The sequence below is a fragment of the Poecilia reticulata genome, chromosome 23, assembly GCF_904066995.2.
Source record: "Poecilia reticulata chromosome 23, P_reticulata-male-v2, whole genome shotgun sequence".
Lineage (NCBI taxonomy): Eukaryota > Metazoa > Chordata > Actinopteri > Cyprinodontiformes > Poeciliidae > Poecilia > Poecilia reticulata.
In genome coordinates this window covers 966,212-1,110,390 of record NC_088852.1, presented here as the reverse complement: position 1 = coordinate 1,110,390, position 144,179 = coordinate 966,212, and the positions used below count along the sequence as shown (strand labels likewise).

Below are 144,179 nucleotides of genomic sequence, written 5' to 3'. Positions count from 1 at the left end.
GTCCTCGTCTCTTCGGCCCGTTTGGTTCTGCCGAGTCACCCGGTGCTGACCCACTTTCGGTTTTCTGGGACAGGCCAAAGATTTGGATGGAAATCACTTTTGGTGTCGTCCAGCAGAACCGAGTAGCCGGATCATTTCCAGGTCCGTTTGGTTTGTTGGCCTCCACCGAGCGTTCCCACCTCATGTCTGGGTTTCCACCGCTGATAAGTTCAGTCGTGTTTCCATCAGCGTTTGTTTAAGCACATTTTCACACATCGCTTTAGAAACAGTTGATGGCAAAATTCAGAATAACGTCCTGAGTTTCTGCGGCACCAGAAACATGAAATCTTCCAGCTCATGCTAGCAGAGCTGCAAACGTTTCGCTCCGAACCAAGAGATGGAAACACGTAAACCACATTTTCCTTTTGGTTCTTCCTGCATCTTTTCAAAAGTCGATTTGAAACTTGCATGTCAGCTGGATGGAGACGTCTCGGTCACCAGGGAAACGAAGACGGTCAGGTTTGTGTCCATCTCCATCATGGATCCACTTTTACCGGAAGAAAACCTTTTAATCTCCAACCTGGACTGTTTTTATTTTATTAAAAGTCATCTTCACTTCACTGCGATCGTCTTTTTATCAGGATCGGCAAATTTCAACATTTATTTAGTTTATAACGTGTTTTCCTTCCAGGGCTCAGTAAATGTATTTAAATGAAACCGTCTGCTAAAGAAAAACCTTTGCATGGTTGAAGTGATTAGAGCTCATGAAGCACATTCAGCCGTGATGAAGGGTCACAAATGAAAGCTGAGCAGATTAGCATCACCAGGCCGAATCACCATGAGACGCAATCAGCCATTCAAATCCACAAACATTTTGTGTAAACAGATTTTCACATGCAAAACATTTAAACCCCAACAATCCGGCGCCGGATGTCAACATAAACTTCTCTGAATTATCGTCTAAAAGCAGCAAAGACGAAAGGCAGGAATGAATTAGTGGTGATCAGATTTGAAAGGGCCGGCGCTCTGTGCAGCCGAGGCGCCGCAGGAGAAACAGGAAACGAGTCGATGGGCGATTTCTGAGGAAAGTGTTTACTGAAGGCAGAGAAAAGCAAAACGTGGAAGTTTGTCCCTCAGTGGATTCCTGGAATATTTGATTTCATCTCCTTCAGAGGAGGAAGAGCTCCAGCTGCTGCAGCTCCAGCTGCTGCAGCTCCAGTTGCTGCAGCTCCAGCTGCTGCAGCTCCAGCTGCTGCAGCTCCAGCTGCTGCAGCGTCACCGTTGCTTTCGCTCCTGATGCTCACGGCGGCGTCTCGCATGTCGCAGTATGTTAATGTTACAATCAGAGATTTTCTACGGCCTGGTGTTAAAAAAAAAGCTTCGACTCTCTTTATGTTTTGCTTTTCAGCCGCTGGGAATTAAATAAGAAAACAAATAAATCAAAAAACTCTGGAAAAATTAAAACTGAATCCAGAAACAGAAACAAACATCCTCCACACTGTGGATCTCTGCTCTCACTGCGTATTTTTACTTATTTAAATGATTTTAAACTCATTTAAAATCTGGAAACAAGTTTAAATCCCATCTGACTGAATGCAGACAGAACCAGGTTTAATCTCAGAGATTAGATTTACTGACGTCACTCAGACAAATTCTCTAACGGCAGACGGCGCCTCGAGTTTAGGCACAAAACACACAAACAAACAAACAAACAAACAAACAAACAAACAAACAAACAAAACACAAAACAACCAAACCACTTGTGTCCACCTTTTCACTCTTCCATCAGATTTCCAGCTGAACTGAAATGTCCGACTGTCTTTAAACGCAGCACAGCAGCTGAAATCCCACCAGGATGAAAACAAACCGGCAGTAAAACTAAAAGCTGCTCAAAGATCATAATTTGGTCTTTTTCACTGAATGACTTCATGTTGTTCTGTTAAAGTGATTAAGTTTCATCATTTCCCATCAAACTGCTGCAGTTTGACCAGAGCAGCTTCACATGACATCCAGAGACAAAACAGCATAAAAATATGAACCTTTACATGAGATAAAACAGGAAAACAGGAGAAATGTATTCCTATAAAACGTTAAAATGTTTACATATCAACGTCCAGCCAGGTGAAAACATCGTTCAGGTGATGCATCCAACCGAGTCTGAGCCCGTTATTCATCCCTCTGCAGACAGAAACGGTTTTCAGCATTATGAGCATTAAAAATCTGATTCTGAAACTGAAAAACATTAAAAGCATTGATGTTCTGGAGCCAACGTTCCCACATCCACGTGAACAGAAATGATTCTGTAGGAATTAATCCCGACACCAACAGTTGAACAGAGACTCAGAGTTTTAATTAAAAACCTTGAGCAGCAGCAGCAGCAGAGAGCAGAGAGGAGAGAGGAGCTGCTTGGCGACGTCAACCTCCTGGATATGAGTGGAGCAAATGAGGAGGAACCAGTCACTGCTGCAGACAGGCAGCTGAATCGACGGAGAGGCAGGGAGCCGGGCTGTTATTGTGAGCCAGACGTGTGAAGGCAGAATCTGGTGCTGGATGTCACTTTGGAACAATCAGGACTGACGTTCCAGGTGGAGCTGAGGGAAGAGGGAATCCGCCTCGGAGCGCCGCGGCGTCTGCAGCCTGATCCCACTTGTAAATAAAAACTGGGCCAAAAATGGAAAACCTGAAGGAGTTCTGCAGGACGGCGCCGGGTCAGAATATCAGGCTTTTAATCAGAACATGATGTTTACACCGAAAAACAATCATCATAATATTAATGCAGGGAAAACAAGCAGGCCGGGCTGAAGGTATCGATTAGTTATTGATTATCCTGACCACAGATTTAAACAGGGAAACTTTAAACGCAACATTTTAATGCAAATAATCATTTCAATAAGAAAATAAACATCTTAAAAAGCAGTAAGAGCTTCTCTTCAGCTCAACCATCTGATTCTGCAGCTGGAAACCAGAAAATGTTCAAACTAAAACTGAGCAGATTTACTGACAATCAACGTTTTTATCACCGATTGTCAGTAAATCAATGATACCGGAGAGGCATCGTTCATTAAACGATGAATAATTTCAGTTTCTTGTCTCTGAAAAGCAGCGACTGCAGCAGGCGACTGCTGTAGCCGTCTGCTGCAGTCGCCTGCTGCAGCAGGCGACTGCAGCTGGCGACTGCAGCAGCTGCAACGATGCATCAAGACGGACGACGAGCTTCAGGAAATGATTCCAAACCAGAGAGGAAGAGAATCACAGAGAAGCACGGTGGAGGAAGAATGGTGATCTGGGCTTTTCTTATGCAGTGGACTCAACAAAACCACTAAATTATTCTAGACTAAACCAGACAATGATCAAAGTCTGAGCTACAACAGAGCAGACGAAGACAAGAGCAGCTGTGCATCGGCCTAGTCAAAGCCCAAACTTCAACCTGATTGTTCAACAAAATGTCGACAAACTGCGTTGATATAATCAGTTATTGAGTTTTTATGGTTCTGCACAAGAGAAGGAAGCAGAGGAAAGAAATAAAGAATAAAAAGATGAGAAACGTTTAATGTTCAGCTGCTTTTCTCCCTCATCTCTCCATCCGTTTCTATTTTCCTCCCTCCACCTCTCCGGTATTGTTCTCTCCATCCGTTTCTATTTTCCTCCCTCCACCTCTCCGGTATTGTTCTCTCCATCCGTTTCTATTTTCCTCCCTCCACCTCTCCGGTATTGTTCTCTCCATCCGTTTCTATTTTCATCCCTCCACCTCTCCGGTATTGTTCTCTCCATCCGTTTCTATGTTCCTCCCTCCACCTCTCCGGTATTGTTCTCTCCATCCGTTTCTATTTTCCTCCCTCCACCTCTCCGGTATTGTTCTCTCCATCCGTTTCTATTTTCATCCCTCCACCTCTCCGGTATTGTTCTCTCCATCCGTTTCTATTTTCCTCCCTCCACCTCTCCGGTATTGTTCTCTCCATCAGCAGTTGTCATGACGAGGCTGTTTATTTCTAATGGTTGACATTTCGCCCCGTTGCTTCTCACCTGGAAGAACGCGGCGGGATGAATGCTTCTCACGTTTCAAAGGAACATCTCGTTATTAGCCGACGCTTCCGCATCCCAACACCCAGATAAACACACACACACACACACACACACACACACACACACACACACACACACACACACACACACACACACACACACACACACACACACACACGGAGACACTGGGGCGCAGAGGTGCGTTTAAAAATGGAAAGATCTGTGGGGCTTCTTAACCTTTCATCTGTGAGCCGAGGAAAGCGAGTTTCTGACTCCCACATCATGTTCAGCCCTCAGCTGCTTCCTCTCCTCCCTCGTCTGAGGAATCGAATTATATCTGGGATTAATAAAAAGATGTGGCTCTGGTGGAAATGTGTGCTAATGGGCTACAGGCCAATCACCGAGGCTCTCAGGGACGATTCTCTCGTTCACCTCCTTTCTGCCGTTTCAATCTTCCGTCTCCTTTGTAATCATTTTCTCATCTCTCTTGCTTTGTCTCTGATTTGCCTTTTCCATCCCCATTATTCATGTAATCATAACTCCTCCTGCTTCGCTCCACCTTTAAGAAGATCACAAACTGTTTTCTTCTAACCAGGATGTGAAATCCTGTCAGCAATCCGTTCGTCAGGCTGGAGAAACATGAGCTGCGTCTCCGTTTCACACGCAGTCGCACAATTTGACATTTTTAAATAAATTAGTTTAATGGAAACAAACCAACTTCAAAAAAAACTTTTTTTTTTAAATCAAGCCATATTTAAATTGATTTATTTAGCAAAACTGCTTTTTACTTCACACAATCACATGATCAACAGAGTTACTACTGGAAGAAACGACAAAGAAGACAACAGGAAGTGGCAGGAGGAACAATTAAAGATTCTTATGTTAATATGAGAGAAACGTTTATGAGATGCTATCATGTTAGCAAGGAGCTAAATGTCAAAGTTTCTCTGCAATTAAGAATTAAAGCAAAAAGGAAGCGAAGATAAATGAATGTGATGTTTTATTCTGCGATGCGACTGTAAGGCTCCAATAAAATGCTATCAGATGGTGTTGGGTGGCTGCAGCAGCAGTCTGAGGAACTCTATCAAATGAAAACATTTGTTCAGCAGAGACAGATAAGCCAGAGTACAGCTGGGAGCGGGTCGATACGCCGGCACATAAAAACAGGATTTACCAGAAATGGATTAGATAGCTTCCCTCTAAACTGGATATTGCAATTGACAGGTGGGGCAGGATCAAAACTGGCACCGTGTGAGATCCTGCCAAGGTTCGCTCAATTCCCATCAATTCAGCCGGACGTGGAATTTGTCCATAGGTGCCTGATCCAATTCGCAGCCCTGACGTGGACGAGGAGGGGAATGGAGCAGAGGCTGAGAGCAGCAGCAGCAGCATTATTGGTGTTTTCCAGGGAGAAGGCCACTCCGAGGCGCTGCACACCTTGTAGGCTGCCAGGCCCCATTAGAGGGTGACGAACAGACGTCCAGCCGGCTCAGTGCTGTCAGCCGGCCGTAATGAAAGACACAGCAGCCTCAGAAGAAGCAGAGCAGGAGGAACAACAACAGGCCACGCAGCGACACAAACACTCTGAGGCTAATGGCTCAGAGTGCTGCAGCTAATGGCTCAGAGTGCTGCAGCAGAGTGCTGCAGCAGAGCCAGGAAGGAAAGTCTCCCAAACTACGTAATGAGGTGGAGACGGAGCATAAAGACACAAAGAGCGACTGAGTGGCAGCAGACAAGAGGAATAAAAGACAAACCAGAGCAGACAGTCGTGTCAAATCTAATGAAACGGGAAAAACGTGCAGGAAAGATGAAAGTGGGCCGGGCCTCTGCCGGGCCGGGCCTCTGCCGGGCCGGGCCTCTGCCGGGCCGGGCCGGGCCTCTGCTGGGCCTCTGCCGGGCCTCTGCCAGGCTGGGCCTCTGCTGGGCCGGGCCTCTGCCGGGCCGGGCTGGGCCGGGCCTCTGCCGGGCCGGGCCGGGCCTCTGCCGGGCCGGGCCTCTGCCGGGCCGGGCCTCTGCCGGGCCGGGCCTCTGCCGGGCCGGGCCTCTGCCGGGCCGGGCCGGGCCTCTGCCGGGCCGGGCCTCTGCCGGGCCGGGCCGGGCCTCTGCTGGGCCTCTGCCGGGCCTCTGCCAGGCTGGGCCTCTGCTGGGCCGGGCCTCTGCCGGGCCGGGCTGGGCCGGGCCTCTGCCGGGCCGGGCCTCTGCCGGGCCTCGCTGAGCTACATGTGTCGGTGCCACAACATTAAACAGTAAAATACAACATCAATAATTATCTGTGCTGCTTCGCTGCCTCAGGATGTAGTGGCTCTAATAAAGGCCCCACAGAACAGCCTCCATCATAAAGCTGCTTTGCTCCCTTTACAACCAGGGATGGCATCAGGCAGCAGCAGGTGCAGCTTATGGATGGAGCCGTTTTGGAGACCCGTCATCTGGAGGAACCAGGCTGATAGTGTCACTCACTGTCCCGGCCGCTCCGCAATCTGCCCACAGAAGAGGGATGAGGCTCGGCTGTGTCCGCGGGGAAATGCGTTTTCTCTGCGTGGAAGTGAGCCGGAGTAAGCATCCTTATCAAATCTATATTTCTTCCTCAGTGATGCCCTGAAAAGAGGAAAGACTCATGGAGAGGGAGCGAGCGCAGCAGCTGGGGGTTATCGGATTGATTAATTTAATGGCCTTTGTGCCACATCTGAGGAGGCTCTTTTCACTGCTGTTGGCTCTCAAGTCAGCCGGGGAGAAGTTGGAAAGTTATTAACTCCAAACTCCTCCCTGAAACAGAATAAGTGGGAGTGAGAACCAGATGGAGCTGAGCTGTGACGTCCTGGAAAAGCAGCTCTGCAGCCCAAACAGCGACTCTGCAGGTTCCACCAAAAATATTGAAGGTTTTTTAAAACCATCAGCAGCGAAATGTAGGAGCTGCTGCACAAAACAAGCTTTTTATCGGAGAAAGAGACGAACTTCATCCAGAAAACAGCCGATAAATTTACACTTTACCATCGAATGATGTGAAGAGCTAGCTAGCTAGTGAGCTAGTAAGCTAGTTAGCTAGTTAGCGTAGCAGCGATGATTGTTTGCAGGTGACTCAAACATTCGCCTGACATAAAAGTTCTGAAAGAAAATAATAAATGAGATTAAAAAGTCCTGCCATGACAAAATGTTCGACCGGAGATCAAGTTGAGTTTATGAGGTTTTAAAGTTTGAATTCAGAGGAAATAATTAAAGGAAAGTTTTTCCTCCTCCATCCAAAATGTTTCATTTTCCAATAACCTCCACCGTCATGCAGAGTGTTTATGGAAAAGTGTCTCACTACCCGACTGCACTGAGGTAAGCAGAAAGTTTAGTGGAAGGAGGATCAATCATGGAATACCGATGGGGAAAGTTTAGACACATTTTAGTCAGTATTTTAAATTCATAATAATTCACATCAATCAAAAAGATGCTGTTATATTTCTTGTATTTTTAATTCCTGATGATTTCAGATTTATATTAAATAAATGACAGTTCAGGAAAGTTTGATTAAAAAACATCAATTTCACACATGTATAAATGGAAATAGAAACATTTTTCGATTTGTGTTTACTAAACTTAAATGAATATTATAGTTCATTTATCTGTAACTCAGATGTTCCATAGATTTGATTGTTTTCAAGCTTTTAGTTCTGTTTATTTTGATATTAATGAAAACATGACATTTAAGATAAGAATATTACATCAGATGAAAACATTTCTATACCTGCTGATTTAATCTGACATGTTTTACTTTATAGAAACGACTTTAAACAGATAATAATAATAACCAGACAAAACCTGGATGTTTGTTTTATTTATAAAAAAAACTTTTTAATGAAAATGTTCACAGGCTGCACAGTGGCGCAGCTGGTAGAGCTGTTGCCTCGCAGCAGCTCTACCAGCTGGTAGAACTGAGTTCGATTCCCCGTTTTTCTGCAGGGAGTTTGCATGTTGGATGGGTTTTCTCCTGGTACTCCGGTTTCCTCCCACAGTCCAAAAACATGACTGTCAGGTTGATTGGCCTCTCCAAATTGTCTCTAGGTGTGAGTGTGTGTGTGGTTATATGTCCTGTGTGTCTCTGTGTTGCTCTGCGACAGTCCAGGTGACCCGTCCAGGTGACCCGTCCAGGTGACCCCGCCTCTCGCCCGGAACGTTAGCTGGAGAGGCACCAGCACCTCCTGACCCACTGAGGGACAAGGTGTTAGAAAATGGATGGAAATGTTAACCACCGGTTTAGCTGCAGGGTTTAGCTGCAGGGTTTAGTTTCAGGGTTTAGTTTCAGGGTTTAGTTGCAGGGTTTAGCTGCAGGGTTTAGTTTCAGGGTTTAGCTGCAGGGTTTAGTTTCAGGGTTTAGTTTCAGGGTTTAGCTGCAGGGTTTAGTTTCAGGGTTTAGCTGCAGGGTTTAGTTGCAGGGTTTAGTTTCAGGGTTTAGCTGCAGGGTTTAGCTGCAGGGTGTAGCTGCAGGGTTTAGTTGCAGGGTTTAGTTTCAGGGTTTAGTTTCAGGGTTTAGCTGCAGGGTTTAGCTGCAGGGTTTAGTTGCAGGGTTTAGTTGCAGGGTTTAGCTGCAGGGTTTAGTTGCAGGGTTTAGTTTCAGGGTTTAGCTGCAGGGTTTAGTTGCAGGGTTTAGCTGCAGGGTTTAGTTGCAGGGTTTAGTTTCAGGGTTTAGCTGCAGGGTTTAGTTGCAGGGTTTAGCTGCAGGGTTTAGTTGCAGGGTTTAGCTGCAGGGTTTAGCTGCAGGGTTTAGCTGCAGGGTTTAGCTGCAGGGTTTAGTTGCAGGGTTTAGTTGCAGGGTTTAGCTGCAGGGTTTAGCTGCAGGGTGTAGCTGCAGGGTTTAGTTGCAGGGTTTAGTTTCAGGGTTTAGTTTCAGGGTTTAGCTGCAGGGTTTAGCTGCAGGGTTTAGTTTCAGGGTTTAGTTGCAGGGTTTAGCTGCAGGGTTTAGCTGCAGGGTTTAGTTTCAGGGTTTAGTTGCAGGGTTTAGCTGCAGGGTTTAGCTGCAGGGTTTAGCTGCAGGGTTTAGCTGCAGGGTTTAGTTGCAGGGTTTAGTTGCAGGGTTTAGCTGCAGGGTTTAGCTGCAGGGTTTAGCTGCAGGGTTTAGTTGCAGGGTTTAGCTGCAGGGTTTAGCTGCAGGGTGTAGCTGCAGGGTTTAGTTTCAGGGTTTAGTTTCAGGGTTTAGCTGCAGGGTTTAGTTTCAGGGTTTAGCTGCAGGGTTTAGCTGCAGGGTTTAGCTGCAGGGTTTAGCTGCAGGGTTTAGTTTCAGGGTTTAGTTTCAGGGTTTAGCTGCAGGGTTTAGTTGCAGGGTTTAGCTGCAGGGTTTAGCTGCAGGGTTTAGCTGCAGGGTGTAGCTGCAGGGTTTAGTTTCAGGGTTTAGTTGCAGGGTTTAGCTGCAGGGTTTAGCTGCAGGGTTTAGCTGCAGGGTTTAGTTGCAGGGTTTAGCTGCAGGGTTTAGCTGCAGGGTGTAGCTGCAGGGTTTAGCTGCAGGGTTTAGTTTCAGGGTTTAGTTTCAGGGTTTAGCTGCAGGGTTTAGCTGCAGGGTTTAGCTGCAGGGTTTAGTTTCAGGGTTTAGTTTCAGGGTTTAGCTGCAGGGTTTAGTTGCAGGGTTTAGCTGCAGGGTTTAGCTGCAGGGTTTAGCTGCAGGGTGTAGCTGCAGGGTTTAGTTTCAGGGTTTAGTTTCAGGGTTTAGCTGCAGGGTTTAGTTTCAGGGTTTAGCTGCAGGGTTTAGCTGCAGGGTTTAGCTGCAGGGTTTAGTTGCAGGGTTTAGCTGCAGGGTTTAGCTGCAGGGTGTAGCTGCAGGGTTTAGCTGCAGGGTTTAGTTTCAGGGTTTAGTTTCAGGGTTTAGCTGCAGGGTTTAGCTGCAGGGTTTAGCTGCAGGTCCTCTCCCTTACGTTTCCGATGCTCTTTAGAAGCAACACAGCTGACATCATCACTGCTTCCTGTCGGGTCAGAGCTTCGCTCTAAACGCCACTCAGGAATGTGGATGAGTGGTGAAATGGTGAAAGGCCAGGTTAATGCAATCAAGTATTTCTGTACCAGTAATGGCCGCCATGCAAGGGTCCTCGACACGCCCACACGGCCCATCTGTGAGCGGCGTAATGGGCCTGGATGGTTCTGCTGTGTGGGCTCTGCTGCTTCATGACATTTCAGAGGGACCAGAGATCAGATCATCAGGGGATAAAACCTCAGCTTATCATTTTTATTCCTGTTTTACTGCACAATTAAAGCAAAACAAAGAATGAATGTTCAGATTTAAGGCCCAATAAATGAGGCATGAAGTTTATTTCCTTTTATTCTACAGGCTGATTCTGATGATTCATTCTTAAGATTTTACAAAATTCATCATCAGATGTATAGATAATAATAATATAATGGAAATTCAATGACAAACCACTTTAAAAGGATTTTTACACAAACATTTCTTCCTGAAATCAGAGTAAAATGTGACTTTTTAACGTCTCCTGGATCAGATCTTCTGTGTTCTCTGGCTCTGGTTCTGCTGGAGGTTTCTTCCTGTTTCTGCATGTGAATCCAGAGGGAATGAAAACTGAGTCTCCATTTCAAATTTACACAAAACTTTAACACTCCACTGATGTTGAAAAGCACATTTTCCCAGTTGTTTCATTTCCATTAAATAAGAAACTTAAATCAGATGTGAAGAACGACGTCACTAAAAACGTCATCCTAAAACCACTTCCTGTTGTTTTCTTCTTCATGGTTTGCGCCAGTGGAAACATCCGGTTGCTGATCATGTGACCAACTTTAAAAAAACTTCATCCAGCAGCAAAACTTTTATAAAAACCCAGTTTTTTGTGTTTCCATTGAGCCGATTTATTTCCAAAATGAGAAATTGTTCATATGGTCGATGGAGACGCAGCGAGCGACTCAGAGCTCTGCTGGGTTTACAGAAAACCTTCCAAACTAATTTAAAAATAAAGTGAATCTGATGCAGTTTATCAGGATTAAGATGAATTTATCAACAGACCAGAGCTGCTCCGACACGCTGCCATCCGGAGCCCCAAGAAAACCCAGAAATGGGTTTTAATCCTGGTTTTAAAGAAGCCGACTCTCAACTGAACCCTGCTTGTTGCTCAAAGTGTGGGAACGTGTTCCTGACGTGGCTCCACCCTGTGGAAGGTGGCGCCCTCTGTTGTTCAGGCAGATTATTTCATCTTCCCATCAGAGCATGAAACCTCCTGAACCTCTGGGATGAATTTATCAAAGCCAGCGATGGAGCGGCTGTTGATGGCGTCCATTAGCAGTAAACCTACAGCTGCCAGGCTTACGTCAGTCAGCAAACGAACGCGCAGCACACAAGCACACACCGCGGGGGGCTAAAGGAAGACGATCGTCTTCCTCCAACTGCAGGGGTCCTCATTACAGCAGGGAGTGGGAGGAAAGAGACTCGGCTTGGCATGTGAAGAAAGCAACACGGGGGCAAGACTCCGGGTCCTGTTGCGTCAGTCTGCCTCCTCCTTATTAGTCGCCCTGTGGGTTTACATGTGCAGCTGACCGCCGCCGCCGCCGTCCGCCCGCCTGCAGCCGCTGCACTGACAGCGCAGAGACGCTGTGTTTGTTCGCCTGGGGCGAGACATCAGGGGGAAGATCCACCTGCTGGCTCTGCTGATGTCACCTGAGCAGATCTGACTCCCTCAGGCTGCTGCAGAGGAAAACGCTTCCTCTGCAGCTCAGGGAGCAGGGTCAGAGGTCAGCCGGGGTCTACCAACCAATCAACAACCAAAGCTGGTTCAGACAGTCTCAGGTTTTATTTAATCCAGATTAAATCTGCTAATCTTCATCAGGATCGTGAATATTCTGAGGGTTTTAATGGTTTGAATTTTCTCCAGAGTTGAAAGATGAAAATTTTTCACAAAAAGCTTCAAGACGTTTGAATTGATTTAGATTTTCCATGTTTGACGTCCATCAGGTTGGAGATGGTTCAGCAGTTTTCATTCTTCTGTTCTGTTCAGGTTTCAACAACGTCTTGGACAAAATTCAGAAAAAGTTTAGAATTTCATAAGATATTTAAGGTTTCTGGGTGTTTCTGGATTTATTAAATGATTATAATAAATCCAATAAATCATTAAAATGATTATTTTCTCAGTGAACTGAAAGCTTCATTTATCGCCTCTGGATGAATAAAATCTGTTTCTGAGTGAAATCAAACGGTAAATGATTCAAACCGTATTATTCCTGTACATGTGACTATTTTAATGTTGAATTTCTGCTGTTTTATGAGGAGAACCGAGCAGAAACGTGGTTCTCCTCATGGCTGTCAGTGGCAGCTCTGGGTTCTCCGACTTCCTGTCCAGGTTGGACATCAAGAGGACAAATAGACGGATGTTTTCATCTGGTTAGTTGGTTAAAAGCATCTCTGTCTGCTAAAAGACATCTCAGGTAATCAGCTGGAGCTCAGAAATGTTTATCGTCTCCGTGGAAACCCAAGGCCGGGACGCAGAAACGGGCCGCATTGAGAAGCACAAGTCACAGCTGAGGCTCTAAAAGCTTTCTTTGTGCCACAGGAACGGCTTGTCTCTAATAACCCACTGAAGTAATGTGATTCATTGCTTTTGACAGTCTCACACACACACACACACACACACACACACACACACACACACACACACACACACACACACACACACACACACACACACACACGTCCTAAAAGCCTCGGACTGAACTACTTTCCAGCCCACGCTAAAGACAGACGACAGCTACTTAGCCTTTCCAATTATGTCTTTAAGTTAATTGAGAGGAACAACAAGCATATTTTAGTCGGCGTTGTTGCATTGATGGACGTTCTCCACCATTAGGACGTGTTAATGGAAATACCATGAGGGTAATATCCATATCGTTAATAGCATGTTTACTTCATAGCTTCATTTAGAGAGAGCAGCCTGCATGTGCTGGACACTTAAATAGAACATTTGAATGTATTATCAATCATTTCTGCTCTCTGTGTTTATGGAGCTTTAAAGGTTTTCTTTCTGCCGCTCGGCTAATTTCATTTTAAATCTGGCAAGCAGCCGATGCAATATAGGCGCTGAGCTGTCATCTGGGAGCCGCGGCAAATCCTCCGTAATGAACCAGATGCAGGCGCAGCGAGCAGAGCTGAGCAGCCGACATGCAGCTGACATGCAGCCGACATGCAGCTCGTCTGCAGCCGCCATGCAGCTGACATGCAGCCGACATGCAGCCGACATGCAGCCGAAATGCAGCTCGTCTGCAGCCGACATGCAGCCCGTCTGCAGCCGCCATGCAGCTGACATGCAGCCGACATGCAGCCGAAATGCAGCTCGTCTGCAGCCGACATGCAGCTGACATGCAGCCGACATGCAGCCGAAATGCAGCTCGTCTGCAGCCGCCATGCAGCTGACATGCAGCCCGTCTGCAGCCGCCATGCAGCTGACATGCAGCCCGTCTGCAGCCGCCATGCAGCTGACATGCAGCCGACATGCAGCCGACATGCAGCCCGTCTGCAGCCGACATGCAGCTGACATGCAGCAGACATGCAGCCGAAATGCAGCTCGTCTGCAGCCGACATGCAGCTGACATGCAGCCGACATGCAGCCCGTCTGCAGCCGACATGCAGCTGACATGCAGCCGACATGCAGCCGAAATGCAGCTCGTCTGCAGCCGACATGCAGCTGACATGCAGCCGACATGCAGCTCGTCTGCAGCCGACATGCAGCCCGTCTGCAGCCGCCATGCAGCTGACATGCAGCCGACATGCAGCCGAAATGCAGCTCGTCTGCAGCCGACATGCAGCCCGTCTGCAGCCGCCATGCAGCTGACATGCAGCCCGTCTGCAGCCGCCATGCAGCTGACATGCAGCCGACATGCAGCCGACATGCAGCCCGTCTGCAGCCGACATGCAGCTGACATGCAGCAGACATGCAGCCGAAATGCAGCTCGTCTGCAGCCGACATGCAGCTGACATGCAGCCGACATGCAGCCCGTCTGCAGCCGACATGCAGCTGACATGCAGCTGACATGCAGCCGAAATGCAGCTCGTCTGCAGCCGACATGCAGCCCGTCTGCAGCCGCCATGCAGCCGACATGCAGCCGCCATGCAGCTGACATGCAGCCGACATGCAGCCGCCATGCAGCTGACATGCAGCAAACATGCAGCCGACATGCAGCCCGTCTGCAGCCGACATGCAGCCGACATGCAGCCGACATGCAGCCCGTCTGCAGCCGACATGCAGCCGACATGCAGCCGACATGCAGCCCGTCTGCAGCCGACATGCAGCCGACATGCAGCCCGTCTGCAGCCGACATGCAGCTATCAGGCAGTCGTGGAACTAAGAGGAGAATCTGTCCAATCAGCTGACTGAGTCGTGTCCACTGAGGTCAGGAATCAGAGCCTCTGTGATTTCTGGTTGAAATGCTCTTCATGTCGTCTTTAGGGAATAATTATCAACATCCTCCATCACTGAAACATCAGGAAAATTAAAAAGCTCTGGTCCGATCGTTTGGTCCTGAGGAAGAAAAACTTTATTTGGTTTGTTTTTGTGCTTTTTAGCAACAGACTGTAGCTTGTAAACACAGGGTGATGATCTTTGCTCCCATTGGACAGAAATCCTTAAGTTTTTATTCCTGCAGTCAGTTTGAATGTAGAACAGATCAAGTGTTTTACTGATATTGTTGCTAATAGCAGGAAATAAGGAATGAGCATAGAAAGATATTACACTGGTGACACTCCTGGTGTTGCGTCTGCATAAATTTCTGCTGCCATTTTGCTTGAAGGTAACCTGGATGAATTAATCCTATTGAAGAAGCTGGTCTTTGTAAAGAGCACTTTGGTTCTGGAGTTTTACTCACAAAAGGAGGAGGGTAAAGGGCGAGAATGGGCAAGAGAGCAGAGTTAAATGGATGAACCTGAGCGTCTCACACTGGATCTGGAGAAATGAGTGTTTGACACGGTCAGTCTGCAGGGAGAGACGAAGCCCAACGCTGGAAGTTCAGCCATTTTCTGCTCACTGTTGTTGAGTTCATAAAAACAAAAAGTGCTTTTAGCAGGAGCTGATTCATTTTTATTATTTATAAACAGTTTAAGGAGTTTTCTAAGATTTACTCAGTCTACAGAGAAGAGTTCCTCTGATTGGATCAGGAATCATAATTAGATGCAGATTATTTGATTTGATTTAAAGGGTCACAATGTTTCCCTCCTGATTGGTCGATTCAGATCCGAGTCAAACCAACCTGTTCCCCTCCTGGCCTGTGGGGGCGCTGCACCAACAACCACTGAAGGAAACGACACAAAAACCTCTGAAGGCTCTGAGAGCAACTTCCTTCTTCACCAGATGGAAACAAGATGGAGGATTTTAGCGGCTGGAGGATTTCTCTTTAGGCTAAAGACCAGGAGCCATTTCTGCTGCTAGCACTAGGCTAGCACATTAGCTTTGGTTGGATTTACCCAGAATGCCCTGCGCTGTAGTCCACTTCCTGTGTCCACAGCTGTGGTCAAACTTCAGAATCACTAAAATCTTCAGGACGTCCAGGACTGAATATTTTATCTCAACAGAAATAATAAAAACTTAAAGGTTCAGACCCGATGAAGATGCTTCGACGTGAACAGATAGGCCAGATCTGACCTTTGGCCCCTAGCAGGACGCTAACGGCTGCCTGAGCAAAAGGCTGTGGAGGTTTGACAGAATTGCCCAGATGCACAGAAACACCTGCAGCCTCTGAACATGAAGACAAACCTGAGTCACATCCAAATTACTCACCTGAATGTGTTTTAGCCACAGCAGCTTGTTGAGCCTCTAATTAATGTGTTTTCTGTTTTATAAAGGGAATAGAAACAGTAATAAATAGGAATCGAGCTGCGATCCCTCAGCATGTTGCCCTGAATGTGGTTGGCTGAGCGGGTCAGAGCGACTCCTCTCAGCCCCAGGAATAAAAACATTCACACTATTTACATGCATGTATATTTCACATCAGAGAGAGTGCGTTAATAATCTGGGGTAAAATCTCTTTTTTTCACCCATCTCGACTCTACAGAGGAGAAGTGAAGAGTTGGTTTTGCGCCTCTTTGTTCAGGGAGCCTTAAAGACGAGAGGAAAAAATAAAACGGTGAGAAGTTTCAGAAACTCAATCAGAGCGTTAGAGATTGGCCTCGTGAGGATGAAGCGATGTGACAGGCCTAAAGAGGTTAGATGCCAGGTTTATCCAATTATCGTCCCGCAATAAACAATTTCAGAAGCCCTCCATCCCCAGTCGGCTCATCGCTCGCCCTCCCTCCGCACTCCGTGTGAAACTTGACCCGCCATCTGTATCCATGCGCTGCTGACGGATGCCGCTGCGTCGAGCGGCGGCGCTGCGCCGGATGAGCGCCGGGTCTCGGGTCTGCCAATCTGCGGCGGCCCTCGGTGCCCCCTGCCCCGCTAAGCAAATATTCACAGACTCTGATGGCATCGTTTTCGTCTAGATTAGTGGAGAGCCGTCTGCAGATGATGATAATGAGACACTCAATTTCCCCGACTCCGGCCATCTGAGAGACAGTCAGACGGCCCGGTAATCGGGTTTGCGTCGGGGAGCTCATCCATCCAGTCCCAGTATTGCGTTGACATTAGAACCAAGACGTATTAGCGCATTAGCCCAAATGGGCCGTGATGTGCTCTAACTCAGTTAAGCGGAGTGCGATGGCGGCTGTTACGGTTATGGCTTCATGCAGCTCCTTGACGACTGCATTGATCTGCAGAAGCACCTGAAGTCAGGAAACGGCGCAGAAGATTAGGAAACCCAGAGAAGCGTCGCTCAGAGGCAAACGAGGGTTAAACACGTCGATGAAAAGTGCTTCCTGTGTTTTCAGGGTTCTGGTGAGGGGAGGCGGGTTTGAAGGAATCCATCTTGGTCCTAATTTAGCAGCCTGGACGGACGCAGCAGCCGCCCTGCGGTCCAGTCATTACATGCCACAGGCCAGAGACGCAGATCTATAAATGTTTGGTATTAAACGGACCCGCTGATGGCCTGCCCTCACTGCCTCTGCTCCCCTAATGGAGCTTTTATGAATCTCAGGCCTCATTTGTCTCTCATGGTTAGCGGCTTTCTGCCGTCTGAATTGTGTAATAATGGCAAACCCAATTTGCTTTGTGCTACGTTAATCTCAACACGCCCCTTCTCTCTCTTTCATGCTTCCCTAACTGCATTCAACACATTCATCAATGATTCTATTATCACTCTCTTCCTTTAACCGTGTGTGTGTGTGTGTGTGTGTGTGTGTGTGTGTGTGTGTGTGTGTGTGTAAAGAAATCATAAAATAAAGCCAAATTATGCCACTAAACTCACAGAAGACAAGAAAGGCAACATTGATGAAATTCTTCTGAAGTCATTAACGACGGCGCCATTATCTCCTTTAAAAGTCTTTTTGTTCCAAACTCCAAGTATTTCCTCAAACAATCAGACAGTTTTTAATGAAACGTCTTCTTAAAGGAACAACAGCGCGACTGTTGAGCACCAGAACCAAGAGCTACTCCTGTTAGATAACTACTGTAGAGTTTGAATCCATGCAGACTCATTTTACTAATCGATTATTCTGGCCGTTAATCAGATAAAAAACTAAATTCTGCTGATTTTCTATTTTACCACTTAAGCCCTTTTGCTGCTTTTATACTAAAAATAAACAGATTTATTCTGGTAGGATGTATTTGGTGTTTCGTTCTGCTGGTTATTGAACATGCGGGTGTTTCAGTGCGTGACCTCAGAGCCACCAGGTGAAAACCAGGTGAAGGAACCGGGTCTGGATCCACAGAGCCGTCACCGATCCTCTGGACTTCAGAGGATTTCAGCCGTTTTAAATGTTCGGTGACAGTTTAATTAAAGAGGTGCATAAACTGCTGTAATGGACATGAAGAAGTCTTCAGAAATGTCTGTGTCAGAAATGCAGCTTTTGATGCAAAGTGGCATTAAAAGTGTGATTTTTTCTGAAACATTCATGAAAACTCCTTCGTGTTTATGACTGGTGTTATGTTTTATATTCACTCCGTCAAATAAATGTTACTAAATATGAATCCAGATGTTGATCAGTCAGAAAATACGTTGGATTTTTCATCATAATCTGAAATAATTCAGCTTTATTCCCAATATCGTTTTTATTTAAACAACTTTCTCAGTTCAGTTTTTGATATTTATGTTGTTTTAGTTTCGGGCTGCACAGTGGCGCAGTTGGTAGAGCTGTTGCCTTGCAGCAAGAAGGTTCTGGGTTTGATTCCCGGTCTTTCTGCATGGAGTCTCCATGTTCTCCCTGTGCATGGTGGGTTTTCTCCGGGTACTCCGGTTTCCTCCCACAGTCCAAAAACATGACTGTCAGGTTAACTGGTCTGTCTAAATTGCCCCTAGGTGTGAGAGTGTGTGTGCATGGTTGTGTCTCTGTGTTGCCCTGCGACAGACTGGCGACCTGTCCAGGCTGACCCCGCCTCTCGCCCGGAACGTTAGCTGGAGAGGAAGCAGCAACCCTCCCGACCCACTGAGGGACAAGGGTGCAGGAAAATGGATGGATGTTTTAGTTTCTGAGAAAAACTAAAAGTTTGTTTTAAAACCAGCTGCTGTGCTTTTGAACCAATAAGCTGAAAGCGATTAGCAGTAAAATCACTAGAACTCTTCATTTAGTGCAGCCGTCCCTCCGTAACGCAAAGGTTTCACGTTTTAAATGACTGAATGTGAAACCGGCTAAAAGCAGCTGCTGCTGCATTGTGGATCTTTAAAGTGACGCCGTAGCGCCAGGAATTACTCACCCTGCTGGCAGAGCTTGAAACCTTCCTCTCTCCGTTTGGTCTGTTCTCCAAGACACGAAGCGGCTATAGAACAGAAACACATGTTGAGCTGCAAACTGCAGGGCGCCCGATTCCTCAAGTTCAGCTGAATGCATGGAAATGTCTGAGTCCCACACGCTCCGCTGGCTCATCCTGCAGGTCCCCTGAGTTCAATTATATCCAGGATCAAAGCCGTTCCCCTGCAAACGGCGACGATCACAAACAGCATCCAAGGACTCTTTGTTGTTTTGCTTTGGGTTTTTCCTCAGAACTATTTAAATACAGCAAATGCACATGAAACAGTGAAGCACGCATCGTTCATAAAGAGCCGGCTGCAGCGATGTCCAGCTACAAACACGCTGACCTGACGTTATCCGTTTAATGAAAATTATTTGGCATTGAGGTAAAACAATACATGCACAAATTAATGAGGTTCTGTCATAATGTACAGGGAATTGTTGTCGTGACAAACTTTGGAAAGTTCAGCAATCAGAAAAGTGGTGAGATGAATTTCAGCCGACATCACAGCTGGTCCACAGATTAAAATAAATCAATGATTCAGCGTCTTCTACAGCTAAAGATTCAATATGAGACGTTTAACGTGCCAAAACAAACCTGGTCTGCTGTGGATGGGAGGAGCTTCTCACATTCAGACGGAGAACAAATGACTGAAGGGAATTTAAAAACAGTTTTGGCTCAGATGTGAAACATCGGAGAAAATCAACCAAATCTACCAACAAACCAGAACAAACTAGAGTTTACAGAAATGGTTCTAGCGGAACCGATAATCACAAAGTTAAACTCAACGTTAGTATGACTGCAGACGCTCGGATATTTCCAGAGTGAAACTGAGACATTTCCCCTGCTAGCGCTAAGCTAGCAGGTTTGTTTGGGTTGTATTTACCCAGAATGCCCTGCGCTGCGGTCCAGTGGAGTTGGATTAAAGCAAACTGAACCATCCTCAGTTACTCTGACACGTTAGTGGAAGAGGACTGAGGTTCACTGGTGTTCACCTGCTGTGCTGCTCAACTTAAAGAGCTGAAGTCTTAACAAACTGACAGCGACTCTGGATGCTTACAGATGCTGGAAACGACGGGATTTGCTCGCGTTTTGCATCGTTTGGGGTTGAAAGGTCAGACTTGGGGTGGAGGATGCAGAAGGTACAAGAGTTGGGTGATTATTTCAAAAAAGCTACAGTAATAAAGAATCAAAAAACTGAAAATTCAAACCCGTCGTTTCCAGACAGGAAATGGAGAAACAGAAACGAACAAACTGGGATCAGTGTCCGACAGGATTTGGTCGATTTAAGGTACAAATCATCAGAAGAGACAAACTGCAGCTCATCCTGCACCAAAATCACTTCAGACACTTCAGGAGAAATCTCATCTTTCTAATCTCATTTGAATATTTGGTGTTCATTGGATTTAATTATAAGAGAGCAAACAGTGCCTGCGTCCCGGTACGCAGTGTGCTGTGTGCATTTCAGAGAATTAGATAGGCTACTGATATAAAAAAATGACTGAGGAAGGAGTAAAGAGAGTGTAGGCGTTGGTTTGAAAGAGAGCTTCATCTGTGCTGCGAAAAGATGGCAGCGAGGAAAAACGGAGCGTAGAGGAGGAGGAGGGGGAGAGGGCGAAGGACGAAGGGCGTCCTGGGATGTGTGAGCGAATGCCAACCGGACAGTTTTTGTTGTTTTTACTCCACAACCAGAGGCTGCTGCCAAAACACCACCTACACACAGACACACAGTCTGAGCGTGTGTGTGTGTGTGTGTGTGTGTGTGTGTGTGTGTGTGTGTGTGTGTGTGTGTGTGTGTGTTTGAAACAGGGATATGAAAGAGTGAGAACTGGGCGCAGAGAGGAGGCCAGATTGCAGGAGCTCCTTCAGGAGTAAAACTCTTCCTTCTCGCTCCATGATTCATCCTCCATCCTCTCAGTTAAATTAACTAAAACTTTAAATGCATTTATTTCTGTCAGACTTTCAGTCGTCTTGTTGGTTCAGCCGATGAGTCTGAGTCTGTTAGAGACGTTAATCGTTACCAGGACGCTGGGAGTCAAAGAGCTGGGAATAAAACGTCCCTTAGAGCCAACGCTTTTCAGCATGTTTGTGAAAAATCTGCAAGAAACTCAAAATTATGCATAAATGTGAAAAAGTGAAAGGATTTACTGATTTAGTGTGAATTTCCACCATAATTCACAAGAAACTCAATGGACTAATTGATGCAATTTGGCAACAAACAGATAAAAACTGATAAATTAATAATTAATCTAAACTACATTAATAACTAAGCACACTGTTATCTTGACTGTTCTATTTACATTTCCCTTTAGAGTCTAGAGGGCCACATAACAACCGAACAACCAACCAACCGAACAACCAACCAAACAACCAACCAACCAACCGAACAACCAGCCAACCAACCGAACAACCAACCAACCAACCAACCAACCAACCAACCAACCAACCAACCAACCAACCAACCAACCAACCAACCAACCGACCAACCAACTGAACAACCAACCAACCGAACAACCAACCAACTGAACAACCAACCAACCAACCAACCAACCAACCGAACAACCAACCAACCAACCAACCAACCAACCAACCGAACAACCAACCAACCAACCAACCAACCAACCAACCAACCGAATAACCAACCAACCAACCGGATTTGGCCCCCGGGCCTTCAGTCTGACACACAGTCTAGAAAGTCTTTCAGCAGCAAAAAGAAAAACTTTCTTCATAAAAACCCATTAATAGAATAAATGCAATTTAGCCTTTTTAAAATAAAAAGTTGCTGGATGTTTGCAGACTTACAACCAACCAACCAATCAGTTTATTAGTAAATGACATTTCAGCAGCAAGGCGGTTAAAGGTGCTTTAGATGATGAAGACTCCACACTGTCAACAAATAAACATTTTGATGATCCATCATCATAAACATCAGATATGTTGGTGAATATTTATTGTGGTTCAACATCAACTGTAAACATGTTGGTTTTTAGTCTTAAAGGAAACAATTAAATTAAAAGATGCCCAATTAAAACATTTCCCACTAGACTAGCGGTTCTCAACGTGGGCGGTACCGCCCCCCAGGGGGCGTTCAGAGGACGGCAGGGGGCGCTGGCGGACATTTCTACAAAAGGGGGGCGCTGGGATGCCTTTGGGGGGCGATTGGTCAAAGGTAAACTTTACACCTTATTGCACAACAATACCAGTTTAGACTTTGAGCAACTTGGTAAAACTGTATTGTGTAACATTAAATCATGCTTGGCTGCAACTGTATCGATGGCAGCTCTTCTTCTATTCAGTGTTTGTAGCTTCTGTTAGCTTCTGTTAGCTTCTTGGCGCAGCTCCGTGGTATCCATGGTGATACCACGATAGAGAGCGTTCATTTTATAGCGTTAACGCGGTGCTGCAAGTGGTCCGGTATGAAACGGGGTGATAGAACAACACAGAACTTTTACATTTCAATAATCAGAATACAGAAATTGTTTCCGTCGTTTTAAAAGGTTTATGTCAGTCTGCCTTTTCCCCATCGATACTCTTCCTGACCGCCCTGCACCTTTAAAAAAACAGACACTGGGTCTGACAGATGGTTTCTGGTGGTTTTAATAATCAAAGTGGATCAAATCTGGGCAGCTTTTTGTGCTGCGACTCGGCAGCTCAGGACGTTAATTTGGCCCAGTGGAACAGGAAGTGAGCAACACGCTGCAGCGGCGTGGAGCGCGCTGCTAACGCTGCGACCTTTCCACCAACCTCCCCGGAGTGCGGTCAGGTGCTGCAGCATCAATATTTAATGCAGCCAGGCTGCAGCAGGAGGATGCAGCAGGAGGCTGCAGCAGGAGGCAGCATGCAGAGCTGCAGCAGACGACTTCCTAAACGACGCATTTCTGCAAACACCCGACGCTTCATGAACAACGGATTCAGAGACGGAGCTTTGATTCCATTTATTCTTTTTTAAAATTAAGATCTAAAAGTTCATTTTCTCAAAGTAAATGTTAAAACTTTAAAAGAACAACAGAAAAACAGACCGCAGTACAGAAATGGAGAAGAAGAAACAGATTATCAGGATTTTTTACTAAATAGTGACTAAATAATATAATTAATGCTTAATGGGTTTGTATATAAATTATAAAAGCTCCAACTCATCTGTGACGGATTCCCACAAGAAGCCTATTTATGAGGTCAGACACTGATGTTGGACAAGACGCGGTTCAGTTTTCACAGGAAAGTTTTTCCCTGATCCACGACTCTAAGAAACTTCCTGAACTAAAAACTAAAATCTACAAACTGTTTTCATTCACTAAAAAACATTTAACTTTCATGTAAAACTCTAGAAAATAATTTACATGTTTCTTTTTCAGCTCATTCTTCTGACTGAAACATTAACATTTTTCTAAACACTTTTCTGTCTTTGTACTTCCTGCCATCACCATCTGACTAAAACCTTTAAAGATTTTGGTTTGATAGTTTTTATTTTAGTATTTTCACATTTCTACAGAACTATAAAGCATCTGTTTGGCTCCAAAACGTATTTATAAGTCAGATTAAACTTTAAAGTTAAATGAAGAAGAAGTGAGACGGTTTTAGCATAAGGTTGCTGTAACTGTGACAGGACAGCAGCTTTGACTAGGCCAAATCTTCTCATGTTCATTGATATTTAGTAAAACCTGAACACTGTCCACATCGTGAGAATAAGGGTAAAAATGTCTGAAGGACAAATCGGGTGCTTGTAATTTGAAATGCTTGATGTGTTTAATGAAGCATGAAGTTAAAAATGGCTGCTTAGCGTCTCCCTGGTGTTTCCGTCCAGTCAAAGCTCCTTCGCTCTGAGCTGCAGCCCCACCCGGCCGACTGTTTGCTCAGTGGAAGCAGGACTTTGAAGGCTCCCTTCTCGGTTAATGGCCCAGTTAAGCGAGCGACGCCGGCTGTTTTTAGAAGCTGTCCAGAAAACGGTGCTGGCAGGGGCCTTGTTTTACCTCATTTCATCTCGTTTGAAACTCATGTCCTCATTATGTCAGCAGCTGCGATGGAGCTGTAAATAAAGGTGGAGGAAGACAACATCAGACGGAGGTAAAAGAGGAGCCGCTCACGTCACGTCCCGTGGATTTCCAAATACAAAGGCTTCAATCAGGAAGCGGCTCTAATTTGCCAGGACCTGTCGAGCTGCTGCAATCGTTCACACTTAAAAATGCACACACACGCTCTATCTGTAAAAACACAGAGATGCAGAGCGGCGAGCCAAAGCGGAGCTCCCCGAGGTGCTGCGCTGTGCGCATATATATAGAAAACTGTAAAGGTTTTGTTGCGTTCCAGCGCCTGTTCCTTGTGCCACGACTGGCTTGTTTTAAATCCCCCGGTGCATTAGAGCGCGTGTCTTCCAGCCATTCTGATTTCCAGTGTTTTCATTGCCTTCCTAAGCTTCAGCAGATGTTTCTCTGCTTTTCTAAAGACCCTCTCGGCAGCCTGGGCGGAATATCAGAATACCTCCTCTTAATCCACTTTCCCCGCTAATCCCCGCTCCGTAGACCTGTTGGCTCGCTTTTATACAGCCGGAGTTTTTCCTCCTGCTTTCCACCATTCACCAGGGTCTTAGTGAGATCACTATCGAGGAAACAGGATGAATTAGTCTGCGTGGAGCGGACCAGGGGACGGATCTCGCCGCCGCTTGATTTACAGATATTCAGAGGGAAGGAATTGATCGGAGGCGGCGGCCCGGCCGGCCGGCCGTCTGCCGGGGATTTTTCCAGGGAGTGAGTTAAGGTTTGCCATTCTGCTGTCGGGCCGTGAAGGCGACGCAGACCGGATTTAGCTCCCTGACAAAAGCTTGAGAAGGATGCAGTATGTCATCTGCTGCTGAGGGATGCGGAGCGCGATATTCACAGACACGGCGTAAATAAAGGCGAGAGGAACAGCCAGAGCTGGAGACGCCACATCCTGAACGAAAGACGACCGCTGCATTTAAACCCGGTCCGGTCAAAATGTCTGAAACCCGAGGCTAAACGAGTCGATGCAGACGGCCAGAGAGTCCAAAGAGCCGCAGCAGAGGAAGATTTACAGGTTTGATTATCACAATAATCAGTTCTGATCCGACAGAACCAACACAAATTTCCAATCATTTTAATAGATCAGACACCAAATACACGTTAATAAACCATCTTAGAGCTACCGCTCTTTAGGATTCAGCCAATCGGAGTCGAGGAAAACAGGTGGAGCTCCTGGATTGGCTGCTTTACAAACAGCAGCCAATAGCAAGTCTAGGGGTCAGGGGTCAAACTCAGTTTCATTTCAGGTCAAATCATTTTACAAACATTAGCAAGGAATTTTTGTGATTAAAAAATTTGCAGTAATGTGAGAAAAATGTGGAGATTTGTTGATTTTAAGTGAATTTTAGGGATTTGTGAAAAACTGGAGGAAATTATTGCTGTAATCTGGAGTCCAGAGGGCCTCATAAAGAGCTGCGGGGGGCCAGATTTGGCCCCCGGGCCTTCAGTTTGACACATGTGGTCTCAGAGTTTCAGCTGAGCAGCATTTTCTTTGGAATAATTTAGATAATATGGAAAAAAAATCCAACAATTTCAACATTTACTTTGGGTGTTTTTAATTTTTACAGCTGAAAACAAAGACGAATCGACAGGCAGAACCTGAAGACTCAGTTATTTTCCATTGTGACTTCGACTTCAAACTCATTTAAAATCTTCCTGGAGAACCGAAGACTGAAGTCTGACCTTCTGATAAACACATCGGAGGGCAGACATTTTAACGGCAGCCCGTTGCACGTCTCAGAGCACTCAGCAGGTTTCCTGCTGAGCACTTGGTCTCCTAGCAACGGACTCTCTGCCGGTTTGCGTCGGCGCATTTTGTCCCAGGTTTTCCTCCAAGGTGGGCAGCCGCCGTGTTGCTAAACAACTTAGCTTGATCTCACAGGTACGGATCCTAATTAGAGATCAGAAACAGGCAACAGCAACACACACACACACACACACACACACACACACACACACACACACACACACACACACACACACACACACACACACACACACACACACACCAGAAATGTTCGAGTCATAAAAGTTTAGGATCAGATCCGGTTGCAGTCAGAAACTCACAGCTTCAAGATAATTTGTGAAGAATTACTTTACACTGTAAAAACTGACAGTGAAGCAAATTGAGTCATAAATAAATTTAATGTGTTTTTTCTTTTACCTGGAAATCTAGAATGAGTCACATCCAAAGCAGAAAAACAGAAAATGAAGGATGTTGTATTAAAGTTTCTCCAGCCTGAATATTATAAAAGATGAAATGAGAACCAAGACATTAATCTCATTAATACTCAGTTAAAGGTAGAAGTTATGTACAGTAAACCTGTAAACGTACAGGAATGAGTCTTTAAGGTCAATTATTTATTTACATCCACAGGGATTAAAGTGAGAAAAGGAAACGTTTGTGGAAAGAAAAGAAATGTGAAACTTTTGTCTGCTCGGTTTTTGCTTTTCAGCATTTCACTAAACTACTAAAAACAAGTAAACGCCAGATTCAACCCACGTCTGATTTCTTTCATCGTCAGACAGCCGGATTCACTGAACCTCATTTTGTGGATCTACAAACGGCACAGAGTCCAAAACTCTGTTACCATGGTGATAAGAAGGCCGTATTTATAGTTGTTTTGTGAAAACATGAGTTGGTGTCATAAACCTAACCAGCTACTTTTTAATTACTTTTGGTGAATTTATCGTTTTATTAATTTAAGGCTTCAAAATCATCTAAACTGACTGAAATTTGAAACTGTTCACCATTTCAGCCACACAGAAACTGAAGAAATAAGCCCAGATCACTATGCTGCCACCACCATGTCCTACCGTGGACACAGAGAGCTTTGGGTGAATCGGTAAGAAACATTTTGGAATCATTTCCTAAAGATCCAGTTCAGTTTCATCCACAAGTTTTTATATTTGTTCATTTTGTTCACATTTCCATCTGCAGAAACTTTGATTTTCTCCTGTTTTTGAATTTGCTGAGACATTATAAAGTGATTTAACGTTATCTAAGTGATCAGGAAACTATTTATCAGTCACGTTGTTTTTTCCCCAATAAATTAAATCATGTTTCAAATCTTTTAATTTACTCCGAGCTCAAACCTCTGTATTATTTTAGTTGTGTCAAAAGAAGGCGTGTGAGGCCAAAGCTTTCCTCCAGCAGTGGATTTGTTATTGGTTCAGTTCAGCCTCAGAGGGCTGCAAACGCGGCTGCAGAGTCTTAGTCGTGTTTGACTGAATAATTCCCTCTAAGACGTTTTACTGTGGATCAGCAAACGGTGGCGCAGCGACGGCTTGGAGACGAGAGGAGGAAGTTCAGCACCAACAAAACATTAAAGAAACGCAAGACAAGACGACTGAAAACATGTCGGCTGAGTTAAAACAACAGAACCGGGAGGACGGAGCAGAGCGCAGGCTGCCGTTGAATGGTAATTAAAGGGGAAAATGTCATTAATTAGCAAACAGGCCAGCTGTGGCGCTCTTTAAAGCTCTGCTTCCTAACATTAAATATAGATTACAGGACATGCAGAACACACACACACACACACACACACACAAAATAACAGTGATGCACAGATCTAATTAGTGGGATTGATTTTGTCTAACCCCGGCGGAGAGTCGGCAATAGGAGAGCGAGGTTCTCCAAATGCCACTCCTCTGCTGGAATCCTCTCGCTCCGGGGAAACGCCATGAAAGACGGAGCGCCAGCTGAGGGGAAAGACGGGCAGTCAGCTGTCTGCAGGAGGAAGAGGCAGCAGGGAAATAATTACAGCGGCAGAGGAAGACAGCTGGGAGGAAGACGGAGAGGTCGGATTCACCAGGAGGATCTTCCGGATCGTGACATCAGGACACGGCGCCGCTGACTCATGACGGTGATCGATTCGGACTTCAGGTGATTCTCAGGCTGCAGCAAACTCTCCAGAGCAGAAGGAAACATTTGCTCTGGTATTACAGGCGATCCGCTGCGCCTCAGGACTGTTTGAGTTCCTATTAGTGGAGCTTTGCCGTTTCTCCTCACGCCTGTGAAAATAAACCCACTCAGATAATTGCTGTGTTTTTACGAGACAATCTGTGTCCGTTATGGAGACGGTGAGGTTAACGTCATGAGCAGAGCCGGCCGGCCGGCAGGTGACACCACAAATCACAGCAGGAACAAGCAAAACGAGGCCAAGTCACAGAACCAAACCACACAAATTAAACTTTCATTTCTAACAAATATCCAAAATAATCTGACAAAACAAAGTATCATCCTTCATGCAGGACAAAAACCATAAGTCATGCAAATAGAAATGATGTTTTAGTTTCTGATGTGATTCATTCAAAAACAGATTTGCAGAAATACTCAGATTACAACAGATTAATCCGAGTATCTCTGCAGATTAATCTGAGTATCTCTGTCAGTAATCTGAGTATCTCTGCAGAGTAATCTGAGTATCTCTGTGGATTAATCTGAGTATCTCTGCCAGTAATCTGAGTATCTCTGTGGATGACGGGAGTCAGATTTGTGGCTGCATCCTGAACGTTCAGAGTGAACTGAACGGTGAGAGAACGGCGCCCTGCGGTTCTCCTGTCCTGATACCTAGACAAACATCTGATTAAAACATCTGAGTCAGACGATGATGGAAAATTATTTTATGGAATAAATAAACTATAAAAACTATAAAACTATAAAATTTAAACATCTATAAAAACTGAAGGTGTGATCAGGATGGTTGATTTCATCATTTGTTTTATGAGACAATCAATAATGTATATGGGAATAAATGTGATATTTTATTGGTGTTTATGGGAACAGATGCAGCTCATTTTAAACCTTTTTTTACTGTTATTGTAATAAAAACCACAGAACATGGTGATAAAATCTGAATCACAACAAACGAAACACAAAAACAGGCAGAAACAGAAACTCCCGTTCAGCAGCAACAGGTTCTCACCAACATCCAAAATGTTTCACTTCATCTCAACTCTGAATCATCTGTGGAGCAGGAGAGGAAAACCAAACCGTTTGATGAGTTTCTGACTTCATTAATTTCCCCTCCAGTCAGAGAAACGTTGGCAAACAGCAGCTGGTCCTTCCTTCAGATTCAGATTTTACTGAATGGACCCTAACGAACACGTCGCTCAACGTGTGCAGCTCTGACCACAAACTGAGGTTTGTTTCCCATTATCCAGCAACATGAGGAATAATGTAAGTGGCAGAGAATATAAAACAGGTAAAGATAAATTCCCTGCAGTCTGAAGGAAGGAGAGTAAAATAAAACTATTCTTCCATCGACTGAACACTCTTCATTCCCACAGACACTTATTGATATTTTCTGGCCATAAGCAGCTTTTTGTATTTTACTCTACATAAACTAGGTGTGTGTGTGTGTGTGTGTGTGTGTGTGTGTGTGTGTGTGTGGTGCAGCTGTAGCTCCCAGGCTAACAGATTCTGGTGCACTGTGGGAAAACTAGCAGCTTTTGTCTACTTTCATGGTTTACAGCACTCTTTTGCTGCTCTATCGATCCTTCCCTCCATCTCTCCCACACACTTGGCCCCTTCCCCATCACACCAGGGTGATGTGTGTGAGTGTGTGGGAGAGAAACAACTCATTTCGTCCATCTCTTGAATGTTTGCTGCCATTTACCACATAAATAGTTTCCCATAGAGCCTCAGCAGTGAGCAGGATTACACCAAACTGAGAGGATGGAGAGTTAAAGTTAACGACGGACGAGTTGGGGAGTTTATGAAACTGTTTATGAACGCAGGCCGTCCCCTGATGGAGAGCCGGGACTTTAGGAACCGAGTCATTAAACGTCTCCGTCTAGTTTTGGTGGTGAGATGAAGGAGAACCGAGAGGATACTGGACGGACGGATTGAGGCTCCTTTAGATTATAATCTGATTTTATTCCCATCAGGATTAAACTGCAGCGCAGGAACGGCGTTAGAATCCGTCTCCTTCTATAGTTTATTATTATTATATTTATCTTTCTGTACGTAAACAAACTGCATCCGTTTCTTAATACCTGATGTAAACTATAACAAATGATTTAAAATAAAAAAGTCGGATCTGGAGGAAAACATTCAACGTTGATCTAAATCTCATAATTTTCCATTTTTCCTTCCCAGATCCCAGAAACCACAAAATGTTGTCCGATGTGCGTTTCCACGGCAACGCGTTTATGTTTACGAGGGAAAAGTAATGAAAGCGAGTTAAAGGGAGGAATGAGGCTGATGTCGGGCCAGAAGTTTACATACACCACATACCGACGACCTTTGACCCGCCTCACACGTTAAATAGAAATAATTCTTATAAATGTTCAAAATCGAAACCTGAAGCATTTTGGTCTCATTTCCATCCAGCATATTTAAACTGTAGATGAGTAAAAATAGGAAAAACATGAAACTATGAATTATTGTATCATTTTTTTAAATGATCAGCAGTAAAATCCAAAAGAAGCTCAACCAGTTGAAGGGATACTTGTCCTGTGAAAGCGGTCCAGTCCGATGACGGCGTCCGGTCCGATGATGGCGTCCGATGACGGCGTCCGGTCCGATGATGGCGTCCGATGACAGCGTCCGGTCCGATGACGGCGTCCAGTCCGATGACGGCGTCCGGTCCGATGATGGCGTCCGATGACGGCGTCCGATGACGGCGTCCGGTCCGATGACGGCGTCCGGTCCGATGACGGCGTCCAGTCCGATGACGGCGTCCGGTCCGATGATGGCGTCCGGTCCGATGATGGCGTCCGATGACGGCGTTCGGTCCGATGACGGCGTCCAGTCCGATGACGGCGTCCGGTCCGATGATGGCGTCCGATGACGGCGTCCGGTCCGATGATGGCGTCCGATGACGGCGTCCGGTCCGATGACGGCGTCCAGTCCGATGACGGCGTCCGGTCCGATGATGGCGTCCGATGACGGCGTCCGGTCCGATGACGGCGTCCAGTCCGATGACGGCGTCCGGTCCGATGATGGCGTCCGATGACGGCGTCCGGTCCGAAGACGGCGTCCGGTCCGATGATGGCGTCCGATGACGGCGTCCGGTCCGATGACGGCGTCCGGTCCGAACTGCAGCTTCACACATCAGGTGGCTGACCAGGTTTCTGCTACATTACTCATAATTACAGGTGGTTCTGCTCTCTGAACCAAACCCGCTTTACCTCGTCTTCTCACCGTCGAGTCACATCTTCAAACTAAAGTCGATCCCAAAATAAAACATTAAAACATGGAAAACACTAAATTATTAATGAAGCCTCTTGTTGTTTTGCTCTTGGATATTTTTACTTTCAGGGCTGGTGATTATTTTTCACATCATTTGGTTTTGGCATCTTGATGTTCCACCTGATATAAACATTTCATGTTTGCGTTACTAAAAGTAATAACCACATGTGAGCAGAAAACCTCCGACAATCATCCGATCTGAGTTATGAGCAGATTAAAGTTGGTTCCTTTGATCGGAACGAGTCCATAACGGCTCTGCATGGATCCACACGAACCAAACAAAACCAGGATGTAGGAATCGACGTTTTCCTCGAGTCCTTCTCACTAATCCGGCTGATTTGATAAGGAATCTCATTCCCGGAGCGAGCCGGCGCTCCGGGGCCATCCGACAGATCCCGCTCTACTTCAGACCGCCCCATCAATGCTATCTCCCGGCTCAGGGCAACCAGACAGGAAACGGGTGGGGGAGGGGCCTGGCTGCGATAGCAGCGGCCCCCGGCCCTCTGCCGGCCCTCCGCGGCCCCCTTTGGGGCCCTCGCCGCCAAGGAGACCCGAGCCGATCGATTCCTATCGACAAAGGCGGTAATTACATTTCATTAGCTTTCAGCGCTAATCCACACGGCGCTGCTGGTCAGACGAGACAAAGAACGGAAATAAACCCGCAAAGTTTCTGCAAACCTTTTGCAGAAACCGCCTGAAATATAAAAATGAGGTGAGATTCAGGTTCCGGAGCAAAAAATAGATTTTTCTGTGTATTTACATCCAATGCTGAGAAATTTTGGAAAAAAAACCTTTAAAAATCCTGTTCAATTCAAATCAAAAATGATTTGAATAACTTGTCCCAGAGAAACACTGTAAAAACACAAAATCTTAGCAGGTATTTTGGATTAGATTCTAGTGGAAATATTGGTGCACTTAAAATAACTCACAAGTAGCTTTTCTTGTTTAGAGTCAATAATTTATTAACATCAATGAATTAATTTTAGTTCAATGGCAGATAAATTAACTTAACATAGAGAAAATATATTGTTATAAGTCAGTGGTTCTTAACCTTTTCTGAGGTACCGAACCCACCAGTTTCATTTGCCCATTCACTGAACACTTCTGTAGTGATAAATAAAATATGATTTCCCCCCCCAAATTCAAGACATGATCACCACGTCTTCTTAAAGGTAGAGTCTCTGAGATCAGTTCTTCAAACTATAGTCAAGTGTTTTCAGCAAAGTTGATCTGACTGTCCAGGAACGAGCCAAGGTATTTAAATGTGCCACAGTTTCAACAGGTTGGCCATCGAGAGAAACTGGAACCACTTTAAGGTCTTTACATCATTTAATTAGCTCTACATTCTTAAGAGAATGAAAAACTAATAATAAATAATAAAGACTTGTATTATTCTGATTTAGTAATGTAATTATATTAGCTGTGTTACCACCCCCACGCCACTAGAGGCAGTAGCAACCCCGAAAAGATGCGACTAAACAGCAGATTTAGAAGTTCACCAAAAGCTACAGAATGTGGTAAAAACTGAGTTTTGCTGAAGTAAATAAAGACACAAGTTCAAATCCATGCTGAGAGTGGAGCTCCTTCAATCAGAGCTCCTCCGCAGCTCTGATTGGCTAAGCAATGCAACGTGATCCTCTGATTGGCTCAGCAATGTAACGTGATCCTCTGATTGGCTCAGCAACGTAACGTGATCCTCTGATTGGCTCAGCAATGTAACGTGATCCTCTGATTGGCTCAGCAACGTAACGTGATCCTCTGATTGGCTAAGCAATGTAACGTGATCCTCTGATTGGCTCAGCAACGTAACGTGATCCTCTGATTGGCTCAGCAACGTAACGTGATCCTCTGATTGGCTCAGCAATGTAACGTGATCCTCTGATTGGCTCAGCAACGTAACGTGATCCTCTGATTGGCTAAGCAATGTAACGTGATCCTCTGATTGGCTCAGCAATGTAACGTGATCCTCTGATTGGCTCAGCAATGTAACGTGATCCTCTGATTGGCTCAGCAACGTAACGTGATCCTCTGATTGGCTCAGCAACGTAACGTGATCCTCTGATTGGCTCAGCAACGTAACGTGATCCTCTGATTGGCTCAGCAACGTAACGTGATCCTCTGATTGGCTCAGCAACGTAACGTGATCCTCTGATTGGCTCAGCAATGTAACGTGATCCTCTGATTGGCTCAGCAACGTAACGTGATCCTCTGATTGGCTCAGCAACGTAACGTGATCCTCTGATTGGCTCAGCAACGTAACGTGATCCTCTGATTGGCTCAGCAATGTAACGTGATCCTCTGATTGGCTCAGCAACGTAACGTGATCCTCTGATTGGCTCAGCAATGTAACGTGATCCTCTGATTGGCTCAGCAATGTAACGTGATCCTCTGATTGGCTCAGCAATGTAACGTGATCCTCTGATTGGCTAAGCAATGTAACGTGATCCTCTGCAGTGATAGCAAAGCGGGGCGTCATCACGACTTTACACAAGTGAGTCTTTACCTCCAGCAGAGGCTCCGCTGAACCCCTGGGGTTCGACCGAACTCAGGTTAAGAACCACTGACAATAATCTGACAATGGAATAATTTATTTAAAAAAAACTTTTACATCTTACTGAAAAGTTAGTTTGTCTTATAGAAACTAGACTAAAACCACAAGCTAATGTTTTGTGTCTTTGCAGTGAAAATGTTGCTGTAACTCGTTACTGTAGGTGGCGAGGGGAAGACCTCCTGTAGCAGTCTGTATCGCAACGAATCTGAAGAAGCCTCTGACTGAAGACAGTCTCATGAAGAAGTTTATCCATAATTTTCTTGCTGTCATGTAAAATCCTTCTTCATCTCCAGAACAGAACCAGATTCTTCATCAGGTTTTTGTTGGACAGATTTTTAATATTTAGAAATATTCATACTGATTTTTGTGCATTCCGGATTAAAAAGATAAATAAAGCTTATTGAATGTTTCAGGTCAGAGAACCACTGAAGTCTGAACCTGAGAAACGGCCAAACCTTAAAATTCAGTGGAGAAAACACCAGAACCACTAAACAAAAATGACTTCATTCAGTGGAAAGTCAAGGAGTCAGGGATGTGCTTTCATCAGCAAATACCAGATTTTAAAAAGTAGCTGGAAATTATCACTTTTTTCCATCCCAGACCAGAAAAGGCTGATTTTCTCGGTTCCAACTGGTTCCAGTCTGTCCTGTGAACCATTAAACTGTTGTCATTTATAGAAAAGTCGACGATTATTTAGACGGAGAGTTACAAGGCAGCACCAACAATAATTCTGTCAAGAGGTTAAAGTTAAGAGTATTTATGGACTTTTTACGGCCTCACTTCTCTGGTAGATAAAAGCTGGTGGAAAAGTACGTCATGTTCTGGATCTTCTCTGGAAAACCCCCAAAGGAAAACGCCAAGGAGACGTCCAGATGACCAAACCTCAAACTAAAACTTTCTGTGCAACGAAGCAACAGTTCAGATCTTTCCATCCGACCATCATTCAACGAGACACTAAGACTGCAAACCCACCAACCCTGTTCAGTCCTGCTGAATTCCAACTCCGGTCCGCTTTAACCCGACTCCAGTCCATTTTACTCCGACTCTGGTCCGCTTTACTCCAACTCCAGTCCGCTTTAACCCGACTCCAGTCCGCTTTACCATTTACTCCGGCTCCGGTCTGTTCTACTCCGACTCCAGTCCGTTCTACTCCAACTCCAGTCCGCTTTAACCCGACTCCGGTCCGTTCTACTCCGGCTCCGGTCCGTTCTACTCCAACTCCAGTCCGCGTTAACCCGACTCCAGTCCGCTTTACCATTTACTCCGGCTCCGGTCCGTTCTACTCCAACTCCAGTCCGCGTTAACCCGACTCCAGTCCGCTTTACCATTTACTCCGGCTCCGGTCCGTTCTACTCCGACTCCAGTCCGTTCTACTCCAACTCCAGTCCGCTTTAACCCGACTCCAGTCCGCTTTACCATTTACTCCGGCTCCGGTCCGTTCTACTCCAACTCCAGTCTGCTTTAACCCGACTCCGGTCCGCTTTACCATTTACTCCGGCTCCGGTCCGTTCTACTCCGACTCCAGTCCGTTCTACTCCAACTCCGGTCCGCTTTAACCCGACTCCGGTCCGCTTTACCATTTACTCCGACTCCAGTCCGCTTTACTCCAACTCCAGTCCGCTTTAACCCGACTCCGGTCCGCTTTACCATTTACTCCGGCTCCGGTCCGTTCTACTCCGACTCCAGTCCGTTCTACTCCAACTCCAGTCCGTTTTAACCCGACTCCAGTCCGCTTTACCATTTACTCCGGCTCCGGTCCGTTCTACTCCAACTCCGGTCCGCTTTAACCCAACTCCAGTCCATTTTACTCCGACTCCAGTCCGCTTTACTCCAACTCCAGTCCGCTTTAACCCGACTCCGGTCCGCTTTACCATTTACTCCGGCTCCGGTCCGTTCTACTCCGACTCCAGTCCGTTCTACTCCAACTCCAGTCCGCTTTAACCCGACTCCAGTCCGCTTTACCATTTACTCTGGCTCCGGTCCGTTCTTCTCCAACTCCAGTCCGCTTTAACCCGACTCCGGTCCGCTTTACCATTTACTCCGGCTCCGGTCCGTTCTACTCCAACTCCGGTCCGCTTTAACCCAACTCCAGTCCATTTTACTCCGACTCCAGTCCGCTTTACTCCAACTCCAGTCCGCTTTAACCCGACTCCGGTCCGCTTTACCATTTACTCCGGCTCCGGTCCGTTCTACTCCGACTCCAGTCCGTTCTACTCCAACTCCAGTCCGCTTTAACCCGACTCCAGTCCGCTTTACCATTTACTCCGGCTCCGGTCCGTTCTACTCCGACTCCAGTTCGCTTTAACCCGACTCCAGTCCGCTTTACCATTTACTCCGGCTCCAGTCCGTTCTACTCCGACTCCAGTCCGTTCTACTCCAACTCCAGTCCGCTTTAACCCGACTCCAGTCCGCTTTACCATTTACTCCGGCTCCGGTCCGTTCTACTCCGACTCCAGTCCGTTCTACTCCAACTCCAGTCCGTTGTCCGACTCCGGTCTGCTTTAACCCGACTCCAGTCCGCTTTACTCCGACTCCGGTCTGCTTTAACTCGACTCCAGTCCGTTCTACTCCAACTCCGGTCTGCTTTAACCCGACTCCAGTCCGCTTTACTCCTACTCCGGTCCGCTTTAACTCGACTCCGGTCTGCTTTAACCTAACTCCGGTCCATTTACCTGTAAAGTCCAGTTTGCTTGGCGAGGTGTGAATGCGTGTCGAACGCTGGTCGTTCAAACCTCAGCCTGGGTTTGATTGAGGTGAACTCTGGTTTAGTCTGAATTCCCATGTGAACACCAGTAGAACCGAGTCTACCGGACCTTCAGGTGGGTCTTAAACTTTTCCACTTGGGCCCGTTCATCTCTTTCTGACCAGTGTCTTTAACCTTGGGGCCAAAGAGTCAGCCGTTCAACACAAAGCCTCTCTCTCCTCGCCGCTCCTCCCTCCTCCAGAGGAACTTGTCAAAATGTTAATTTGCCATTACAGTGAAGATATGGGCTTTGACCAAGACAAAGAGGCATTTCACTAAAGGTGAAGTGGTGAAAGAGCTGCAAGGGATTTTTTTCAGCTGCACGGTCTTCATAGATGAAGTGTTTTCACTCGTTTGTTCATGTTTTTAAAATATGGCATCATTTCATTCATTAGCAGGAAGCTGGTTAATAAGTTCAAGAGCATTAGTGAGGCTTTAATTAAAACAGCCAACCATTTATGTGGCGCTGTGGAAAATAAATGCATCCAATAAAGAATCGGTGATCTCAGCGTTGCTACTATCATGACAAACATTCGGGTTGAGGCTTTTCTTTGGGGCGCAATTTCAGAGCAATTAGCGCTGCTTTGTGGGAGAACAATCTGTGACATTTTCTCCTGGTCAGGGTTGGACCTGCTGCCGGGTGGAGGAATGAGACTTTGGTCACCGTGGACACTGAGAAACCCTCGTTAGCTTTAAGATTCAACGGAAACACCTGGTGCCAGGTGTGGACATCCTGACCTGGAGGCCTGAATCACCTGGTCTCTGTTTAGGATCGATGATGAAGATAGCGAAGAACAAAAGGTGAAGGAAGAACGTCGGAAAAGTCTCAGCACTGTCACAAACACTGAGGTCTTCAGCCAATCAGGGCTGAGGAAACTGGCACTGCTGCTCCTGGATTGGCTGCTTTAAAAACACCAGCCAATAGCATTGCTCATAGATATTTCAGCTCATCAATCTGCGATTTCTTTAAAATATTTTGGATATTCTCCGTGTAAAAATATTGAGAATAATTCAAAGTTATGTTCCATAGAAAAGTCTGAGATTACTGAACCTTCAGCAGGTGGAGTCCACTGTAAATAATAGAAAAACATTAAATAAAAGGTGAAAAAAACACATGTGCCACTTTAAAGAGTTGAATGTTCAATGCTAATGGTAGAAAAAAAGAAATCCTCTAATCTGTCTCAGTTGTCAAATAAAAGCTGAGAAGCCTCTGAAGTGTCTGATTGTGGCTGAAGCACAAAGAAAAACCTGGAACAGACTTTAAAATGCTGCTCATGTCGGGCTTTACGGCTCTGCTCCAGAACCAGAACCGCTCTGTTCTGATGACTGGCACCGGCTGAGGAGACGAAAAGCACAGCCAGCCGCTCACCTGGCTGGCTGGACGGACGTCACCGCCTGCTGACCCACATGCGTTTCTGAACTCCTCACTGGATGTGTGCAGGATCCCCAGGTGGGCGGCGGCTGCTGGAGCGTTCGGCGAGGAGTGGGAGGGTGACTGGGCGCCATGGCTGCTGTGGCAGAGCCGGCGTGGGCGGCGGCTAGCACATCGGAACGGGAGCGCGCCGTCCAATCGCTTTCAAGAGACGGGCGAGTGGGCGGATAATTACACGTATTCCTGTTGGAGGCGTCACGTTCCCATTGATGCACCGGGGTGAAACCAGGAGTGATGTAAGGAGGCGAGTGGGCGAGATGGGAAGACAGCAGACTCGTATAAGAGCTGCATTACTGAGAGCAATTAATTAGGCCTGTTTTCATCGCGTTATGCTCTCTTACTGTTAATGTCTGCTGCTTCATGCTGTTTAAGAAAAACACGTTTCTTTGTTAAGTTTCAGAAGATCTTTGACGAAGTGAGGAATGTTTTTGGGATTTACCACCTGCTGGTTTTATTGGGAAGTCCTGAAGTAGCCATGCTAAGCTAACAGCGTTCCTACCCGTCATGGCGGAGGAAGTTTCTCCTTCCTGGTTCAGTGTGGAGCCGTCAGATTCCTGCAGAAACCTGAAGGTCAGCTGCTGCTGCTGCTGCTCTGACACCGAACCATGACCTCAGGAGGTCGTTCAGATGACCCCGCATGAAATGACTGAATTATCTAGAGACTTTTCACATTCTCTCCAATAATCCATGATTTTAATCATTTTCTATTCTCTAATTATGGCTAAATGTCAGGAAATGTGTTTTTAAACTTCTGGAGTCTCATGATTGAACATGATCTTCTATTATATCCAAATCCACAGCAGCCATTTTGTTACAAGACTGGAAAAGTTTTGTATCATATCCAGACAAACACATTAAAACTGTCAACTGTTGTTATTGTTTGGTAGGAGGAAAAAAGCCAAACTTTAAATGCTGCAATTATTACAGTATAGTTATATTTTTGCTCATAGTTTGAAGATGATTGTGAGTAAAACTGTTAATAAATTAAAGATTTCACAGTGATCCAATCTGATGAGAATCGTCTCTAAACCTTTTCCTGGCTGGTTTGTTCGTGTTCCTGTGAAGTTCATGAGTTTCTCTGCATTAAATATTAGATTCATAGATAAATACTTCAGATTTCTGCCTTGGTTTGGGTCAGAACTACGAAGCCAAGCCCGACATTATGCAGAGCAGCGATGAGGTTGACCCCAGAGAGGAGATCTGATCGCAGAATAATGAGCTGTTTGATTAGCGCCGTGCTAACGAGGATGTGCTGAGAACATTAAAACGTTCTGAAAAGGCTGAAAACGGATCCGAGCCACAAACTGCAGCCGCTTCGGTTCGGCTCATCGGCCCCGAGGCCAGAGAGCAGCTGCAGCGGCCAGCCATCGCAGTGACCCGACCGGTCAGCGTGTGTGTGTGTGAGGACAGTGGCAGCTCGTTCTGAACTGCTTCTCCCTCACCTCCTGTTCCTGCAGTCTGGGCGAAATCACAGCTAAACGGTGGAGGATGATGGGACGATGGGGGTTCAGGGTATCTGAGACGAATTAGAGAGACATGATGAATGATGCAATATTTTCCTGCCAGAGGGAAACTATTGCACTTCAAATTAGGGGGTGACAGAGAGGGAAGAATGGGATGAATCCTGAGGAATAACGGGGTAAAGAGAGGAGGAGAGCCTCTCACCTGCTGGCAGAAACAAACCAGCGCTAATGTTCAGTTTGTCCCACTAATCACCTGATGATCAATACTCAAAACGCTTCAAATGAAGCTTCACCTGCAGCTGCTGTACAGACTGGAAACCAGTAAGAGACTGGGATCAGACTGGTCTGATCTAAAGAGGTTTATTCAGTCCCACTGGGAAACTGATGCAGTAAAACTAAGAGAAAAACAAAGTTAAACCAACATCAGATATAAATTCATACAGGAGAAGCAGCAGATTAATCAGAAACTGGTTACATTTACATGAGAATCTTTTGGGAAAAAATGACTTTTAGGAGTAAATTTGCTTCTTTTACTTGACTCATTTTATTATAAAGTATTTTTACGTATTTTCTACCCACTGAATGAAAAATAAAAATGTTTAAAAACTCACCAGACAAACCTGCAGTTTGTTAAAGTTTCATAAGATTTTTATTCAAAGAAATTTTTATTTTGCCTGATTTTATTTTAAATTATTGTAATTTTGGTTCTTAAAATACCAAAATTTCCACTTAACTTCATAATTTGTTCCACTGGATGATGTAATTTTAAAATATGAAATGATTGACAACTTGATCAAACTTTTTACCAAACACTATTTTAATCATTTCATGGACGGATATTTTCTACTTTTACTTCAGTGAAAACATGTTGATGTATTTCTGCTTCAGTGAATCCGAGGCAATCTGCTCTCAATCAATCAATCCTGCATGGCCAGACTTTTTACCCCACCACTCTTCGGTGTGGAAGTGCCATGAAACGGGTCGGAACAGTAATGAAACCAGAGGACAAACAGTTTCACTCACCGCTGCTCAGTCGGGGTTTGGGTCCGTCTGGGTGGATTTCTCTGACCCAAGACGTTTCGATGTGATCGTTGCCTGAAAGCGAACGAACCTGAGAACGGAAAACATTCAGTCAGATTGTAAACTGTTTACTGATTCAATAAAGATGCTGAACTAAACCAGAGGCTCCTGCGCTGCAGCACAGGACAGAGGAAGCTCGTTCACCACAAATCAACTTCTGTTAAACGTACAAAAACCTGGAGACGCGTTTTCATCCCGGCTTTAACCGGAGGAAGACTACAGGGTGACAAACCAGAGGAAGAACAGGGAAACGGGTCACATCCAACAGATGGAGATGAAATGTAGATGAAGGGAAGGTGGAAGGAGGAGGAGAGGAAGCAGGGATGGAGGCTGGAGCTGAGAGATCCAGGCTTCCGGTCCACTGATCAGCCAATCCAGAACCACAATCAGACTGACAGCCAGGAGCCCATCTCTGCCCCGCTCCACTTCACTGGGTTGATCTCACACACACACACACACACACACACACACACACACACACACACACACACACACACACACACACACACACACACACACACACACACACACACACACACACACACACACACACACCGGTACGACCCAAACCAATAACCTCCCGATCCTCTCAGATTCTCTGCGTCGGTCAGAGATGTGAAGTTTCTCCGAGCTCCAAAGACGTTCATTTTATTTTAATTGTCCCTTTGATGGATATGAAGACCTCGGGAGGAACGATCTAAATTACGTCCTACGTTACGACCGCATCACTGAGGTACAAGACATTCTGGAACCAGGCAAAACATAATGACCACTGCTGAACGGATTATTCTCCATAACCCAAAATTATCCATACTGCTGGCAAGTCTGGCTCTAAAGCAGCCATTTCTTCTATGAAAGAAAGTTTTTGAATCTGAAGATGGAGCTAAAGAAAGCGGAACAGATTTGGACTTTGACTAGGCCACTCCAAACCAGGCAAACCATCCCTTAATATCTCAGTGAATTAAAAAGGTTCTGTTAGCTGAATGTTCAGATTTTTGGCTCAAACTCCAACAAAACGCATCAAAGTTTGTTTGCAAAAACCTTTTCAAGGTGGATTATATGATGTGAACTCATTTCCTGTTCAGAGACATTTTTAATCTGATTGAAGACATTCAGTGAGTTAAAATAACTCATTTAAAATGAGCAGCTCTGAGGAGAATCGGAGCATTTTAACAACAATCATGATGATTTAATCAGGATGTGGAATAAAAAGAAGCCCTGAAAGCTTTAAGGCCGAACCGCATGTGAAAGCTTGTGTCAAGTACAACTGACATTTAATCGGCTCTCCAGGCTTGAAGCACTCAGTCTGAGGCTGTTTCTGCCAAACACAAAAATGCATTTTAATTTCAAAGGTAAACAACATTTACACTCAGGTGAAGTGGAGGCTGCTTTGTGAAACTAAACGAATGGAAGAATAAATGAACAAAGCAGTGGATGTTTTCCACCGTACAGATAATTCTCCACCTAAAATCATCAGGAAGCTGGAGGCTGGAGGCCGTCGCCTCCAAATCGCCCCTGAAGCTTCATCAGGCTTCCAGCTCCACTCAGTAATCACCATGTCTATGAGGAGGAACCCTGAGGAGAAACCGGGCCGGTGATGCCGACCCGGCGGGTTCCCGTCTCCCACCCGGACTCTGATGCTCTCACAGCTTCTGCTCCTGTTACGGCAGGTCAGTGTTTGTTTTCCTCATTTACGACGCAGGAAGAAAAGAGCAGATTGAAGGCTGTTTTGTTAAGGCGGCAGGGAAATGGGAATAAAATGTAAACATGCCAAACGCCTGTTTTCCCCTGGGAAATTAGTCCTGGTAAAGACGAGACGTCAGAACTCATTCGCACAGATTCACTCTGGCTCAGGAAGACGAGGCGGAGAGAGAAGGGAAGAGACAGGCTGCTTCAGGCAGCACAGCGGCGCGATGTGGCCGTCAGGACAGAGCAGACGAGGCCAGGACTTTATTTACATCACTGCAGCTTCTCCACTTCTACTCCAAGCTCATCAAACCTCCATCCACACCCAACCAGCTCAGATCTTGTGGGTCGCATTAGGAGAACTTCAGCTCAAGACTTGTCCTGCCCTGCTAGCCAACTGAAAGTGCATCAGAGCACATCGAGATGCAAACACCTCCAAATTGTGCAGAGGGTTTCTGGGAGGCAGAGGGATGAGCAGAAAAATAAACCCAAACCTTCGCTGCACAAACCAGAGTTCAGGTTTTACATTTAGGAGGATAAACCCATCAGGCTGAAGTTACTGTTTGGTGTCAGTGTAGCTTCTTCCTCCATAACGATGTTTAAACCGACTGAAGGTGGAGAAATCTCCCACATGGTCATCGAATGGAAGAGGAACGAACTGCAGGGTCACTCCAGAAATAAAGGCGAAAAAGAGACCGCTCCAAAAGCAGGAAGTGGACTAAATGCAGGGCATTCTGGGTAAATCCAACCAAAGCTAACATGCTAGCCTAGCGCTAGCAGCAGAAATGGCTCCTGGTCTTTAGCCTAAAGAGAAATCCTCCAGCCGCTAAAATCCTCCATCTTGTTTCCATCTGTTGAAGAAGGAAGTTGCTCTCAGCGTCTTCAGAGGTTTCTGTGTCGTTTCCTTCAGTGGTTCTTGGTGCAGCGCCCCCACAGGCCAGGAGGGGAACAGGTTGGTTTGACTCAGAGCAGCTGGAGGTGGAGCAGATGTTCTGGTTCCAGTAGAACCGGGTCGACCGGACCATCAGGAGGGAAAACTGTATTAGTTGGCAGCTTTTATGGATCCTGATGTTTTAACTTTCCTTACACTTTTTACTCCAAGGAGGTTTAATAAAACTCAGCTTTAAACAAACTTTCCTGCTCCGTTCAGAGTTTTAGTCAAACTGTGAATGCAGCACCAAACCTCCCAAACCTCCACCGGAGCTTCCTGTCCTTCATTCATTGGTGAATCCAGACAAATCAAGTTCAGACTCATTAGTCCAGAGCCTAGACTCCTTCTTTAATGCCTCTCTGTCTACATTACTGTCTTCAGCCTCACAGTAAGGAGAGTTTAGCCAGAAAGTCAGCCTCTTTCAGACTCGTCTGCTGTTTGAACTCTGGGAAGCATTGATGCTGCGCTGCTATGATGTGCTGTTAATTGGCAATTCTTGGGCTGGGAGCTCTAATGAACTTATCCTCTGCAGTCGAGTGAACTCTTGGTCAATTTGTACTAATGAAAGTGAGCTTTAATCAGGGGGTTTGATGGATTTTAAAAGCTGAACAAGAATTAACTTTCCAAGTTTTCTAAACAGATTGATTAGTTGAGGCAACAACAGGCTGCAGTTTCACTAAAACTATAATCCAGGAGCCGATTTGGAGACGAACTATCCTGTTCTCATCACCCAAGATGATTTTAAACTCACTTTAAATGCATTTTCTACCAAACAGGCAGGTGGGAAAACATTCCTGTTCCGTCAGTTTTACAGGAATAATGTTCAGGTTGAACTGTTACCTAACAGACGTTCGGAGATTCATTTGCGTCATTCTCCAAGGGAAAGCTGCTTTTTTCAAGGCGAACCTGAATCTCCATCTTTTCAAAAGCAGAATAAATCATGTTCTTTCACATCACTGTCCATTCAGCTGATTTATGAATAAAAGTCTTCCCTGGTCCAATTCAACGCAGCTTTATTTTGAAGAGCAGCGTCAGAAATAGACCTTAAACTGTTTCTCATGATGGAGTTTGTTCTAATTGTCTCTTTCAGAAACAGCAGGTGTGTTTCTGATTGCAGAGAAAGAAACATATTGGAATATTATTTACTCCGATGGTAAAGCGACGCAGCATGAGAGAAGCCAACAGAAAACGCAGACATCTCCAACGAGGACGGAGAAAAGCATTCTCATAAATCTGCTGCTTTACTGAATTACATTTTAAACACCAGGGAAACTTGTTTACAGCAAAATGTCATGAATTTCTTTGGTGGGTTTGGAGTCATTAAGCAATCTGGAATGTTGATATACGCTTCCACTGACCGGCAGACAATCTTTAACTCCACGTTGGGTTGACGTGTTTACTAGGCAGCAAAATGATTGCAGCCAACATACAGTATTTACATGCATTATTACCCAAATAATGCAGAGTTTATGGCTGAAGGGGCAAACATTCCTATCCGGTGACATTACAGACGCAGCTGGCGACAGACGAGGACGTTATTTTAAACAACCGGCGGATGATTAACGCGCCGAGCGGCCATACGTAGGGAGGAAGGAGTTCCTGAACAGAGAGCGCCGATGATTGGGGCAGTGATTGAGGTGGAGACACGGCAACACCAGGTCCTGATTTCTGTCAGGCAGGGGGTCTGATCAGAACCAAACTGGCTGTTGGCTTGTTGTTGGGGGACGGACGGCGAAGCAATCAAGCAGGAGAGGGAAGAATTATTTCTGATAAGTCGTCTGAGGGAAACATAATCATGGCTGTGCTGTGTGAGCCTGTGATGGGCATTAACATTTTTTTGTTGAAGCTTTCACGTTTTCCTCCCAGCTCCGGCTGTGAAATATTTTGGACTTGTTTGAAAGGTGTTCCTTCCTCCCCCAGCGACAGATGTGTCAAAGCATGAAGCTCTCCAGGGACTTCCTGAAGTGTCACCGGGAAGCTTTGCTACACACTTTCTTTGTAAGTAGAGCTGAATAATAGTGCTGTACTAAGCAGACTGGGCCAATTAGGTCCGATGGGACCGGCAGCCGATGTGTGAAAGTGTTTGCATGCATGTGGACGATCCTGGAGTCGCAGACAGACAGACAGCAGGACGGAACGTCAGAGTGCTGTCAGACATCTGCCTGCTTCTAACCGAACACACACACACACACACACACACACACACACACACACACACACACACACACACACACACACACACACACACACACACACGAGAGAGAGGAGGCAGCAGCAGCTCTGTCAGGAAGGAGTGTTTAGAAACCAGGCATGGCGAGTCGACAGACTCTGACCTACCAGCTGTCGGATTCACTGGAGACGGCAGCTGATAGATGTTGGATTAGTAGAAACAACGTTTCCTGCTTCAGTGAGCATGGTGTCGTTATACATCTACAATCGCAAAACATTTTTCATTTTCAAGACGGTCCTTCAAACGTTCGGCCTGCATTCCTGTTCAACTAACTCACCTCCTCCTGAACACGGAGTTCCTCCTGGTCGTGAACTCGGCTCCCTGCTCTTCACTCGGCTGAAACTGACCCAAACCAACAACAACCTGCTGAGGCGGCGGCGGCTTCAGAGCCTCATCTTTAACCTTCTCATCCACACCGTGTGGAGACTGCAGCACAAAAAGCAGCATCATGTTTTAGCTCAGGGTTTGACCCGCTCAGGCTCTGCTCTATACTGCCCCCGTGTGGCCGTCTAAAGTAGCTTTAAAAAACTAGCACGCATAATTCTGCACCTTGTTTAATCTGAAGTCTGATATATTTAATATTTTAAGTCTGAAACCCTGAAGTGAATGAGGAGAAGAATTCAGCAGGTCTGAGATGAATCAGTGGCTCGTTGCTGCGGTCCAGTGATTCGCGTCGGCCCTCTGGGTTTTCCTCCAACACTCCAGAAGGTTCCGCCTACACAACACACAGCGCCTCACACACATCCACCCGGGCCGTCTGCTCACACACACACCAACGCGACGCTCGCATCAGAATCCATTGAAATTACTCCTGATGGGGAAAACAGTCTGTTCCTCACACATTACCGCCCAGCCTGCCGTCCAGCTGTCCTCCGCTGCAGGATGACAAACCTGAGCTCTGATGTCACCACTCCCCCAGATTTGGAGTCAATAACAAGTTAATAACTTACTGGGAAATTTATGATTCAAATGTTACATAATGTCCAGGAACGCCAGAGCTGCGTCTCAACAAGTTGTTTTAATTCAGACGAAATGGGAAACCTGCAGAGTGCTGCATGCAGGCATGTCAATGGAAGGTTGAGTGGAAGGAAAAACTGAAGGTAGTCAAGTGATCTCACAGCACTGATGCAGAAATTCAAGCAAAAGGAGCCACAACCAAACTGTAAAAAGCCGCAGAGATGATTTGTGTTTTAAAAATCCAGAATAATGAAGTCTTAATTAAAACCAGAAGTTTACACAAACTGCTTCTTCTCTGAAGTTAAATCAGAATAAACTTCTCTGGTTTCAGGCCACAATTTAAATTATTTCTTCAGAATCAGAAGTTTATTTGGTTATTTTATTGTTTGCTCTGATCGTGAATAAATTTGACAGATTCCTTTTCATTTCTGCAGCTTTTAGAAAACAGAGATAAACGTAGAAGAGTTTTAAAAGAGAAGCATGTATAAATCTGAGTTTGTTTTTCAGGATTAAATCTCATTTTTGTTGTTATTCTCATTTCTAGTCTCTGCTGAAGTGAAACTCCTGCAGATCTTAACGCGGCTTTTTGTTGAAGTTTCCCTTCATCTGATGCTCAGACGGATCTCCCTGCGCGCCTGTTCATCCAGAGCAGGAAGTGATGCAGCTCATCCCGTCCCATCAGGGCGGGTTGGGTACGGCGCAGGGCGGGGCCGGACCCAGGAGCCCCTGCAGCTCCTGCAGCGCCGCTAATGTTCCCAACACCTTCAGAAGCCGCGGTCCCAGAGTGGATCATTAAGCTGGAGAATATCAGCAGCGCATGAAGCTGAGGTGGATCCAAACGGAGCTGGGATGAGACGAGGTTCTCCCTTTGTCTAAACGGGCCTCATTAGCGCCGCGCCGTATGCAGCTGGATGACGGCAGAGCAGCAGGAAACAAAAAGCAGCGTTAGGGGAGGAATGACAGGCAGGAGCGTCTAATCTGCTGTTAGACATCCGAATCAGAAGCAGCAACTGATCCGCTTCCTGTCAATTAGGTGCCAGGAAACTGAACGCACATTTGTCCAAGCGGGGAGGAGAAAACGCGCGACGCCCACCCAGCCAAACGGGCCGCGCAGCTCATCAAGCCGCAGCGGTGATTAGTCTATCCGGGGCCCAGCAGGCGGCGGCGGCGGCGCGTTTCCTTACAGGAGAGCGTGAGGAAAGCGCCGCCATGACGGCGAATCAAAACAGAGCAGAGAAGAAGAGCAGAGGGTGGTGATGCTCCAGCAATTAGTCTCCACCGACCAACAAGAAAGCCACTCGGTGCATTTCTCACTAACGCGCCTCATTTTTCCACCAAATGAGACGTTCTGGTGTCATTTCCTGAATGACGCCTAATTAAGTGAACCTGCAGCAGCTGCGACTCGCTCACAGCCCATCACGTCGTCGTACACAGAGGTTTGCTGCCACCTCTTCTGTCATAATCAGCCCCCAAACATAACGAGCTGAAATACGACGCAACTTTCCTGCAGGAACTTTTTTCACTAATGAGAGAAGGGGTCAGCGGTGGAGTTTGACCTTTTGTTGGGCTGCAGACGACATAAGCGGCGCTGCGGCGTGAGGAGTCACAGGGTGAAGAGGGGAAGTTTTCCTCCTCCTCCTCAGTCCGGCTGTCTGATGCGAGGCGCTGGACGGCCTCACACACCGAGCTTCACGTCGACATCAGCTGGAAAACATCCAGCAGTCCTAACAGGGCGCAGAGGAAACAGGTTTATATCAGCGACTGGCTAAAATCATGATCTAAGCTGGAAAAACTCTGAATCAAACCTCTAATAAACGTTAAAACACATCAACAGAAAGCAGATCTAGAAAAGTTTCCTCATTAAAACAGTTTCTGAAGTTTTGATTTTTAAAAGTGGTAACTTCAGTCGTTCAAAATGTTTAATTTTAAAATAAGTTAAATTGGGCCTCTGTCTCTTTAAGAAGCTCCTGCGTCTCAGCTGTGCTCCTCCATTTTGCTGTTTACAGGCAGTCTGATAACTGCTGCTGCTGCTAGTCTGGAGGAGCACAGGGCAAGCGTTTAGGCACCCTGAACGGTTGCCATGGAGATTAAATTATTTCTCAAACACGCATGAAAGAGTCAAGGAAACACTGCAGACATGATTATGAAGAAGGATTAATATTATAACATGATGTAAACTTTAAATAAGTTGATTTTATACATTATGGTCCCTTTAATGTCTAGTGATTCTCAGCATTGAGTTTATTTCAGTTTTCTTGAGTTTTTTTTAAAATAATATTCAAGTGAGAAATAATAAAATGTGGGAGGGATAATAAAAAACAAAAACAGGAATGTGAGATGGCAGGTGTGGAGAGAGAACAGGATGAAAAAGAAGATCTGAGGAAAAGCAGCAGGAGAAAAAGGGCAAAGCAGAGGAAGTTCAAAGTGTGAGAGGGAAACTGAAGGGTGATGAAGATCAGCAGGAACATTCTGTTCTCCCCCTAAATGTCAGTCCATCACGGCGCGCCGGCGCCCGCCTCGTCTGCCTGACGGATCGACGGCTTGTGTTTGCGCCGACAGCAGAGCAGGAGGCCAGCGATACGAGACGACGGCGTTCAAAACGGATCTGCATCAAAACGTCCATCAGACCAGAGAGACGAGCAGGAACACGATGAAGGACGGTGTGGAAACATCACAGGGTTTTATTAAATCAGACTCGAGCGTTTCACTAACTCTCCTTTAAACCTTTTAAACAACAATTCAGTTAAAATCCCACATCAAGAAGTTTGTTGGAGGCGCCATCATCGTCCATCACTTCCTGTTTACGCCAGTAGTAACGTCCGGTTGTTGATCATGTGACTCATGTTTCCGATAAACAAAATAAACTCGTTTCAATTCGTCTCAGAACCAGAACTTATTAAAAAATGATGTTTAAAGTTGGCACAATTACACGATGATCAATCAATCAATCAATCAATCAATCAATCAATCAATCAATCAATCAAATTTTATTTGTATAGCACATTTCAGCGGCAAGGCATTTCAAAGTGCTTTACATAATTAAAATAAAAACAGGAATAAACAGAGAGAAAGAGAAAAAGATTTTGAAAAAGATTAAAACAAAGAACAATAATAAAAAAGATGAAAACATTAAAATCTCAGAGTTTTAGTTAGAACGCCATGTAAAAGGGTACTCACACCTTAAAACCTTCATTAAAACATAAACAGTGAGAATAAGGAAATAAAAAGTAAAGATAAAAACATTAAAGACATCAAAACCCGCACTCTAACCCTAATTTAGCCATAAGCAACTCTAACCAGCTGGTTTTAAGTTTTAAAGGCTCTCAGTGTTTCAGCTGTTTTACAGTTTTCTGGAAGTTTGTTCCAAATCTGTGGTGCATAGAAGCTGAATGCTGCTTCTCCTCGTCTGGTTCTGGTTCTGGGGATGCAGAGCAGAACCAGAACCAGAACCTGAGGGGTCCAGACGGTTGGTACAGCAATAACAGATCTTTAATGTATTGTGGTGCTAAACCGTTCAGAGATTTATAAACTAACATCAGTATTTTAAAGTCTATTCTCTGAGCTACAGGGAGCCAGTGTAGGGACTTTAAAACTGGAGTTATGTCTCTATCTTCCTGGTTTTAGTCAGAACAGCAGCAGCAGCTCCTGGGTCGGCTGCAGCAGCTTCTGGATCGGCTGCAGCAGCATCTGGATCAGCTGCAGCTGTTTGATTGATTTATTAGTCAGACCTGTGAAGACGCTGCTGCAGGAATCAATGCGGCTAAAGATAAACACATGGATGAATTTCTCTAGATCTGAGACATACGTCCTCTAATCCTGGAGATGTTCTTCAGGTGACAGAAGGCCGACTTTGTGACTGTCTTAATGTGGCTCTGAAGGTTCAGGTCAGAGGTCAGAGGTCATCACTACTCCCAGGTTTCGGGCTGATCGCTGGTTTTCAGTTGTAATAACCGAAGCTGTGCGTTGATGATGTCATCAGTGGGCATGCAGCTCCTGAACCTGGCAGACTGGGTCAGAACCAGTTCAAACCACTGGGTGAAGCAGCCGCGTGTCGGTTTGACACATCCAACAGAAAGCCTGCTAGCTTGGCTTCGTCTTTTTCTACGTTCAGAAACATAATCGTGGTTTCAGTGCCGCAGTTTCAGGAAACGGCTTCCTAAAATGGTGAATCAGTGTTGCACACTCGAACAAAAGTGGTGTCGAGACATGCGGTGGTTGTAAATGTCCTTTACTTCCTTTTTTCTGAACATACAAACACGTTCATCGATCCGTGCGTTACACTATCACGGTTACATTCGCCATTTTTTTTCTTCTTCTTCCTCCTCGAAACTTAGGACCCTTCTGACCCGAGGCTGCCCCAAGTGTCATGGTTTTAGAAGTACACTGAACCCACATGCAGCAAAACACTCAGGAGAAATCTCGAGATCATAGGTTTATTAACAAACAGATCCGGGGGACTGTGGACCGGAGGCAGAGCAGAAATGCCAGGGCTGGGGAGCTGAGGGAGAGAGGGACCAGCCCGAGGGTGCTCGTCGGAGAAATCCGGGTCCAGCTGACGGATGGATAGGTCTCGGATTCGATCCGGCTCTCGGACTCGGTTCAACCTGGAGTGAGGAGATGGATTCGTTAGAGCACGCAGAATTAACAATGCAAGGCCTTCTTACTAGTTTCTGTTACCGCGGATATCAACACTCTGGCGAGGAAGTGTTGTCAGGCGGCTCCTCTTAAGCTCCTGGTGATGATCTGATGACCTGCAGGTGCGTGGTGGCACACCCGCGGGGTGGGGCGTCGGAAGGGAGCTGGGGACACCCCCCTCTGGTGGTAGCTGGCGGTGGCGCAGGGACGGAGGACGACAACACTAAGCGCCTGTTAGAAACTGATCACTGTCCAAACTTGTTTCACTCTCAGTCCGAATAGCTACCAACATACACGTGAATATTCCGCTAAACATGGACAATGAAACAGTGCTTTTAATAAAACAAAACATGCATAAGAACAGATAATAGACTCATATTTTACTGGAAGAGGGGGGGGGGGGGGTTCCTTGATCCAAAGTCCTCAGCAACTGATCCCCCACATCAGCTTCTGAAAGCAGTGAAGTGCTGGCGGTGATGTGCTGCAGCATCTTTTCAGACGCGGGTCGCCTCTGGGCGGCCTGCGTATGTTCACCGCGACCCGCTGGCCCGGTTCTGCAGCGCCAGGAGATCAGCGATCCGTTTGGTGCTTTCAGCCTCCCGATCACCTGAGACGCATCAGCTTCGCCGCTGATGGGCGACTGGAGCTGCTTCAGGTTCGATTCATGCAGCACATGTAATGTTTTAATATGAATCATATCAGAGCAGAAAGTCATTTAGAAATATGTCCCAGTAAAGATTGAAACCCTGAATGTTCCCTAAAACATCCCTCAGATTCTCACTGCGTCTGTGTGGTTTTATAAAGGGAGATGCTGAAGTAGGGGATGTGATCTCTGCTCACTATGAGGGATGGAAGGAGGTTTGAACTTCCTCTTTTCAACTCCAGTGAGATTTGGGGTCATAGGTCAGGTGCTATTTGAGATGCTAATCAGCTGCTAACAGCTTTAAAAACTGAAAGTAGAAAATTCTTCACTTTATACCAAAAACAGGAACCGTTTCCTAAATGTTGATCATTTATAAAGGAAGCTGGTTGTTGATTTGAGAAATGAACTTTTCCAGGTTCAAACTGCCTGATTTTAAAATGTCTGCAGCCGGTTGGGTCCCTGCGGTCCTTGGCCCTGATAGAACCGGGTCAGGCTGAGCCTCCGCTGCAGTTTCTCTCCCTTTCAGTGTTTTTTGAGTTGATTAAAAATTTTCCGTGCAGCTGCTGCGCTCCGACCCGAATGCTGAAAGGATCCCGGCCGCCCTCCGCCCCGAGGGGCTTTTACTCAGCCGACCTCATCCGAGAGCAGAACCCGACACAGGAAGCGCTCCTCCGACAGCCTGTCACACACTCACACACACACACACACACACACACACGCGCTGTGAGTCACCCACAGCCTCCGGTGTGTTTTCAGGTGTGTGTGCTGCCACCAACACCACCGCTGTCAATCAGCAGAGCGAGCGGCGCGCGGCCTCTTCTTTCTCTGCTGGTGCGGCTAACACACAAATACACATGTAGCTGCTTCACCTGCTGCGCTGCCGCCGCTGATGGACACTCTGCTGCTTCCATTACCGCCGTCTCCCTCTGCCTCTGTCCCCGTCGCTCTCCGACACAAAATGTGCACCTTGCTTCCAGCAGAGGTTTATTTTCCACTTTTACTGAAATGCAACACACACCCTTTTCTCCTGCTCCAGTCAACGTCGCACCGGCAGACAAGAGCGCGGGGTAATAACACGGAACAAACTGGAAACCTTTCTTCTGCCCCACAAACGGCAGAGGAGAGACGGCAGCAGCTCAATCACATCCCGCTATTAGAATCCTGCAGCTGTCTGACGGCAGAACTACAGACAGAGGACAGGAGGGCGTTTCCATCGAAACTCACATTTCAACATCTGGAAAAACATCCACATTTCTGAGTTTCAAAAGTCAGACATTTGCTAGAAAAAACTTTTCTAGAAAATTTCAGATAAATTTATTCATTTTTAGCAAATTGTCGACTTGAAACCCAGAAATTTCCATGTTTTCTCTAGTAAATTTCTAAAATCAATGTAAACAATTTTCTTGGAATGTCCAAACTTTTTCATCCAAATTTTTTTCAAACAAATTTTCTACTTTTGGAAAATGTTCAGACTAATCTCAAGAGTACTGGTCAGGTCCAAACTGTGACAGATGGACGTCTGATCAACAGGATGATTGACAGAGTGGTGATCGATCGGACATGTATGTTTGGAGACGGAACATTGTTGACGGATGGAATCATCTGCTGATGTTCCCGGTTCTGTCCGGGAACATAGACCCGGACAGAACCAACAACGTTCCAAAACTTCTCAATCGAGATTAACTACTGCTAACGTCGTCCGGCAGAGTGACGTTCGCTAACGGCGGCCGGTACAGCGACGTTCGCTAACGGCGCAGAGCGACGTTCGCTAACGGCGGCCTGTACAGCAACGTTCGCTAACGGCGACTGGCAGAGCAACGTTCGCTAACGGCGGCCTGTACAGCAACGTTCGCTAACGGCGGCCGGTACAGCAACGTTCGCTAACGGCGGCCGCAGAGCGACGTTCGCTAACGGTAGCCGGTACAGCAACGTTTGCTAACGGCGGCCTGTACAGCAACGTTCGCTAACAGTGGCCTGTACAGCGACGTTCGCTAACGACGGCCTGTACAGCAACGTTCGCTAACGGCGGCCGGTACAGCGACGTTCGCTAACGGCGGCCGGTACAGCGACGTTCGCTAACTGCGGCCGCAGAGCGACGTTCGCTAACGGCGGCCGGTACAGCAACGTTCGCTAACGGCGGCCAGCAGAGCGACGTTCGCTAACGGCGTCCATTACAGCGACATTCGCTAACGGCGACCGGCAGAGCGACGTTCGCTAACGGTGGCCGGTACAGCGACGTTCGCTGGCAGAGCGACGTTCGCTAACGGCGGCCAGCAGAGCGACGTTCGCTAACGGCGGCCAGCAGAGCGACGTTCGCTAACGGCGGCCGGCAGAGCGACGTTCGCTAACGGCGGCCAGCAGAGCGACGTTCGCTAACGGCGGCCGCAGAGCGAATGATGTTCATGTCTTTAATGACAGGATGCGAGTCTGCGGCCCGGCAGGCTGATTACAGGAACTGCTGAATAAATAAAAAAGGGCAATCAGAACTAAGTGAGAATCTTCCGTGACAAAATGTTCAGCAAAGAAAAAAACTGTTGATTACCTTGTTATTTTTTTACCAATGTGTCTGCTGCTCTAACGAGACTGGCTGTCTAATATATCTCACCAATTAGAGGAAAACACAAGCGAGGAACACACAGCAACATGCAATCAGCTGTGTCAGCTGCAGCAGTTATCCCACAATCCTCCTGGCCTTCGCACCTGTCACTGCAGGCGGACAAACATTGGCCTCCGCTGCTCATCCCGCTTTATTGTTTCTTTGTCTGCAGAACGGATGAGGAGCGCAGACTGAGCAGACAAAAGCAAGAATACAAAGTAAGAGTGGAAACAGCCCCGAGGGAGGCCTTGTCAGATAAACAATGAGACGCAATTAAATGACATTATTATAGAAAACTGGCTGCAGCCATGAGGGAGCGGAGGAGAGCCAGATTTACATCCTTCATTAGGTAACGTGGCTGTTTGAGACGGAAATGTTCCTCGTGTTGGGCATCCTTCTCACTCCGGAGCGCTGGCAGAGCCGCTCCATCATGGCCGCCCCTCACCGCCACGCTTCCAGCTCAAACGCCCACAGGAAGAAAGCTGGATGCATTCAAGCATTCTCCAAACTAATAAACCTGCTCTGGACTTAGCCCGTCTTAGTCTGAAGTGTCATTAGAAGTGGCAGGCGGCCGGTGAGGCCTTAAGACGCTGCCGCTCTCACCGCCGCTAATCCCCGCCAACAAAGTAAGCGGCTAAATGAATATATAAGGGAATAATACATGCAGACGTTCTCCCACTCGCAGCGTCGCAGGAGGTGATGCAGAAAGGCCGCGCTCCCACACTTCAAAGCGTCAGCGGAAATGCAAAGTCATGTAAACGGCGATCCGCCTTAAAAAGTAATCCGACATTCTGACAGCAGAAAAACATCTGACAAAGAAACGCAGACGGGGAGAATTTCCTTAAGTGGTAATAAAGGCTGGAGCTGATAAACACGGCAGGATTCCTGCTGCCGCTCCGGAGAGCAGGAGGTTCCTGAGGGGAGGAGCAGGAGGTTCCTGGGAGGACGTTCCTGGGAGGAGGAGGACGTTCCTGAGGGGAGGAGGATCCTGGGAGGAGGAGGTTCCTGGGAGGAGGAGGTTCCTGGGAGGAGGAGGTTACTGAGGGGAGGAGGAGGTTCCTGAGGGGAAGAGGAGGTTCCTGGGAGGACGTTCCTGGGAGGAGGAGGAGGATCCTGAGAGGAGGTTCCTGGGAGGAGCAGGAGGTTCCTGGGAGGAGGAGGTTCCTGGGAGGAGGAGGTTACTGAGGGGAGGAGGAGGTTCCTGGGAGGAGGAGGAGGTTCCTGGGAGGACGTTCCTGGGAGGAGGAGGAGGTTCCTGAGAGGAGGTTCCTGGGAGGAGGAGGAGGTTCCCAGCAGCAGGAGTCGCTGCCCGTCTCCCATCGGCTCACTGGAGACTCGCCCCCTCAGCCTGTGACTGCTGTGACTTGCTGACTTGGCGTTTCGTCCTCAGATCGTCGTCCTTCTCCACCTGAATGTTTGTTTCAGGAAGAGATTCTTTCAGCCTCTTGTCTTCTTTTGGTTCATCAAACCAAAAGAAGACAAGAGGCTGATTTTCCATTTCCAGTTAAAGTTTACATGTAAAATCTTTTCCTTCTGGATTCTCAGAAACTCGGATTATAGATAAAATTCCTCGTTTTGGTTGAGCTTCATACAACTTCCTGCTTCGCCGGCCTGCAAAGCCACACGATCGTTTCCACTCGTCTTCAGCTTTTAGTTCAGTAAAACTCATTCTTTATTCCTCAGACTCCAAGTAAATTTAATTTCCCAGAAATGCAGATTATAATTCATATGAAAGAAAATGCAATTCCTCCTGAATATTCATTTTTCCGATATTACAGGTCAAAGTTTCAAAAGGTCAAGAAATGGTTTTCCGTTTGGCTGCTGGCAAAATTCACCAGCGATCGATGAAAGATCCCACCTGGAGGGTTTATTCCCCGGCTCCCAGGAGGTTCCTGGGAGGAGGAGGAGGTTCCTGAGAGGAGGAGGTTCCTGGGAGGAGGAGGAGGTTCCTGAGAGGAGGAGGTTCCTGAGAGGAGGAGGAGGTTCCTGAGAGGAGGAGGTTCCTGAGAGGAGGAGGAGGTTCCTGAGAGGAGGAGGTTCCTGAGAGGAGGAGGTTCCTGAGAGGAGGAGGTTCCTGAGAGGAGGAGGAGGTTCCTGGGAGGAGGAGGTTCCTGAGAGGAGGTTCCTGGGAGGAGGAGGAGGTTCCTGAGAGGAGGAGGAGGTTCCTGGGAGGAGGAGGTTCCTGGGAGGAGGAGGTTCCTGAGAGGAGGAGGAGGTTCCTGGGAGGAGGAGGTTCCTGAGAGGAGGAGGAGGTTCCTGAGAGGAGGAGGTTCCTGAGAGGAGGAGGTTCCTGAGAGGAGGAGGAGGTTCCTGAGAGGAGGAGGTTCCTGAGAGGAGGTTCCTGGGAGGAGGAGGAGGTTCCTGGGAGGAGGAGGAGGTTCCTGGGAGGAGGAGGTTCCTGGGAGGAGGAGGTTCCTGAGAGGAGGAGGAGGTTCCTGGGAGGAGGAGGAGGTTCCTGAGAGGAGGAGGTTCCTGGGAGGAGGAGGAGGTTCCTGGGAGGAGGAGGTTCCTGGGAGGAGGAGGAGGTTCCTGAGAGGAGGAGGTTCCTGAGAGGAGGAGGAGGTTCCTGAGAGGAGGAGGTTCCTGAGAGGAGGTTCCTGGGAGGAGGAGGAGGTTCCTGGGAGGAGGAGGAGGTTCCTGAGAGGAGGAGGAGGTTCCTGGGAGGAGGAGGTTCCTGGAGGAGGAGGTTCCTGAGAGGAGGAGGAGGTGCCTGGGAGGAGGAGGTTCCTGGGAGGAGGAGGAGGTTCCTGGGAGGAGGAGGTTCCTGAGAGGAGGAGGTTCCTGGGAGGAGGAGGTTCCTGGGAGGAGGAGGTTCCTGGGAGGAGGAGGAGGTTCCTGGGAGGAGGTTCCTGAGAGGAGGAGGTTCCTGAGGAGGAGGAGGTTCCTGAGAGGAGGAGGAGGTTCCTGAGGAGGAGGAGGTTCCTGAGAGGAGGAGGAGGTTCCTGAGAGGAGGAGGTTCCTGAGAGGAGAGGAGGAGGTTCCTGAGAGGAGGAGGTTCCTGAGAGGAGGAGGTTCCGGAGGGGAGGAGGATCCTGAGGAGGAGGAGGTTCCTGAGAGGAGGAGGGTGCTGAGAGGAGGAGGAGGTTCCTGGGAGGAGGAGGTTCCTGGGAGGAGGAGGAGGTTCCTGAGAGGAGGAGGAGGTTCCTGGGAGGAGGAGGTTCCTGAGAGGAGGAGGTTCCTGAGAGGAGGAGGAGGTTCCTGGGAGGAGGAGGTTCCTGAGAGGAGGAGGAGGTTCCTGAGAGGAGGAGGTTCCTGAGAGGAGGAGGTTCCTGAGAGGAGGAGGAGGTTCCTGGGAGGAGGAGGTTCCTGAGAGGAGGAGGAGGTTCCTGAGAGGAGGAGGTTCCTGAGAGGAGGTTCCTGGGAGGAGGAGGAGGTTCCTGGGAGGAGGAGGAGGTTCCTGAGAGGAGGAGGAGGTTCCTGGGAGGAGGAGGTTCCTGGGAGGAGGAGGTTCCTGAGAGGAGGAGGAGGTTCCTGGGAGGAGGAGGTTCCTGAGAGGAGGAGGTTCCTGAGGGGAGGAGGAGGTTCCTGGAGGAGGAGGAGGTTCCTGAGAGGAGGAGGTTCCTGAGAGGAGGAGGTTCCTGAGAGGAGGTTCCTGGGAGGAGGAGGAGGTTCCTGGGAGGAGGAGGTTCCTGAGAGGAGGAGGAGGTTCCTGAGAGGAGGAGGAGGTTCCTGGGAGGAGGAGGTTCCTGAGAGGAGGAGGAGGTTCCTGGGAGGAGGAGGTTCCTGAGAGGAGGAGGAGGTTCCTGAGAGGAGGAGGAGGTTCCTGAGAGGAGGAGGTTCCTGAGAGGAGGAGGTTCCTGAGAGGAGGAGGAGGTTCCTGAGAGGAGGAGGAGGTTCCTGAGAGGAGGAGGAGGTTCCTGAGAGGAGGAGGAGGTTCCTGGGAGGAGGAGGTTCCTGGGAGGAGGAGGAGGTTCCTGAGAGGAGGAGGAGGTTCCTGAGAGGAGGTTCCTGAGAGGAGGAGGAGGTTCCTGAGAGGAGGAGGTTCCTGAGAGGAGGAGGAGGTTCCTGAGAGGAGGAGGAGGGAGGAGGAGGTTCCTGAGAGGAGGAGGTTCCTGAGAGGAGGAGGAGGTTCCTGAGAGGAGGAGGTTCCTGAGAGGAGGTTCCTGGGAGGACGTTCCTGGGAGGAGGAGGAGGTTCCTGGGAGGAGGAGGTTCCTGGGAGGAGGAGGTACCTGAGAGGAGGTTCCTGAGGGGAGGAGGAGGTTCCTGGGAGGAGGAGGAGGTTCCTGGGAGGAGGAGGAGGTTCCGGGGAGGAGGAGGAGGTGGGAGGAGGAGGTTCCTGAGAGGAGGAGGTTCCTGGGAGGAGGAGGAGGTTCCTGAGAGGAGGAGGAGGTTCCTGAGAGGAGGAGGAGGTTCCTGGGAGGAGGAGGTTCCTGAGAGGAGGAGGTTCCTGAGAGGAGGAGGAGGTTCCTGGGAGGAGGAGGTTCCTGAGAGGAGGAGGAGGTTCCTGAGAGGAGGAGGTTCCTGAGAGGAGGAGGAGGTTCCTGAGGAGGAGGAGGTTCCTGAGAGGAGGAGGTTCCTGAGAGGAGGAGGAGGTTCCTGAGAGGAGGAGGTTCCTGAGAGGAGGTTCCTGGGAGGAGGAGGAGGTTCCTGGGAGGAGGAGGAGGTTCCTGAGAGGAGGAGGAGGTTCCTGGGAGGAGGAGGTTCCTGAGAGGAGGAGGAGGTTCCTGGGAGGAGGAGGAGGTTCCTGAGAGGAGGAGGAGGTTCCTGGGAGGAGGAGGAGGTTCCTGAGAGGAGGAGGAGGTTCCTGAGAGGAGGAGGAGGTTCCTGGGAGGAGGTTCCTGGGAGGAGGAGGTTCCTGGGAGGAGGAGGAGGTTCCTGGGAGGAGGAGGTTCCTGAGAGGAGGTTCCTGGGAGGAGGAGGTTCCTGAGAGGAGGAGGAGGTTCCTGGGAGGAGGAGGTTCCTGAGAGGAGGAGGAGGTTCCTGAGAGGAGGAGGAGGTTCCTGGGAGGAGGAGGTTCCTGAGAGGAGGAGGAGGTTCCTGAGAGGAGGAGGAGGTTCCTGAGAGGAGGTTCCTGAGAGGAGGAGGTTCCTGAGAGGAGGAGGAGGTTCCTGGGAGGAGGAGGTTCCTGAGAGGAGGTTCCTGGGAGGAGGAGGTTCCTGGGAGGAGGAGGAGGTTCCTGGGAGGAGGAGGTTCCTGGGAGGAGGAGGAGGTTCCTGAGAGGAGGAGGAGGTTCCTGGGAGGAGGAGGAGGTTCCTGAGAGGAGGAGGAGGTTCCTGGGAGGAGGAGGAGGTTCCTGAGAGGAGGTTCCTGGGAGGAGGAGGTTCCTGAGAGGAGGAGGAGGTTCCTGGGAGGAGGAGGAGGTTCCTGAGAGGAGGAGGAGGTTCCTGAGAGGAGGAGGAGGTTCCTGGGAGGAGGAGGAGGTTCCTGAGAGGAGGAGGAGGTTCCTGAGAGGAGGTTCCTGAGAGGAGGTTCCTGGGAGGAGGAGGTTCCTGAGAGGAGGAGGAGGTTCCTGGGAGGAGGAGGAGGTTCCTGAGAGGAGGAGGAGGTTCCTGGGAGGAGGAGGAGGTTCCTGGGAGGAGGAGGTTCCTGAGAGGAGGAGGAGGTTCCTGAGAGGAGGAGGAGGTTCCTGAGAGGAGGAGGTTCCTGAGAGGAGGAGGTTCCTGAGAGGAGGAGGTTCCTGGGAGGAGGAGGAGGTTCCTGAGAGGAGGAGGTTCCTGGGAGGAGGAGGTTCCTGAGAGGAGGTTCCTGGGAGGATCCCACCTGGAGGGTTTATTCCCCGGCTCGTCGTCTTTTCTCCTCCACCTCGTTGTGAACCCACTGAGGCATTTCAGACATTCTTTCCAAACACTCACAGCTATCACCTCCTTTCATGTGCAAGCGTTTATATCTGTCACCATCGCACGTTTTCTTCCCTCCACTTCTTCCTCTCCGCTGCTCCCAGTGTGAGTTTCTCTTTGAAATGCTTTTTAATTAGCACGTACAACACACAGCCGGGGTTAAATTAAATTGCTAAGATACGAGGGGGTTCAGGTCAACGTCTCTGCAAAGACCGTTAGCGCAGATAATTGGAAGAAATCCTTTTTTTTCTCCTTCCCCTTCCACTTTTGCTAAATATCCATAATCAGAATGACAGCGGATTGCACACACAGAGTTTGGCAGGGCGGCTGAGCGCTCAGGCAAAGACACCTTATGAAATATGAATTTATTTTTAGAGCTGGAGGAAGACAAGTAATTAGGAGTGTAGAGAGAAAATCACTCTCATGTTTTCTCTGCGCCAGCCTCCCTGCACCTGGGAAACATCTTTCTGTAAAACCAATATATCTGGGCTTGTATCGGCTTTATGAAATATAGCAAGACGCACTTCCTGGACTGCATAATAACTGTGACTTATAAGAGCTGCGCTGGTTGTCGAAGCAGAGCTTTTAGGGAATTAGTGCTGTTGACTTGCGGCTGGTTTAGATTCATGAAACAACGACCTGCTGCGATTCTGTTAACCGACTGCAGACGCTCCAACGGGACAGCAGGGGGCGACACCGCCGTTACAGAAAACTAAACGTCACATCGAAGCGTTTCAAACACTCAGCTGGGGAGGAGCGCGCACACCTCCAAACTGCACCATGGCAGCTGAATTTGGGCACAAATGAAACCCTGAGATCAGAACCGGGGAAGGAAAGGCGAGACATTCAGGATTCTTAAAAACTCAACTAATCTGCAACAAACTCGTCTCCATGACGACCAGAACAAAACTGCGGCGTGACTTTTCCATATTTTGTTTCCTTCTGCTCAACCCGGCTGAACCTGATGGCCGAGGCTCAGCGAGATCAATAATAGATCAATAATAGATCAATAATAGATAACTGGACAGATGGATGAATGGATGAGGGCAGAAATATTTTGTTTTTCCATTTGAACGACAGGAACATTTACTGGAGGAATCCTTCAGCTGAAGCAGAAAAATGATGAAATCTAAATGTTTTGTCTACCAGAGTTTAGTAACAACTAGTTAATCTACACGAGAGACGTTTCTGGAAAAATATACTTTTAGAAGTATTTTAATTTACTTCTACTTTTCACTGAATGAAAAACAAAAACTCACCAGACTCAAACAAACAGCTGCAGTTCAGTTTCATCAGATTTTTATTTAAAGAAAATGATTTTTGGAAAAATATATTATTTTTTTGTTACTTTATGAATTATCATCATTTTGGTTCTTAAAATACCAACATTTCCGTTTATATTTTGTTCCGTCTGATTTTGTAATTTTGTCATATTAAATGCCTGAAAATGACCCGTTACTAAGTACAAATCTATTTTTACGTTAGTATAAATTTTGATAATCTACCACGTCTGTTGTTTACCAACATGTTTCATTCTTAAAATTCATGTTTGGTTGTATTAGACAGATGAATTAAAATATCACTTTGCTGCTTTTAAAAATATGAAATCAAATCTCAGAAAATAATGCTTCATTTACAGCATCCGTCAAATCTGTGCAGCACAAACTGGGTTCTAAAAACCCAGAAACATGAAAAATCAGCTGCTAAATAAAGTAAACAGAGAGCAGAAGATGTCTGCAACAGGAGAGAGAGAGAGGGAGCAACATGTCAGCATGATAACACCTCTAAAAGTCACCGAAATGCCAGGTCATCCTGCTCGACGGGAGAATCAAACCGCAGCGCCTTGCAGCATCGTGCTAACACACACGGAGCAGCAGCTGAGCCTCCAGCAGCAACCGGCTGCCTGTCAGCGACTGTTCAAGTGTGCAACAATAGTTAGCGCCTCTCCTCTCCTCTCTGATGATTATTCCTCTAACAAGCCTCTTACAGCAGGAGGATGACGCTGCAGCCGGGTGCGGCCCACTCTGAGCTTTGTGCTGCTGCACATTGTCTCGCTAAGAGGTGGGTGGGAGGATGACGAAGAGAACGAGTGTGAAACATTTATTTCTGCTTTATTAATATTTCACACAGATGACGACATCGCTCACCGGAAAAAGCCTCCCCCGGCTCTTCCTGCCTAACAAATCGCCCCGACTGGCTCGACTTGAACTAGGCCGATTCGATTCTCCCCTCTCATCACAGTGGGCCTTGAAGCAGCTGAAATACGAGCGGTCTGCTGGGATTGGCTGCTGCAGCTCCGTCGCCGAATCCCAGGATCAGACACGGAGCTTCAAGAACACGAAAACAGAAATTCACAAGACAGAGAAACTTTGGCTGCTGAGAACAATCCCATCTCTGAAATGAGAGAACGGAGCCTGGAGAGAGAACTGTGTCCACGTCCTACAGAGACGGACGATGAGGAATAATCACCACAGCTGAATAAACACACACCTGGTTCTGCACCAGAACCAGAACCAAACATGGAGAAGCAGCTTTCAGCTTCTATGCACCACAGATCTGGATCAAACTTCCAGAAAACTGAAAAACAGCCGAAACACTGAGCTCAGTGAATCCACACTCAACCCAGCAGGTTGGAGTTGCTATGGAAACGCATCTCGTGTGTGTCTTTTGATGACGCATTAAACTAAATGTAAAGTTTAAATATGTTTTCATAAACTTCCTATTGCTACTTTCACTGCACGGCGCCATCAACCTTTAAAAACATAAGAATCTGGTGGATTCTGCCAGGATCAGTGGATCATCAGTGGGTCGTCCAACCGGACAGGAATCCAGAACTTCTCACCAAATGTTTCATCCTCTGGCCGGACCTGCTGCTCTTCGCGGGGCTCAGCACCGGTCAGCATGTGGTCATAATGTTGTGCCAGATCAATACATCCAGACAGATTTACAAAATGTTCGAAGTGCGTCCTTCAGCTAGTAATATTTACAGTCGACTCGTTCCTGGAGCTTCGAGGCCCAGAAACACAAAACCTGAGAGGTCGACTCTGCCGGCTCCGAGGTTCAGAGGTGGAGGACGTGGAGGAGTCGACGCAGAGAGGAGAAGAAGAAGAAGAAGAAGAAGTTCTCCTCAGTGGAATCATTAAGCGGCTGAGGGAAGAACTCTGCAGAGCGCAGCTTGTTTGGAACCTGAAGACGGAGAAGTCGCTAATTAAACGGCTCAGAAAGGAAGAACGGCTGGTGGAGAGCTCACACCGTCCGTCACCAGACAGTTTGACTCAAATAAAATATGTTTTCCTCTCAGAGTCTGCAGGAGATTCTGACATCATGTTGTTAATTATCAACGTAAACCTTTAATCTTTAAGCTGCTCTCACATCATTCACCGTCGTTTCCACTCACTTTAAGGCCAATGGCTGCTGGAAAAGACGCATCTAAACGAGGCAGATCACAGGCAGCTGGGTAAATCAAATCTCTATCCCAGTAAGGAAGCCGATCCCACAGCCACTGAGATCATTTTCTGCTTTGACCCAAGAAGAAATGATTCAAAAATGATTTAAAACTGGTCCAGGTAAACGAGCTTTAAATTACTGAATCGTCTGCAACATGGAGACGAGGTCAGGATTTAATGAGTTTATGTTTCTTCCTCTGCATGTAGAGCATCGATGCATTATAAGGAGAAAACTCCTCGTTTTATACATATTTCATGTTTTTCTTGCGTTTTCTAATCATGTTTAACAAACCGATCAACCAATCAATCATCCTTCACCTTTAAAACAATAGTTTTTTGTATCTTCTTCCTCTGGTGATGCTGCTGTTACTTTGTTTAAGCCATATTTGCACCTAAAAATATGTTTTCTTTACTTCAAAAAACAAAAACAAATGATTACTTGTTGTTGACCTTCTTTATGTTTATTACTTTATTTTTTCTCTTCTTCTTCCCAACTGATGGTCTGATGCTGATAACTCACAGCTCTGTGAGAGCGCCTCCTGTGGCCAAAACAATTATTAGGTGAATTAATAGGTCAGGCTGCCCTCCTGTTGGAGCCACTTCAGACATTTAACACAACAAACTGATGAATCTCAACATATTTCATGTTGATCAAGACTAAAAATATATAAAACAGATGAGAATCATGATTGGAGTTTAAGATTTTCAGCATTTTTTAAAATAATTTTTCAACTTCAGGGAAGATTTTCGCCCAGAACAACGTAATTATTCTCCAACTGAAGCAATAAGACCCAAGTGTGGTGATGCATTTACAGCTGCCAATAAAAAGCTGTTTGATTTCCGCAGACAGAACCGGTTGGCTGAGGCCATTTGGAGCCAAAACCCAGATTTCCTGTCCCGACATAAATCTGCTGAATCTAACCTGATAATTACAGCGGAGCAGTTTAGTGCGGCGCGACGCCGACTGGCCTTTTAATCAAATATGTAAGACCTTCCATGTTTCCCACCCGACAAGAGAAACCATCAGAAACCATAACTGAACATTTCTTTGACAGATTTTTTCCCTTTTTTGCAGCATGAATAAAAAATGAGAACAACACGCTGCGCATCAGCAGAGCCTCGGTTTGCACGTTTCCACCAACGTGTGCGTCTTGGTTTTCAGTGCTAACAAAGGGCGCGACTGGCTGCCTGGCCACCGCTTCCTCCTGCTCACCGACTTGGCCTTTGAGATTGGGAGAAGTCTAATGAGTTTCTTCCCTCTCTCCACTTGCCGTTTGTTCACACTCACACACATATAGACAAGGACTAATGAGTGTGTCTCGCTCTTTCCTCATTAGCCACACGGGGTCTTATCGCAGGCATCAAACGCAAGGCACCGCCACCCGTGACAGGAAGAGAGAAAGCAGGACAGATCCTCTCCCCTCGTCTCTCTTTCCCCCTCTGAGGTTAAAACATTTTATTATGTGGCCACATCCAGGCTCTGACTAATACAAGGGAGGAAAGAAAGAGCCCAAATGCACTTAGGCATCTCCCTCTTCCAAGACGTTGACTAAGTTAGATCCCAGCCAAGATCTTCCATCTCCTCTTTCCGTGGGCTGATGGAGGCTATTGTTGCTATGGCAGTGATGCATATCTCGCCATGTAGAAATGGAAAGGTGGTAGGAGTAAGTTGACAGGGAATTAGAGTGTGTGGCCGCCCGCTCAACCCCTCAGAGTCGGACTGAACTGGATATAGCCTCCTGACGCAGAGCACAATGTACGCGCTGCAAAAATATTAAAAAACATCCCCGAATGCTTCCAGGAGTTTCAGAAAGTTGTTGGTTCACACGGACGGTTCCGTCTGACAGAAACATCAACATGACAGCTGGCTGTGATGCACAAAACGTGTCACTGCAGCCAGGAAGGCGGCGCTGAAGGGAGGAAATGAATTAGACGAAGGCATTCATTTTGTTTTTCAGACGACGAGTTTGTCAAAAAATCTGCTGGAGTTAAAAAGAAGACTGAGGATGGGGGCGGGCTGGTGAGCGGAGTGACTGAAGGGTCTGCGCGACACGCCTGGAGCTTCTGCAGAGTCATTAAAGCAGATTTGTCACATTAACAAAGGAGAAGGAATCGGCCCTTTTAAAGCGGAAAGATAAAGACGGCGCAACACAAAGAGGCAGGGAGGAGGAAGAACGGCAGCTTTAGACACGAGGGAGGAGACGAGGAAGAGGAGATGGAGACAGATGGACGAAGAACATTAGCGTGGATGAAGAAGACCGCCTAGAAAAGTTTGATTTTCTTTTTCAGGAGACTAAAAGAAGCAGCTCTTTGTTGGGTCATTTCTGATGAGTTTAGAGAGTTTTTCTGGTTTATGCAGCAGGGCGATGATTATTCCATCACAACTGGGGGAGTTTCATTTCCCACATTTAGAAAACAGGCCTTGATCCCCAATGACTGGATGATTAAAATGTTAACAGAAACCTGAAGCAGTGGAGCTACTTAGAAAATGATCCCCACTCACTGATCAGATATCCGTCAAACTGTTAAAGGTGACCAGGTCAGGGTCGCTCTGTGGCCTATTCAAAGCATGTTTCACACATCTTTTCAACAAAATCACAGTTAGATGATGAGGCCTGGTCAGCTGTTTACGGGTCTTTGTCACTTTAAATCGAAACAAGCTGCTGGCCACGCCCCTTACTCAACGTTTACACTCGCATGTGCAAACATCTTTGAGAAGCATCAGTGGAGCCTCCTGCACAGCAAAGCAGAATGCAGCAAGTGGTTTCTGGATGGTAAGTCAACAACAAAGAACTGGTCTTTTCCAGCAGCCATTGGACATCAGGTTGCTAGGTAACAGCGTTGCGGAAGGCTTGAGAAACGGCTCGTTTTCTAGACACCATAAAACATTAAATTATTGCTAAAAACCTGTTTGGGTGTTTTCTCTTGAAGCTCTTTAAACGTTTGCAGAAAAAGTTGAGACCCAAACAGAAATACAAGAACATGCAAAATGTGAATGTTGCACATTAGGTTCCCTTTAAGATGGAAAACAAAACAGAGAGTTTTCCATCTGGTCTGGTTTTCTGTGCAGCTGCAAGCTAACAAATATCAAGACCCTAAACCTCAAACTACAGAAATTCCAGATCAGGTAAGAAAAGCCGCCACAGATTATTGGTTCTGTTTCACTGAACTCTTTAAGCAGCAAAGCGAAGAGCTGCTAGACCAGAATGTGTCGACATGTCATCTTCATCCATAAATAGCCAGAGATGCCGTCTCCGTCATTGTGGTGAGAGCAGTTCAGAGAGTTATTTTCAGAAATTCACTTTCCCCACATGACAATCTTTGTGCTTTCCTTCACAGACTGCTGACGTCGCTTCAACCTGCAGCCCGTTTTGCTTTTCATGTGTCCCATTAAATCCCATCCGCTCCTCTTTCTTCCCTTCTTTTCATGTTGGTTTAACACGAGGAAAGATCAGAGGAAGTGAAGCTTTTTGGGGCTGCTGTGTGTCGTAAAGGTGTTAAAGTAAGACTTCACAGCCAATGCTAGCTGTTAACATCCATGGAAAATGATCTGGAGAGGATAGAAAACCCACCAGTCATTGGGAAAATTGATTTTTTTTCCCTGAATTATATAATGACGCCTGCAATTTACAAGGTGCTGAACTCTATTGATCCTGTTTTTATTGTACAGGTTGAATCAGGAGGATCTGCACACAGAGTGAGAGCAACACGAGCCTTTGAAGATTTATTTATTTATAAGGACATTAATCATCAAAATGAACAATCTGGACTCAACGTCTTCAGATTATGTTTCCACATTAAGTTACTTTCTATTTCATGAGGTCGCCTATTCCTTCTGCAGAAACACAATCCCACAGCATGATGCTTCCACCTCCATGCTTCAGCTAGGATGGTGCAAGCGTCCTCCAAACGGTCATCGTGTCCAATCAAGCCTTTGTCCCTGTGGACATTTCCATCTTAATGTTGGACATGTCTTCTTCCTGCAGGAGCCTTTCAGTCCAGGTCGGAACAGAAACTGGGTTTAGTGGATTTACTCTGTTCAGCTCAGATGTTGTTAATCGACCTCAGGTTTAGGTTCATGTCCCACTTTCACAAGAACAAAACAATCAAAGTCAAAGCAGCAAAATCCGATAATAAACTCATTAATCTCCGCTGTCCGTTATTCTTCAGCTCCTCGTGTGAAAAGAAGTGGATAGAAATAATCTTCCGTCTTCATCATCTGGGTTTCCACATTTAAAGTCGCAGTAATCTCAGCGTTTGTAAACTTCGATCTAAAGAACAAACCAGGAACTGAGACGATGTTGGTGTAGTTTAAACTGAACATCTGACCCTGTAGCCGAGGTTCTTCTAAAATGTGAGGTTGTTTGTTGTTGACCCTAAAAACCATTTTGAGAAACGGCCGTGGCGTTTTAGCCGACATCAGCTGGATCTGCTCCCATCGCAGCTCTGAACTCTCAGCCGTCGCTGCGTCTCGTCTCATCCTATTCCGCCTCGCCAGACAGCGCTACATCTCCTTTTCTCTACCTGTTAAGATGTTAAACAGTCTTCGGTTTCCTGCTCCGTCGACTCTTTGATCCTTTGATGACCTGGTCATGCAAAAAAAGAAAAGAAAATGCAAAGAGGCTCTCTTGAAAGGAGAGGATAAGAACTACGTCTCAAATAATACACCTCTGCAGATGGATTTGATAGAGCCGGGAATGATGGGGGCTTTTTTCTCCTCCTCTGCAACCTTTTGCTCTCTTTAGAGTTGCATTTGTGAAATGAATCTCCTGGCTGAAGAGGAGGAAGAGGAGGAGGAGGAGAGGGCTGAGGCGTGTTTTAGATTCTGATTATAGCGAGGCTGTTGTCTCCCCTGGCCGGTTCGGATTGGAGGCTTTGACTTCCAGCTGAAATCACGGAGCATTTCTGCCCTTTAGGCAGATTTAGATGAAACCTAAAGCTAACAGCCTTTATCACATCCTGCCTCAAACATCCGATGCCTGCTGCATCCCGGTGAAGGATTGGAGAAAGAAAATACCTTAAGCTCCCCGTGTCTCTCCACCACACACACAGGTTGATAATGATGACATAGCTTGTCAAAATCTGGCACCTTTAACCTTGGATATCGGTGTTATTGCTTTCCGGCGTTAGCTCAGCTGTGGATACAGTGGGTGGTTAAGTTGCCATCATCGGCTGGAAGCGGGGATAAGGCAGCCGCAGTATCTCTTCCATCTTGACGAGCCTTGAGAGAGTTTCTGCTATAAACCTCCTCGCCGTCGGAGGAGACGCCTCATCCTGCGAAGCCTCAACAGGCAGCTGCAGGCGGGTTAGCGCTGCACTGATGGGCCCCCTGCTCTGCTAATAGATTCATTCATTCCCACTAATAAAAACCCAAATCATCATACAAATGAGACCTAATAGGGAGACAGCAATTTGCAGAACAAAAAATGGATTTCAGCCAAATAATAAAAGTCGTTAAAATAATTTGTTTGCGACAGGGCAAGGTAAAAAATAATTTTCCCACTTGAGTTAATGCTTTTCTCTCGATGTCTGCAATTACACTGGCAATTATGAGAGTTTGTGACTGAATGATTGAATCATTTCTGATCCCTACAAAAAACAATCTGCATCCATGTATGTCTAGTTATGAGCAGAAATACAAAAAAGATACAAGATACAATCATACAATCAGGATACAGTCGGCCCAAAACTACAGGACACAGTCGGCCCAAAGCTACAGGACACAGTCGGCCCTAAGCTACAGGACACAGTCGGCCCAAAGCTACAGGACACAGTCGGCCCAAAGCTACAGGACACAGTCGGCCCAAAACTACAGGACACAGTCGGGGCCCAAAGCTACAGGACACAGTCGGCCCTAAGCTACAGGACACAGTCGGCCCTAAGCTACAGGAAACAGTCGGCCCAAAGCTACAGGACACAGTCGGCCCTAAGCTACAGGACACAGTCGGCCCAAAACTACAGGACACAGTCGGGGCCCAAAGCTACAGGACACAGTCGGCCCTAAGCTACAGGACACAGTCGGCCCTAAGCTACAGGAAACAGTCGGCCCAAAGCTACAGGACACAGTCGGCCCAAAACTACGGAACACAATCGGCCCAAAGCTACAGGACACAGTCGGCCCAAAACTACAGGACACAGTCGGGGCCCTAAGCTACAGGACAGAATCGGCCCAAAGCTACAGGATACAGTCGGCCCAAAGCTACAGGACACAGTCGGCCCTAAGCTACAGGACACAGTCGGCCCAAAGCTACAGGACACAGTCGGCCCAAAGCTACAGGACACAGTCGGCCCAAAGCTACAGGACACAGTCGGCCCAAAGCTACAGGACACAGTCGGCCCAAAGCTACAGGACACAGTCGGCCCTAAGCTACAGGACACAGTCGGCCCAAAGCTACAGGACACAGTCGGCCCAAAGCTACAGGACACAGTCGGCCCTAAGCTACAGGACAGAATCGGCCCAAAGCTACAGGACACAGTCGGCCCTAAGCTACAGGACACAATCGGCCCAAAGCTACAGGACACAGTCGGCCCAAAGCTACAGGACACAGTCGGCCCAAAGCTACAGGACACAGTCGGCCCTAAGCTACAGGAAACAGTCGGCCCAAAGCTAAAGGACACAGTCGGCCCAAAGCTACAGGATACAGTCGGCCCAAAGCTACAGGATACAGTCGGCCCAAAGCTAAAGGACACAGTCGGCCCAAAGTTACAGGACACAGTCGGGCCCAAAGCTACAGGACACAGTCGGCCCAAAGCTACAGGACACAGTCGGCCCAAAGCTACAGGACACAGTCGGCCCAAAGCTACAGGACACAGTCGGCCCAAAGCTACAGGACACAGTCGGCCCAAAGCTACAGGACACAGTCGGCCCAAAGCTACAGGACACAGTCGGCCCAAAGCTACAGGACACAGTCGGCCCAAAGCTACAGGACACAGTCGGCCCTAAGCTACAGGACACAGTCGGCCCAAAGCTACAGGACACAGTCGGCCCAAAGCTACAGGACACAATCGGCCCAAAGCTACAGGACACAGTCGGCCCAAAGCTACAGGACACAGTCGGCCCAAAGCTACAGGACAGAATCGGCCCAAAGCTACAGGATACAGTCGGCCCAAAGCTACAGGACACAGTCGGCCCAAAGCTACAGGACACAGTCGGCCCAAAGCTACAGGACACAGTCGGCCCAAAGCTACAGGACACAGTCGGCCCAAAACTACAGGATACAGTCGGCCCAAAGCTACAGGACACAGTCGGCCCAAAGCTACAGGACACAGTCGGCCCAAAGCTACAGGACACAGTCGGCCCAAAGCTACAGGACACAGTCGGCCCAAAGCTACAGGACACAGTCGGCCCAAAGCTACAGGACACAGTCGGCCCTAAGCTACAGGACACAGTCGGCCCAAAGCTACAGGACACAGTCGGCCCAAAGCTACAGGACAGAATCGGCCCAAAGCTACAGGATACAGTCGGCCCAAAGCTACAGGACACAGTCGGCCCAAAGCTACAGGACACAGTCGGCCCAAAGCTACAGGACACAGTCGGCCCAAAGCTACAGGACACAGTCGGCCCAAAGCTACAGGACACAGTCGGCCCAAAGCTACAGGATACAGTCGGCCCAAAGCTACAGGACACAGTCGGCCCAAAGCTACAGGACACAGTCGGCCCAAAGCTACAGGACACAGTCGGCCCAAAGCTACAGGACACAGTCGGCCCAAAACTACAGGATACAGTCGGCCCAAAGCTACAGGACACAGTCGGCCCAAAACTACAGGACACAGTCGGCCCAAAGCTACAGGACACAGTCGGCCCAAAGCTACAGGACACAGTCGGCCCAAAGCTACAGGACACAGTCGGCCCAATCTTGGACAAATGTAACTCTTTGTTGCATCCATTTTCCTAAAACAAGATCAAATCTTGTAAATTCCCAGCAATGAGCAACAACATATTTCCTAACACTGAAGGTAACAGACGAAGTCGGCATCTCAGGACTCCTAATCAGATAAAAACCCAATGAGCTCCGTCTCAGTTTCCTTTTCTGCCACTTTAATTATGAATAAAGATGTCTGATTACAAGAGGAAGGATGGAGCAGAAATTAGCTGGAACTGATCTGTTTGTGTCTAATCAGAACCTTGATGGTGGAGGTTTTAGTGGAATCACGTCAGGTTTGGTGAAGAATACAGAATATTTCCTACAAGCTGAGAAAAACTTCCTTAAAGACGAATTCACAGCTGTTGGTATCATAATTCTGGTTTGACTTGGAGAATCCAGAATTCAAAGAAAGTGCATGCTCCCTCAGTGTGTGTGTGCTTTATTATGCAGCTGATGAAGGTGTGTGTGTGGATTTATCTGACTTTTTGTGTGGGTGTGCAAAAATGAGTTCCCTTCGCGTGTGACACTGAAGGCAGCACCTTAATTAACGCACGAGGTGATGTAAAATCTATGGCCCTGAGCTTCATCGCTCCTTTCCTTACATAATTAAACGATCTGCAGCCGGCGACAGTAAACAGTAAACAACAACAACTCTCCGTCCTCAGGCTTCGTTTTGTTCCAGCCACCAAAGCTCCTCTTTGTACAGAAAGAAAACATTTCATGCTTTAGATGAGCCACACCAGCAGATGCAGCAGCTCAAACCGGTCCAGTTCCTAAAGAATCCCTCAGCGCCAGACGACTCCTCAGAGTAAAACCAAAACATGTTTAATGGATTAATGATCTTCAACATGAAGACTCAAACTTTTTCCCTCTGGTTTTTAATGCAGCACCAAGTGGAACAAGTGTTGGTTTGTGCTGTGAGTTTTATTTAGTCTGATTAAACTAAAACTACGAACACTTTCTGTTTTATCCACAACTGAACTCTGTTAAATTAGATCAACTTGAAGTTATCTACTTTCAACCATGTTTCCCCTTCCACTAAACTTTCCAATAAAATGCTTGTCCACAGCCAAAATCCATGCTAGACTTTATTTGAACAGCAGTTTGATGGAGATGTGATGGTATTACAATCAGAAATGTACTTAAATCTGTTAAACCAAACTTTTCACCATTTCACATTAGATGCTCACTGCTCATATCTGCTCCACAGAACCCCGGCTTCTTAATCACCACTAGACTAATATCTGCTGTTCTTTTTTAGTCACGAAACCTTCAGATTGATATGATTTTAAGTTTCTAATGCACAACACATGTTGAACAAACATGAATATTTTAGATAAGTGAGGAATTAAGACAGGATTCTGAAGCCTGGATTTCTGACAGGACATTTCCACAAGAAAGAGGAAGAAGATCATCACACCTAGAAAGCCCCAGGAGCGCCAACCCTCCAGCTGGGAGGAATGTTCAGAGGGCAGATCTGGTGAATAATGAGTAAAAGGTGAAGCAGGAGATGGAGAATCATCAGACAGAATGCAGAAACACTGAAAGAAGTTGGAGAAGTGGGAGGTAATCTTCCTCAGAAGCAGGTTATGATGTGATGTACTGTTGTTATCCGTGTTGTTTTGATTTGCCACCTCTCAGGTTTATTATTATATCCTCTGCAAAGCTGCTCCGGCTGCCACTCAGCGCTGCACCCAATAAAGCTTGTAGTGCTCTGTGTGGAGCCACGGATTCATCCTTTTCCACAAGTAGCTATTCATATTAAAACAAGCAACAATATGAGAGAGAGGACATATTAAAGTCCCTCCCTGCTGCAGCATGCGTCGGTCCAAGCATTCACGGTTCTGCATGAAGCTCCAGATTTATTAAACTGGGATTCTGCTCTGACTGGAGAAAGAGAGCGAGTGAGTGAGTGAGTGAGCGAGTGAGAGTGGACGGTCCAGATGGAGACGCGCTGGCTGGCCTTCTCGCTTCATGTTGGGTGTGATGTGTGTGTGAGATCCATCACCCGGCCTGCCAGCAGAGGCGGAGCCCTAAAAACTGCCTCGGAGCGGCTCTAATTGGCTTGAACGCTCATGTCATCCCTCCACCGCGTTCTGTCAGATCCGGAGCTAGTCAAGCATGATCCTCCGGCCCGCTGTCTGCTCAAACCCGATGTGAACTCAGCGCATCGCGCCGAGGCGATTGGACCCCGGAGAGGCCGGCTGGACGGACGGACAGACGGACGGCGGGTTGAAGCATGTAGGGAGAATTAAAGGCGTTTTCTCTGAGCTCTATCTGGCGTTAGCAGGCCTCCATCTTCAATCGCTCCTCCTCCTCCTCACACAAAACGCTTCTTCACTTCCTTGATGTCGGCAATCCCTTAATCCTCTTCATGTGGCGGGCCGAGGTTTCTTCCTGCACCGGCATGGCGTCCATCTCCGGCCTTCCTCATGTTTCTGTTGAGCAATAAGCCGCAGCTCCAACATTTATGTCAATATTTGCTTCGTTATTCTTCCTCACACATAATAAACTGATACTGTTAATATCCAATTTATACTGTAAAGCCTCTCCTCTGGTTTGTGGACATCACGGTTTAAGGAGAGTATTAAATGCCACTTAATTATGTGATAATACTCATAAAGAGCAAACATGGCTTGATTAACAAACCTTAATAAACGCACGCTGAGATCTGTGTGAAGTCCCTGCAGAATAATAATTGGAATTAAACTCAGGAGTGTTCTCATATTAACGGCAGCATTAAAGAGACCATATTGAGAGTTAATAAGGACGCATTGATACTGTTAAACTCCCTGATTGGCTCGGAAAATTAAATGCGCGTCGCTCTGAATGTACAGAAGAACGTTTCCACGGTGACGAGCAGAAATTTTCTCCCGCGTCTGCAATGAGATGAAGAAACTTTCAGATGGACCACCACAGATCCATAGGCCAGAATGGCCTAGTCAAAGCCTATTAGCAGAATAATGAAGCTGTTTCACCAGAACAAAGACTTAAAATGACTGGAAAATAATAATTTTAATGAGGAAAAAGCTTGTATAGATCTGGAGATGAGATCAGCAGCTCAGTTCTGGTTGTTTCTCTGAAATAAGATCCATAAAAAGTTCTGCCACCAAATGATGCTGATGTATTAATACATGAAGTATTTCCTTATTAATACGTGAAGTATTTTCTTATTAATACGTGAAGTATTTTCTTATTAATACATGAAGTATTTCCTTATTAATACATGAAGTATTTCCTTATTAATACGTGAAGTATTTCCTTATTAATACGTGAAGTATTTCCTTATTAATACATGAAGTATTTCCTTATTAATACGTGAAGTATTTTCTTATTAATACGTGAAGTATTTCCTTATTAATACGTGAAGTATTTTCTTATTAATACGTGAAGTATTTTCTTATTAATACATGAAGTATTTCCTTATTAATACGTGAAGTATTTCCTTATTAATACGTGAAGTATTTCCTTATTAATACATGAAGTATTTCCTTATTAATACGTGAAGTATTTCCTTATTAATACATGAAGTATTTCCGTATTAATACGTGAAGTATTTCCTTATTAATACATGAAGTATTTCCTTATTAATACGTGAAGTATTTCCTTATTAATACATGAAGTATTTCCTTATTAATACATGAAGTATTTCCTTATTAATACATGAAGTATTTCCTTATTAATACGTGAAGTATTTTCTTATTAATACATGAAGTATTTCCTTATTAATACGTGAAGTATTTCCTTATTAATACATGAAGTATTTCCTTATTAAGACATGAAGTATTTCCTTATTAATACATGAAGTATTTCCTTATTAATACATGAAGTATTTCCGTATTAATACGTGAAGTATTTCCTTATTAATACGTGAAGTATTTCCGTATTAATACATGAAGTATTTCCTTATTAATACATGAAGTATTTCCGTATTAATACATGAAGTATTTCCTTATTAATACATGAAGTATTTCCGTATTAATACATGAAGTATTTCCTTATTAATACATGAAGTATTTCCGTATTAATACATGAAGTATTTCCTTAGTAATACATGAAGTATTTCCTTATTAATACATGATGTATTTCCTTAGTAATACATGAAGTATTTCCGTATTAATACATGAAGTATTTCCTTATTAATACATGAAGTATTTCCTTATTAATACGTGAAGTATTTCCTTATTAATGCATGAAGTATTTCCTTATTAATACATGAAGTAATTCCTTATTAATACATGAAGTATTTCCGTATTAATACATGAAGTATTTCCTTAGTAATACATGAAGTATTTCCGTATTAATACATGAAGTATTTCCTTATTAATACATGATGTATTTCCTTAGTAATACATGAAGTATTTCCGTATTAATACATGAAGTATTTCCTTATTAATACATGAAGTATTTCCTTAGTAATACATGAAGTATTTCCTTAGTAATACATGAAGTATTTCCGTATTAATACATGAAGTATTTCCTTATTAATACATGAAGTATTTCCTTAGTAATACATGAAGTATTTCCTTAGTAATACATGAAGTATTTCCGTATTAATACATGAAGTATTTCCTTATTAATACATGAAGTATTTCCTTATTAATACATGAAGTATTTCCTTAGTAATACATGAAGTATTTCCTTATTAATACATGAAGTATTTCCTTAGTAATACATGAAGTATTTCCGTATTAATACATGAAGTATTTCCTTATTAATACATGAAGTATTTCCTTATTAATACATGAAGTATTTCCTTATTACCTTATTAATACATGAAGTATTTCCTTAGTAATACATGAAGTATTTCCTTATTACCTTATTAATACATGAAGTATTTCCTTAGTAATACATGAAGTATTTCCTTATTACCTTATTAATACTTGCATTGTTACAACTTTGTCATCCGACTTTTTCCTCGTTTTCCTGCGACGTAATGAATGAAACATTTTGACTTTATTCTCGTAATTAAAACATTTCAGTGAACATTCTGCTGTCCGTCACAGGATGTTTGGCTTTGGGCCACTTCACAAAACCATAGCTGGAAAAAAATCCAGATTTTCCAAAAATGAAATCCTCAAAAATACGATTAATCCTGATAATCTATTTATTGCCCAGCTCTGGCATGCAGCTCCGTTTTAATTCACCTTCTCATCGACGACTGATTAGCATTAGGAGTTTCACTGGTCGCCTTGGCGACAACCTGCAGCCTTGGAGGTAAATTCTGGCAGACTGGGATCGGACTGGGATCGGACTGGGAGCGGACTGGGATCGGACTGGGATCGGACTGGGATCGGACTGGGAGCGGACTGGGATCGGACTGGGAGCGGACTGGGATCGGACTGGGATCGGACTGGGATCGGACTGGGAGCGGACTGGGATCGGACTGGGAGCGGACTGGGATCGGACTGGGAGCGGACTGGGATCAGACTGGGAGCGGACTGGGATCGGACTGGGATCAGACTGGGATCGGACTGGGATCGGACTGGGAGCGGACTGGGATCGGACTGGGAGCGGACTGGGATCGGACTGGGAGCGGACTGGGATCGGACTGGGATCGGACTGGGATCGGACTGGGATCAGACTGGGAGCGGACTGGGATCGGACTGGGATCAGACTGGGATCGGACTGGGAGCGGACTGGGATCAGACTGGGATCAGACTGGGATCAGACTGGGATCGGACTGGGATCGGACTGGGAGCGGACTGGGATCAGACTGGGATCGGACTGGGATCGGACTGGGATCGGACTGGGAGCGGACTGGGATCGGACTGGGAGCGGACTGGGATCGGACTGGGATCGGACTGGGATCAGACTGGGAGCGGACTGGGATCGGACTGGGATCGGACTGGGAGCGGACTGGGATCAGACTGGGATCGGACTGGGATCGGACTGGGATCGGACTGGGAGTGGACTGGGATCGGACTGGGAGCGGACTGCGATCGGACTGGGAGCGGACTGGGATCGGACTGGGATCAGACTGGGATCGGACTGGGAGCGGACTGGGATCGGACTGGGATCAGACTGGGATCGGACTGGGATCGGACTGGGAGCGGACTGGGATCAGACTGGGATCAGACTGGGATCGGATTGGGATCAGACTGGGAGCGGACTGGGATCGGACTGGGATCAGACTGGGAGCGGACTGGGAGCGGACTGGGATCGGACTGGGAGCGGACTGGGATCGGACTGGGATCGGACTGGGATCGGACTGGGAGCGGACTGGGATCGGACTGGGAGCGGACTGGGATCGGACTGGGATCGGACTGGGATCAGACTGGGAGCGGACTGGGATCGGACTGGGATCGGACTGGGAGCGGACTGGGATCAGACTGGGATCGGACTGGGATCGGACTGGGATCGGACTGGGAGCGGACTGGGATCGGACTGGGAGCGGACTGCGATCGGACTGGGAGCGGACTGGGATCGGACTGGGATCAGACTGGGATCGGACTGGGAGCGGACTGGGATCGGACTGGGATCAGACTGGGATCGGACTGGGATCGGACTGGGAGCGGACTGGGATCAGACTGGGATCAGACTGGGATCGGATTGGGATCAGACTGGGAGCGGACTGGGATCGGACTGGGATCAGACTGGGAGCGGACTGGGAGCGGACTGGGATCGGACTGGGATCGGACTGGGAGCGGACTGGGATCGGACTGGGATCGGACTGGGAGCGGACTGGGATCGGACTGGGATCAGACTGGGATCGGACTGGGATCGGACTGGGAGCGGACTGGGATCGGACTGGGATCGGACTGGGATCAGACTGGGATCAGACTGGGAGCGGACTGGGATCGGACTGGGATCAATCAGCAGTGCGACCTGGAGGAAGCTTCAGGCGGATGAAGGATGCTACCTGGAATCCGTCTGAGTCGTTTCTCTCCGTGTCTCCAGCCCTGCTGGCACAAACTCATCAGGATTATTAATCAAAGTCTGATTCCTGCTCAGTTATTCTGAGCAACAACAACCAAACAGCCTCGGGTGTGAAAACCTGCACTTCCACATGGAAGACATCTGTACTCTCCCCAAGTAGGAATCTTTCTCCTCTTCGTACGGCGATGTGAGCGTTTAACTGCTGCACGGCGTCTTCCTAGCGGCAGCCAGAGGCGGCTCTGAGAAACTCAAGGCATCCAGAAATCAGGCAAACTAACGTTAATGTACCACAAACAGCCTCCGTGATCATCAGCCTTGGCAGTCGGTTCTGATTCATACGGATCTGATGCTTTCTGCTGAGCTCCGGTTCCCCACCTGGCTGCAGACAGACGAACAGATTCCTGCTGGAGTAACAGAGGAACCGCAGGAATCTGAGCTACGGCAAGCAGTTTTTATCACAGCACATCCCTTTACAGCACAGGCTGTAAAGACTCTGATCAGATGGAGGCCAGGAGAAGAAAAGCTGCTGTCCATCAGTCTGGGAAGGGTCAAAGGTCATCTCCAGGCCATCTGAAGCCAGTCGTTCTCCAGAGGCAGACAGGACAGATAAACAGCTGCCAGTCAACCGATTCTACCAAACAGGTCAAAGGTCAAAGTGGAGCTGATTGGTCACAATAAACAGCTAGTTTGGAGAAAAACAAACAACTCAAACCAACTGTTGGGCACGGCGGAGGAGGGATGATGGTCTGGGCTGGCTTCCTGATTGGACCCTGATCTCTGCAGGCTGAAACGTTCCAGAACCCAGAGACCCAAACCGACCCGCTCAGAACCGAGTCCAACCAGAACCCAGAGACCCAAACCGACCTGCTCAGAACCGAGTCCAACCAGAACCCAGAGACCCAAACCGACCTGCTCAGAACCGAGTCCAACCAGAACCCAGAGACCCAAACCGACCTGCTCAGAACCGAGTCCAACCAGAACCCAGAGACCCAAACCGACCTGCTCAGAACCGAGTCCAACCAGAACCCAGAGACCCAAACCGACCTGCTCAGAACCGAGTCCAACCAGAACCCAGAGACCCAAACCGACCTGCTCAGAACCGAGTCCAACCAGAACCCAGAGACCCAAACCGACCTGCTCAGAACCGAGTCCAACCAGAACCCAGAGACCCAAACCGACCTGCTCAGAACCGAGTCCAACCAGAACCCAGAGACCCAAACCGACCCGCTCAGAACCGAGTCCAACCAGAACCCAGAGACCCAAACCGACCCGCTCAGAACCGAGTCCAACCAGAGACCCAAACCGACCCGCTCAGAACCGAGTCCAACCAGAACCCAGAGACCCAAACCGACCCGCTCAGAACCGAGTCCAACCAGAACCCAGAGACCCAAACCGACCCGCTCAGAACCGAGTCCAACCAGAACCCAGAGACCAAAACCGACCCGCTCAGAACCGAGTCCAACCAGAACTCAGAGACCCAAACCAACTGGCTCAGAACCGAGTCCAACCAGAACTCAGAGACCAAAACCGACCCGCTCAGAACCGAGTCCAACCAGAACCCAGAGACCCAAACCGACCCGCTCAGAACCGAGTCCAACCAGAACCCAGAGACCCAAACCACAAACCGACCCGCTCAGAACCGAGTCCAACCAGAACCCAGAGACCCAAACCACAAACCGACCCGCTCAGAACCGAGTCCAACCAGAGACCCAAACCGACCCGCTCAGAACCGAGTCCAACCAGAACCCACAGACCCAAACCACAAACCGACCCGCTCAGAACCGAGTCCAACCAGAACCCAGAGACCCAAACCGACCCGCTCAGAACCGAGTCCAACCAGAACCCAGAGACCCAAACCGACCCGCTCAGAACCGAGTCCAACCAGAGACCCAAACCGACCCGCTCAGAACCGAGTCCAACCAGAACCCAGAGACCCAAACCACAAACCGACCCGCTCAGAACCGAGTCCAACCAGAACCCAGAGACCCAAACCGACCCGCTCAGAACCGAGTCCAACCAGAACCCAGAGACCCAAACCACAAACCGACCCGCTCAGAACCGAGTCCAACCAGAGACCCAAACCGACCCGCTCAGAACCGAGTCCAACCAGAACCCAGAGACCCAAACCACAAACCGACCCGCTCAGAACCGAGTCCAACCAGAACCCAGAGACCCAAACCGACCCGCTCAGAACCGAGTCCAACCAGAACCCAGAGACCCAAACCGACCCGCTCAGAACCGAGTCCAACCAGAGACCCAAACCGACCCGCTCAGAACCGAGTCCAACCAGAGACCCAAACCGACCCGCTCAGAACCGAGTCCAACCAGAACCCAGAGACCCAAACCACAAACCGACCCGCTCAGAACCGAGTCCAACCAGAACCCAGAGACCCAAACCGACCCGCTCAGAACCGAGTCCAACCAGAACCCAGAGACCCAAACCGACCCGCTCAGAACCGAGTCCAACCAGAGACCCAAACCGACCCGCTCAGAACCGAGTCCAACCAGAACTCAGAGACCCAAACCACAAACCGACCCGCTCAGAACCGAGTCCAACCAGAACCCAGAGACCCAAACCGACCCGCTCAGAACCGAGTCCAACCAGAACCCAGAGACCCAAACCGACCCGCTCAGAACCGAGTCCAACCAGAACCCAGAGACCCAAACCGACCCGCTCAGAACCGAGTCCAACCAGAGACCCAAACCGACCCGCTCAGAACCGAGTCCAACCAGAACTCAGAGACCCAAACCACAAACCGACCCGCTCAGAACCGAGTCCAACCAGAACCCAGAGACCCAAACCGACCCGCTCAGAACCGAGTCCAACCAGAACCCAGAGACCCAAACCAACTGGCTCAGAACCGAGTCAGGATGAAACAGCCTGCAGCTCAGGTGGCTGTAAACTCGCTGGATCTTCTTCTCTGAACCCAAACGGATCCAGACCTCCTTCCTTCCCATGATGCTTTGCGTCGGTCTGGTGAAGTCCAGCCGGTTGTTTACCCAGCCTTCATCTCTCCTGGCTCCTCATCCCTCTGCTCTGCCATGTTATTAAAAACAAACAGCTCTTTTCTCCACAGATTACCGCCGAGCCCAGTCCAGACAAACACACAGAACTCATGAGCAGAACCGCCGGGCGGACCCAGAACCCGGCCTGGAAACCTCAGGACAAAACCAGAACATTTAAAGCAACAAACACTGTGATTATAAGGAAGGAGAAACAATGTTTATGTGTTTATGCTGCAGATTGGTGCAGACATTGGTGACTGAAAGATAAAGTAAATACTGTGAACTCAGAAGAGCTTCTGGTGTGGAATAAATTAGTTTAAATCTGCATTTATTCCCACTAAAATGGTAAATTCATGAGCCTGAAGATGAAGGAATTATTATTATTCAGTGTTTTAAAGACGGTTTACAAAATGGCGGACATGCAAACAGCCACCAAGGCTGAGGTGGAACATGGGATTTTTGCACCACGTTAGTTTTTCTCGTCATGAGTCACATGATCAACAACGACTGGAGGAAAACATGAAGACGACGATGACAGGAAGTGTTGGGAGGAAGACGGAGCGGCGTGTTTATAATACCTCATCACATCAACTCTCATCCTCATGAGGTTTTAATTTATTATCTAATGGAAACAACAAAACTGTGTTTTTTCCCCGTATTAGCAGAATATTGACAAACACATTTATAACAGAACTAGAGACTCAAACCTCAACTGGCTGTGAATGAACATGGAGGTACTGGGCCTAGTCAAAGTCCATCATATTGACTCGTTTGGCTGGTAGTGAGGAGAGGAACGGCTGTCAGACGGAGACCAGAAATAAAACCGTTATTCTTTTACATCGTTAACATTTAAAATCTATATATTTTACAGTTTAATCAGCTTTTAGATCAGATGTTTTATGTAACGAACCCTGAGCGCTCGCATGCAGAGCCACAGATTTCAGCGGTTTGACGTATGAGAGGATGGATTAAAACGCGGCTAATGGAAGAATGTTATTCTGATTCTCCACTTCGGGCCGGCCGCCTCTTCTTTATGCATTAGGCCGCAGCACTCAGGACAGCTCAAGCTAATTCTTTCCCTGAAGAAAGTAATTAGAGCGGCGCACTCGTCTGATGCTCAGGAGGCCGAGCGTCAGTAGGTGGTGAGCGAATCGGAGCGGGGGAGGAACACACAGAGCAGAAAACGGAGCTTTTTCAGACCGAAGCGTCTCTAAAAACGCTCCATCCTCCCCCAGCGATGAGTGCTGCTAAAATCTGTTGGTCCTGCATAATGAGGGGGATTATTAGGCTGCTGGCAGAGCAGAGCATGAGAGCCGGTCGCAGTTAAAGCCTGAGATTTATTTCCATTTCAAGTGAAATTCTGATTTCTTTATTCCACTTTCAGAGTATTAGGTCCATAATGGAACATCCTGGCACTGAGGCAGTTAAATGATTTAATGCTCGACACAGTTACAGTCTGAGCCGCCCAACAGAACCCAGGGAGGAAACCGTCGTTATGAGGCTTTGAGCAAATTAATATTCAGAACATTATGAGCTTTAACACAAAAACTCTAAAATAATTATCAAAGTTTTACACGGTTGCCTCCATCAACATAATATTACAGGAATAAAGTCAGAGCTTAATGATTTTGCTCCATATTTTTTCTTAGCGTGGTCATAATTCATCATAACATTTAAATACGTGGCAAATAAAACATTAGAAACTGAAAACCAAACTACAGTTATGGACAGAACGACAGAATTTACTCCAGACTGAAAATGTATCTAAAAACACTTTAGATACAAAAACATACCATCAAAAAAACACCAGAAAATACTTTTATTTTTATTTCTCTGAGTGAATCAAGTTATCAAAACATGAGATCATTTTTTTATCCACGTTTGTCCAGGAAAAGTTTTATTTTCCTTACAGAAAACAGATCAGATTGATCTGTAAACTGGGAAATAGAGGTGAACTAAATGTTAAATCAAGTTCATGTCTTCATGTCTGTGACATCATCATGGCTGATGAGAACATGAACAGGGCTTCATGTTGACCAACCATCCCAGCCGACCGGCTCCTCCTCCGTCCGTCCGTCCGTCCGTCTGTCCGCCTCGCTGCCGACTCAGGAAGATCCTCAAAGTTTCCACTTCTACTTTTCTCTCTTCTGTGCGGCTGGAAGCCTCAGCAACTTTTCACTAACAAATAACTAAAGCTGTGAAACTCGGAGGAAACAGAAACATGGAGATCTGAAGGCTTCCTGAGAGGACAGAGACTCAGCCATGATGCTCGTTAGTCTGGAAGGATGGCTCAGTGCTGGACGTGAACTTTGACCTCCAGGACCTGTCAAGTTATTGTCATCTGTTTGCTGATGGATTGGACATGATAGGAACACATGGAGAGGTGTGTGTGTGTGTGTGCTGTCCCCACTGGTGTCTCTGGTATAAACTGGACTCTTGCTGTCACGTCACGTTAGCTAAACAGCAACATGGAGCCGTTTCTGTGGGGAACGATCACATCTGCAGATGAAGAGGAAGTTAAGAGGAACTGGTTGCCATGGAGACGTTACTACTTATCAAATGTTTCCAGTCTGTTTTAATCCAAAATGGCAGCTAAGCCATGAGTCAAGCCTTCATTTTAATGCTTCATTAGCTCTTTAGCAACAACAAAAGGCAGGAGGATCTGAAGCTGCGTTTCCATTACAAATGAGCACAAAACTCTGATGTTCCTCTAATGTCAGAACAAACTATTTATCAGTTATAGTTTCTATCAAGAAATACAACTAAAATCACATGTGAATAATTATGTTCACTCGATAAATCATTAACAAGCCGCGCCGTTGTCATGCTACCACTTCCTGTCTTTGTCGTTTCTGTCAGTAGTAACGTCCGGTCGTTGATCACATGACTCAGTGTGATGCTAGGAAACGGTTTTCAGTGCAGTTTAACAAAACACACTAATTTCAATACAGCAACAAAACCACCTTATGCTAAAGCAAAGACTTCACAAGGACACTTCCTGCTGAGAACATCAAAATAAAAGCACTCCCTCCAAACCAGATTTAGAGCAATAAATAATTCAGGACTGGGAAACAAAGTCAGGGACAAACAGATGCTCATTTAGTAATTAAAACAACTAAAATGAAAAAGTCAACATTAAGATTTTAATCCGTTATTCCTATTTAACTCTCTAATGGGGTAAATAAATAAAATGCTGATAAATATGAAGGAGCAGACGAAGGCTGGATGTCAGATGATCTGCCTTTTACTTCCTGCTGCCAATTTATGGCTTTAATTCCCTCTAACTGTCCTGCATTCATGCCTGACAGAAACCAGAGGAAGGTTTTACCGACAGTTTGAGCTGGTCACTGAAACCGAGGTCTGAGTCTCACGCCGTCAACGTTTCATTCCTCTTCAATTTAGCATTTGCTTCCCTGAGTTTGGAGCAGCTGCTGTTAATAACGCTGCTGAACGTGGTTCTGTTTTTCACATCCACCACATGCTGAGGGTGAATGATGCCAACTTCGCTTGGTTGGATGAGCAGCGGGGAGTCCATGAAATACGAATTCAGAGACACTGCTGGAGAAATAATCTAGATTTACAATGTCTTCAGACGACAATGTAAACGGAAACCTGCTTCGTAAACAACAGTTTAAAAATAAAGGCTTCAGCACCTTCAAAGTGCAGCAATTCAAATACAAGCTTCTATTTGCTGATTTAGTAAATTATACTAACTTACATTGTTTGATAGAAATGCATTAGTTTAGTCATTTTTCCTGATATAATTGTTTTTCAATGAGTTTGTAGCATCAACAGTTTCCAGTAGCAACACAGAATCACAGAATTTAACTTTAAACACATGATAATTAACACGAGGCTCTAATGTAGCCAAACTGGGAATTAAATTTCAATTGTTACATTTCTTTTTAGATAGTGACATTATATCGTATTTAGTTTTTGTCCAGAGAATGATTTAAGTTTAGCTAATTCTCTGTGTTACGTCCACCAAGGACACAACATATTTAGGACACAAGACAACAAGGTGAGGGTTTAACAAAACGTTCATTTATAAATTTTCTTCACGTTGATTTTCTTAATTCAGCTTCCCCTGATTTTCTGCGAAGAAAATAATGTTAAGACCCTCAAATCCCGTGTTCCCAAAAGTAAAGAAAAAACAAAACCCCAAAAGTATTAACATAAAGTTGGACCTGGTGAGCCGATCAAACGGAACAAAACGGTACAGCAGGGGGCCAACCCTATACAGGGCCGTCGAAGCCCCTACTGGTACCGGACTAGAGCAAAAAGAGAATCTAATCAAAAGAAAGATCGAAAACAGGACAACCGGTCCCACCAGGCCAAAATCACAAGAAAGACAAACAAAAGCTAACAAAAATACCACATGGCTGGCTGGAGAGTCAGCTGCGGCCCACAGCGACTGGACGTGCGCGCACCGCGCGGGTGGAGCAAGGAGCGGAAAAGGCGGAGCTCGGAAAGGATGATGGCGCTCCCAACATGCCGAAAGCCAGCCTATTTATAGGCGGACCAACAGCGCCACAAATTAACATAATTACGTGAACAAAAATGAATTTATCCAAACTCCAAAATAGATTAATAACAGGTCATTCAACTAAAATCTATAAGAAAACAAGGAAAAGAAATAGTCAAGAATAATAATGTGCCCGCAGCACATAACACTCTGACATTTTGTGGATGTCTACACCTCCACTGCACAACCTGCTGCTGGCAAGGTTTGCAATATTATTATTGTTCCCAGTGATTTTTATAAAGGTTTTATTCAGAAGAAATTTATGATAAAGAACTTTTAGCATCAACTAAACATCTGAACATAATTTTCACCAGAACATTGATGTGATTTACGGTTAAGTTTTGCATTTCTGATTCTAAATTTGTTGTAATTTGTGTTTTTAACTGTATTGTACCTGGATTGTGCTTCATAAAATTAGTAATTTAAAACTGAGCCAGAGATAAGAGGGATTTTCTCAAAGCAAACAACAATTTTCTGTTAAATACAGTATTAAACATGGAGGCTGTGAGCTAAAACTGAAAACTAACAGAGAGAGGCAGATATTTACAGACGTCTTCAGACATATTTGCTACATAAAGCCCCAAAGAGAAGAAAAGCCGACCATCTGCATCAATATCCTTATCTAAAAAAAAATAAAAATCAAATGAATCACAATCATCAGGCGAGAGAAAAAGGAAAAATCACGGATTTTCACTTGGAGAGAAACAAGCAGAAACTGGCCTTGACTCCATCAAAACATCAGACTTCCTTTTTACTTCCTTCACAACAAAACAAATCGTTTTATTAAAACAAGGCGGGCGGGCGGGCGCGGCTCGGGCTCGCCTGCAGCCCCGCGCTGCAGCAGGTGAAGCAGAAACTCTCAGCATCACAGTCAGCGTGTTAGCACAGCCAAAGCCGGGCCGGTCCATAATTAGTCTGCGGGTCGGTTCTGCCTCAGCGGCGCCGCCGCTACCTGGGAGGCGGGTCAAACGCTGAGAGCAGTCATGCCTCATCCGTCTCTCTAAAACATGCACGACTCGTGTTCAGCGGCGCCGTCAGCTGTCAGCCGGATCAGCTGGATCAGCTGGAGTGGAGCGCAGGAGGCGGGCCCGGGCGGGCCCCGGGGACCGGCGGCTAGGCTAACCGCTCACTTGCACCCAAACACCAAAATCAACCACGCTCAATTAAATTCTGTTTAGTTTTTTATTTAAAATCACTCACATCCTGTGGGATGCATGAACGGTGATGTGGGAAATATGTCAGTTACAAAACAATAACAGCAACAGCAAGAGGCGAGAAGGCAGCGAATGAAAGGAAACATGAAACGGGCTCAGCACGGCGCTGACGTTTATATCAGCTGAAATCCGTCAATCTGACGTTTTTCTGCTCCAAACATTAAAGTCATTTCTAAATCCATCCAACTTTGAAATCCTGTACAAAAAAAGCTCTTTGTTGGTATTTTTGCCTGTGAATACATTTAGAGGAGCTGCAGTCACACAGGAGCTTCTCATCAAGCCACAATGAAATCAAACCTGCAGCTCATGACCTACATTCAGTTTCACTCAGTGGAAACTACAGTAAGGTTTTATCACCAGTTATGATTTATTCAATAATCACCAGTGACTCCTTGCTTCCTCTTAGCTTAGCTCCTCCATATTTCACCATCTGTTACAAAAACAACGTCCAGTTTGAACTACAGTCTTCAGTGTTGATAGATTTATGACACAAAGTTTCCTTCCCTTCTTATGAATATCTATTTATTTCATGTGAGAATTTTCTTCCTCTTTAAAAGCATAAATTTACTCAACAGTTGTTCCGTAACTACCTGGTTATTTTAACTGGTATATTTTACTGACCTGTCGGCCCGGTCACTCAGGACTCGGTTCCGACCCACACTGCCAAAGGTTACCATGGCTGCATTAATCACCATGGCAACAGACTAACCTGACCCGTCGTCAAGAGGAAGTGGAGAGACAGCAGAACCAACGAAGAAGCTGACCTGAAGGTTTCTAGTCCACCTGGATCTGGACCGCGCCACGCCGCACCGATGCAGTAATTCATGCAAGAGGAGCCTCAACCAGCACACTGCAGCGATGATGTCATGTTTTCTCTTTCTGGCCAGAGTCGATCAGGATGAAGAGAATTAAAACTCGAATGAATGAAAACTTTTTGCTGACGGTGTGATTTACATCCGGTCCGCCCTGAACGGTCAAGCGAAGTCCCAAAGAGGCAGAAAAACACTCTGCTGCAGTGTTTGGACCCGACAGTGGAAATCAATGGCGTCTGATCGATACTCCTGGCTTTTGACTTCACAGCCAGCAGCAGCTCAAAGGCGACACCGCTGGCACCAAGTTTTCTGTAAGTTTACCTGAGAGAGAGAGAGAGAGCTGCTGTCCTCATGTCTCCCTTCTGTTCTCTTCAAGCTGCTTTTTTCCTCCTGTCGCGCGCCGCCGTTAGCCGCCGTTAGCCGCCGTTACAGCCGCTGCCAAAGCCACATCTATCAAAGCCACCACAGTCAATTGATTCCCTAATCGAATATCATTATTACCAGCAATTAGTGGCACTATGACTCGAGTTAAAAATCGCTAATTAGCCAAGGTGAGCTTCACGTTGGGAGTGGAGGGGGAGCGGCCCGAGTCTCGGCTCGGCGAGACGTTTGGGATCTCCAATTAATCACTTCACTGTCGTCGTTTACGGCGCAGCAATCAGAGGAAACTTCCACCTGTTTGTATTTGCTGCTCACTCAGCAGACGGCCCACCAGGCGAGGCGCCGGGTAATTACTGCTCATTTGTCGACAAACACCAACATTTTTTCCTTCTTTAATGTAAATGAGCTCCTTACTGTTTAAAGATGGGTTTGGTGTTTGCATTACTTCAGAGAAAGAGGACGCTGAAACCATGGAAACATGACCCGTTGCTGCTCAGGTCCGTCAATGACAACCCAAAAGGGTTGGAATCAGAAATCCTGAAACCTGGAGGAGAAGCTCCAAACGCCACACAGTTCCTTCAAAGTGTTCGTAACAGACAAGTTCACCGTTTCATGAGTGAAATCTGAAAAGTGTCTGGCTCAGATTGTAACAACTAGATTAGCTACCATAGCTTTAGCTCTACAGCGCCACCAGGTGGCTCTAATCTGATGGACTCAGATCTGAACTGTTCACTTTGAATTCCCTTGCTGCTGAAATGGGCTGAAACATGAACTCATGCTTTTAGCTCCATTTGCAGTAAATTTATCCCACTTAAACTTTGTGTCTGAGCTGACAGCTGATTGGACGGCTAATCTTAGCCTGGCGTTCAGGAGCAGAGCGGTTCTGACCGATTCATCTCCAGACCCGAGAACAGCAGAAAAACACACAAACAAAACACAAGAGAGACCGAGCGGTGGCAGTGAACTCTCTATTTCGAGGAGAGTCAAATGTCATGCGAGAAGGAGGCAGCAGAAAGACGGGGGGCTTTTAACTCCACCGTGGAGGTCTGGCTTGGTGGCTGGAGAGCGGTCACGGTCGGCGGGAGGCCGCCCAGGTCTTTGTTAGGGCTCATTCTCTCAGCGACGGCGGGGGGGACGGACGGAGTCGGAGGCCGGTGGAGGAAATCAATGGAGCTGCTGGAGACCATCCTCTCACTCGGCACGCTGCCGACACTCACACTGCTCTCAGGGTTTCTCCGACTCTTTATACCTCAGCGTGACCCCGTCTCTCCTTTTCTTTCTCCTCTGCATATACCAGCCGGCCTGCACTCTGCTTCGCCTCACAATATATTTTACATCAAGCAAGTCCGTCTGGGCAAAGCTGAAGCCAGAAAGGGCTGCAGCTGAATCTGACGGATAATAACTTCAAATCTTCTTACTATAATAATCATCCATTGTAGTTGCCACAACTCCCCATGCTGGTCCTCCATTGTGTTGGATGTTTAATTGGGTAAAAAGCCTCCCACGCTTCTACTAATACACACATTTCTTCCAACAAGCAGAAACACATTTCCAGACTCCCTCACAGGAGGAGCGGGACGATCCGGCCTCCATCTGTCTGCCGGCTACCAGCCTCCCAGCTGACAAACACTTTTCTCCTCCGTAAACAAGGTGTGGGCCACCTGACCGCCGCTTATCTGACCGAATATCAATAACAACTCTACATGCTCTGCTTCCTCAAATTTGAGTCTATTAATCTGTCTGGCATGTCGAGGAGAAGAAAAACAGCCTTCGCCGTAGGCTGTGATACGATGTCTGCACCGGGACTCGCTGAGAATAATGCATGAAGGTGAAAAGCCTGTTCAATATGAGCACAGCAGACCAAAGCTCACTTCTCTGCTGTTCATAATAATCCTTCACAGTGTGAGAAAGAGGAGCCCGGATCAATGAGTTATTTAGAGGAATGGACCGGGATTATCTGCTCTAATGCTCCACAAACGTTTCAGCGAGTCGACCAACATCAGGATCTGCTGCACGAAACCAAACCGGCTTCTGGGTTCCAACACGTTTCCTCAGTTTGAGAGACAAAGGAAACAAGAAACGTCCACATCAAGACGTCTGCAGTGGTTCTGGTTGATCAGATGCAGCACAGGTCCAGGTCCAGGTCCGGGTCCGGGTCCAGGTCCAGGTCCATGTCTGGGTCCAGATCCAGATCCGGGCCCTGGTCCATGTTCATGTTCATGTCTGGGTTCATGTCCAGGTCCATGTCCAGGTCCGGGTCCATGTCCAGGTCCGGGTTGCATCGTTGCAACTCAGGCTGAAGTTAACCGAGTTTATCTTAGATACATCAACAAACGACTCCATAAACGATGTTTAAGGACGTTTAAGGAATCAGGACTTCGGTTTTACTCTTTAGTCCGGATAAATAAAAAAGTGAAATAGTTTCTTTCTGTCCACCTTCAGGAACGAAGCGGTTTCTAGGTATTAACCTTGAATGGCTTGTTAACAGGGAATCAATCACGAGGCTCACTAAAGTTCAGATGATCCTCCAAACTGGGCCGAAAGGGGATTTGAGGATTTCTGAACATGGCTGGTCAAACGTGTCCAGATGGTTCGGTACTTCATCGGCCCAAAAGAACCAGATGGTTTCAGAAACAGATGAGAAATAACGCAACATGCAGTGGAACCCAATGTTTTCTACCAACCGTTGGTTCTTCATCATTAAGTTTCAAATAAATTATCTGATAAAATGTTGCACAAAGTTTCCAATTTCAACTTAAACCCAAATTGAACTGGATGCTTATTGATATTGGTTTTATTCGCTTCCATTCCCTATTTGCCTGAATCTGGTTAAGATTATTTACTGGGTTTATCCGCCGTATCCAGTGAGGTTGGTTATGCAGTTCACACTCCGACCACTAGGTGGAATCAACGCACAACCTCAGCTGAATGAAGCCAATTAGCTTCTCCTGTCTGTAAAAGGTTAATGTTTATTTTAGAAACCAGGAAGAAAAGCTCTCAGTGAACATCAGCAGCATTTCAAATGTTTCATCTCAATGTTTCATTTTGTTAAAAATATGAAAACACTGGACTTTAGGCTCCCGATGTGACATAAAACCTTTTAATACATAAATCTACACCCGACGACACGCTGATGAAAGACGTGTCATCTCTGAGAGGAGGAACAATTTCTAAAGAACAATCGTCATGGCGGCGCTGTGATGAAGGGCGATATTTTCGGTTTAAGTCAGCTGTCAACAGCGGAACAGTCAAAGCAAACATCAAAGCTGCAGAAATGAAAACCAACCAAGGAAACTTGTCACTTCACACCAAAGACTACTTACTAGAAATAGAGCAAAGCAGGTGGGGAAAAAAAGCAAAATGCATTTACTGGGTTAGATATTGTTGATACTTTCTAACAAAAACAACAACGTTTAAAAAATCCACCTGAAATAGTTAAAAGGAAGAAGTTATTTATAAAGACTATTCATCCAGAGATGGTAACCTTAAAAAGTCATTTATTTTTATGTGATTTGACTAAAAAGCTGCAACAGTTGCATGGTGATAAAAAGTGAAACTGCTGCTTTAAGTGGAGTTATAGGGCTTAGCTCATTAGGCTAAATCAGCTAATTACACGGAGATTCTGTTACGGTTCCTCCTGCTAATTAATTTGAATGACTACCACCACTGTGTTCAGGAAATGAGTCTTCCCAGAACAGATGAGGTGAAATAAAAAACACCACACCAGGCAGTTTCTCGCAGCACCTGAGAGGCTGAAGGGAGAAGGTCTGCTTCCTTTATCGCACCGTCGGCAGGAAAAACCAGACTCATTTTCTCCTGCTGAGAAAACAGAGGAAAAGCCAGGAGCAGCGATTCAGCAAAGACAACAAAGTGAAAAACCGCCTTCCTTCTCTCCACATTCATTTACCCAGCATGCCATCGATACGTGAGCCAACTGGTGTCACGGTGGGCGACGTCCTCCTGTCAGGGTTCGGCTTCATGATGGACGATAGCAGAAACTACAGATGACCGAATTTCACACGAGTCAGACTTTGTGGGTTCATGTTTGAGCTTTAAGTGGAATCACAAATAAACCTGACATGGTAACAAATATAAATCGTCCCAGAAGTTATTGCGATAAACGATTATATTGTTTTCAGACCATTTTCAAGAAGTATAAAGGTAATGGCATAATAATACCAAAACATGTCCTCAAAGGTCAATAAAGTTTAGATTGTAATGATTATTTAACTGGAAAACATTTCAAATACCCAAAATTAACAAACAAAAATTATTAAGTCTGTAAACAAAATTATCCTTAAAAAATGTTTAGCAGAAACTGAAGACTTTTGTCTTCTAGTTTTTGGAAGAAAGAGAAAAAGGATAAATCATGCAAATGGAAATGATTGAGCTCATTTTAACTTATCCTGCGATTAATTGATTTGTTTCTTCGATGATCAGTTTCCCAAACCAAACGACCAAAGATCAGAGGAAACGCCCGACGCCGTCGTTATGAACTCAACAACCAAACTCAACATTTTCCTTGTGTTCAGAGCATTTTGTGAAACTGAAAACAGTTTTACCAACTGCACAGTGGCGCAGTTGGTAGAGCTGCTGCCTTGCAGCAAGAAGGTTCTGGGTTCGATTCCCGGTCTTTCTGCATGGAGTCTCCATGTTCTCCCTGTGCATGGTGGGTTTTCTCCAGGTACTCCGGTTTCCTCCCACAGTCCAAACACATGACTGTCAGGTTAATTGGCCTCTCCAAATTGCCCATGAGTGTGTGTGCATGGTTGTGTGTCCTGTGTGTCTCCGTGTTGCCCTGCGACAGACTGGCGACCTGTCCAGGTGACCCCGCCTCTCGCCCGAAACATTGGCTGGAGAGGCACCAGGACCTCCTGACCCCACTGAGGGAAAAAGGGTGCAAGAAAATGGATGGATGGATGAAAGAGAAATAAATATTGCTCCCATGCATTCCTGGAAACCCGTCGATAAAAAGGTCATTAACTCAGAACCAGTTTTTAAAAATAAAGCTTGATGACTAGAATGAGATTCATTTTAATTGGTTGGGTTAACAGATTCTTGTGGTTTATTCTTCTGTCAGAAAATGCAGTGGAATAATATGAATCTACTGAAAGTTGTCATCAACTTCCAAAGTTTTTCCCCAGTAAAGTGCTAATTCAGTTCTGCTTTCCAGGTCAAGTTAACTTCACTGCTAATTGTTTGAAGTGCGTCTGTTTGGTCCTCAGAGACCATTTCCAGCGAACGACGAGTACCAACCACTGAAAATGAATTCTGGCATATTGTGCCAAACAACATCATCTCAATTAGTGGTTGCACCTGTGCTTGGACCAATTATGCTCATTCACATCAAAAACAAATGACTCATAATGAGAGCGGAGCGAGCCGCTAAGGTCAGGAAAAACAATGATTGGACGCCGTTAACTTGGCTCTGCAGTTTGATGAAATTCATTGTGGATGGATTTAACGCTCAGGAAGAGGAAAAACATCTGACGGAGCGAGTGCATTGACATTTCTGTGGTTCCGTGTTCATTATAGCCCAGTTCTGACCCGGTGTCTCGGTGAGCCAGGTGTAGCCGTACAACTCCCACTCTCACGCCACTGAAAGTGTCTAACCTTGAAGGCACTCAAGCTGTAAATTGACAGTCAAAACACGGCGGGCTTTTAAGCAGAACCTTGTCGCGGATATGGAGTCGAGCCTGGGCTGTCGTTTAAACTTCAAGACGTACAGAGTGAACTCAAGGTCTGGAGCGGAGAGAGGGAATAAAAGGACAGCTCGCTGAGAGACGGAGAGGAAGCACGAAGGGCAGGAAGTGAGGAACAAGCAGCAGATCAGATCTGTTCAAATTACAACATTTACATGGTTGTGAAAGATATTTAGAGGAGCTGATGTGAAGCGTCTATGGTTTCAGATTTACCACAAGACTCTGGAGAATGGAGAACATCCTGCATGGACGTGAAACCACAGAACCACAGTGATGTTTATGAACTTTATGTTCCTAATTTAACACGTCAAAGCTTCGTTTGGGTCTGAGATCAGCAAACGTTTCCACCGAAGACATGGCTGCACGACGTTAAACAGCCATAGGCCTTTATTTATGTACAAATGGACAAGATAAATGGGTCATTTATCATTTATGAAACATTTATGTACTCAGTGTTTAAGCTCTTGCTTCTGAAAACAAGTATTTTCCCCCAAAATAGTTTAACAAAATATAAGAATTAATTAAAAAATGATTTACAAAACTGAGGCATGAAGGTAGCAACTGCAACGACGACGAGGATCCAAGAAACAAGAAACGGAAAACAGACGGGTAGAAAACGGAGGGAGGAAGAAAAGAGGAAAATAATCAAATCAGAAAGAAAAATGAGCAGAAAGCTGGAAAAACATGAAGCAGATAAATTAGAACCAAACCATGAAGACAAATAACAGAATAAAACCAAACCAACCCGGAACCCTGACAACGGCCGGTCTGGACAGGAAGACGGTTTCTGGACAGTAAGACGGTTTCTGGACAACAAGACGGTTTCTGGACAGTAAGACGGTTTCTGGACAACAAGACGGTTTCTGGACAACAAGACGGTTTCTGGACAGTAAGACGGTTTCTGGACAGTAAGACGGTTTCTGGACAGTAAGACGGTTTCTGGACAACAAGACGGTTTCTGGACAGTAAGACGGTTTCTGGACAGTAAGATGGTTTCTGGACAGTAAGACGGTTTCTGGACAGTAAGACGGTTTCTGGACAGTAAGACGGTTTCTGGACAGTAAGACGGTTTCTGGACAACAAGACGGTTTCTGGACAGTAAGACGGTTTCTGGACAGTAAGACGGTTTCTGGACAACAAGACGGTTTCTGGACAACAAGACGGTTTCTGGACAGTAAGACGGTTTCTGGACAGTAAGATGGTTTCTGGACAGTAAGACGGTTTCTGGACAGTAAGATGGTTTCTGGACAGTAAGATGGTTTCTGGACAACAAGACGGTTTCTGGACAACAAGACGGTTTCTGGACAGTAAGATGGTTTCTGGACAGTAAGATGGTTTCTGGACAGTAAGATGGTTTCTGGACAGTAAGACGGTTTCTGGACAACAAGACGGTTTCTGGACAACAAGACGGTTTCTGGACAGTAAGACGGTTTCTGGACAGTAAGATGGTTTCTGGACAGTAAGACGGTTTCTGGACAGTAAGACGGTTTCTGGACAGTAAGATGGTTTCTGGACAGTAAGATGGTTTCTGGACAGTAAGACGGTTTCTGGACAGTAAGATGGTTTCTGGACAGTAAGACGGTTTCTGGACAGTAAGACGGTTTCTGGACAACAAGACGGTTTCTGGACAGTAAGACGGTTTCTGGACAGTAAGACGGTTTCTGGACAGTAAGACGGTTTCTGGACAGTAAGACGGTTTCTGGACATATCAGTTAAATCTACTCTGAACAAACCAAAACGCTTCCCAAAGCAACCGCTCCGATCTGGGGTCCAGGTGGGACCGACAGCAGGTCGGCCCATTTGGATCCCAACAAAAAGATCCACTGAGACCCGTTTTATTAGAACCACACAGAACCCATAATTTAACCGGTTCTGCTGGGTTTCCATGGTGAAATCTGACTGAAAACCAAACAGACGGGCTCCATGTTGGGACTGTTGGAAGGTCAACGACCATCAGGGTCACCAACAGCAACGGCTGTTAGAGATTTAATACATCATTAACAAACAGGTAATAATTACATTCTAGCTTTTAACTCTGTTTGGATCAAATGGTGGATTTATGAGGAAAGTATGAAATGTAAGCAGCAGCAGTTTGTATGCTGAGTTACTGCTAAATTGTTAAAGTTAGATAATAAATAAACTGATGTTTACAGGATTATTTCATCTCCAACTGAGTTAATTTCCTGTGGCTGACTGAGCAGACATGACGGTAAAGGAGGCGCATCGATAAAGACGGACCAGGTGAGCAGATTCCTGCTCACAGGTCTGGGAGGAAGAGGAGTCAGGAGGAGGAAGGAGCTGGAAAAAAATCCAAATGTCTGGATTTTCACACCGTTAATTTAGCCGTGCAGAGCTTCGTCGCACCATTCTCTCACTCTTCTCCGCTCCTGTCGGAAACATGCTAATTAGGGAAGCCGGCTGACGTGAGCGAGGTTTAAAGGGTAATTAGCATAAAAATCCTACATGCTGTATTTTTACTTTCTCTAATCAACACCCTCACACGTACACGTTTTCTGATGTGAGAAAATGTGGCTTGACGCAATTAAAAATGAAAATTAGCATCCAGAAGGAGGGAGGTAGACAAAAAAACACAACATTCTCTTGAATTTTGTTCTTTGTCTCATTTTATCCACTTTATTTCCAGATGAAAGCAGAAGAAAAATGTAATTGTTTTTGCAAACAACATGATGAGCAGAGCTGCAGTGTTCTCGTTTAGCCGCGAACTTATTCGTCTGATTTGTGCTGGAAATGTTTCTCCCTAATGAAGCCTCCTGAGCTTCAGCCGAACAAACCTGGACTAAAAGGCGACACAAAGCCGTAGGTGTGGACATCAAAACTTTTTATCAACTTTGGAGCAAAGTTAAGCATTCAGAGGAGTTTGTCAGTCGTTTCAGGTTCAATCTAAAGTCTTTTGACACAAAGAAAAATCTCGGGTTTCTGAGGAGGAAGTTTAGTAAAGTGTTGTGTTTGAGGGGGAACTCAGGTTTTTAGGAGAAAACGAGTTTTAAATCAGTAATCCAGGTCAACGAAGGAAAAAATCAGGATCAGATTCAAGTCCAGATTCTCACGTCTGATTTAACCTCAATAAAGATTCAATTTCAGACAAATATGTTAAAAACGTTTATGAAACATTAAAGCACAACAGTTAAAATTAGTAGAAATGGATTAAAAACACTTTTATGATGATGATTTGTTTGTGATGATCTATTGATGCATTTTACAGCTGGATTACATAAAACATTCAGTTTAAAAACAATCAGGTATGATATCAATACTAAAAGCCCCAAAATAATTTGGAAGCAAAACAGAACAGAGAAGAAAACACAGGTGAGAAGTTGATTTTGTTGAAATGCCGAGTGTCCAGCGTCTCACCGTTAAGAAGCAGCAGGTCGCAGTGAAATACTCCAACACTCCAGACGTCCCAGTCCGACAAATCAAACGCACCTTTTACAGGAGAACATCCCCATCAGGGCTGCAGTAAATGTTGCTTTAAATAAAAACAGAAGCACCATAACCTGGCTCTGAAGCGACGCCATGTACGCGCAGTTACCGTGACAACCAGCCGTTTGTTTACCTTCGCCCATGTATTTCCGATCCGCATGGTTGACGGGCCTGGATCCTGCCGTCTGAACTTTGTGTTTTAGTTTTTCTTGCACATGTTTGCGTTGCTGCGCTGGACGCTGCTGGCCTTTACCTCTAAAGGGCGTCCAATCAGCTCGCGTCTCATCAGCTGCAGAGCAGAGCCAAACTGCAGCTCTTTACTCTGACCTATGCAGCTCATTTGGGAGGTTTTATTTCCTGTTTGCTTTAAAAAGGACACAAGGAAAGTTTAATAAGGTCTGAGGCTGAAAACAAGTTATTTTCCTGATCCAGTGAGCAGAAAGCGACTTTTATCCAACCGGGCCGACGCCCTCCATGCGCCGAGACGACGGAGCAGGAGAAGCAGGCGAAGCTTCGTGACCTCAGCTGACCTCTGAGCAGCATATGGCTGCACACCTGGACGGCCCGGAGGGACGGGAGACGGCTTGGACGGAGCAGAGAAGGGTGGTGCTGCCCGGACGCCCGGGGCGGTCCATATGCTCCGTTACTGGATCAGAGACGGGCCAAACTGGGTCAGAGCAGAGAGGGCTCTAATCTGGGTAATTCATCCTCTGAATGCTGGATTATAAATCATTAGAAGCCCAAAACCCGGTTCTAAATAAATCCCGTTTATGCAGATCAGGATTAGGGAGAAAAACAATAATTCTGACTTCTGATCGCCGAAGATTAAAGTCAATATTCTGAGATTAAAGAGATAATTTTGTGATTAAAGTAGAAATGCTCGTTTTGATTCTCTTCTGTTGTTTTAATAATTTTCTGATTAATCAATTCTTAATTTTCAACTTAATTATCAACAATTGATAAAAAATTTTAAACATAAATAAATCAAGATAAAAGTAAGTCTTTGCACCTGGGCGGTTTCTCTTCAGATTCTGGTCCAGGAAGTTCATCAAACATCAGAACCAACACCCGGCTGAAGTTGGCTTCTGATTGGGAATTTAACTAAAGGGTGATTCCACCTAATTTCCACTTCCTTCTACATCTTTAATCAGTTTCAGTTTAAAAACCGAATCACTCCTCCAACCTGCTCTGGATTATTCTGCGCTCTGTTTGCAGTCAGTGAATCTTTTATTTGCATCTGGACACATTAGAAACAGTCCAGCTTCAGAACGACCGAAAATATTATAACCTAAAGTCGATTATTCTGCTTTCAGTGCAGAATAAACAACAACAACGTTTATTTCACATCAAATATTTCACTGCAAAAGGTTTTCTCACAGTCCAGTTTTATTTATACTTCAGTAAGCAGGTTAGATATTTATTTTTTCTTCATTACAGATAATTTCTGGACTATATTTTTTATTTTTGTAGATTATTTTGCCTTTTATTGGAGGAAAATCCAACAGAAAGGCAACAATCTGCAGCGGTTGCCAAGAAAATTATCACCTCCTGTATCTGCGTTGGAAGTGTTGGACCCGCCCAGCCGGTCCCCACGGTGATGTCACCGTTACCACGGAGACGCAACACAGAGACCCGCAGCCCTGCCAATGCCCAGCAGGGGGTGAGGGGGCTGCTGGTTCCCCCAGAGCTGACAGCCATCTGCGCTCAGACTCATCTCTGTGGTTCTGATGGTTTTTAAACCCGTTCATGAATCAACGCTTCTGGAAATGAAGCTTCAGGTTCAGCTCCTCTCTGCCGGAAGAGATCAAATCTGAATTAAGAGTCCAGATCCGGTTCTTTAGGGACCGTCTGGAAGCATTTCAGGGGCCGCAGGGGCCCCAGAACCCAGTGGTGGGAAGTAACGAAGTACAAGTACGTCGTTACTGTACTTAAGTACAATTTTCGTGTATCTGTACTTTACTTAAGTAGATTTAATAATGGATACTTTCTACTTTTACTCCACTACATTTTACAGTAAGTATCTGTACTTTCTACTTCACTACATTTCTACTAAACTCTCGCGTTACTCGTTACATCCAAGTCGCATTGTGGTTTTTTTTCCGTTAAAATGTGAAGTTCAGGGATTTAAGGTGGCGCCGTAAAATCCGAGCAATAACGTGACTTAGTGCCTGTTGTCACCCATCGGCTCCACCTTTACTCGCACGCGGAGCTCCAAGACATGCGCAGTGGTTTCCTCTGAGCGTCAGTAATATAATAGTACTGAAGCCTCCATAAATCATAAGATATGGCGACATGTAAAATCAGCAGCGCTTCGCTTTCGCAGACGGTGGGACTTCGTCCAATTTTTAACGTCACTTGGAAGGAAAGCTTAAAGAAAGGTAAGCTCCGTGGACGTAATGCTAGCAAAGTTAGCTGTATTGACTGAGACACATGTTGCATCTGCGATGACTGACATGTCGCAGATATGGGACAACGCTGTGACCAAAGTGCAATATTGTAATATGACATTCATGGACGATCCGATTCTTCTGGACGGATCTTGACTAAGTCCTATAGGACTGAAGCCTCACTGAGAGCCGTTCTTTGTTCTTGTAATGCTCTGCATAGACTGCAGTAGCTATTTTATTTCATTAAAATATCTTTATACTTAATTGGTGAATAAATAAAACAAGAACGTAAGAACACAGAGCATGCTCATTGCTCTTTGTTTTCGTCACCTGTCATGGTGGCAGACGTTGCAGCAGGAGGGAGGATGAGAACAGTCACGGTGCTCCTCCTGCTTGGTTACTTCTTGCTTATTGGGCCTTGGACAGTGTTCATAGTTGAGCGTTGTTAATTGCTGTTTAATGGTGCAGACAATTATTATTTCTGACATTGGCAATATGGGCAACCGCACAGGGCGTTATTTTTTTAGGAATGGCAGGAGACCTCTGTGGATTGTGGCACAGAAATGAAAGCAAAACAGAATGAAGAAGAGTTTGAATTGATACTGGTTAAATTTATTTCAGCTCTAAGTGTTTAATATCTAGGTGGGAAAGTGAATCTTTCAGATCAATTTGAGAAGCAGTTTTGATAGGTGCACTAAATGTTATTGTCATGTAGCGCGGGGTGCTGGTTTTGGTTTGGTCTTGGGTTTGGTGGTCCAGACTACAACTCTGCTACGAGGCTCCTTGGTTCCATGTCCTCCTCTGCCAGTTTGATTTCTTTCAAAATAAATGTGTGGCAAAAAAAGTGAAGTTCATGTTATGTTAGGACAGGAGACGAGATGTTTCCATCCCTGAAATGATGATGCATAGAATCATATATCTAAGTCTAATCTATGTTACAGAATAAACGCAATAAAAACATGTTTTATCTGTGGCATATGATCATATGATCGGTACACTTAATGATATTAGTGATTAGGCAATGCATTCAGCAAGTACTTTTACTTTTAATACTTAAGTATTTTCAAAAACCAGTACTTTTTTACTTTTACTTAAGTAAAATGTTAATGTGGTACTTTGACTTTTACTTAAGTACATTTTTTGAGTACTTTCTCCACCACTGCCAGAACCCCATTTATAGAAACCCAGGCGGTTCTTATGTTCCGACCCAAAACCTCAGTCATAAACTGCCATTAAAAAAATTTATATTTAATATAATCTACATTAGTTTCTCTTTAGATTTTCACGTTGTTCTAATTTTGAGCTTCGTTTAAGTATTTTTTGAAACACGCGGCCCGGCCCGGCCCAGCCTCTCCTCTCTGTGCAGACATGCTAACAGCATGTGGATCAGAACAAACCGGGTCACGGACACCAAACACCATGCGACTCGGCCTCCTAGTCCGGGTTGTAATCATGATTTCCCGTCATTTCTTACAGACGCAGCGACTCGTCTGAAGAGCCGTGGCGTCTGCTCCTGTGATCCTCGCTAACTGCCAGCTAAAGAGCCGCTAACGCCTTTTAGCTCGTTAGCGCTGGAATCTAGTGAGACCAGACCGACTGAAACGGACATATGGAAGGAGTCTGGCAGCAGACTGGCAGCCCTGATGCCAACTCCTCCAAAACACACACACACACACACGGTACGTCCCTCATCCCTGACTTCCTGCTGTCCGATTAGCTGGAAACCTGCTCCATAAAAGCATCGTGGGAATTTCAGAGCCTCCTTGATTTCTCCACTTCACCGAGGCTGAAGTCCAGGATGAAGGCCGGCCTCAAACCCCGCCTTTATCTGCCTGACGCGAGCGTGTGTGTGTGTGTGTGTGTGTGTGTGTGTGGACAGCTGGCCTCAGCATCTACTCGGAGTGGCAGGTTGGCTGCTGGGTGGAGGAATCACTGAGCAGCAGATCGGTGCTGAAGCTCTTCCTGGATATACTGTGACATCTGATCCTCCAAACTGAGGCGCTCTGAAGAGTTCAGGCCTGAAAATGTTCCTCATGTCAGAGTCTCAGTTTAACCTCCTTTGGGTTACGGTGGTTGTTAAAATGGAAGAGTTGGTTTGAACTTCCTTCCTCTCTCTCTGCATCCCTGTAACCTTTTGAGCTCCTCTGGGATCTGGGGTCAAAGTTCATGTGCTATTTGAGCTTTTAAGCTAATTATTTCTGGAGCCTTTAATGGAGTTGACGCTGCATGACTGGAACCTGAAGGCAGTTTGCACCACTGATTCTGAATTGCACTGAGGTCTGGACTTTGACTAGGCCATAAAGCAACAGGAAACACGCCTTGGTTCAATTATCGCTCAGGTGGGTTTTCCTGTTACAACCTTCAATAAAAAGTAAATGAAATTACAGAAGAAACCTTTCCATGACGCTGCAGATGTAACCTCTCTTCCTGAAGCGCATTTCAAACACCTGCACTGCGACATTCCAAACTTTCTCCAATCATATCTTCCTCAAATAAACACAAAGTTCAGTTTTTAAACGGTTAAATTGTCTGAGGAATCATTTCCTGAACGTGTTGCTGGAGCCAGCAGCTGCAGTACTTTAATCTCAGCGTTGTGCAGCATCATCGCTTCGCCCAACTGTTGCCTGGTCCTCCTCTCTGCCGGAGAACGGCAGCAGATGGGTTTGTTCCTTTGTTAATAATGAATGCTCCTGGATATGATGTGAAGCAGCAAAATCTGCTTTTACACACTTGTGTGTGTATTTTTTGACGCGGTGACAGAAATGTGATGCGACTCAACCTGCGGAGCTGCTGTCGCTGCCAGCAGACGAGGCGCTGCGGTCGGGTTAGACGACCGGACGAGCCCCCATCTCCGGGGGGTCGGAGAGCAGCGCGGTCCCGGCGCCGCGGGCCGCCGCACGCCAACACACATTCAGATAAAGACGCATGAATGCATCCAAACACACACACAGCTCTGCTATCAGCCACTGGCCTGGATATGCCCAGATGTTCCTGCTCCGTCAGAATCACAACACGCTCCACATGTCAGACGACGCTCCAGAAGGTTCTGGAAAACAGACCTTTCACTTCATACACAGCCGATGGGAGCTGCAGGCCCCAAGAGGCAACGCGACGCAAGAGTCTGAACTTCCTAATCCTGAGCATCAAGCTGCTCAAACATTAAGCGTTATTATCCTAACAGAGTTTGTTCGCAGTAATCCGGCTGAGATGGAGGGAAGGAAAGCTTCAGCTGGAACATTTCCTGGGTTTTCTCCAGACAACTTCACAGGAGAAACAAACTTATAATGTAGAAGTTCTTATAAACCAGAGTCCAGTTTGTTCATCAGTCAAAATGCATTTTCACCACTTCCCCCTTTTCAGTCACTGATCAACTTCAAGTAAAGAGTCAAGTTACTTTCTAAAGGATTCTTCGGCAGTCGGATTACTTTTTCAAGGTAGCTGGTTACCTTGGTTACGCCAGATGCAAATTAAAATGGAGTGGCTATAGAGGAGCATATTACTGGCAAAAAGAAAACAAATTAGATTCCGAGATTATTTCACAGATTTACAAACTGGGATTTTCTATTATATTGAAAAGTCGTAAAATCCCACAAATAAAAATTTAAAATTCCATTAATTAAAGGCAAATTTACAAAATTTCCAATTTTCTGCCTATAGAAAGTCAGAAATTTATAATGAAAACTCAAAATTTTATAAAGTCAGATATTTGAGACAAAATGTCAGAAATCTTGCTGACTGGGCCGTTTTCCTGGATCCGAACGTCTCCGGGTCCGGACCCGACGCCGCCATGTTGGAGCTTCCTCCTCGCCGGAAGACATCCCGACCAGAACCCGGATCTTCCAGAACCAACCTGGAAAATATCTGCTGAAGTTACAACCTCAGAGTCCCGACTGTTTCAGTTCGTCGCAGATATCTGACTGACCTCAACCCTCTGAGGTTTGATGAAGCAGAAAATGACGTTTCAGGCTGTATTCTTGTAAATACCAAGTTATTTTTCTGTCTGCAGAGCATCAACAGAATGAAAATGGTAAAAAGGCCCAACAATCATCAGATTTTAATCTGATTAAACATTTTCACCATCTCTGCTTTCTGATTTTGGACCAAGCCAAACCCTCCTGAAGGAAAAGTGAGACCGTTTCACTTCAACAGCTACAAACCTGATCTGAACATATTGAGCATCAATAATTCAAAACGTGAAGCCTGGTCAGGAGAAATGTGGAGCGGAGCTGCCCAGGTTCCCTCCCCGTCTCCAGCAGGAGGATACAGTGAGATTAGAGCTTCATCAGGCAGCAGGAGGTGACAGCCTCTTTATTATCCGGCAGAAATGAAGCTAATTTAATGCCATTGATCTGGAGCTCAGAGCCTAGCAACAGGCGTGAGGTCTGCGCGTGGGCGCATGTGTAACAACCGCACGCATCCTCTTTATTGAATATGTTATTATTGGAAAAGATATTGCTGCTATGAAATGTCATGAAAAGAAGTTTGTTTTACGTCTTCAATAAAGTTTTATATCAAAGTTTTTATCCCTTATAAATTATTATTACCTGAACTGTTTTTCTGAAAGTCTTGAAATAAGTTCCAACTTTTTTAATGTCACAAATTATGGACAGCAAAAGTTACTTTACAGCTAAATATCGGAGTTTAATTCAACTAATTCCTTCATCTTAATGCAAATAGTTTCACTTATAACAAGATACTGTTTTTATTCATATTAAAGAATTATTGTTAGTTTAGTTTCATTTATTTGCACTGAAACTAAAATAAAACTCGGTAAGATTTTGTGTTTTTGCAGTGTAGGTTTGCTTAACTTTATCAAAAACAGCAGATGAGTGTTGATCATCATAATTTGCTAAATTTAATTGTAATTAAAGAAATATTTAAAACTGGTTGCCACAGCAACCATTAGATGCTGCCACATGTATATTAGCTGGAAGGAAAAAAAAGCCTTTTCTACCATCACAAATGTAAACAAATTGACTTTGTTCAACTCTACTAGGACTTTAACTAGACCTGTGATCAGGTGAGGTGAGGATGTGTGATGCTGTGGGCCGTTTCTCTTCCCAAGGCTCGAAAGCTTTATAAAACACCGAGATGATAATCTGACGATGGGTTGATGATCCTCCATCAGAGCCTCAGACCTAAAACTCTCCAGAGGTTTAATGTAAATGTTTGTGACAGAATCAGAATCACGTTTTGTTTCTTCATCTTCCTTCAGCTGTGATGCAGTGAAACTCTGCCTCTGCTTTGACTCCATCTGCGGTAACGAGCTGCTGCCCTCCTCCCGCTTTCTCTCTGCGTTGTTGTGCAGGTGGGCGTGTTGTCGCCCTTTCAGAGCCAGATATATCTGGACTCAATTAGTCGCCGTGTCACAGCAGGTTGGAGCGGCGCCGGTCCAACGGACCCGGCTGAAGCTGTAAATCAGGCTCTAATAGGGCGAGCGGCGCTCGGTGCGTGCCGCGGCACAAGACGACCACTTCCCAGCATTTTATCAGCCGTTTGGTAACGATGGGTGGATCGACGCGGGCTTTAATGGCGGCTGGTAATTTGTGTTAAAGCCTGCAGCCGGAGCCCACCGAGGCTCTCCACCAGGAACTTTATGCCTTGGAAAGGTCACAGCCGGCGTTCCTCCATTGATCAGACAGGATCAATGCAGCTAATGTTCTCCTAGTTACTTTGTTTTGCCTGGTTAGAAAATCAAAAGCGTATTTATGATGGTCATTTCTTGCCTGTGCTGGTCAGAGATCTTCACCAGAGCCCAGATGAAAGCAGCGACCGCACAAATCTTTATTCATGTTCCATCATTTAAACTCGCAGCTTTGTCCCTTTGTAGCCGTGTTCAAAGCTCCGTCTCCTAAAACGTGTTAGCATGGAATAAAGACGGAGCAACAATTTGGTTCGGCTCGGAGGTATTATCTCCGGCGCGCAGAGCGTGGCCCGGCAATCAAAGAGGCGCCTGCTGCAGCCGAGACAAGAGCAGGAGGCGCCGAGCGCGGAAATAATTAGATGGCTCAGATTGACAAACATCAATAAAACGAAAGCAGTTCTGTATGGAGGAAGAAATGAGGCCTGCTCGTTTGGGAAGGTTCAGGCGTCCAATCAAAGCAGGGGACAACACTTCGGTATTGATCAGTATTAGCTGAACTGTAATTGGCTTCAGATGCAGAGCTCTGCTGTGTTTTCAGCCAGAACAGAGACGACGCTCTGAGAGCATTCACACCGGCCCAGTTCAGTCCGCTTTAATACCACTGAACTGATTTAACCCAACTCCAGTCCGACTGATGAGAAAGTCCGGTCCGGTTCGGTTGGTTTGGTGTGAACGCCAATCAAACTCTGGTCCTTCAAACCTCAAGTGGTTCTGGTTCAGTTTGAATGTGAACGCCAAGCGGACCGAAGACCGCTCCAAAAGCAGGAAGTGGACTACAGCGCAGGGCATTCTGGGTAAATACAACCATAGCTAACGTGCTAGCCTAGCGCTAACAGCAGAAATGGCTCCTGGTCTTTAGCCTAAAGAGAAATCCTCCAACCGCTAAAATCTCCATCTTGTTTCCATCTGGTGAAGAAGGAAGTTGCTCTCAGCTTCTTCAGAGCTTTCTGTGTGGTTTCCTTCAGTGGTTCTTGGTGCAGCGCCCCCACAGGCCAGGAGGGGAACAGGTTGGTTTGACTCAGAGCCACAGCAGCTGGAAATGTTGGGAGTTTTTGACCCAATAGAATCGGATAGACTGGACTACCAGGTGTGAAATCAGCCTCTGCTTAAATGTGTTTGTGGGAATGACTGAAGTCAGGCACTGTGTGATGGATGGAGGATGTGGGAAACAGTTACTTTACTTTAACCACTTGTAATAAATCTTTCATGTTTTTCTTTCTCAACGTCTTTTAAAGCTTTTTATCCTCAGTGAATACTGAGTGAAGTCCTATTCTTCTGGTTTCTCGGTGGAAACGGTTTCAGATTGCGACACCTGTTCAGGTGTGAGACCCTGACCTTTCCACCATCAGGTTTAGAAAACCACCATGACGTCCGAAACGAACCGCTTCCTGAAGCTGAACGGTAAATTTCCCACTAAGCAAACCGTTACAGAATTAAAACTATTATTTAGTGCAGCACAGCAAATGAACTTTAAGCTTCACACGTTTATCTGAAACTTTCTGATGACGCCGTTTCTGTTCTTTCCACAAGTCAAAGATGAGTTGACATGGCAACTGTTGCTCTTATTTTAGCTGTTGCTTTATTTGCTTCATGTTCAGGTGGCTTCGCTCGTTCCCAAATACATCAGAGCTTTCAGAGCGGGAAGAAAGGAAACCTGAGCGCGACCCGATCCCAGAGGAAAGCCCTCACTGCTGCAGAGCAACGCCATTAAATGTGTTCATCTAAAGCGGCACTTTTAACAACATCTGGAGGCTCCGGCAGGAAGCGATACATAATAAACGGAGCCGTACTTCATTAGACGGTGACATTATTTCCAGATATTGCTCTATGAGACAGAGTGTACAATAACACAATAACAACCCCCGCTGCAGGATGGAGACCCAGAACCTATCACTGTACGCCGTACTGTACCGCTCTCACCTAAACACTCAGATATTTCCCAGTGTAGGCCGTAATTATTCCCCCCGCCCCCCGGCGTAATTTAATCCACCGAGTGCATATTCAATTCAGATCCGGGCTTCTCGGTGAGCTGCGAGGTGCTCAGCGCGATTGTCTCTGAAATTGGATTATGATAACCTGTCACAGCTTTAATTCCATAAGATATTAAAGGTGGAGGAGCGGGGTAGGTGGGGGTGGGGGGCGTCACTGGAAGGAGGCAGAGGAAGAGCGGATTGAGGCGGCTGCTTCGGCGCCGAGAGGCGGGACGTGTTGAGAGCTTCTTATTCCAACCGCTCAGATCCGTGGTACAAACTTTAGACAGCCACTAGAGAAGATACTGGAGGGAATCAGCAGCTGGCGCTATAGAGCTACGTCATGGGTTACTGCTGAAAACTGGAGCACATTCTAGGATAAACTTATCTGGATCAAAGACATCAAAGTGTACAAATAATGTGGATTCTGATTAGTTGAAGGTGAACTGTGGTGTCCCACAGGGTCAGTGTTCGGTCCTACATGGTTGTTATTTTATATAAATGATAAATGTAGCCAAGTTATGGTCAACAAAATGTAAAGGCCACAACGCAACAAGTCAGCAAGTTTGTTTTAACGTTTCTACAATTAAACATAGCTTCTGATTTAGCCCAACTATGGAGCCAACTCAGTACAACTTAGCATTTAACGCAACTTAGCATTTAACGCAACTTAGCATAGCTCCAGATTTAGCATAGCTCCAGATTTAGCATAGCACCAGATTTAGCATAGCTCCAAATTTAGCATAGCTCCTGATTTAGCATAGCTCCTGATTTAGCATAGCTCCAGGATCAGCATAGCACCAGATTTAGCATAGCTCCAGATTCAGCATAGCTCCAGATTTAGCATAGCACCAGATTTAGCATAGCTCCAGATTTAGCATAGCTCCAAATTTAGCATAGCTCCAAATTTAGCATAGCTCCTGATTTAGCATAGCTCCTGATTTAGCATAGCTCCAGATATAGCATAGCTCCAGATATAGCATAGCACCAGATTTAGCATAGCTCCTGATTATGCATAGCTCCAGATTTAGCATGGCTCCTGATTATGCATAGCTACTGATTTAGCATAGCTCCAGATTTAGCATAGCTCCAGATTTAGCATAGCTCCAGATTTAGCATAGCTCCAGGATCAGCATAGCACCAGATTTAGCATAGCACCAGATTTAGCATAGCTCCAGATTTAGCACACACTTACGGGTTAATCATTTTGTTGACCCTTCTAGGCCACCATAGGTACATTCGGTGCAGCTTATAAGCACAACTGAAGGAAAATTAGTGCCACAAAAAAATACCACAATTTAAGAAATACTGAAATAGAAAGTATGAAATTAGATTTTCTTTTTTTTTTTGGCTTTGATTCGTGATTGTAAATATGAGATTTCCCATTTGTAATCTAAAAGTTTAAATACTAAACATAGCAATATTAAATAAGTCACATGTTATACTGTTAATGTTTTTATACATAAATTACTTTGGAGATCTGGGAAAACTCTTAAACCAACAAAACCGTGTAAAATCTTCAGGAAAAGGCCTTAAGAATCATAAATGCTTCAGATTGTCATCCAGCCAACTAAATATTTAATATGCTGGATATTTTATAATTTAGTAAAGCTCAGTAGAGCTCGGCAAAGTACAAAGCTTAAAAAAAAACTTCTTCCAAGTTGTATATTGAAGTGGTTTGAAATAAAAGAAAAACTGAAGAGAAATGAAAAATATTTGGATCTGAACTCAGAAGCATTAATGAGGAATAGTTGTTGAGGGAATTTAAAACTGTTCTTGCTCCAAGTAAAAAAGGCACAAGAATAATTTTCTAAACTCATTTTGATGAAAGTTTATTTCTTTTACCAGTTTGTCTACAAACTTCTGTTTTCTGTTTAGCTTTATGTTTATTTGTCGTTTTTTAAATAAGCCTGTAAGTTAACTAACAATAGTGGCTGAAGCGCGATGGAGTCCTGCAGGTGAAGCGCGGCAGAAAGGGCGGAGGTGGTCTCGGGGCGAAGGCGGTCTTGGGGTGGAGGCGGTCTCGGGGCGAAGGCGGTCTTGGGGTGGAGGCGGTCTCGGGGCGAAGGCGGTCTTGGGGTGGAGGTGGTCTCAGGACGCCGGCGATCTGTGGGCGGAGGCGGTCTCGGGGCGGAGGCGGTCTCGGGGCGAAGGCGGTCTTGGGGTGGAGGCGGTCTCGGGGCGAAGGCGGTCTTGGGGTGGAGGCGGTCTGTGGGTGGAGGTGGTCTCAGGACGCCGGCGATCTGTGGGCGGAGGCGGTCTCAGGGCGGAGGCGGTCTGTGGGTGGAGGCGGTCTCGGGACGCCAGCGGTCTCAGGATGGAGGCGGTCTTGGGGTGGAGGCGGGGGTGGTCTTGGGGCGCCATCGCCTCCCTGACAGTCGGGTTGAACCGTCCTCGTCCTGGGTCCTCGTCCTCGTCCTGCTCCGGTCTTAATCTTCCCAATAATCCGAAGCTTCAGCTTCCAGATCCACTCAGATCAACAGCAACATTTCATCCAGGGACCAAAAGAAAAATAAGCCTTTAAAAATTGAACAGCAGCTTCTCTTTCCATCGCTGCCCCCATTCTGCTGAATAACACCGACTGCTGAGCTATTTGTGTTTCTCACTAAAGAAAAACTATATTTGAAACCATCCGAAAAGAAAAAGGGACTTTAAACAGCAACCCAGATATCTTGCACTGAATATTTCATCCTCTTTGCTCTCAGTTCTCAGAATCAGCAGCTCAAGTCGCCAAGATGAGCCAAATAGTTTCCAGCTGAAGGAAATATTTTATTTAAATCGTCAAATGAAGCTCTGATCATGAAGTCAAACACAATTATAACAAACATTTAGACAAGTTTTCCACTCATTTCAGTTCCGTCACCTTCTGGGTCCATTACATTACATGTTTATTTTTCCAAATGATAAAATTCATTTAGTCTAAATAAACGTGGAAATGTTTTGCAATGAGCAGAGAAACTCTCCTGTAACTTTATTAATAGTTCATGTTTTCTGCTGATTTTCTACAGAAAAATAAAACAACCAACTAGAAGGAGAAACATCAGACCTGAACTACAAAATCACCCAGAAGTCACATCATTAGGAAACAGACTCATCTCAACAAGCAGCTCTAAAAAATCCACCTGTGAAGCTCAAATCCTGTTTTAAATCTGATGTTTTCTATTTGTTATAGTTTTGACCAAAGAACCGACTAACTTCACGACAAACTGCTGCAAATAAAGAGCCTAAAGATGCAGGTTCTTTTTGTTTAATCTTATTAATCTGTTCATAAGATGCCGTTTCTAAGCATATTAGTGGAAAGTTGAGAGGAAGGAAAAAGTATCGCCATGCTACCATTTACATTTTCAATTAGAGTCCAGAAGTTTTGGTGGAAAATAGTGAAATGATGCGAAAACAGCTGATATGATTGAGAAAAAGCTGGATATGAACCACTGAGTTCAACAAGCTGCAGCCCAAACTACCATGTTTTGCCACCATGTTTTCTTTTCTGAGTTTCCTTCACGTCTCGGTTTGGTCTCTCAAGCTGCAGCAAAGAAGCAAATAACTTTCAGAATATGACAACACGCTGCGATTGTTGAATAAAAGCCTTTTCTCGACTTTCATCATGAAGCACGCAGCGAACATCTGCTGCAGAGCCGCTTTGAACCCAAACCCAGAATGTGTTTTGCAGGAGACGAGAGCGGATAAGAAAACAACAAGCAGGTGTTTCCTGGCTTCACCCTGAGCTGTGCAGCATTAAAACCTTTTGACTTCCACAGACCTGACATGTCAGCGGCTACTTTTGCCTTCAAGCGAAGCGCGGCTCTCCGTCGCTGCTCCACCTGCAGCAACGGGGACGTCTTTACGAGGCGCGCCGCCTCCAGACTCTGATCTGCATCACCCGTCATGTGATGCATGACGCCGCAGATTCATGTCTGATATTCAGCTGCAAAAGAATTACCACAAATCTGGCATTTTAGAGCTAATTTTGATTAGATTATCAATTATGAAGGTTTTCTCCAAACAAATTCCACCAAAAACAAAATAAACATCAACTAACAAGAAGAACAAAGCAGCTTAAATCATTTTAAACGAGCAGGAAAAACTTCATTTTGTGCTTTTTTCTCTGGCCAGCAGCTAAAAAGTACTTTTGTTTTTTTTAATTATCTTATAATAAACCACAAAGGCGTCTAATAATAACCACTGGTCAACCATTGGTTATTCAAAAACAGGAGACGCCATGTTTGCTGCACTGCAAAAACTAAATCTTATCAAGTAACTTTAGTCTAGTTTCTTAGTACATTAAGTTTAATTAATAATAAACATTTTCATCCAGAGCTTAAGAGTCAATAATTTCTTAAAATTCATGAAGTCATTGTTCCATTTGACTTTTTTCATTTATAACATGGAAAAATGTCTTAGTGAAATGTAAGTTTTGTCTTTTTAAAGTGCAGTAAAATATTTGCACTAAGAACTAGATGAACAATACTTGGTTAGATTTTATGCTTTTTCAGCGTTTTACAAAATAATGTGCTGATAGAAAATCAACTACAATTAAAGTAAATCTGAAAACAAATCTTTAATTAATTCAACAACAATCAAAATCTTAGTTTTTGGTGGTGAGACAAAACTTTCCAGTTCCTGTAAATTAGCTTTAAACTCAAACTGTTATCTCTTGTTCGTTTTTCTACGTTAACAGTTATAATCTGGTTTTAATAACGATTCTCTGATTCTTTATAGCTAACATATTACTAAATATTAATAAAGTTAATTCCTGAAATAACGACCCAAAGAAATTTTCCCAAAAGTTTTTTTTTTTTTTGCAAAAAATCACCAACTAATTGTTTCCAAAACATAATTTAGTGAACGGATGACATGGTTTTATTTTATTTTTAAAGATGTTTGCTTAATTCAGCTCCTTTCAGTTATTTCCCTCTAAATAATCTGGTGAAACGTTTCAGTTATTTCCCTCATTTTTTCTAAATAATCTGGTGAAATGTTTCAGTTATTTCCCTCATTTTTTCTAAATAATCTGGTGAAATGTTTCAGTTATTTCCCTCTTCTCTAAATAATCTGGTGAAATGTTTCAGTTATTTCCCTCATTCTTCTCTAAATAATCTGGTGAAACGTTTCAGTTATTTCCCTCTTCTCTAAATAATCTGGTGAAACGTTTCAGTTATTTCCCTCATTTTTTCTAAATAATCTGGTGAAATGTTTCAGTTATTTCCCTCATTTTTTCTAAATAATCTGGTGAAATGTTTCAGTTATTTCCCTCATCTCTAAATAATCTGGTGAAACGTTTCAGTTATTTCCCTCATTCTTCTCTAAATAATCTGGTGAAACGTTTCAGTTATTTCCCTCATTCTTCTCTAAATAATCTGGTGAAACGTTTCAGTTATTTCCCTCATTCTTCTCTAAATAATCTGGTGAAACGTTTCAGTTATTTCCCTCTTCTCTAAATAATCTGGTGAAATGTTTCAGTTATTTCCCTCATTCTTCTCTAAATAATCTGGTGAAACGTTTCAGTTATTTCCCTCATCTCTAAATAATCTGGTGAAACGTTTCAGTTATTTCCCTCATTCTTCTCTAAATAATCTGGTGAAACGTTTCAGTTATTTCCCTCATCTCTAAATAATCTGGTGAAATGTTTCAGTTATTTCCCTCATTCTTCTCTAAATAATCTGGTGAAACGTTTCAGTTATTTCCCTCATTCTTCTCTAAATAATCTGGTGAAACGTTTCAGTTATTTCCCTCTTCTCTAAATAATCTGGTGAAATGTTTCAGTTATTTCCCTCATTCTTCTCTAAATAATCTGGTGAAACGTTTCAGTTATTTCCCTCATTCTTCTCTAAATAATCTGGTGAAACGTTTCAGTTATTTCCCTCATTCTTCTCTAAATAATCTGGTGAAACGTTTCAGTTATTTCCCTCATTCTTCTCTAAATAATCTGGTGAAACGTTTCAGTTATTTCCCTCATTCTTCTCTAAATAATCTGGTGAAACGTTTCAGTTATTTCCCTCATTCTTCTCTAAATAATCTGGTGAAACGTTTCAGTTATTTCCCTCATTCTTCTCTAAATAATCTGGTGAAACGTTTCAGTTATTTCCCTCATTCTTCTCTAAATAATCTGGTGAAACGTTTCAGTTATTTCCCTCATTCTTCTCTAAATAATCTGGTGAAATGTTTCAGTCATTTCCCTCATTCTTCTCTAAATAATCTGGTGAAATGTTTCAGTCATTTCCCTCATTCTTCTCTAAATAATCTGGTGAAACGTTTCAGTTATTTCCCTCATTCTTCTCTAAATAATCTGGTGAAATGTTTCAGTCATTTCCCTCATCTCTAAATAATCTGGTGAAACGTTTGTTATTTCCCTCATTCTTCTCTAAATAATCTGGTGAAACGTTTCAGTTATTTCCATCATTCTTCTCTAAATAATCTGGTGAAACGTTTCAGTTATTTCCCTCATTCTTCTCTAAATAATCTGGTGAAACGTTTCAGTTATTTCCCTCATTCTTCTCTAAATAATCTGGTGAAACGTTTCAGTTATTTCCCTCATCTCTAAATAATCTGGTGAAACGTTTCAGTTATTTCCATCATTCTTCTCTAAATAATCTGGTGAAACGTTTCAGTTATTTCCCTCATTCTTCTCTAAATAATCTGGTGAAATGTTTCAGTTATTTCCCTCATTCTTCTCTAAATAATCTGGTGAAACGTTTCAGTTATTTCCCTCATTCTTCTCTAAATAATCTGGTGAAACGTTTCAGTTATTTCCCTCATCTCTAAATAATCTGGTGAAACGTTTCAGTTATTTCCCTCATTCTTCTCTAAATAATCTGGTGAAACGTTTCAGTTATTTCCATCATTCTTCTCTAAATAATCTGGTGAAACGTTTCAGTTATTTCCATCATTCTTCTCTAAATAATCTGGTGAAACGTTTCAGTTATTTCCCTCATTCTTCTCTAAATAATCTGGTGAAACGTTTCAGTTATTTCCCTCATCTCTAAATAATCTGGTGAAACGTTTCAGTTATTTCCCTCATTCTTCTCTAAATAATCTGGTGAAATGTTTCAGTTATTTCCCTCATCTCTAAATAATCTGGTGAAATGTTTCAGTTATTTCCCTCATCTCTAAATAATCTGGTGAAACGTTTCAGTTATTTCCCTCATCTCTAAATAATCTGGTGAAACGTTTCAGTTATTTCCCTCATTCTTCTCTAAATAATCTGGTGAAACGTTTCAGTTATTTCCCTCATTCTTCTCTAAATAATCTGGTGAAACGTTTCAGTTATTTCCCTCATCTCTAAATAATCTGGTGAAACGTTTCAGTTATTTCCCTCATCTCTAAATAATCTGGTGAAACGTTTCAGTTATTTCCATCATTCTTCTCTAAATAATCTGGTGAAACGTTTCAGTTATTTCCCTCATTCTTCTCTAAATAATCTGGTGAAACGTTTCAGTTATTTCCCTCATTCTTCTCTAAATAATCTGGTGAAACGTTTCAGTTATTTCCCTCATCTCTAAATAATCTGGTGAAACGTTTCAGTTATTTCCCTCATTCTTCTCTAAATAATCTGGTGAAATGTTTCAGTTATTTCCCTCATTCTTCTCTAAATAATCTGGTGAAATGTTTCAGTTATTTCCCTCATCTCTAAATAATCTGGTGAAATGTTTCAGTCATTTCCCTCATCTCTAAATAATCTGGTGAAACGTTTCAGTTATTTCCCTCATTCTTCTCTAAATAATCTGGTGAAACGTTTCAGTTATTTCCCTCATCTCTAAATAATCTGGTGAAACGTTTCAGTTATTTCCCTCATTCTTCTCTAAATAATCTGGTGAAACGTTTCAGTTATTTCCCTCTAAATAATCTGGTGAAATGTTTCAGTCATTTCCCTCATTCTTCTCTAAATAATCTGGTGAAACGTTTCAGTTATTTCCCTCATTCTTCTCTAAATAATCTGGTGAAACGTTTCAGTTATTTCCCTCATTCTTCTCTAAATAATCTGGTGAAACGTTTCAGTTATTTCCCTCATTCTTCTCTAAATAATCTGGTGAAACGTTTCAGTTATTTCCCTCATTCTTCTCTAAATAATCTGGTGAAACGTTTCAGTTATTTCCCTCATTCTTCTCTAAATAATCTGGTGAAACGTTTCAGTTATTTCCCTCATTCTTCTCTAAATAATCTGGTGAAACGTTTCAGTTATTTCCCTCATTCTTCTCTAAATAATCTGGTGAAACGTTTCAGTTATTTCCCTCTAAATAATCTGGTGAAATGTTTCAGTCATTTCCCTCATCTCTAAATAATCTGGTGAAATGTAAGTGGAGACATCTAGCAGTCATTTCATTTTGCTAACTGCTTCTTTATGTCCGGCTGCAGCTTCTTCCTTTAATGTGTGCAGAGTAAATTCCTCTAATCAAACATGAGGAATGGACTCCGTCCTTCATTAAACACACTAAAGTGGAGCTAATGTGAGGAAAACATCCACGTTTCTCCAACTATGAAGCGCCTTGCTCGCCCCCCCCTCTCTCTCTTTGAGGATGTCCCAATCATTTTTCTCACCAAATCAAAAGCGGCTTCGTTTCAAACGAGCTCCGTTATTGCAAAGCCACACAGAGGTCGCAGAGGCAGAGACGGAGGCCAGCCGTCAGAGAAGATTAAAAACCGTCGCTGTGTCTTCCCTTTTCTCATCATGGCAGACATCACAAAGTCACGGGTGGGGAGGAAATGGCGCTCGTTTCTTCTTCTTCTTCAGAGATCCCAGCTAGACGTTGGCATGGATGGCACTCCGCTGAGTCCTCCCCCTCACAAAGACGTTTCTCCACATTTGATGTCTCTGTCACTTTCTTTCTCTAATTTAATAATCTGCTTTGAACTTTATTGTGAAAAGGCCTCACTTTGTTGGCTGACGAGCCAAGATGGCGGCAGGAGGGGGGGGGGGGAGCTAGGGGGGCAAAATTCACCACTGAGAGTGGTCCCCCTGTACTGGTCCCAGGACTGGTCCCAGTATTACACACTGGTCCCAGTACCACACACACGGAGGGAGAACAGACTGGTCCCAGTATAACACACTGGTCCCAGTCCAACACACTAGTCCCAGTCCAACAGACTGGTCCCAGTCCAACAGACTGGTCCCAGTCCAACACACTGGTCCCAGTCCAACCTAAGCAGTTCTGTGTACATCAGACTGGTCCCAGTCCAACACACTAGTCCCAGTCCAACAGACTGGTCCCAGTCCAACACACTGGTCCCAGTCCAACCTAAGCAGTTCTGTGTACATCACACTGGTCCCAGTCCAACACACTAGTCCCAGTCCAACAGACTGGTCCCAGTCCAACACACTGGTCCCAGTCCAACCTAAGCAGTTCTGTGTACATCACACTGGTCCCAGTCCAACAGACTGGTCCCAGTCCAACACACTGGTCCCAGTCCAACATACTGGTCCCAGTCCAACCTAAGCAGTTCTGTGTGCATCAGACTAGTCCCAGTCCAACAGACTGGTCCCAGTCCAACAGACTGGTCCCAGTCCAACACACTGGTCCCAGTCCAACCTAAGCAGTTCTGTGTACATCAGACTGGTCCCAGTCCAACAGACTGGTCCCAGTCCAACACACTGGTCCCAGTCCAACCTAAGCAGTTATGTGTACATCACACTGGTCCCAGTCCAACAGACTGGTCCCAGTCCAACCTAAGCAGTTATGTGTACATCAGACTGGTCCCAGTCCATCAGACTGGTCCCAGTCCAACCTAAGCAGTTCTGTGTCTCTAAAATCTGCTTTATTTCCTCGGAGCCGTTTTCACATCGATGCTCCAGGAACGCTGGACGGTTTTACATAAACACGTTTTACGTGTTTGACTCAACAAGTTGGCATCAACATCCATATGAAGAAACGTGGGTCGTAAATCTCCAGACGTCATAATCCAACGTAATCCACATACGATCAAATTCACGCAGAAAAACTTCGCAAGCAGAGATCTGCGATAAATCGCAAAACGCTGAAACGGCAGATTCCCTGCATCAGTCCTCTGGAAGGGAACCAGACCTTTAGTTATGTCATCAGATCTTTAATTAATCCTTTTAAAGTCAATATTTCCTTATGACAGCGAGTTAAAACTTGTGCATAACATTTTAAATGTGCAACAAATCAGACTAGAACCCAGAAAGCAATATAAATATTGAGCTAATTAACTTGCCAATAAGCAAAAGTGGACTACCAAAATAAAAGCTGGGCCTTGCAGAGCTTTATGTAAAACTCTTGTTGCTTCATTTCCTCTTCATTTGCACAACATGTTTTCACCAGTTGGTTTGAAAAATAACTACTCAGTTTTCTAATGAAATATTTAGTTTGCAGCTGTGACATTTGTGAATGAATGAATGAATGAATGAATTTGAAAAATTATCTGCCATTTTTCCCAAATAACCCAAATTTTTGCTGGTAATTTAAAACTGTGCGACTTTAAAAATGACACGGCTACAAAACCCCTCTCAGGAAAGTCTGATTTCCCAATTTTGTGTCATTTCTTTAAAAAAAAAAATATGCATACAAACTGCAGAGGTCGTGACCTTTAGCCAAACTCCTCTCTGATGAAACACCACATTGAAAGCTGGTGAAGGAAATCAATATTTCGATGTGGAAGGCATCAGAGCCATCAGCAGTGAGCGGTTAGCCATCAGAGCCGTTGGCTGTGTGAGCCACACACCGAGCAGCCACCTTGTGAGCCGAACTAATCTGAACAGGCACAGCGATTCCACACGCGGCGAGAGTGATGCCTCCAGCTAAATGAAAGGTGATGTTAGAGAGGAGAGATTGTTTTGTCAGAGCGGAGATTCCACAGATTTCTCTCTTAACGGGTGCCACGTTCGTTCGCCCTCCGCAGTCAGGATGATGTGTCGGAAACCCAACTGTGAAATAAGTTGAACAGCCAGATTAACAGAGATACAAGCGCAGGTGGAGACGGAGAGGGAGGGGGATGATCGCTCTGCAAGATGCCAAACCTGACAGCACAAGAGGTTTGATTCCCACCAAAGCAAATCTGCACTTTGGCTTTTCTGCTGTTCTCATGAAAAGGAAGCATGAAGAAAAGAGACGTGGTTGTCAAATGGGCCTTTTCCTGATGTCAAAGCTGATCATTTTCACCTCCATGGTAGCAGAAAAGATCACTTCATCTCCAACAGCCAAGCAGAGGAGAGATTAAACCCAGCAGCCATTAGCAGCTTCAGGCTTTACGGTTCTGTTAGACACCCAGAGCTATCAGCTTCAATTCATCAGTAAATAATCCTGATGAAGCATTTTTAAGATTCATTATTTACCTTTAGGGTCCAGGAACATGGAATCAGTTTTCAATACGTTGCCTCCAAGTGGGGGCACTACAGAGAGCTGCTGCTGCTCTCCACTCTCAGAGAGAAATAATCTGAATGAGGCTTATAGTCTGAGATTAGCTAATGTCGGCTACACCAGCTAATGTCGGCTACACCAGCTAATGTCGGCTACACCAGCTAATGTTAGCTACACCAGCTAATGTTAGCTACACCAGCTAATGTCAGCTACACCAGCTAATGTCAGCTACACCAGCTAATGTCGGCTACACCAGCTAATGTCGGCTACACCAGCTAATGTCGGCTACACCAGCTAATGTCAGCTACACCAGCTAATGTTAGCTACACCAGCTAATGTTAGCTACACCAGCTAATGTCAGCTACACCAGCTAATGTCAGCTACACCAGCTAATGTCAGCTACACCAGCTAATGTCAGCTACACCAGCTAATGTTAGCTGCACCAGCTAATGTTGGCTACACCAGCTAATGTCGGCTACACCAGTTAATGTTAGCTACACCAGCTAATGTCAGCTAGCCTCGCTCTGAGCTAATTCAGCTTCCCATGATGCATTTTCTTTGGAATATTTAGAAAAGCTCTTCGGAGAAAAACAACAAAAACAAACGGGTAAAATTTACACAAATAATTTGGATTTCCACAGAAAATCTGCAAAGTTCAGGTTTGGTTTTTCTTCAACAAGAAATTACATTTTTATAAAAAGTGACAACATGTTGCCTCATTAAAAACATTTTGTATGCTATTATTGTAATTCTTTGTGGAAAAGTAATTGGAGTATTGCATTAAACGACCTAAGAAAACCTACGTTAAGGCTACTGCCATGGAGGCAAAGCTACGTTTTGTTCGCCTTTTTAACCAAAGTCTGGGTCTGATGGCAGCGTCTCTCTGTAAACACCAGCTCTGACTCCCAAACCTACAGCAGCTCATTACAGGGAACCTCTGAAGGTTTTCAGCTTCCTCAATTAAAGTCATTTTTAAATGTCGTTTTTAGGGATAACCGCTGCTGATGCACATTAGGAAGTTTTAACAACCACAAAAAGGACAGATCCTCATCACCCAGTGCTAGTTTTTACTAGTCTGTTGTTTTTCCTGCGTCTTTGAGCTGCAACATGTTAGCAGTTCTAAAGCCGATTATTTGATGTGCCAATATCATTGACACTCCAGTGGAAACTGCAGCTGCAGACAGAAGGATGCAGGACGGGAGTCGGACGAAACTTCAACATGATGTTTATTCCAGGTCATTTAATCTCTAATCTGAGTCACAGAAACTGTCAGAATCTCCAAAAGGCCAAAGTTAAACTTTTATCCAGATTAGTCAAACAGTGAGGGCCAGATCCACCGAGTGTTGGTTTAACCTCTTGACCTTTCAGGTTGACCTTTCTGGATCCACCGAACCTGCCAGGGTCTCTTAATTAAATGCAATTCATCATTTCACTGGAGAAACTGTTCAAAGTGAACATATTTAATGGTTCTTTTAACAAGTAGAGGAGATGGAGAAGTTTTCATGTCCAGGGGACAGGAAGTGATGTCACGAGGTTAAATCTGCAGGTAAACGTTTCATTCACTCCCTTCACCGAGTCCAAACATTTCCTGCTCTGCTTCGGTCCCAGCCGGACCGGACCGATGTGGACTCTGTGGTCCTGAAGTGAAAGATGGCCGACGCGGCGGCTGAACTTCTGCAGCGGATGGTGGAGTTATTTCCAGCTCTGCCTTTAACCTTTCCATGCAGGTGCTGAGATTCCTGACCTTTACAGCCTGCAGTTCCCCGCTGCCTCTGAGTGCTTCTGATCGCTGCAGAGTGGAGCTCTCAGCATGTGGAAATGCACTCTGCTTGTGTACGAGTGCGCTCTCGTCCGTTTCAAGTGCACGACCTTCTTTGTGTGCCGACTTGCTGCAGAGCCATGCGAGGGCTTTGTATGGGGAAACTCGATTTGACACGAACACAGTGAAGATTACCTGTGTCCAGACAGTTATTGCCTTACAGACAATAAGAACCACCATCACTCACTTTTAAAGGTCAATGTGCTGAAACAAGGGGCTTCGCCAAGCCGGAAATAACCTTACAAAAGACCCACAGGAGACAAAGTGGGGAGGAAGGGTGGAGGTGAGGAAGAGGAGGAGAGATGGAGGGCGGCCAACTCCACCACAGCAGGCGTCTTGGGGTGTTTTCCCACCTGACAGTCCAGTAGACTCTGAGCCTGGAGACCAATGCTGCAACATTTGTTACATTTCCAGCTGCTGCAACTTGTTCCCCTCCTGGCCTGTGGGGGCGCTGCACCAAGAACCACTGAAGGAAACGACATAAAAACCTCTGAAGACACTGAGAGCAACTTCCTTCTTCACCAGATGGAAACAAGATGGAGGATTTTAGCAGTTGGAGGATTTCTCTTTAGTCTTTGGCTAAAAACCAGGAGCCATTTCTGCTGCTAGCACTAGGCTAGCATGTTAGCTTTGGTTGGATTTACCCAGAATGCCGTGCGCTGTAGTCCACTTCCTGCTTTTGGAGCGGTCTCTGGTCTTCTTGATGTTCACATTCAGACTGAACCCAGACGGAGGTCTGGAGGACCAGAGTTTGACTAAATATAGAAATTCAGCCATTAAAGGGTTAACAGATGATCAGCATCTGGTCACCTGATGCTAAACAAAGTTTTTTAAACATTTGTTTCCCCAATTTTAGCTTCTTTTATAGTTAATAAACAATGACAACATTTGAGATGTGACTGAAATGAACATGACAAAGAGACTAAATTAAACAGATCAGATTTCTAATTGGATGTGAATCAGAGCCGTTCAACTTCTAATCTGAGGATTTTTACCCGTCTGTCTCTGCTGCTGCTGCTGACCGTTTATCTCAGATGTTGACCAGAAATGTTTTCCTCGGGTCACATCCTCTGATCTCAGATCAAATCCGCCGAGTCTCATTAGGTTTTCTGTTTAGAAGCAGAGACACCGAGCGCACAGCGAGTAAACAAATATCCGTAACAAGAACAAAATGCTCCTCAATCGTCCTGAAGCCGGTCGGCCTGCAGCGACTCGCTGCTCATTAGCTCAAACTTCTAGGTAGAGAACCTTTTTATTCTGCATCATATTATGGTTTTAATGATATCCATGGTTTTCTGTCTAAAAACAACATTTTCTGCATGAAAACTTTTCAAACTTAAACCATCTTGTTTGCAAAAACTAGAGGTGTGCCGATCGATCGGCCACCGATCATAATCGGCCGATTTCTGTGAAAAAGTGTATGATCGGTGATCGGCAGTCATTGGCTCTTGTTGCCGATCACCTGCATCTCATTTCTCAGCCTGCCTGTGCAGCTGGTCTCCTCTTTCCTTCACTCTGCCAAACGTGCAGCAACAAATCCTGAGCGATGTGGAACTATAACTATAACGCACTGAGTGAATGGGGACGTTTGCGTGTTGCGGCGTAAAATTGAAGCAGGTCAAAATGCATCAACACAACGAAGCTAATACGACATAAAAACAATGTTATACCTGACAGAGTTTGGCTACATCGAGGCTCACTGCAGTAAAAAAGACGTATGGAGGATCAGACAGCAGGTAAAGCAGCACAGCTACAAACACTCACCCGGATTAGCATGACGGTCAGAAAGCTAAACAAATAACCCACAAAATTATTTAAGTCTTCCAGCTGCGATGTAAGACGCTGGTTCTGCTCTCGCTGTTGAACCGCTGCTACGCTACAGGTAGTAATATTTCACAGACGGAGCGCCGCTTCTGCTCCACCTGGTAGTGACTCTCACACCGAACCTCAGCTTAAAGCTGCAGCATCTAACCTAAAAAATACATTTTACATACGTATTAAAACTTTCGCTGCCCTAACATGAGACAGGTAATCTCTAAAAAATAATGGATCTCCTCCCTGCTCTGCATAATTACTCCACTCAGTCAGAAACAGCCACTCAGAACTAGCAGTAATCAGCTAGCCGCCATGCTAACAGGAAGTTTTCATTCAGTAAATCTGGATTGTTTATTGTAATGGATCCTGTTTTTGCCTTTGAATGTTAAGTTTTATACTTTAATTTTTTGGCAATGTTGATGTTTTATTTTGGCTCTTTGCATTATTTAGCCTCTTCAGAGCCTCCATATGTTATCAGTCTGTTAAAGATAGTTTTACTGACAGCAGTACAATTTACACAATGCCTGTTTTGTTTAGTTCTCTTCTTGGAAAAAAAAAAAGTTATTAAAAACAAGTTTTTGTCTAAATTAAGGTGAATTCATGGTTCCTTTTTCCACATAATGTAACCGGTAGTGTTTATGATAAATAAATAATAATAATTATGTGATCGGTATCGGTGATCGGCCCTCATGGGTGATTGGTATCGGCAGGAAAAAACCTGATCGGTACATCTCTAGCAAAAAACCCTTAAAGTAGTTTTGCAAAACAAAGATTTTACAGTTTAGCCCAGAGCTGAGATAAACATTTGATTAAATAACGGTGGGAATCTTATGTAGGGAACGGAATATTCTCCTCCTTGTTTCGGTTCGTCCGCCCACAGCAGCAGCAGATCGGTTCGGCCCAGAATACCCAGAATCCCCGGCGCTGCCCCTCCCACAGGCAGCAGTCAAACAGGAATCAATAAGTCTCTCAGCAGCTGCTGCTGTGGCCTGAATGTGAATAAACAGCCGTACGTTTTAGTGCAGGATCGATGCAGGTGGACGGATGAATGGCACACAAAGAGCGCCGTGTCCGTGCATGCGCTGCGACAAAGCCGGCGACTCCAGCGTCCGACTGCTCCTTCACTAAGGGCCGATCGATGGGTGTGATGGATCAGTGACAGGTACGGCCATCAGCCAGCAGCACTTCCTATTCAGACACATTTCAATCACTCCCTGCCAGTCAAACATTCCTCAGTCTGCTTCAGGCTGACGGCGCCGCTCATCTGGGTTATTATGTCACCACAGAACCGGCTGCAGGACTGAAGAACCGGGTTTCTGCTGCGATCTATGGCTTCCACGCCTTCACACAGCAGGCTAATGCGACCCACATCTCACGTTTCCACAGCAGGCTGAACGACCCAATTCTGATCTTTTCACCCCAAAAACGTCACATCTGTTCCACTTCCAGATGTGGAACTAAATCAGAACCGATCGTTTTCAAATGTCTGCAGTCTGAACGATCATGTCGCATTTTATCCAACGCTGGCGTGAGACATGCGTCATAATTCTGCAGCAGAAGAAGACAGACGGGATGGAGACGTCTGTCAGTGAAGCAGAGCAGTAGAGGGTGGATGATTGACAGCGCTAAGCCCCTCCTCCTGGCTCTGATTGGTTGTTTCTTGATAGCATTGGGAGAAGGCAGAGGACATGAGTTTTTCTTATTATCTGTCTGCTTAGGTTCAGCAAATACGTAAAAAAATAATGATAAAAGTTAAATTCTGCAGATTTAAAGCAGATCTTTCTATCAAACAGGTAATTAAATGAGTTGGTGATTTCTTTGGCTCCAGCAGGTGGCGCTGTTGATCCTGGCAGATCCTGCAGCTTTGCTAACATCAGAAACAAGAGAACCAGATGAATCGCTTCAGCTGAAGAATCGATGCAGCTGCACTGAACCGGATCAGAACCAGCTTTATGCTAATCAAGAGCTAAAGACACAAAGCAGGAAAACTGTCTTTACATTTACTTCTAGTTACTTCTAGACAGAAGCTGGCTGGTTAGAGAGTTGTAGCCAAGCATGAAGGAAAGTTGAGTGGAAGGAAAAACTCTTCATTAAGCCATGGTAATTAGTAGCATGTAACTTTGTGTTGAATGAATTGTGAACTAAATTACTGAAACAATGCATTGCTCTGTCAGGTGATTCCATCAACTTACAGCACAACTTATTGGGATTCACTTAACGATGGAGCAACTCCAAGAGAAACAGAAAACGTAGTGGAGGAACGAAGGCTGGGTGCCAGAAGTCCCCTCATGTCTGCAATGGGCAGCTGATCAGAGAGCTGAAGCACCAGAACAGGTAATTCCTCCTCCAATAGTCACTCATCTCCATGATGACTCCAACTAAAATTAACGAGTCTTCAGAGAATACGGCGCGCTGAAGAGCACGCAGACATGAATCAGAGCTCATCAGCTCAGCAGACTGAGCGAACAAACTTTCCTGCTGCTTCGCCTCTTTCCTTCCATGACTGGCCAGGTGGCAGCTTGGCCGGACCCGGCCTCCGGAGGCCGAGCAGGCGGCAGATGGAGGGAGCACACCGGGTCTTTACGGGCGCAGCGCTGCAGCTCGGGGCTTCAGCCCCCACAATGCCGAGACGGCTCCTTTCGCTTCCCTGTGCGCCGATATGAAAGGGCAGAGGCATCAAGCATCCCACGGTAATGACAGCTTGAAGAGTGAAGGCTGAATAAATGCAGAGGAGGAGGAGACGCCGTGGCAGGAGGTCAGGAGCGTCGGGTCAATGCGAGGGACTCGTATGGCTGAGAATCGCTCCAATGATGAAGATTTTATTTGGTCCAATAACAAACAAACTGAATAAAACAGCAGCGTGCGTCACGGTTTGATAAATATCACGTTATTCCCTAGTTTGATTTTTTCTTAACCAATTTAAACTTCATTATTCCTCAATATGTGTGTATGCAATGAACAAATAACCGCCAGTATATCTACTTTTCTTCTGTTGTAAAAAAGGAGAAAAGTTGGAAAAACAATTCCCATTATTTGCCTTATTGTTATATTATAGCAATAAGGCAAATAGACATGAGTTAAACCCATGTTTGTTTATTCTCACTACTAACGTTGCACTCTTCCTTCTACCTTAATATTATTTGTTAAACAATAATAAAATAAAAAACATAATAAACATGTCTGTATTAACGTGCTTTCAGCAAAGCTACTTTGCAGATACAGAACATAAGACAGTTATTTATTGCTAACTAAGTTGCTTATTATTTAAATAATCAAACTTAAATCTCAGATTTAAACCTTTGAAGTGAAGCATGTGAGCATATCATCCCCAAAGGTTTAACTAATAAAATATAAAGCACATGGTTTATATAAGACATCAGCATTAAAGCAAGCTGCGCAATACAGAGCTAGCATTGTGCTAATTAGCTGCTACTGTACGAAATAACCCATAAACCACCGGTATATCCGTTAGCTTAAAGCTAATCTGCCAAAAGGTCCATGTGTAGGCTGACAAAAACACATTTCTCAACATTTTACAAAATTAAAATTCAACTCACCACATTGGGAAATGTTACAGAGCGAAAGTACGAAGTATTTTGTTCGGTCTGCAGGCGGATTAAACTACTTCTACTCACTTCCGGGGTTCCTTAAATCACTGTAAATACCCGACAGAGCCCCCTGGTGGAACGGAAAGGAATGAATCCAACATCGCTACAGAAACTCCTGCATGCTGGACTGGAGATTAAAAAATTAGATACATTTATCAGCACCTACTTTTTTAATTCAGTTAATTTAGGTTAGATGCTACCTTACTGGAAAATATTAAGTATCCCACTAAATTATTGAGATTTAAAACATGTTCCCATTTGTCTTGTCCAAACAGGAAAAATTAATTTTATGAATTCTGTTTTAGTCACAGCCTTCAGAGGTCATGATTCAACAATAAGAGAGAGAGACTGAGCAGAACCAGTGCTGCTGACCCAAAAGAACACAAAGACCCGTCTCACGTTACCCAGAAACATCTGGAGAAATATTCCCTGGTCCCGTTAATCTGAACATCTAACAGCTTTTCAGAAACAAGGTGGTGACGGTATCATGGTCTGGGCCGCTTTGATGCTTCAGGAAGACCTGCAGTAATTAATGAACGCAGATAAATCTGAAGAATATTATCTGAAAACTCATTCCTGACCTGAGCTCTAGCTAGCTCATTTTGGGCTTTGATTAGGACACTTTAGGGTGGATTAATTAAAGTTCACACTTCAATCCACTCAATATCACTCCCTCCAGTTTTTTATTATATCTGAACAAAATCAAAATGCTCCATTGATAGTTTATTGCAAATGTTTCACGAAAATAGTCAAACATTTGGATTCAGCTGATGCCAAATCCCACCTGTAGGTGGCAGTATGACGCCTCGGCCTTATTTAATGTGAATTTATAGTCTAGATTAGCGGTTCTCAACGTGGGCGGTACCGCCCCCCAGGGGGCGTTCAGAGGACGGCAGGGGGCGCTGGCGGACATTTCTACAAAAGGGGGGCGCTGGGATGCCTTTGGGGGGCGTTTGGTCAAAGGTAAACTTTACACCTTAAATCCACAACAATACCAGTTTAGACTTTGAGCAACTTGGTAAAACTGTATTGTGTAACATTAAACCATGCTTGGCTGCAACTGTATCGATGGCAGCTCTTCTTCTATTCAGTGTTTGTAGCTTCATGGCGCAGCTCCGCATCAGTTCAGCGTTACACCGGCTGATGACGCTGCTGTGATTCACTTTGCCTGGTATTTATGTACATATGTTTTGGCAGTTCTGTGATCATGTCAAAGCAGCAACTTATATTAAAAAGTGTTTTATTGTCCGTTTGAAAGCTGCCCGCTACCATGGAAGGACAACAGAAAATCGCTAAACATGTAATAACTAAAATCACGATACCCTCACTTTGTATCCCTCTGAAAAATGAACCAATTTAAATAAAGAAATCCCTCCATGGTGATACCACAATAGAGAGCGTTCATTTTATAGCGTTAACACGGAGCTGTAAGTGGTCCGGTATGAAACGGGTTTGATGGAACAACACAGCACTTTTAAATTTCAATAATTAGAATGCAGAAATTGTTTCCGTTGTTTTATGTCGGTCTGCCTTTTCACCATCGATATGTTTCCCGACCGCCCTGTACCTTAGGGAGTTAAAAACAAAAAAACAAAAAAAACAACCTCCGCGCACATTGCGCTAAACTCTGAAACATGAGAAGCGGCAAAACGGAGCGACGAACTAGATGTGAATTATGGCATAAAAACAGAGAATCCGACGCTGAACAGTGAAAAATCAACACATGATGTGAAACACATGACGATTAGGCGGCGCAGCAGGTGATGAGTGAAGATTACTGATGGTCAATAAACGATAAAATAAATGTAGCAACAGGAAAGAAACTAAAGTGGACATAGCAATAAACCAAGAGAGGATAAACTAATCAAAGGAACTAAATGGAAATGAATGAAGAACAAAATGCAAGAATAAACTAAGAAACTAAAGTAAATACGGAGGAATAAACTGTATGGCAGACCTTTCGAGCATATTAATACAGGGACTGTATGGCAAGAATAAACAGACACTATTTCCAGATAAAAGGTAAAATAATAATGTTGAAGTGCCATGGGCAGGAGCGCAACTACACATTATTCAGGTAGATGCGAAAACATAAATCGGCACAACCCCACAAAGGAGCGTAGAAACATACGCTCCCCCCCAACCCCCCTCCTCCAGACGCCGATACGTTTAGGGCAAAACTCGCTACATTTACCCTGTTATGTGCGTAAGGTGAAGGAGCGTAAGGTGCGCGAGGTGTACGGGAAAACATAATCGGTGCGCCGATTCAAAACATCTACAATAATGATAGTAACATTAATAATAAAATAATTGTCAGTGCAAAGTAGCCTACAAATTCTTTGGTGGGGGGCGGTGAGGGACCTGGATAAAGGCTAGGGGGGCGCTGGGCCGAAAAAGGTTGAGAAACACTGATTTAGATCAAAGTGGACTGTAACAAAGTCACATTTATTGTCATACATAAATGCAAATATTACAAAATGTCTTACAAATATTTAGAAAGAAAGTAGCTCCATGAAATCAGTGATTTTGACTGTAGAAAATAAAACTCGTAAAATCCTGGAGGGACGTTAATATGCTGCATAATTTACCTTTAACTGGCTGTAAACCTTCAAATTAAGCAAAGCAGAGAGGGTTAACGTTCCTCCCCAGAGATTTTAAAGTCTCGTTCTCAGTTATCAGTCTGGAAAGATTCAAATGTGACCAAAAAAAGCTGAAACAGAAGAAACTCATAAGGGAGTTGAATATTTTCACCGCTCTACATCTGTGCAGGAACAATGAGTTCAACCAGTAGAAACCTGTCCTGTTTGTGACTCAGAACAATTTTGGTAATAAATTTGAAAAGAATCCTGCAAGTATGAGGCCGGTGACTAAAACAAATTGCTCCATACAGCAAAGTGTAACAACAGCAGGCCGCACTCATTTCCTCATATATCTTCAGCTTCCTGAACTAATGTAGCATCTCTTCAAATTGAGGCTCCACGGGAACGTTGATGAGTAAACCTTCGCCACGACGGGTGCACTGCTGTGTGCGAGATTGGAAAGGACAGGGAGGACAGAGTTCTTGCTCAAACATGGAGACTCACACTGTTCCACTTTGTTACACACACTCCTGCAGACCTGTGGCTCCGACACTTGGCTCAGTGTTTATAGCAGAGGCCCTGCAGTTACTCCATCCAGCGACGTGAAGTTTGAAGGGAAAGGCGGCGCGTAGGAGGTGATCAGGCCCGCTCTCTGACGTGAAGTGAAATGGCTTGTAGAGCACTTCCTCTGCAGGTGTAATTGATTGTGTGTGTGTGTGTGTGTGTGTGTGTGTGTGTGTGTGTGTGTGTGTGTCGACGGAGGGAAAAATGGCTCCTTTCATACAGCAGATACGGGTCTCTGCAGGAAGAACGAGGCTGTTTGGAGTCAAAGAGCTGTTTCATTTATCCAGCCGAGACATGCAGACCGACTCCAGGAACGCTTCTGTTGCCGATATTACATCAAACCTAACGTTTATTACAAGTGTTGGATTTTTCTGAAATAACTCAAAAACATGTAGTTTTTCCACAAATTGTGGATTTATTGAAAGCAGGGACAAATATTTGGGTTTAACAGAAATAAATCAGACAGAATCTGTTAATAATCACAATATTTAATTCAGATAGGAACAAAAATCGTTCATTTAAAACATAACTTCAAAGAGTTTCCAGTAGCAGCCAGTGCTGCAGTGAATCTGAACATGCCTCTGACTGAAGACTGTAGCTGTGTCATGCTAACATGCTAACAGCTCCATGTCCAAGCAGCAGAGACGATATTCCACAGTAACATGACCTGGATGACTCCACCAGCTGCTAATCCGCCTCTTTTGCTTTTGCTGCTCCTCCTTAAATCTGTCTGGTCAGAAAGACGCTGGAGTCTGGGATGCCATCCTTCGATGATGAAGGAAGAGATGGTTTGAACCACTTCCTTCTCACCTCCTCTGGGGAGAGGGGTCAAAGGTCAGGGGTTATTTGAGCTTTTGAGATGCTAATCAGCTGCTCCAAGTAGTAACACATTGTTGCCATGGTTATGCATTATAACAGTCCAAAAGTGAAAAAAGGTAAAAACTCCTTCCAGCATCCAGACAAACAGGCGACGCCTCAGTAACATCCGACTCTTCTTGCAGTGGGAGTTCCACCAGGAGCCGTTTCCGGCCCCATCCTGTTTCAGTTTATTCGTCAACGGTTTTCCAGACGCGTGTTTCTGAAATCACCATGTTTCTGCAGATCACAGGCAACAGAACGGACACACCTGGAGATAACAATAGCCTCTGAAGCCCCGCCCACTCTGACCCGGGTCGATATACACGGATGTGTTTCCGTTTTCCCATCTGACCACAAACTATATCAGGTGAAAAGGGAATGGAAAAATGAAAATGCTTTTCAAAGCAGAGCTATCGGTGCGATCAGAAAGATCCACATGATGGGATGGATGTCTTCAGCTGCAGCTCAGGTGAGCAGGAACAGGTGTTTCCACCTTAATTACCTCACAAACTGCTAAGTTTCCATTTCTGGGAGCGAGTGGAGCGCAGCTGGGGCCCGCCGGGCGCCAGGGCACCACAGGTCCACGGACAGACAAACAATCACTTCAGGAGAGATTTATTCTAATATATTCATGGTTGGATCCTCCAAATGTCATGTGAGTTAATCTGGGAGATGAAGCTTATGATGAAGAGGAATGGGATCCTGGGAAGTGATGCAGTAATATCCAGGGCGGCAGCGTTAACCAGAGGGGGGGACTGATGCGCGGCGGCCAGAGCCAGAGGAACGTTGTCAAAGTCAAAGCTGAAGGCAACAAGCAGGACGTTTCCTCCACTGGAGTCACTTTGGAAAACAGATACAGAGGGAAGATCAGCGCTGCATTTGCTGTTTTCATCAGGTTTTAAGTACAAAAGTTTATGGCAGACGGCAGGTTTCAGTTATGAAACATTTAGGGTTCATTCAGCAGCCACAGTCAGTCCGCTTTGGCCCGACTCCGGTCCGCTTTATGCCCGACTCCGGTCCGCTTTATGCCTGACTCCGGTCCACTTTAAGGCCCGACTCCGGTCCGCTTTATGCCTGACTCCGGTCCGCTTTATGCCCGACTCCGGTCCGCTTTATGCCTGACTCCGGTCCACTTTAAGGCCCGACTCCGGTCCGCTTTATGCCTGACTCCGGTCCGCTTTAAGGCCCGACTCCGGTCCGCTTTATGCCTGACTCCGGTCCGCTTTATGCCTGACTCCGGTCCGCTTTATGCCCGACTCCGGTCCGCTTTATGCCCGACTCCGGTCCGCTTTATGCCCGACTCCGGTCCGCTTTATGCCTGACTCCGGTCCACTTTAAGGCCCGACTCCGGTCCGCTTTATGCCTGACTCCGGTCCGCTTTATGCCTGACTCCGGTCCGCTTTATGCCCGACTCCGGTCCGCTTTATGCCCGACTCCGGTCCGCTTTATGCCTGACTCCGGTCCGCTTTAAGGCCCGACTCCGGTCCGCTTTATGCCTGACTCCGGTCCGCTTTATGCCTGACTCCGGTCCGCTTTAAGGCCCGACTCCGGTCCGCTTTATGCCCGACTCCGGTCCGCTTTATGCCTGACTCCGGTCCACTTTAAGGCCCGACTCCGGTCCGCTTTATGCCTGACTCCGGTCCGCTTTAAGGCCCGACTCCGGTCCGCTTTATGCCTGACTCCGGTCCGCTTTATGCCTGACTCCGGTCCGCTTTATGCCCGACTCCGGTCCGCTTTATGCCCGACTCCGGTCCGCTTTATGCCCGACACCAGTCCGCTTTATGCCCGACTCCAGTCCGCTTTGGCCCGACTCCGGTCCACTTTAAGGCCCGACTCCGGTCCGCTTTATGCCTGACTCCGGTCCGCTTTAAGGCCCGACTCCGGTCCGCTTTTTGTCCGACTCTGGTCCGCTTTAAAGCCCGACTCCGGTCCGCTTTAAGGCCCGACTCCGGTCTGCTTTATGCCCGACTCCGGTCCGCTTTATGCCCGACTCCGGTCCGCTTTATGCCTGACTCCGGTCCGCTTTGGCCTGACTCCGGTCCGCTTTATGCCTGACTCCGGTCCGCTTTAAGGCCCGACTCCGGTCCGCTTTATGCCTGACTCCGGTCCGCTTTAAGGCCCGACTCCGGTCCGCTTTATGCCTGACTCCGGTCCGCTTTATGCCTGACTCCGGTCCGCTTTATGCCCGACTCTGGTTCGTTTAGGGAGGTGTGAACGCATAAGTGAACTCTGGTTTGGTTTGAGTTCATATGTGAACGCTAAGTGGACCAGGGACCGCTCCAAAAGCAGGAAGTGGACTACAGCGCAAAGCATTCTGGGTACACGTGCTAGCCTAGCGGTAGCAGCAGAATGGCTCCTGGTCTTCAGCCAAAGACATAAGAGAGAAATCCTCCAACCTCTAAAATCTGACGCCTCCATCTTGTTTCCATCTGGTGAAGAAGGAAGTTGCTCTCCATCTTCTTGAGCACAGTTTCCTGTTCAAAGAGCAGCTGGAGCAGATGATGAAGTTCTGGTTCCAGTAGAACCGGGTCGACCGGACCATCAGGAGGGAAAACAGCCTGGTCCTGATGGTTTTACCTCACCATTCTCGCTGTTAGCTGGTTTCTGCTGAACAGTCAGCGATGCTGCAGAACACAGCTGAGCGAACTGAACTCTAACTCAGTGATTCTTAAAGTGTCGGCGTCTCAGAAGGCTGAAAAAATCCTCAAATATTTGTAATAATAGATTTTTATCTCTTTTTAAATTAGAAAATGCTTTGTGTTTGTAATCATTATTATAAAATATAAGTAGAAGTAACTTAGCGAAAGGTTTGACATGCAGATCTTTCTGATTGGGTGTCAGTCACGTTCATCGGTTACTTTATTCCTTAAGCTAGCATAGCAGGCATGACATGGAAAAGTTTCAGACCAGAAAAAGACAGAATGAACGTCCAGCAGCCCTGAGGAGGAGAAAACTGCTGGAAAATGAAATAAAAACCAGAAGGTCCCAACAAATGGTTAGCAGATGAACTGAAGTCGATGTTTCTTTATGGTCATCAGCAGATCTAAGGGCACCAACTGCCACCATATTAACTTCAGATTACCAATAATAAAAATAATAAAGTTGCAAACTGCAGATGATGTTTACCTGCTAAAATCTGCATGATTATCAGAAAAGCCTGCAGCCTCTGCAGCCTCGTTACGGGAAACTTTCTGGAAGCTGATGAGAAAAGTGAAGCAACATGGAAAGTTGAGGAAATGATCAAACAGTCGAAGCGGGACCTTTCTGCTGTTTTCTCATCATTACAAAGCTGCAGGCGCCGACTTCCTGCTCGCCTCGTCACCATCCAGCCACGCCGCCACACAATCAACAAATAAACTCGGCGGCTCTCTGTCAAACGCATCATTATCCTGAACGCGGCGCGTCAGGCGAACAGAGCGCCGCTCGTCTAACAACGTCGGCTCTGTCCTCCAAAGCTTCCCTGGAGCTCTGGACACTGTTTACATAAACCGGCCAATTTAGCCGCGTTACAGAGAACCGGGTCGGCCGCTTCGCCACACACACACACACACACACACACACACACACACACACACACACACACACACACACACACACACACACACACACACACACACACGACGGGTCCAATAACAAAGTATTACAGACTGACAGCTAACTGACAGAGGAGCCAAATGAGATCCGTTTATGGCCCAAGTCGTGATAATCCCAGATATTTTACAGAAGATGAAACAAAGCTGAAGGAAAGACGGACGTAGCGGAGACATCCTGGTCATCAGAGCGCCGCTGTCAGCCGGTGGGGCGACGCCAGCAAACCAGGCGCCAAACCAGTGGCTGAGGTGGAGAAACCCAGGAAATATGACCGGGAGCAAAGCGCCTGCTCTGGAGAGCTTAGGGAGGCATCAGAGCGCCGGGCTGGACCGAGTCAGCTGCTAATTCAGAACCTGGAACCGGAGAATTACTGAAGCCGAGGCCTGCATGACAGAGCAGCAGGGGGTCCAGGGGGCGGGGAGAGTTCAGACCGGGCTGAGCGGGTTGGACACGCTGATCCAAACACTGAGAAAACAAATCACTCATGACACAAAGACGTGTTCAGGGCAGAACCACCTGACCGGGTCCAAGTCGACGTGTTCAGGGCAGAACCAACTGACCGGGTCCAAGTTCCCGTGTTCAGGGCAGAACCACCTGACCGGGTCCAAGTCCCCGTGTTCAGGGCAGAACCACCTGACCGGGTCCAAGTCCCCGTGTTTAGGGCAGAACCACCTGACCGGGTCCAAGTCCCCCCCGTGTTCAGGGCAGAACCACCTGACCGGGTCCAAGTCCCCCCCGTGTTCAGGGCAGAACCACCAGACCGGGTCCAAGTCGACGTGTTCAGGGCAGAACCCACTTGACCGGGCCCACACCCAGTCGACGTGTTCAGGGCAGAACCACCTGACCGGGTCCAAGTCGACGTGTTCAGGGCAGAACCACCTGACCGGGTCCAAGTCCCCGTGTTCAGGGCAGAACCACCTGACCGGGTCCAAGTCCCCGTGTTCAGGGCAGAACCGCCTGACCGGGTCCAAGTCCCCGTGTTCAGGGCAGAACCGCCTGACCGGGTCCAAGTCCCCGTGTTCAGGGCAGAACCACCTGACCGGGTCCAAGTCCCCCCCGTGTTCAGGGCAGAACCACCTGACCGGGTTCAAGTCGACGTGTTCAGGGCAGAACCACCTGACCGGGTCCAAGTCGACGTGTTCAGGGCAGAACCACCTGACCGGGTTCAAGTCGACGTGTTCAGGGCAGAACCGCCTGACCGGGTCCAAGTCGACGTGTTCAGGGCAGAACCGCCTGACCGGGTTCAAGTCGACGTGTTCAGGGCAGAACCACCTGACCGGGTCCAAGTCCCCCCCGTGTTCAGGGCAGAACCACCTGACCGGGTTCAAGTCGACGTGTTCAGGGCAGAACCGCCTGACCGGGTCCAAGTCCCCCCCGTGTTCAGGGCAGAACCACCTGACCGGGTCCAAGTCGACGTGTTCAGGGCAGAACCGCCTGACCGGGTCCAAGTCGACGTGTTCAGGGCAGAACCGCCTGACCGGGTCCAAGTCCCCGTGTTCAGGGCAGAACCACCTGACCGGGTCCAAGTCGACGTGTTCAGGGCAGAACCAACTGACCGGGTCCAAGTCGCCGTGTTCAGGGCAGAACCACCTGACCGGGTCCAAGTCCCGTGTTCAGGCAGAACCACCTGACCGGGTTCAAGTCGACGTGTTCAGGGCAGAACCGCCTGACCGGGTCCAAGTCCCCCCCGTGTTCAGGGCAGAACCAACTGACCGGGTCCAAGTCGACGTGTTCAGGGCAGAACCACCTGACCGGGTCCAAGTCGACGTGTTCAGGGCAGAACCACCTGACCGGGTCCAAGTCGACGTGTTCAGGGCAGAACCAACTGACCGGGTCCAAGTCCCCGTGTTCAGGGCAGAACCACCTGACCGGGTCCAAGTCCCCCCCGTGTTCAGGGCAGAACCAACTGACCGGGTCCAAGTCCCCGTGTTCAGGGCAGAACCACCTGACCGGGTTCAAGTCGACGTGTTCAGGGCAGAACCAACTGACCGGGTCCAAGTCGACGTGTTCAGGGCAGAACCACCTGACCGGGTCCAAGTCCCCCCCGTGTTCAGGGCAGAACCACCTGACCGGGTCCAAGTCCCCCCCGTGTTCAGGGCAGAACCACCTGACCGGGTCCAAGTCCCCCCCGTGTTCAGGGCAGAACCACCTGACCGGGTCCAAGTCGACGTGTTCAGGGCAGAACCACCTGGCCGGGTCCAAGTCCCCCCCGTGTTCATGGCAGAACCACCTGACCGGGTCCAAGTCCCCGTGTTCAGGGCAGGACCGCCTGACCGGGTCCAAGTCCCCGTGTTCAGGGCAGGACCGCCTGACCGGGTCCAAGTCCCCGTGTTCAGGGCAGAACCAACTGACCGGGTCCAAGTCCCCGTGTTCAGGGCAGAACCACCTGACCGGGTCCAAGTCGACGTGTTCAGGGCAGAACCGCCTGACCGGGTCCAAGTCCCCGTGTTCAGGGCAGAACCGCCTGACCGGGTCCAAGTCGACGTGTTCAGGGCAGAACCGCCTGACCGGGTCCAAGTCCCCGTGTTCAGGGCAGGACCGCCTGACCGGGTCCAAGTCCCCGTGTTCAGGGCAGAACCACCTGACCGGGTCCAAGTCGACGTGTTCAGGGCAGAACCACCTGACCGGGTCCAAGTCCCGTGTTCAGGGCAGAACCAACTGACCGGGTCCAAGTCCCCGTGTTCAGGGCAGAACCACCTGACCGGGTCCAAGTCCCCCCCGTGTTCAGGGCAGAACCACCTGACCGGGTCCAAGTCCCCGTGTTCAGGGCAGAACCGCCTGACCGGGTCGAAGTCCCCGTGTTCAGGGCAGAACCACCTGACCGGGTCCAAGTCCCCCCCGTGTTCAGGGCAGAACCACCTGACCGGGTCCAAGTCCCCGTGTTCAGGGCAGAACCGCCTGACCGGGTCCAAGTCCCCGTGTTCAGGGCAGAACCACCTGACCGGGTCCAAGTCCCCCCCGTGTTCAGGGCAGGACCGCCTGACCGGGTCCAAGTCCCCGTGTTCAGGGCAGAACCGCCTGACCGGGTTCAAGTCGACGTGTTCAGGGCAGAACCACCTGACCGGGTCCAAGTCCCCCCCGTGTTCAGGGCAGAACCACCTGACCGGGTTCAAGTCGACGTGTTCAGGGCAGAACCGCCTGACCGGGTCCAAGTCCCCCCCGTGTTCAGGGCAGAACCACCTGACCGGGTCCAAGTCGACGTGTTCAGGGCAGAACCGCCTGACCGGGTCCAAGTCGACGTGTTCAGGGCAGAACCGCCTGACCGGGTCCAAGTCCCCGTGTTCAGGGCAGAACCACCTGACCGGGTCCAAGTCGACGTGTTCAGGGCAGAACCAACTGACCGGGTCCAAGTCCCCGTGTTCAGGGCAGAACCACCTGACCGGGTCCAAGTCCCCGTGTTCAGGGCAGAACCACCTGACCGGGTTCAAGTCGACGTGTTCAGGGCAGAACCGCCTGACCGGGTCCAAGTCCCCCCCGTGTTCAGGGCAGAACCAACTGACCGGGTCCAAGTCGACGTGTTCAGGGCAGAACCACCTGACCGGGTCCAAGTCGACGTGTTCAGGGCAGAACCACCTGACCGGGTCCAAGTCGACGTGTTCAGGGCAGAACCAACTGACCGGGTCCAAGTCCCCGTGTTCAGGGCAGAACCACCTGACCGGGTCCAAGTCCCCCCCGTGTTCAGGGCAGAACCAACTGACCGGGTCCAAGTCCCCGTGTTCAGGGCAGAACCACCTGACCGGGTTCAAGTCGACGTGTTCAGGGCAGAACCAACTGACCGGGTCCAAGTCGACGTGTTCAGGGCAGAACCACCTGACCGGGTCCAAGTCCCCCCCGTGTTCAGGGCAGAACCACCTGACCGGGTCCAAGTCCCCCCCGTGTTCAGGGCAGAACCACCTGACCGGGTCCAAGTCCCCCCCGTGTTCAGGGCAGAACCACCTGACCGGGTCCAAGTCGACGTGTTCAGGGCAGAACCACCTGACCGGGTCCAAGTCCCCCCCGTGTTCAGGGCAGAACCACCTGACCGGGTCCAAGTCCCCGTGTTCAGGGCAGAACCACCTGACCGGGTCCAAGTCGACGTGTTCAGGGCAGAACCGCCTGACCGGGTCCAAGTCCCCGTGTTCAGGGCAGGACCGCCTGACCGGGTCCAAGTCCCCGTGTTCAGGGCAGAACCACCTGACCGGGTCCAAGTCGACGTGTTCAGGGCAGAACCACCTGACCGGGTCCAAGTCCCCGTGTTCAGGGCAGAACCAACTGACCGGGTCCAAGTCCCCGTGTTCAGGGCAGAACCACCTGACCGGGTCCAAGTCCCCCCCGTGTTCAGGGCAGAACCACCTGACCGGGTCCAAGTCCCCGTGTTCAGGGCAGAACCACCTGACCGGGTCCAAGTCCCCCCCGTGTTCAGGGCAGAACCACCTGACCGGGTCCAAGTCCCCGTGTTCAGGGCAGAACCGCCTGACCGGGTCCAAGTCCCCGTGTTCAGGGCAGAACCACCTGACCGGGTCCAAGTCCCCCCCGTGTTCAGGGCAGGACCGCCTGACCGGGTCCAAGTCCCCGTGTTCAGGGCAGAACCACCTGACCGGGTCCAAGTCGACGTGTTCAGGGCAGAACCACCTGACCGGGTCCAAGTCCCCGTGTTCAGGGCAGAACCACCTGACCGGGTCCAAATCCCCGTCTGTCCAAATGAGCACCACAGACACAGAAACCTAAAAACATGTAAAAGTTCTGGAACATGCCAGAGACGCAGCGTTTTCTCCCTACAGTTTTCTGTCTCATCTCTACAAAGTCTGAACGGCTGAAAGCTGCTGCTGGTCCAGGTCCTCTCCAGTCGCTCTTGCTTTGACTAGGCCACGTCGAGTTAATGGAATATGTTCCATATTTGAACGATTGCAATTCACACCTCTGACTAGATGCTGCAGATTCAAAAAGATTTTAAACTTTATGCACAAAGTTCATCGCAGAGGAAACTAAAGCGATAAAAAATAAAAATCCCGTCTGAACACAGAAACAAAACCACTCATAATTTAACCTCATTGTTCTTATGGTTGGGTGAATATTAATTATCTGTCGTCAGTGTCACTATGAAACTTCACAGGTAAAAAGGCCTCTGAACCGGGTCAGGAGGTTCTGCTGAGGTTCTGATGATGAACCGTCATTTGATTCAGGGAAGGAACTAAAACATGGAGCACTCTGGCTCTAGAAACTGTTGGTTTAGACAGTAAGCTGAGGATTTTGTTGATCCTTCCCCTGACTGATACATTTATCTCCATTATTCTGCAGCTGATCCAAATAACTCGGAGTGTTTGAGTCTCTACTTGTTCTGGAATGATTCCTCCTGGTATTCCAGCATCACTCTGCTGACCTAAAGCTCTCCTCCTCTGGTTCCTCCAGGTGTCGGCGCTGGAGCGTGAAAGCTTCTGGATCGTGTGTTTTCAGACTCGGCTTCCGGCCTCAAAGGAGCTCATTGATCGCCGCCATGTTTAACATACTCCCTCCGCTTTTCAAGGCCCGCAGCGAACAAAACCCTCGCCATCGACCCCCGAACCCCACCTGCTGGTGGAGATCAAAAGCCCATCTCCACCCCACACCCACTTCCTGCTCAGCTGCCGGTTGCCGAGGTGAACCATCGCCACGGGCAACGGACCAAAAGAGAAGGAGGAGGACCGGGAGGAAGGAGGTGAGCCGAGAGGAGTAGTGAATAGATGTGAGAAGAGGGCATGAAATCGATGAGGCCGTGCAACAGCTTTTCAGTTTCTGTGCCCACACACACACACACACACACACACACACACACACACACACACACACACACACACACACACACACACACACACACACACACACACACTCTAAAATAAAGCGGAGCGAGATGACCTGGCATTTATGATTGCCAACATCCTCGTCCACGCTGCAGGAACGATGAGAACGATGCGTTCATCCCTCCCTCACAAGTTAAATGTTTCGTCTATTTTTAGAGCCGCACAAATTAATCTTCTCCACCTCCGCTGACATGAATATGAGTTTTAACTTTAATTCTCCCATAATTAAAGCCGAGCTGCAGCAGGCTGCAGGTTTCAAGAGTTTCATTCCTCACACAGGCGGAGTGGAGGAAGGTCTGCTGTTTCCTTTAAATGTCACTCTGCTGAAACGCGCTGCGTTTAGGCGGCACCACTGATATTTACCAGGCAGGGAAATCAGAGCGGACGCCTTCATGAAGCCAGAACCTGACGGAACCACAGCTCTGAGCAGGTCCTTCAGATCCGATTTATTCTCCCCTGATCCAAACTCAAACCCAGAGCATTTTAATAAAGGTTTTACTTTTTCCATCTTCCTGCAGATATCGATTTCTAAACTCTGACTTTTCTACAAAAACTGAAACTCCTGATGAAAACCTGAACGTTTGGATGCCATTGAAAGGTACCAGAGAATCTGTGGCCCAGTTCTGGTTCTGAGTCCGTTGTACTGGGATTACTGGGACGATGTTCACTTACTGGAGCTGCACAGTGCAAGACGAGAAAATCACAGCGAACAAGAGAAATGACCAGAAACGGAGCTCTGGTGAAAACAGACCCACAGTGAAGTTCCCACAGCATGATGCCGCCACCACCAGGCGTTCAGACCAAACTCTGACCTGGTCAGCTGATTTCCACAGGTCGCCTCATCGTTCGTCGTTCTGTGGGGAATTTTCCAAAGCAAACTGTTTGAGATTTTCTACTGGATCAGAACCGGACCCATCACTGGAGGAAAATGTTTGAGTCTCTATATATTTGCTGTAATTCCTGTAAATCTTCCACTTATGAAGGCAGATAATTTGGGATTAGTAATCTGGATTAGTAATCGGTTTGGTGTGAACAGTATCTGATCCAGGACCAGTTCAGTATTTTTAATTTTGCAGAGAAAACAGTTTCCAGTTTTATTGTAGGTTTTGGGTGATGCTGCCCCCTGGTGGAGACGTCTGACGGTTCAACTCCAGCATGCAGCGATTCGACGGATGTCATGCTGTTAGCAGTGTTGCTAACTCTGCTAGCAAAAACAAGCCCATGATGCTGAACTGTTATTTTTGCAGCTATTGCATATCTATTAACCCATTAATCCCTGGATTACCTGGATTATTCTGTGTTTTAGCATAACTCCTGCTTTAAATGCTGCAAAAAGTTCCTCAGAAAAACTAAAATCCTCTTGAATGTTTAATTCAGATTAACACATTTTGCATAAACTGCTTCTCAGGCGCGGACCGGCTTCAAGGTGCCGCCACATGAAAACATCAAACTTTCATATAGTTCCTAATTGTTCTTTCACAGCAGCAGCGGCTCTGGCAGCAACAGGTCAAAGGTCAAACCCACAGTTCAGCAAACATTTAAGAGGCAAACCGCCGATGCACTGACATCAATGAAGAAAAGGAAATAAAATCAATATTCTAGAGTCATTCAGTGATATTTTTACCTCAGGTTGTTAGCTAGCTGTGCTGCTAGCTTAGCCTACAATGCTAACTTGTTATGTTTACATTTATTGCGTATTTATTAAATACTGCAACAAATCAGCATAAAAAGGTTAGAGGGTAAAACTGATACGGATCAATAAAATTCGCATTCAAACTGTTTCATATTTATAATTCTGCTGCTGTTCAACCCAGAGGAGCCAGAAGGATCCGGGTCCAGATGGAGGAGGGGGACAGAGCGGGGCACTGCTGGTCTCCATGGCGACCAGCCGGCGTTGGGGTCAGCTCTCCAGCTGGGCCGTTTCAGCTGAAGCCTCGGCTGCGTGGAGCGGAGACGAGCCGCGCGGCACAAGAGCCTCCATTACGGCTGCAGCACAAGAGGCCCGCTCCATTATGGCTCCACATAAGGGCCTTCGCTCGGCTCTCAGTCATTCTAATGAGCAGAGGCGAGCGGCGCCGCAGAGCCTCTGACTGGGTCTGCGTCGGGGCTCGGCGGAACGGCTCCCACGCGGCTCCGGCGGCCCCCGATGCAGAAGAGCGCTCGACGAGGATTGGGTTTTTTTTCATTCCTGTAATTGTGACGCTTCAGAGAGCTCTTAGGCAGAGATTTAATGGCGTCTAATGGAATCTCATCACAGAAAGAGAGAGCAGCGACAGACAGGGACAACACCGGCTAATGTCTCCATGTCCAGATTCACTGCAAACCCAATTAGTTTCTAAATTAATAAAAATGCTATCATTTGCATGTGTGGTTCTGTTTATGTATGGTGTTTAAGATCCTGATTTCATCCTGAATAAACTGAATCAAGTGTTTAAACGTGTTAAATACAGTTTATGATCATCACAGTGATCAGAGGATCACTTTGCATTCAGAACCAACAGATCAGAATCACCTGCAGACGGAGATCACAGATATGATTTACGTTCTACTGGATGGTTTCCTGACAGGAAGCAGATAAAGATAATTAAAGCTGGATAATAGTATGAGAACAGAGCATGATGGCAGGAAGATTATTGGAACATAAACACCAGAACGACCAGGAAGACAAGAGAAAAGGTTCCCACACATCTGACCTGGAAACATGATTTTACCGTTTTGGGAAAAAAAAACATACGGTAAAATATTGGCATGTTTAATCTCAACTCCCTGTAAATATTGTTTCAGTTCATTCGACTATAATTCATTGATCCATCCTCTATAAACTCTGTTTTCAACATGATGGTCCAGTCGACCCGGTTCTACTGGAACCAGAACATCTGCTCCACCTCCAGCTGCTCTGAGTCAAACCAACCTGTTCCCCTCCTGGCCTGTGGGGGCGCTGCACCAAGAACCACTGAAGGAAACGACACAAAAACCTCTGAAGACACTGAGAGCAACTTCCTTCTTCACCAGAAGGAAACAAGATGGAGGATTTTAGCGGTTGGAGGATTTCTGCTGCTAGCGCTAGGCTAGCATGTTAGCTTTGGTTGTGTTTACCCAGAATGCCCTGCGCTGTAGTCCACTTCCTGCTTTTGGAGCGGTCTCTGGTCCGCTTGGCGTTCACTTATTAGTTTGAAGAACCAGAGGTCGGAGGTCGATTTCTTGGTTTGGATGTTTTTCTCTTAATAAAATCATTTTAAATCTGATCTGAGTTTATTTTTGGTTCGTTAAATAATTTATTCAAATATGTGAAAAATTAAAATCTTAATTTAAGCAAATATTTAATTTTTAAATTTAGAATAAATCAACTTTAATCTTCTAATTTATTGGGGGGGCTGTTTACGATGCAGTTACCATTTTGACCACAAGGTGTCTCTAGTCTCTAACTATCACAAAATGCACCTTTAATAAATCGGCTGCTTCAAGAATCTATTTTCTGTTTGGTTTTTCCAACTAATTGAGAATGAAAACAAAAATAACGGATCAAAAATTCCCATCAGGAACATGAGGAACGTTTTTCCTCATTGTTTGACGCCGTTTACTGCTAATCCTCCCAGATTATTAACCACTAAACACAGAATCAGATTTAATCTGGAAGGAAACAAACGTCTAACCGAGTTTATGGAGCGCAGCGTGACGACACACACACACACACACACACACACACACACACACACACACACACACGCACACACACACACACACAGAGAGCCAAATTTACATTAACAGCAACTCCTGCTTTTATGCCACTTAGACAAAAGAAGCCTGATGCATTAATTAAATTATGAATCTACTTGTTTTGCTCAGAGTGATTTCATTGAGTCACCAGATGGTTGAGGGTTTAATTAACAACTTCCAGAGCAGTAACTGGTGAGCTAGCCAAACACGCCGCTGCCCCAGTCTGCTGAACGCACACGAACGCATCACCAACACCCACTTATCAAGAAACAAACACGTCTTTATGTTTCTGAACGTTTCCAACACGTTTTCTCTGAATAAGCAGCAAACACTCTGACTGTTGGTTTTCTGGTTTCTTCTCTTTGCAATTTTTTGTCACATTTTGTCAAAAGTCATTTTAATATCAGACAAAGATAAACTGGTAGTCGTTAGGATCTGAAGCAAAGAAACTAAGAAGTAAAAACTACAATGTGTTCCTTCAGGCCTCACATCACAATCCTCTGAAGGTTTTCCTTCCACTCAACTTTACAGAGCTTGTTTGACAGTAATGTTTTCATGCCAACAAGTTGGGAGTTTTCCCTCCTCATGATTCTGCATCATAAGAAGGGAAGTTTATTCATTCATATTTAAAATATTTTACATAGAAATAAAGCAAAATACAAATTTAAATTGTGAAAGTTTAGTTTTCTGAAGCTGAAAGGTTTCCTGTGTGGTGCTGTTAAAGTGAGCTGCACGTGTTGGGGAGGTTTCTGCTCGGCCACCCAGTAAATAAGAAGAAAGGTTTATGATTTGTTGCTTAAATTAGAGGAAATGTGTTAGCAGAAGACGCTGCATTCAGTCTGAAACCTTAAATCTAAACTTTTCCTCTGGATTGAAAAACCAAATACGTTCCTGGTTTCCTTCTCATCTGCTTTATCAAAGCGGTAAGTAATACTTTTCCACTCAGAGCCAATAAAATCCAGCTGCAGATCAATCAGACTGAAGGAAAGTGTGATGATGAAGCGGAGGAAGTGGCCTGTGGATCAGAGTATGAGCGCCTACAGAGCCGCCTGCAGCCGTCGGCTGTTTGCACAGCAAACAGGACAATGAGGATCTGCACAAGGATCAATGTCTTTCTGTTGAAAATGTCACTTCAGTCTGTTCATTAATCTTTTGCCACCAGACAAAACAAAGAGCTCTGTTAGTTATTGGACCATAAACCATCGCTTTGATAAATAATCACAACAAAGGGAAACGGCTTACTGTACATTTCCCCCCCGAGTGTCTACCGTCCCTCTGCAGCAGGCCCGTCCTGCTGGAGGCAACCGGGGCATTAATGTTTACCCCACAGCCCCTAAGGGGCACAACCAGGGTCTAACAACGTTTCACAACTCATCAAACTGAAGTTAAAAACCTCAGCAACATTTTCAGATCGCCGATGGAAGAATGAGTTTCCAACCCATAAATGAACTCTGACTCCCAGAATGCATTGCATGAACCCACATTCAGTTTGTAGGAGTTT

At 46.1% G+C, this 144,179-nt stretch overlaps 1 protein-coding gene and 3 long non-coding RNA genes across 6 annotated transcripts; 2 read left to right on the top strand and 2 right to left on the bottom strand.

Moving 5' to 3' along the window:
- Positions 1 to 26,667: 26,667 nt before the first annotated feature.
- LOC145550135 (uncharacterized) lies at positions 26,668 to 125,797 on the bottom strand. 3 transcript variants are annotated; one of them, XR_014085992.1, is made up of 5 exons: positions 125,503 to 125,793; positions 47,634 to 47,801; positions 40,217 to 40,304; positions 27,619 to 27,820; positions 26,668 to 27,536 (listed from the first exon to the last, which is right to left on the bottom strand). XR_014085992.1 is itself a non-coding variant. In XM_081603743.1 (5 exons), exons 2-5 carry the CDS (start codon positions 47,655 to 47,657, stop codon positions 27,379 to 27,381), a joined length of 444 nt encoding a protein of 147 aa, XP_081459869.1. In that variant the 5' UTR covers positions 47,658 to 47,801; positions 125,503 to 125,797; the 3' UTR covers positions 26,668 to 27,378. The 3 variants fall into 3 exon arrangements, 1 of the variants encoding a protein (XP_081459869.1); XM_081603743.1 differs by having other exon boundaries at positions 26,668 to 27,508; positions 125,503 to 125,797; XR_014085993.1 differs by lacking the exons at positions 26,668 to 27,536; positions 27,619 to 27,820 and adding an exon at positions 38,947 to 39,246 and having other exon boundaries at positions 125,503 to 125,783.
- Positions 48,097 to 53,126, bottom strand: LOC145550233 (uncharacterized). The gene is made up of 3 exons (XR_014086146.1): positions 52,225 to 53,126; positions 50,755 to 52,034; positions 48,097 to 50,681 (listed from the first exon to the last, which is right to left on the bottom strand). It is a non-coding gene; the product is annotated as an uncharacterized LOC145550233 (long non-coding RNA).
- Positions 95,259 to 97,894, top strand: LOC103459771 (uncharacterized). The gene is made up of 3 exons (XR_532808.2): positions 95,259 to 95,568; positions 95,714 to 96,001; positions 97,434 to 97,894. It is a non-coding gene; the product is annotated as an uncharacterized LOC103459771 (long non-coding RNA).
- On the top strand, positions 122,583 to 138,997 carry LOC145550138 (uncharacterized). The gene is made up of 3 exons (XR_014085996.1): positions 122,583 to 123,107; positions 123,232 to 124,279; positions 138,534 to 138,997. It is a non-coding gene; the product is annotated as an uncharacterized LOC145550138 (long non-coding RNA).
- The last annotated feature ends 5,182 nt before the right edge of the window (positions 138,998 to 144,179 follow it).

Bases quoted from the DNA above. Each gene is read 5' to 3' on its own strand.
- LOC145550135 (XM_081603743.1), bottom strand. From the start codon at position 47,657: ATGTCGTCTGCAGCCCAACAAAAG. The intron at 40,305-47,633 runs GTCAAACTCCAC...TTCCGTTCTCAG, and splicing joins CGTCTGCAGCCCAACAAAAG to GTTCGTTCGCTTTCAGGCAA. The intron at 27,821-40,216 runs GTGAGTGAAACT...TTATTTTCACAG, and splicing joins CAAACCCCGACTGAGCAGCG to GCGTGAGGAGAAACGGCAAA.